General features: G+C 37.7%; 9 protein-coding genes and 2 non-coding genes across 23 annotated transcripts; 9 read left to right on the forward strand and 2 right to left on the reverse strand.

Annotated features, from left to right (window-relative positions):
- The first annotated feature begins 2131 nt into the window (after positions 1-2131).
- Positions 2132-9405, forward strand: LOC127798255 (uncharacterized). 4 transcript variants are annotated; one of them, XM_052331702.1, is made up of 9 exons: positions 2132-2369; positions 2973-3691; positions 4525-5402; positions 5949-6234; positions 6358-6567; positions 7382-7555; positions 8340-8534; positions 8654-8767; positions 8920-9405. In XM_052331702.1, exons 2-9 carry the CDS (start codon positions 3023-3025, stop codon positions 9235-9237), a joined length of 2844 nt encoding a protein of 947 aa, XP_052187662.1. In that variant the 5' UTR covers positions 2132-2369; positions 2973-3022; the 3' UTR covers positions 9238-9405. The 4 variants fall into 4 exon arrangements, with proteins under 4 accessions (XP_052187662.1, XP_052187659.1, XP_052187661.1 ...); XM_052331699.1 differs by having other exon boundaries at positions 2133-2369; positions 8911-9405; XM_052331701.1 differs by having other exon boundaries at positions 2169-2190; positions 8911-9405.
- Positions 9406-15168: 5763 nt separating this feature from the next.
- On the forward strand, positions 15169-23515 carry LOC127797869 (uncharacterized). Of its 2 annotated transcripts, none has more exons than XM_052331051.1 (2): positions 15169-15357; positions 22355-23515. In XM_052331051.1, exon 2 carries the CDS (start codon positions 22436-22438, stop codon positions 23264-23266), a length of 831 nt encoding a protein of 276 aa, XP_052187011.1. In that variant the 5' UTR covers positions 15169-15357; positions 22355-22435; the 3' UTR covers positions 23267-23515. The 2 variants fall into 2 exon arrangements, with proteins under 2 accessions (XP_052187011.1, XP_052187010.1); XM_052331050.1 differs by having other exon boundaries at positions 22412-23515.
- Positions 23516-23911: 396 nt separating this feature from the next.
- Positions 23912-24072, reverse strand: LOC127798571 (U1 spliceosomal RNA). Its single transcript, XR_008022435.1, has one exon. It is a non-coding gene; the product is annotated as a U1 spliceosomal RNA (small nuclear RNA).
- A 1223-nt stretch (positions 24073-25295) lies between these two features.
- On the reverse strand, positions 25296-44151 carry LOC127798070 (U-box domain-containing protein 6-like). 2 transcript variants are annotated; one of them, XM_052331370.1, is made up of 6 exons: positions 43940-44151; positions 43166-43260; positions 42578-42763; positions 29677-29784; positions 27401-28569; positions 25296-26431 (listed from the first exon to the last, which is right to left on the reverse strand). In XM_052331370.1, the coding sequence occupies exons 2-6, from the start codon at positions 43214-43216 to the stop codon at positions 25636-25638; spliced, it is 2310 nt and encodes a 769-aa protein (XP_052187330.1). In that variant the 5' UTR covers positions 43217-43260; positions 43940-44151; the 3' UTR covers positions 25296-25635. The 2 variants fall into 2 exon arrangements, with proteins under 2 accessions (XP_052187330.1, XP_052187331.1); XM_052331371.1 differs by having other exon boundaries at positions 43817-44151.
- Positions 44152-50745: 6594 nt separating this feature from the next.
- LOC127797055 (proteasome subunit beta type-5-B) lies at positions 50746-67001 on the forward strand. The gene is made up of 8 exons (XM_052329546.1): positions 50746-50911; positions 51352-51471; positions 51600-51729; positions 51813-51919; positions 62941-63075; positions 63165-63268; positions 66392-66492; positions 66601-67001. Exons 2-8 carry the CDS (start codon positions 51361-51363, stop codon positions 66717-66719), a joined length of 807 nt encoding a protein of 268 aa, XP_052185506.1. The 5' UTR covers positions 50746-50911; positions 51352-51360; the 3' UTR covers positions 66720-67001.
- Positions 67002-69123: 2122 nt separating this feature from the next.
- On the forward strand, positions 69124-74258 carry LOC127797056 (receptor protein kinase-like protein ZAR1). The gene is made up of 2 exons (XM_052329547.1): positions 69124-71099; positions 73303-74258. Exons 1-2 carry the CDS (start codon positions 69593-69595, stop codon positions 73962-73964), a joined length of 2169 nt encoding a protein of 722 aa, XP_052185507.1. The 5' UTR covers positions 69124-69592; the 3' UTR covers positions 73965-74258.
- A 5937-nt stretch (positions 74259-80195) lies between these two features.
- Positions 80196-123527, forward strand: LOC127798164 (pre-mRNA-splicing factor ATP-dependent RNA helicase DEAH7). Of its 5 annotated transcripts, none has more exons than XM_052331523.1 (19): positions 80196-80508; positions 80716-81646; positions 82442-82495; positions 82660-82801; positions 91336-91557; positions 93891-93961; positions 101303-101552; positions 102197-102367; positions 102461-102606; positions 102790-102887; positions 116839-116947; positions 117950-118127; positions 118239-118468; positions 118612-118788; positions 119536-119607; positions 119703-119879; positions 120166-120227; positions 120334-120486; positions 120573-122256. In XM_052331523.1, the coding sequence occupies exons 3-19, from the start codon at positions 82490-82492 to the stop codon at positions 122164-122166; spliced, it is 3858 nt and encodes a 1285-aa protein (XP_052187483.1). In that variant the 5' UTR covers positions 80196-80508; positions 80716-81646; positions 82442-82489; the 3' UTR covers positions 122167-122256. The 5 variants fall into 5 exon arrangements, with proteins under 5 accessions (XP_052187483.1, XP_052187482.1, XP_052187485.1 ...); XM_052331522.1 differs by having other exon boundaries at positions 80719-81646; XM_052331525.1 differs by lacking the exon at positions 80716-81646.
- Positions 123528-123810: 283 nt separating this feature from the next.
- Positions 123811-125785, forward strand: LOC127796805 (uncharacterized). The gene is made up of 3 exons (XM_052329206.1): positions 123811-125002; positions 125087-125526; positions 125594-125785. Exons 1-3 carry the CDS (start codon positions 123811-123813, stop codon positions 125783-125785), a joined length of 1824 nt encoding a protein of 607 aa, XP_052185166.1.
- Positions 125786-130430: 4645 nt separating this feature from the next.
- LOC127797417 (60S ribosomal protein L17-2) lies at positions 130431-137412 on the forward strand. The gene is made up of 7 exons (XM_052330296.1): positions 130431-130520; positions 130651-130687; positions 130882-130922; positions 136443-136673; positions 136761-136863; positions 136983-137050; positions 137157-137412. The coding sequence occupies exons 1-7, from the start codon at positions 130518-130520 to the stop codon at positions 137214-137216; spliced, it is 543 nt and encodes a 180-aa protein (XP_052186256.1). The 5' UTR covers positions 130431-130517; the 3' UTR covers positions 137217-137412.
- LOC127798585 (small nucleolar RNA snoR74) lies at positions 131231-131361 on the forward strand. The gene has a single exon (XR_008022447.1). It is a non-coding gene; the product is annotated as a small nucleolar RNA snoR74 (small nucleolar RNA).
- Positions 137251-142704, forward strand: LOC127797416 (probable arabinosyltransferase ARAD1). 4 transcript variants are annotated; one of them, XM_052330294.1, is made up of 7 exons: positions 137251-137391; positions 137484-137635; positions 138334-139099; positions 140680-140790; positions 140888-140976; positions 141053-141161; positions 141868-142704. In XM_052330294.1, the coding sequence occupies exons 3-7, from the start codon at positions 138605-138607 to the stop codon at positions 142291-142293; spliced, it is 1230 nt and encodes a 409-aa protein (XP_052186254.1). In that variant the 5' UTR covers positions 137251-137391; positions 137484-137635; positions 138334-138604; the 3' UTR covers positions 142294-142704. The 4 variants fall into 4 exon arrangements, with proteins under 4 accessions (XP_052186254.1, XP_052186255.1, XP_052186252.1 ...); XM_052330295.1 differs by having other exon boundaries at positions 138334-138617; positions 138697-139099; positions 140680-140976; positions 141066-141161; XM_052330292.1 differs by having other exon boundaries at positions 140680-140976; positions 141066-141161.
- Positions 142705-143166: the final 462 nt, after the last annotated feature.

The following is a 143166-nucleotide window of genomic DNA, read 5'->3' on the forward strand; positions in this document are numbered from 1 at the left end:
TGATTAAGGAAACAAATTTATATCTCGAACCATATTGCTTTTCATTAAAAGTGATAGAAAATTAGATTTGAAAGCATGATTAGACATGTACTGGCCCCACCCTCACAATTAAAAACGAAAAGGCATTAGAAAACTTGGAAAAAAAAAAAAAAAAAGACTTCACTGCATAATAACACCAAATTGGGGCTGGAAATTGTAATTTTTTTTTGCGCAAAATGTGAAATCTCTCACCTCAAAGGTCCTTCACATATTATTTCACGTATGTGAGAGAGATTAATCATAATACACAACAGCACACCAGGTAAGAGACATAGTACATGATACTCATAATAAGCCACCTTCACATAAGAGTGAAATTCTCATACTACTCGAACCTATATTATTGAATGTAATTTGTTACCTAAGAATCAACTACAAGCTAATATCAAGAATATCAGCTTCTTTTTCTTATTCTTTCATCTCATATATCATTGTCTTCAATGCGATAATATTGTAATAATATACTAGATTTCAACTATGAAAATTATTATTTTTAATAAATATAAAAATTAATTTAGTACAATAAATTATTTTTTTTACTATCCTTAATTATAAAATTAGTTTAATATAGTACATTATAAAAAATCATTTATTTATTTTTTAAAATAATTATAAAAATAATTTAATACAATAAATTAATTTTTATTTTCCTTTGAGCCGAGTGAATGCTACGTGCTGAAGGGGAAGGTTACTTTGGGCTTAATTGGCCACAAAAGAGAAGGATTGGACCAACAGGGCTACAAATAAAAAATTTGGTCTAATTGATTGCAATTGAAAAAATCATGAGCTAATAAGGTTATAAATTATAAAAATTATGTCTAATTGACCACAATTAAAAAAGTAGTGAATTAATTTAAACTTTAATCGTTCTATTAAATCAGAGTGGTTTTAAAACTACCAATGACATGGCATAATTACAATAATTATCTTTAAAATTTATTTTAATTGCAGAAAACATCTTAATATTTTAAATTAAAAAATTAGTGCAAATTAATGATTTTATCCTTAAAAGAGAAGGAAAAAATAAATAACTATATATAAAAATTTAATATACACATTTTCTAAAAGTATATTTAAAAAATGAAATTATATATCCAGTATTTTTTAATCAAAAATTTAAAATCTATTTTATATATGTTATTGTCTAGATATAACAATAAAATTTAGATGTCAGAGTAATCGTTAACATGTCATTAAAACTTTGCAAGAAATAAAATAATCAGAGAGTGCGAGATATTTATTGTCCAAATACTTCGAATCTTAAATTAGATATCGCATTCAAAAGAATTAGCATAACTCTTTTGTGGGTAGAAATGAATTATCTCCGCAAAATGGTGATTCCTATATATTATAGAAAAGTTGGGAGATTGTTGATAACTATCCTTAATATTTTGAGATCAATTAAAATTTGTAATTTTATGAATAAATCTTATTTCTTTGTGTGATTTTGAGAGAAATTTTCTAAAGTATTTATTTACGTTTTTTGTTATAAAAATATTCAAAACCAAACAAAAACAGATATTTAAGGGTAATTTTGATATTTTGAAAATAATATTTAAAATAAAAATAATTATTATAATTTCACGTGCATCAATAATATCCAAGAATTTAAAGGCACTATGTTGAAAATTTGTTATCCTACAAAAATAGAAACTAAGGAGTAGAAAATTTGTGATATTAATAAACTAAAAACTGTGACGACGCGTTTAATAAATATAAAATATTTAGAATCATGTTAAGATCTTCCTTGGACTACCAAATGCATGTTAAATGACAAAAATATCCCTTACGCCTTATCATTTTGTCTCACCGCCTTAGATGAGAGGTATTTAGTTATGTGTTTCACTACCTTACTTTGCCTCATCGCCTCACATCATCACATTACTTTAAGGATATTTTTGTCATTTGATGCGCATTTTGTAGCCCAAGGGCTAACGCAGGGTAGCTATATCATTTTCCAAACATTTATAGATTAATCTTGGATTTATTATTTTTAAATCTGAAATTTTATTTTATTTTATTTGGTAGTTGCGATTAAAAAATAAATGGAAAAAAACAGCTTTTACCATACACGACTCTATGCTTCTATTTCAATCTGTAAGGTTGAAGGTTGAGAAGGAATGGAAACTCGAGCCGAATTTGGTGAAAAAGGTGAGCTTGCCGAATCATCGTCACGCGTGGAGAAATTCTGAATCCCTGAGGGAACGGGATCTCTCTCTCTCTCTCTCTCTCTAGCTCTTTATCTCTCTCTGCGCTTTTGGTTTTCAACTTTTCCTTTCCAGGCCTAGACCGCCAACGCCGCAAGCAAGGAATTCCCTCTTCCTTCTCTGGTTTGTTCTTCCCCTTTACTTCTTCCAAATCTTTGCCATATATGCGTATTTGTGAGCTTTCTCTCTCCACAGTGATTCTCGATGCTTTAAAGCTGTTGTCTTGCATTGTCTGAGGCTCTGCCTTTACTGCACCAGATTCAACTACTGTTGAAGTTTCGGTGTTTTCTTTCTTACTGAGATGAGCTATTTTTATTTTGAAATCCAATGTTTGATCTGAAACGGGTCTCCCTCTCCTCATCTGGTGTTCGTTGGGGTTCTCTTGTCAATGATTATTTGTATTTGTATAAATGTATTTGGTGTTGATTATGTTTATTAAGAAAATGGCTCAATGAATGATGAGGTGGGTCATACCCGAAAAGGTTTATAATTTCTTCCGATGCCTTTCTTATGTTCAACTTTGCTTTTCTCTGTCTTACTGGTCCACTTTTGACTTTATTCTCTCTTGAATAAGCAAATTTATGTCGCATCGCAATCGCATTATGTTAAATTTTCTTGCATCTGGGCCTGAGCTGTCAATTTTGGTAACTAATTGGATTGTTTGTGAATGTGTAACTTTTGATGTTCCAATTTCAGGTTCTTTTCTCAATATGCTTTTGATTGCAGGATTTCACCCATCCAGTAGAGCATTGTGATCTGTTATCATATATCCAAGGATGGTGCTTGGGCTAAGGTCTAAGAACAGAAAAGGCACTTCCATTCAAGTCGATTACTTCGTCAATGTGCAAGAGATTAGGCCCTGGCCCCCATCCCAATCTCTGAGATCTGTTCAGTCTGTATTGCTTCATTGGGAAAATGGGGATCAGAATTATGGGTCATTTTCTACTGTTGTTGGGAATGGCAGCATTGAGTTCAACAAATCTTTTGCACTTCCAGTGACTCTTTCTGCAGATAAAAGGTCCCGCGATAGCTTTCAGAAGAACTGCTTGGAGTTTCACTTGTACGAATCGCGTAATGAGAGGGCAGCAAAAGGTCAATCTCTAGGGTCATCAATAATAAATCTGGCAGATTATGGAGTTATCAAAGAAACCTTACCAATTAGAGCTCTTGTGAACTGCAAGAAGAGCTCCAAGAACGCAGCCCAACCCGTTTTGCATGTCACCGTGCAGCCACTAGACAAGTACAGCTCCAATTCATCACCAAATAGCAGCTTATCGAAAGAGGCATCACTGGACAAGGATGGAGGAGAGTTTTTTTCGGAATTGATGAATGAACGAAATGGTCATGAATGTGAGATTGCTTCTTTTACTGATGATGATGTTTCCCCACATTCATCACAGACCTTCTTGACGTCCCCTTTGGAGGGAATTTCATCTCAAAATGTGGTATGCAAGCTTCTACTCTTCTTTAATTCTTGTTCATTTTTTTCTGTCAATCTAATGTCAATTTAAACCACTGGGTTTTTTTTTCCATATTCTTATTTAGCGAGTATGATTATATAATATTTCTCGATCTGGAATGGTCTTGTCCACACTTAAAACCAAGCCTGTGAATCATGGTTCCAAATGATTCTCCATTCCAGTAGTCCAAGCCAATATGTTGATGCATGCTTGTAGTTGTTTGGACGATATAACATTGAAGATTACGAGAGAAATGAAGGGCAACCCAATCCACAGGCTCTTACCATTGCTACCTCTAAGTTATGCGGCCTTACAGCCATTTGTGGAGAGGCTGTTTCCAGGGTTTGATCTCCATGCTTAGCTTTAAACTACTTCAGTAGAGTATAATTAAAAACCAAAGACGAATTATGTACAACTGTCATTGACATGATGGCACACCTTCAGTTCCCATAGCAGCTGTCTGTAATCATGGACAGTTGAATCAGTTGCCTCAAAATAGCAGAATAGATCAGAATCCATAATGGGTGGTGGGAACCTGTTTCACGTGTGCGGGTGGAATATGGAATCAGCAGTGATTCAGTTGAACAGCTAAATTTGAGTTCACACACTGCAGTCAGAACCTTTTTTTTTTTAACTTGGGGGAATTACAAACAATCAAGCTTATTAGTTCAAATTTCCTGTCAGGAACTTAATTCCAGTCTATACCCTTGTTTTAGAATGTTTTTTTCCTCTTCATTAGTTAACTAACATATGATGTAGTCTATACATGCATGAGAAACTTTGAACTGGGACAACTGATCAATTATGTCCATGAATAGGTTGCAGATGGAGAAATGAAGAGTCCCCAAGAAAATGTTGAAGAATCTGTTAGAGACAATGTTGTTAACGAACATACTGCCAAAAGTACATCCTCAGAGGTGTTTATTGAGGAGGGAACAAACACTGACCTGTCAAGCTCCAGAGATTGCCAAGCCGATGGGGATGGCCACAGATTTATAAATGGAGATAGGAAAAACAGCCAGCTGGATGCTACAACTGTTAATGAAGTATCTGTTAGTTTGCCAGACGGCCAAGAGAAAAAGGAACAGCAGAAATATGGAAAGGATGAACCAGTCCTAGAGGAAATGAGCGATTCTTTAGGAGACAGACTAGGGATGCAGTCTTCACTAAATGCTTCCAGAAAGCCTTCTTCACTAAGGAGTGAGACTCTCACATTCAGCCGAAGTATACGTGGAGTGCAAGGCACTAATAGTAATAAACTAAAGCATGTGAAGTCTGTTCAGCTGCCATTTACCTCAGCTGAGGTCAGTGGGTTATCTGATAAAAGTCAGAATGTGGGGAAAGCAGCAGAAGTAGATAACCTGAAGCATGCTCTTGGTGATGCAACATATAATGCAGCTACTAAAGGAAACAAACCAAACAATGGCTTTTCTGACAGCAAAATTGATTGGAAATCCAGAATTGAGAAGCTTGAAGAAGAGTTGAGTGAGGCTGCCATTATTGAGGCTGCCCTTTATTCTGTAGTTGCTGAGCATGCTAGTTCCACGAACAAGGTGCATGCTCCAGCTCGGCGTCTCTCTAGATTCTATCTTCACTCTTATCAAGCAACATCCCACTCTAAAAGAGCAAGTGCAGCGAGAAGTGCTGTTTCAGGGTTAATTTTGGTTACTAAATCATGCGGAACTGATGTTCCAAGGTATTTGTTAACTATTCAATTCCAGTAGTTAGAGTTAGATAAAGCTTTGCTTCTGCTGTAGGCAATATAGCTTTCGCCAAAATTTGCCATATTATACACATCAGTTGGTAGGCTATGAAGTATTACAAACTTGATCCATTAGTTGCATCTGATGTAGTCTTCTATTGGTGATACAAATCACAAGCTTTAGGGGTTGGCAAGGGACTGCTGAATGGGTGCAAGTTTGGCAATCCCATTTCACTTATTTGTTAACTTAAAAGACTGACGTGTATAATATGATAGAACTGGTCATACAATTTCTGTTCTTGTTGTCACAGCCTAATAGCCTAATATTTCTTCTGTTCTTTCTATTTCTTCATGTGGCCCCTTTGGGAAGCGGGGGGCAGGGGGATGTGGAGGGGTAGTTACTAGTTAGTTCCGTTTAGTTTGTACATTAGTTCTTTCCTTTGTGCATTCATTTTCAGGTATATTGTTTTATTTTTCCTTCACTCTAATCTATCTATCTTCTTGTATATTTAAACTAAATGTGCTGTTTTTCTTATATAGGTTAACATTCTGGTTGTCAAATTCAATTATGCTGCGAGCAATTGTCAATCAGGCAGTTCTGGTTACTCCACTTTCTGATAGACCTAATAAGGAAACTACTAGTCGTGGCAAAGTGTCGTCTGCAATATCCTTACTGGAACGGGGCAAGTTCTCTCCCACTGAGAAAGAAAAGAGTCATCCAACAGAAGAATTATGTGACTGGGCAAATCCACAAGCATTTGCAATTGCACTGGAAAAAGTTGAAGCTTGGATATTTTCCCGTATTGTGGAGTCAGTCTGGTGGCAGGTTCTGCCCAAGTTCTTCTGCTGCTGCTACCTCTGGAATTGCTCTCTAATGGAAAAACTATCCTTAAATTAGATATCTTGATTTATTATGGCTTTTTTTTTTTTTTTCTCCTGCCATCTGCAGACAATGACTCCACATATGCAGTCCACAGCAGCAAAGACTGGTGGTAGAGGATCCAGCTCAAGAAAAAGTAGACATGTTTTGGGTGATCAAGAGCAGGGAAGTTTCTCTACTGAGCTCTGGAAGAAGGCTTTTAATGATGCACGTGAAAGGCTTTGTCCCATTCGAGCTGCTGGGCATGAGTGTGCCTGCTTGCCTGTGCTGGCTAGACTGGTATGCTCATGCACTATCATGTTTTTCACCAATCTGCAGTAACTGTTGAGTTTATTACATGAACATAGGTTTTCGGAACTTCTTGCTTGATTGCCTTAGACATTAAACTTTATCTATATATGTGGCAATCTGTTACGTTTTCCATATTCCATGTCTATAAAAAAATAAAAGCTGTCAATTATGCTTTTACTTATAGTGTTATTGCTTTGTCATAGTGCATAGTTTGCACCAAAAATAAGTTAGACAGGTCCTTACTTCTCACCTACATAAATTATGAGGGATAGTTTAGTCAAGTGAACAATTTATTCTAAACATTTCTAGATATGTCTTCATGTTGCATAAACTTGTGTACAATTGCCATGTAATTTTATTATAGTAGTGATTTATCATAAGTTTGCTGTCTAATTTTGGACGGAGGAAGGCCTGCAACATGGTGCTTCTTAAAATCTTTAGTTGAGAACAGTCTGGGACATGGCTCTGTGTTCGTGGTTATTTAAATATGTAGCTCCAGACAAGTAGTGGTGTGCGGGATCTACTTCTGTCACCAATCCTCCCTTTTATTATTTTTGTCAATAAACTGTTTATTTATCAAATACAGAAAAATCATTCCCATTTTATGAGAGGATAGAGTTTCTGACGCATCCATTCATTAATTCACAAGGTTTTAAATTATGTTTTTCATGTTGCTGAAGTCTCCTGCTTAACATGTATGAGATGTCATTTTGTGAGAATGCAAGAGTTGAATTTACTTGATTGTGCTGTTGTTGAACAGAACAAGATATATAGAACCATGACCCTTCTGTTGAATATTTAGGTAATGGAGCAGTTGGTGCATAGACTAGATGTCGCAATGTTTAATGCCATTCTTCGTGAATCAGCGGATGAAATGCCGACAGATCCAATGTCTGACCCAGTTAGTGATCCTAAAGTCCTCCCAATTCTTGCTGGTAAATCAAGCTTTGGGGCTGGTGCTCAACTGAAAAATGCTGTGAGTAAACACTGTCATATTGCATAATTATTTTTATCCCTATCTCGTACTAGTCAAAGAAGGCTACTAGTTGTCCAATATGCATGCAAATCTGTAACCCCCCAAGTCCCATAGCAACAACAATCCTATTACTGTATGGGGTATTGCAAAAAATATTAGCAACAACAATCCCAAGCCTAAATCCCGCTAGTTGAGACCATGAGAACAGTAAACATGCACATTATGAAAATGTCGCATCCTGGGGCCACTTCCCTGTCCAAATTGGACAATTTCTGTAAATCTTTTAGAATTAAATGATCCAACCTTGTGATGCTGAATATATTTTCCTAAACTTCTGACCATTTTCTTCAAGGGATCAGTTAAGCAACAAATCAAGTGGCACTAGTAATTTGAGGTATTTGATTATAATGTAGCACCACGGACAAATAGACTGATTTTGGATAAGTGGTTGATGGTCATTTTCGATTTCTTGCTTCATGCGCCTCCCAGTATAAACAAGATGCCAGAAGAAGTTTATAAAGCAAATTCAGAAGTGAAATAAGACCCATTTTGACTGGATGCAGTTAATAATGTTTTGCATATTATTTGGCATTGTCTATACAGCTTTAAGCAGTTTGACTTGTCCAAAAAAAAAAGTCAGAGATTGTAACACCAACAGAAAAATTAACTAGTCTTAGTTGGATTTTACCTTAGAGAATTGTAATTGATGTAGCCGACCCGCCTAGTAGGATTTAGACTTGTGATATTGTAACTGGATCTTTATTTTTTGTATTCTGGGTTGTAGATTGGGAACTGGTCAAGATGGCTTACAGATCTCTTTGGCATGGAAGATAACGACTCACCTGAGGACGAGAATGATCACGACAACAGTGGAATGAGCAGCAGAAAATCTTTTAAACCTTTCCGTCTGCTCAATGCGCTGAGTGATCTCATGATGCTTCCAACTGAAATGCTTGCTGATAGCTCCACAAGAAAAGAGGTAAAATCCTGTAACCTTTTGATTCTCCTTCGATTTGTTTCTTTTTAACCTCATATTTTCAAAGATGCAATTGCCCTTGTATACTCTCTACTTACTGTTTAAGCTTACCATTTGTGCAGATTTGTCCTATGTTTGATGCATCGTTGATTAAAAGGGTACTAAGCAATTTTGTACCTGACGAGTTTTCTCCAGAGCCGATTCCAGCAGCTGTCCTCGAGGCCCTGGATGCCGAGGTTTGTTCATCTCTTAACATCTGCTTGTCCTCTCATGATGTGAATTTACCCATTTAATTTGCCATTAGTAAAGTTCATCTGGGCTTCATGTTTGATGATTTGCTCAAAATTTTCCCAACTTTTCTGTACTTGTCTTCATTAAGGATTCTCAGGATACCACCGGAGAGTTGGTCACGGTTCCATGCACCGCCATGCGGACAATCTACTCGCCGCCTCTGGCAGCTTCACTTGCAGGCTTTATAGGAGATGTGGGAATCCAAAATCTGCAGAGGAGTGCATCTTCAGTACTCAGAAAATCATACACAAGTGATGACGAACTTGATGAGCTCAATTCACCCATAACTTGTATCATCAATGAGAACTCCCAGATTAGCCCTTCTTCAACCAGTGGCGGCTGGATCATGCCAAAGGGTGGCCGAGATATTGTGAGATATAAGCTTCTTAGAGAAGTATGGAGAGATGGTGAATAGAACTGCGCTATAGATATGCTTTTTGTATGTATGTGTATATATATATATATGTATGTAGTTCATATGAGATTGGAGAAGCTTTCTGGTACTCCCCAGTGGGGACATCGTCCTGTTCTTCTGTTTTGCAAATGCCAAATAATGAAAGCGAATTTATTGCACATACATGAATATTAACGTTTGTGGGCTAAACTCGTTAGTAATAGTAAAATTGTTCTTTTTATAAGTAGTGTTTGTTAATTAAGATTAAGATATAGATTGAAAAAAATAAGATATGAAGAGTATATTGGATAAAAGTGTTTTTTATTATATTTATTAAATTTATCTAACAATTCTTGAAAAATAAAGTTTCATGATTTCTTATTTTGAAATTTTTAAATAAATTTATCTTTTTTCCCATTCGAATAAGTTATTATAATTCTTACAAATAAAAAAAAATAATGTCTTTTAGTGCATTCTAAAATATTTAACAAATAATTTGATAAAAAATTTGAAATATTTTTTAATCTTATTTTGATCATTCTATATCTTGATCCGAAAAGTATTCTAATCTTATCTTGATATATAATTTATCTTATTCATTTTAATAAATGCTACCTAATTGAATACATCATAAGTTTAAATTATGAAAATATATTATTTGTAGAATTCTTAAGCATTGCTCCCGGTGTTGTGTCATTTGTTGAGTGGACATTGATGGATGCATATATAAAAGTTGGGACATTGATAGGGCGGTTGATCCACTAACACATACTAGGGTTAAATGACTGAACTTGTGTTGCTAAGTTGATCATTCTATCCATATTCAGACTAGGGTAAGTGGGTCATTTAACTTAATTAATGCTATTTGGTTGGGTGATCTTATCATTATTTTGAAAAATTAGAATTAGAATTGTAACTTAAATATATGTTTGGTGATGTGAATAGTGTGAGAATGATCCACTTAACACATATACTAGGGTCAAATGATTAGTCTATGTTGTTAGATCAACTACTTTATTTATATTAATTAGGGTAAATGAATCAATCAATGTTATTTGATCGACGACTCTTATCATTTTGTTGAAAAATTAAAATTTTAACTTAAATGTATTCAATCATGTAAATAACATGGCAAATTGTTATGGTCTAAATTTTGAAAGATTATTTTTTTTTAAACAAAATATTTTTTTAAAAAATTGTGTTTTTTGAGTGGGACTAGTAAATTAGTCTTGACATTATAATGCGATTTGTAATAGATTTATTCATGCATGATAGTAACTTTTCAAATAATAAATTAAAATGAATTTTAATTGCAAGGAGGGGTTTATATATATATATAATTTGAATAAATATTGTTTGTAATAAACTTTAATTACGTGCAAAGAAAAGCACAAATTCACGGTTTTTTTTTTTTTTTTTCCTAATAAATTACAATAAGAGGAATTAATACACAGTTTTTTAGACATATATTTAGATATTATGATGATGATGATGATTATCATTATTATTATTAAGATAGAAGATAGAACAGAGTTTCTTGCTTACTGATAACATTTAAGCAAAGAAAAAAAAAATTACCCAACAAAGTATTCATATATATTACAAAATAAAGGAAATAAAAAGAGAAAGAAAACTATTTCAATATAGAGATCTTCTGTCAAATCATTTTTATTTTTATTTTAATGTAGTTAAATTATGTGAATTTATTTGTTTTCCAACTCAAGTTTTTAAGTGTGACGAGTGAAGCATTATTTAAAAAATCTAAATAAATGTATAAATTTTGAGTAATCCAATAAATTGATGTTGTAACATATTCTCTGGAAGGTTTTATTCGGAGGGAACATCGCTCGAAGAAGACATTAGAACTTGAGAGAAATATTTTCCTAGAGGGTCTTCAGGAATCCACCTGAGGACCCTTTAGGGACCATCTTCCCCAAAGGCTTGGCCTGCATGTCTCTTAAGCTTCTTCGAGAGACACGTCTCCTACACTCTCTTAATCCATGTTAGTTTGCATAACATGGCCTCCACTTCTTCAAGCTTACTTCTTGTGGATACCCTCCAAGGGGGTTTCTCACCAAGATTCTCCCGAAGCCTGACTTAGGGACAACTAGACACTCTCACTTAAAAAGGTCGCACCACATGCATGACCCCTTATTTTTTGGGATCCTTTCCTCGATGCCTCGGATCTAGATTCCAAGTCTTCAAACATTTCTTCGACTCTTCAGCCATCCCGAAGCCCTTCATCACATCTTATTCAAAGAATCCTTACTCTTTAGGAATAACATCGCATACTACATCAACAGAATATATGCACCTCTTTAGTATCGTGGCAATATTTGACTTAGATATCAGAGGGCCCACACAAGAGAAATTCTCGTATGCCTGTTGACTGCCTTTCGTCTTGCAGATCCAGAGATCCCAACAAACTGAGGATCCATCGGAAAACCTCTTTTGTACCTCCATATCATCTTTTCGTCAAACCCTGTACAACTCATCCGGAGCCCATTTCACCTAAAGACCTCTTTTCCCCCAAGAATCTCTCTTTCACAAGACCCTTTTGGGTGGCTTTTTAAAGGGCAGCCTCACTCTTTTCCACTCTTTCGGATAGTAGATTGAGCCTTCTTGACTATTATCGACCCCTTTTGGATGAACCTCACTTTCTTACCATGGCCCTATTAACTACTGGTTGAATTTCTTCGAAACAAACAAATTTTAGTTATTATAGACTGATGACAACATTTGACAAATATTATATCCACACACACATATATACTTATTCACATAACATGGTATACGGAGGAGCTAAATAGTAAGGTAATATTATTTCAACTTTATTGATCGCCCCTAAAATATGTTTGTATACATACGTAACATACCATAATTAAGAGAAAGAAAGAAAAAGAATCTTAAGTTAACTTAGCAATCACTCATCACACGCTAAAGAGAACATAAATACATAATGAATCAACTAACACATGATAGCTTACTATGTTAGTTTTTCTTTTAGTAAATTAAATGAATGTTTAAGTTGCGTTCTCTTTGTATTTTTTATTTTAATTTTGAGTTTTATATTTATTTTTAGTTTTCTATTTTGATAGTCTATTTTTAAAAAATTGAAAACGTGTTCCTTTGTCATTTTAAAAAACTGTTTCTTAAAACAAAAAATTAAAAAATGAGTTTATTTTAGAATTTTAAGAAAAATTATTTTATGTTATTTTATTCAATGAATTTGATTATTAAATGATAAAATTAAGTCTTTTTAATAAAATTTTACTATTAAAATAAAATAATAAATTTGATTAATAAATTATTGACATCTAGTGATAATTTATATTAAATATTATTATACATAATATGTGTAATATACTATATGTTATCCTATATTTTAAATTATAATATAGATAAACTATATATTTTTTTAATTTTTAAATAAATATATAATTTTATTTTTTAAATTTAAGATCTTTTTTTCTTTTTTTCCTTCTTTTTTTTTCCTTTTCTTTTCTAGAGCCAAAACATGGAAAATGGATTATATTTTTCATATTTTGGACTTAGAGATTGTTTTGGCTGAAAACAACCGAAACAACATTTTTGAAAATGCATTTTGTTGTTTTGGAGTTTTTTTATAATTTTTTTTCTTATTTTTAAAAATGACAAAGGAAATGTATTGTCGTTGTTTTAGAAAATTAAAAATTAAAAATGACCTAAAAACAACAAAAAAAACACAGTCTTACTTTTTGTTTTATTTGCTGAGAGAATAAAATGACCTAAGTGTTTTATCTAAGCCTAACCCCATATAATATTGTAATTTTATTTACTATTCTTCATGTTTTATCTTTCTCTTTAAATATTTCATGTAGTAGTATTATTTGTTATGCATCATACCCTCAAATGTAACATACACACACACACACATATATATATATATATATACACACAAACACATACGATTTGTGTTGTTACTTAATACAACTATTGTTGTTGAGATATAATAATTATTTTATTTGATTGAAAATGCCGTTGTCAAGTCGTCTAGTTTGTAAAAAATAAATTGAAAAACTTTTAATAAAATTGCAAATGGTATATAAATTCCAATAACTTATCTCATTATCTTGTTAAAATTTAAATGAATTTGAAACAAATTCAAATTCTAAACACTTATCTTATCATTAGGGAACTTATCCTAGTTTAATCGTAATTCTAACAGAAACAGTTAAAGAGCGCTGGGAGATCCCTACGCAAATACTTCAATACTTAAGTCAGACACTAAAAATTATGAAGACTGTATTAAAATTAGTATCAGAAGCATACTATTTTTTGGAATGAGTGTCTGCTTATTTATAAAGGGATATGGAGTAATCATAATTAATCCGATATTAGGATTATTGTAGATAATGCTTATCTTAGTTTTTCTTAATCTTGTTAAATTAGGATTTTTACAAATAACGTTTACCCTGATTTTTCCCAATCTGATTGGGATTAGGATTCTGACATTTTGGAACCCATTAGAATTAGGATTCTTACGGATAATATTTATCCCAATATTCTAAAATCCTTTTAAAATTAGAATTCTTTATAGATAATTGCTTCTTTTTTTCTTTGGAATATTTGAAGATAATTTTTTAATGTCGGAGTTATCTAGTTTGCGCATTTGTGTAGGATCCCCCGCCAGTATGGAAAATTTACGCATTTTAGGCCAAAAAATTATTTTAGGTTTTTAGACTTTTTTGGTCTTGCAATGAGCTTTTGCCTATGACACGACAACAACAATTAAAATTTGTTTGTTTAGAAAAGCTCAACAAGCAGGGTCAAGGCTACGTAGGAGTAGTAGTCTAGAAGAAGACTAATTGTCGGGAAAGCTCGATCCGTCATTTGGAAGAGCCGAATAGTCCTTGGAGAAGGCTCGATCCTTTGTCCAAGAGAGCTAGTGTTTGGCTGAAAGAAAGGTGTAGTTGTCCAAGAGTCTCCATTATCCAAGTGAGTTGATGTGTTTTAGGAGAAGCTTTTGCAAGGCAACAACCAAGTTATAAGGCATGCAAAGATTTCTCTCATGCAACCTTGTTTCTTCGCCTTGTTCTGCTGATTTTTTCGAACAAACAAATTTTAATTGATATATCCAAACAATAACAATTTGTATATCTTAGTATTTATCATTTATTTATTTAATATCTCGGGATATATTCCACATTTACTTACCACCAGGGTATTATTTATATATATATATATATTGTTTATTTTTTGGGCATTACACAAACACATTTCGTCGAAGTGTTTTTTTTTTTTTTTTTAAACATCAGAATTAACATACTTATTCCCTTAACAAAGTTTTAGTACAATTGACAATGTTCTACTATACGACTTCTCTCTCTCTCTGGATATTGAAGGCTAGAACTCCATAAAAAGCTACAAGGCATGATAATATATTCAAGTTTTTGGGCTTATTTATTCTCAAATCAGTTTCTAATGACTACATGCATCAAACTCAAAAGTTGTTAAATCATGAGTCAATTAATCTCTATTTACAGTTATACAAATTTCATATAAAACAATCATGATGTTAAGAGTATATAGATTATGCAATCACTATAAAACAATCGCTATATAATAGAAGTTGATAAGATCCAAGAAAACTTCTTGACACTTTGTATAAACTTAGGATGCAATGGCATGGCTTTTTATTCTCTTCTCACCATATGAAACAAATACCCACAATTTTTTTTCTTTCACTGTCTATACTCACTTTATTTATATATATATATATATATTTTGGGTACAAATTTACCCCTAATAAAGTGGGTATCATTGTCATCTCCAATTACTTTATTATCGACTGTTGCTCAAAGTTGCAAACTTTATATTCATATAAAAATAGTCATGATGTTGATTAGTGTATAATTATGCAATCACAATACTAATATATGTAGCGGTCACATTAGTAGAAGTTGATGAGATCCAAGAAAATCTCTTAACACTCCGCATAAATAGAGGGCACAAGGGCCAGAGCAAATAATTTCTCCGTATTCTCCTGCCTTCTCACCACGAGACAATTACCCACAATTTCTTCTTCTTTTCATCTCTCTCTCTCTCTCTCTCTCTTCATTTTTCTTGTTAAGGCTTTCCAAGGAAATCATGGATTCTACGGTAAGAGCTATTAACTCAACTTTTAATGAATTGTAAATCATGAATATGTTAAATCTAAGTAGTTGGATTTAAACGTATTCAGATCAATGCAAATTGTAGTTGTAGCACACCACACCACAATTCTGATTTTTTGATTATTTTGCACAAGAAAGAGTCATTGGCTCGTACACATTCAGAAATCAGAAATTAAAACAGACTTCTTCTTGACTTTGATCTATAAGAATACGAGATTTTTTCAGATACTTTGAACAAAGAATTTTTTTTTGTATTTTGTCAAAAAGTTGTTTTTGTTAAAGTCAAAGTTTAGTTATAAACTATTGGAGATTCTTATTTTAAGGAATGTTATCTTGATAAAGTTAAGATGTGTAAGTTGAGTTTGGTATTAACGAAACAATAATGTATTTGAATGTTTCTTGTATGTATTGTTGAAATGAATGACAGAAGAAGTCTCCTCTTTGTTTTTTTTTCTAAAGATTAAGCTCACTTCTCTTCTTTGAATTTCTCTGGTATTATAACATGGTATCAAAGCTCTATTAATCTTTAAAGGCTATGAATTTGAGAGAAGACCAGCAAGGCTTCCCCTACTTAAAAAACCTGAAACTTTTGAGTGTCAGCTCATGTCTTCAAGTAGTTTTGCAGGACCTTCGCCTCCTGTTTTCATAGGAAAAAATTATCCAATGTGGGCTATCAAAATGAAAGCCTATCTGACAGCATTTGATCTTTGGGAGGTTGTGGAGACTGGAAGAGATCCTCCTCCATTAGAGACAAATCCAACAATTGCTCAAATGAGACATAATTCTGAACAATTAGCAAAGAAATACAAGGCTTTGTCTTTTATTCATTCAACAGTCTCAGAGGCAATTTTCACAAGAATAATGGTTTGTGAGACTGCCAAAGAAGCTTGGGACAAGCTTAAGGAGGAGTTTCAAGGCAACGATAGAACAAGGCAAATTCAAGTGTTAAATTTGAGGAGAGAATTCAAGATTTTGAAGATGAAAGAAGTTGAATCTATCAAAGATTATGCTAACAGGTTAATGAGAATTGTAAACCAAATTAGGTTGCTTGGAAAGGAGCTATCTGATAAGGGAGTTGTGAAAAAAAGTGCTTGTGAGTTTGTCTGAAAGGCCTGAGCCTAAAATTTCTTCTCTTGAACATTCAAGAGATCTCACTCAACTAACTTTAATTGAGTTAGTAAATGCCTTGCAAGCCATGGAGCAGAGGAGAGCTAAAGGCTTGAGGATGCATCTGAGGGAGCCTTTTTTTGCAAAGGTGAAAGAAAAACAAGCAAGCAGTAGTGGAACAAGGAAGCAATCCAGTGCAAAAAAGAGAAAGATAAGAAAGAAGGTAAGGTAATGTAACATCCCTGATTTTGGAAATAATTAGTTTATGGATTTTAAGGTGATTTATTGAGTTATGTGCGACTTTGAGAAAATTAATAAATCGTTGAATTGACGGCAAGAAATGCCTTGGGAGTTGGATGTCCAGGGAAGAGGGTATGAGATTGGTGAGCATCTCGAGATGAGGCTAATGATGCTGGAAACAGTCAAATCGAAAATAAATAATTTGTGTATAAGCTCGAATGGATGTTGGTATCGAATGGTCGTAAGAGGCTTCTGAGAAGCTGAAGGGACTTTAGGGGTGGTTCAATTTTGCTAGTGAGGCAACTCTGAAGTATTTTCAGGTGGAATAAAGATCCCGTGTAAGCGTACGGACGAAATCGGCCTTTATCGAGTAAACCTTGAATTATTAATATTGGAATTTTGATATTTTAATCTAAATAAATTAATATTGAGGATGTAATTGTAAAGTAAAAAGGTTGAAGTGAGATTAAAAATATAATTTATGAATTTATAATTCTAATTATATAATAAATTATAAGTGTAAATATATATATGTGCCAGTATATAAGTTGTGGGCATGAAGTGAAGCAGTGGGCATGAAATTAGTGGGTGCACATTTAATCATGGTGCAAGCACATGAATAGAAAAGTAGAAGAATATTTAAATATTATAGTATATATGTGTATGTGTGCTTGGTGAGCAAATGTGCTTGGAAGAATATTTAAAGTGTGGGCTGCACATAAATGTCATGATTATGAAGGAAATTAGGGGGCCTTAAATCAGTGGTAAATTTGAGAAAACTATGGGCTGAAACTTGAAGGCCAAGGCAAATTTGCCTATAAATAGAGGTAGGTAGTTGTGGAATTGAGAGAAAAAGAAAGTAAAGAGAATTTTGAAAGAAGTGGAGCTTGAGGAGAAGGAATTTTGGCATTAAGCGGGAAGGCAAGAAGACGCAAGGCAGAGAAGAGGTGTAAGGAATTTACAACCTTGAGGTAAATAATTTGCCTAAATTAGTTAATTAGCGATTAGTTAAGCTGTAAGCTAATTAATTTGGTGGTTGATGTTTAGATTAGCTAATTTAAGAAATTAGTCGATTATAGAATTGGCTAATTCAGTAGACTCGGTAGTCAAATTAATTATGGGTTGCTAAATTAGTTCATGACCTTACTCTGTCAAATATTTTTGTTAAGGGATTTTGGCTACATTGACGGTTTGTCTAACAAATTATCAGATGACACATATTTCGAGGTAAGGGTTTAATATGCTCTGTGTGTAAATTTCTTTTGTCATGACTTGCATAAGATATTGAGGAAGTGACTAGGCATGGGGCAGTGGATTGTTGACCGTGAGAGTCTTAGGACGAGGTCATAGCTGGAACTACTAGGGGCCACCTAGAGCCTGAGATAGGTGCAGTGGACGGGCTTGCATGCATGTTGCACTTCATATTTATCTATGATATCATGCTTAATAATTTACTGCATTGCATATTACCTTTACTGAGTCCTAGGACTCACTCCTTCCATTCCTATTAACCGCACAGATAGTTCGGGGTTCGGTAAGGGGAAGGCGGTGTATGCCGAAGACCAATTGAATAATGAGAATGGCAACCCATGACGAGAATGCAACCTAGTAACTCGTGTCGGTCATGTAATTATTTTGTGGTTGTGTTGAACATTGATTGTATTTCCCAGTTGGACTGGTTACTTTTAATGAGTACTTTGTGTGAGTAAGTTGTGATATACCCTAATTGCAGTTATTAATCTGCTCATAAGGCACAGGTCAAATTCGAGACTCGAGTGTCCTTCCGCTGCAAATGAGTCTTAAACCTCGAGTTCTCGATAGCCGGAGGCGGTGAAGCTTGGACCCCACTCAGGGCGCCCACGTTATCTTTATCCCCCTGTTGCTAGGGCATAATTGGCCTCCGGAGTGGGACCTACTGACGTAACCCTGGGTTATGGTGACACCCGTTAGTGGGGACGGGGCGTCACAGGTAAAAGTGGAGGTAGAAGAGGAAAATTTCCACCATGTCCTCATTGTAAAAAGAGAAGCCACATTGAGAACTATTACTGGTTCAGGTCAAATGTTAAATGTAGAGCCTGCAATCAGCTTGGTCATGTGGAGAAAGTGTGTAAAAATAAAGCAAACTACCAGGGACAACAAGCACATGTTGCTGAAAATTAGGAGCTGACTGAAGAAAAGTTGTTTGTTGCTACTTATCATGCTGCAAACAGTAGTAAAGACTCTTGGTTGATAGACAGTGGTTGTACGAGTCACATGACTTATAACGCTGGATTCTTCAAATATTTGGACGAGTCCTTTATCTCTAAAGTGAAGATTGGCAATGGAGAGTTTTTTGATGTGAAGGGAAAAGGTGTTGTTTCTGTTGAAACACCCTCAGGTACAAAATTTATAACTGATGTTACATTCGTGCCTGAAATCGGTCAAACCTTGTTAAGTGTAGGCCAAATGTTTGAAGGGCATTATGCTTTGCATTTTCAAGATAACTCTTGCATCATATTTGATCCTTTTGATAGTGAGTTTATGACTGTTAACATGAAAAGTAAAGGCTTTCATCTCGATTGGAAACAAACAGATTTGCATGCTTATGCCAACATAGTTGATGATTTTAGCTTTTGGCACAAAAGAATTGGTCATTTTAGCTACTCAAAAGTTGAAGCTCATGCACTCCAAAAAGCTAGGTCATGATCTATCAGCTATTCATGACGGTGTTCATCTGTGTGATGTTTGTCAATATGGAAAGCAAAGTAAATTGTCATTCTCAAAAAATAGGTGGAGAGCTTCTGAGAGACTATAAGTCATACATAGTGATGTGTGTGGTCCTATGAGCACACCTTTAAATGGGAGAAAATATTTTCTTTTAAATGGGCGAAAATATTTTCTTTTAAATGGGCGCAAATATTTTCTGCTATTTATAGATGATTTTTCAAGGATGTGTTGGGTGTATTTTTTAAAGCAAAAATCAGAGGTTATAGCAGCCACTCAAAAGTTTAAAGCCATGGTGAAGAAGCAAGAAGGCTTCCAAATTAAAATTCTCGAAACAGATAATGGAGGAGAGTATGTTTCAAGAGAGTCCAATACCTTTTGTGAAAGTAAGGGATTCAGCATCAACTAATAACTCCTTACACTCCTCAACAAAATGGAGTGAGTGGAAGGAAGAACAGATTAGTTTTGGGAATGGCTAGTGTGTTTGAAACATGAGAAGGCTACTCGAGCATTTCTGGGCTGAGGCAGAAAATACCTAAGTTCATTTTCCGAAATTGTTACCAACAAGAGCATTGAAAGACAAAACTCCTTATGAAGCATGGTTTAGGGTCAAGCCTTCATTGGAGCAACTCAAGGTATTTTGTTGTGTATGTTATACACTTGTTCCAAAAGTGGAGAGGGACAAGCTTGATCAAAAATATGAGATGGGAATCATCTTAGGATATAGCAGCATCTCCAAGGGATACAGAATTTTCAATTTGAAGACTAAAAAATTGGTTATCATTAGAAATGTAAAGTTTGATGAGCTTTCCAAATGGAGTTGGGAAAGAATTCAAGTTGAGGCTTTTTATCAGATTAAAATTGGGGGAACCACACCCCAAGAACAAGATGCTAATTATGAAGGTGTGAACTATGATAGTGACACAGAAATTCCAGTTAGAGGTACGTACCAGACCTTTAGCAAATATTTATGAAAGGTGTAACGTAGTTACACTAGATCAACCTACAAGCTATGTTGAGGTAGTTAGTGAAGAAGGATGGAGAGCTGCTATGGAGGAAGAAATAAAGATGATAGAGAAAAATGGGTCTTGGAAATTAGTTAATAGACCAATCCATCAAAAGATAATTGGAGTTAAGTGGGTTTACATAACCAAACTAAATCCAAATGGTTCTGTAAACAAACTTAAAGCCAAGCTTATGGTGAAAGGATATTTTCAGCAGCATGGTGTTGATTTTTCACACTTTTGCGCCTGTGGCTAAGCATGACACCATTAGACTTTTGATAACCTTAGCAACAAATTGGGGATGGAAGATTTATCATCTAGATGTTAAGTCAGCATTCTTGAATGGGTAGTTGGAAGAGGATATTTACGTAGAGCAGCTAGAGGGCTTGCACGTTCTAGGAAATGAAGAAAAAGTTTGCAAGCTTTATAAAGCACTTTATGGATTAGAACAGGCTCCAAGGGCATAGTATAACAGAATTGACTCTTATTTGCTGCAACAAGGTTTTAGAAGCAGTGACAGTGAGGCTATTCTTTATGTAAACAATTTAGACATGAAGTGCAGCTCATAGTATCTCTATATGTTGATGACCTGCTTGTTAGAGAAGATTCAACATTCTTGAAGCAATTCAAGATGAATATGGAGAATAAATTTGAAATGTTAGATTTGGGTGAAATGAGTTACTTCTTGGGAATGGAATTCATCAAGAAGATGCAGGAATTTTCATTTCATAGAAGAAATATGCTTTGGAGATCTTGAAGAAGTTTCACATGAAAAAATCAAAACCAGTAGCTATTCCACTGGTTGTAAATGAAAATTTCTCAAAAACCTTTGAAGATAGGAAGGTTGATTCTCCTATTCACAGAAGCATAATTGGGAGTTTGTTGTATTTGTCTGCAACCAGACCTGATATAATGTACTCTACAAGCCTGCTCTCAAGGTTTATGCAATCTCCAAGTCAAATTCACCTTGGGATAACTAAAACAGTTCTGAGATATATCAGAAGCACAACAAATTATGGGTTGTGGTACATGAAAAATAAGAGTAATAAGCTTCAAGGTTATGCAGATAGTGACTGGGCAAGGAGGGTGGATGATGCAAAGAGCACTTCAAGCTATGTTTTTTCATTTGGAAATGGTGCATTCTCATGGAATTCAAGGAAGCAAGAAGTGGTAGCTCAATCCTCAGCTGAAGCTGAGTATATCTTTGTTGCATTAACATCAAATCAAGCAATTTGATTGAGAGAAATACTGGCAGATTTGTGGCTAGACCATGAAGAAGCTAATGTGATTTGGGTGGACAATAAGTCTACTATTACCAAGAATATAAATGTGAAGTATCATGCAAGTAGATAAGCAAAAAAGCGTGGTGAAATTAATCTGGTGCATTGTAGTTCAGAAAATTAGATTGCAGATATCATGACTAAAGCAATACCTAAAGTTAAGTTTGAATTTCTGAGATTAAAGCTTGGAGTCTCCAAGAAAAATCTCAAGGAGGAGTGCTAGAATATGGGAATTTTCCAAATACTTTTAGCAAAGAAAATCTTTTTGTATTTTGTCAAAAAGTTATTTTTGTTAATTCAAAGTATAGCTATGAAGTAATAGAGATCCTTATTTTAACGAACGTTCTCTTGATAAATTTAGAATGTGTAATGGAGTTTGCATTGACCAAATAATAATGTACTTTGAATGCTTCCTATATATATTGCTGAAAATAAATGACAGAATAGGTCTTTTTTTCTAAAAATTAAGCTCACTTCTCTATATTATAACATGATCACTGCCAAGAACAAGATGAATTTTGCTCTAATTTACATCATCAATTTCGATTAAAACAATCATAGATTCAGTCATAAAACACATTACATTATAGATTTATGGAGATAAGAATCACTCACGAAGTAGTTTTATGCATTATCCCAATGGATGCAGTAATCATGGAAGCCATATTTGACCTCAAACTCAATGCATTAGACTGAATTTGCCCAGGAATCAGCAGAGACCAGTCCAACGATGTCGAGACGACGCCGCCCTCTCCACACTTGCGGGGTATCGATTTGTGCAGTTGGCTCCAAAGTCCACACAAGAATTCAAGATTTAGATGGGCCAGTAGGTTCAGTGATGAAGAGGATGAGCTCTTCAGCAGCAGCAGCATTGCTCCCAATTGTCCGAGCCATGCAATGCCAATGGCTGGCAGTCCTGTCCTTCGCCGACGATCATATCCTAGCTGTTGAGAAGTTGATTGAGACCCTCTTCCCGCCTTCAGCCCGGTTGTTCGACAAGATTGATGAGTTCGTCCACACTGCAGAAACTGTTCCTGCAAAATTCGACGAAGCGGTGAGCAAATTCCCTCTGTTAATCCACCGAGTTCCGGTTCTAGATTGGGCATTTACCTGCCTGATTGCATGGCTCAACTTTCTGATCTATGCCTTGACTCACTGGCGACTGGACTATACAAGGGAGAAAGAGATTAAGGTTGATACCAACAGCAACAATCTTAAAGAAGAAGAAGAAGACCACCGTCCCTCGGAGTCTACAGCAGATGCTCATTCTGCAGACAAGAAGAAGAGACAGCCTAGGAAATCTGATTCTTGCAAAGATGTTAGGAAGCGCAGTTACAAGGAAATGCTAGAGAAGGGGATGAAGGAAAGCGCAGAAGAGGAAGAAGATGGCATTCTGGAGGAAAGTTCATCAGCATTCACTAGAAAACAGAATGAAGGTGAATTCATCGAAGGCCTTGGAAATGAACATCCCCTCTTACAACTGTTCGACACAAGCTGGCACATGAAGCCGGTAAAGGTAAGCAACGGAAACGTAATGTTTCGCTCTGCTTCATACACATGATCTGAAAGGGAAGATGCTGGGATGATGGTTTTCCATCTCTAGGCATATCTAGTAGAGTCAAGTGAGATGTTAAGAATACTTCTTTATGAACACTCCTGCATATCAGTGTTAAGATTGATTTCCTTCTCTTGCATAACCAACTGCATCTATTCACTCACTCTTTATCCCAGTCTGGTGCCTGAGGAAAGGCTAAACATCGCTAGAAGTTATGACTTATGACCAACTACAAGTGAATTAATGAACGATTCAGTCGACTGTAGAGAGCAAAGGACTATAAAAACATATAGATTCAGGATAAGAATCTTTGGCTCATGATGCTTTTATATTGCAAACAGCATTGGGAATTCAAACAACAGTTTCGAATTTGGAGTGCTGGCTTATTGAGCCTGAGTTTGAGCTCAAATTTTTATGTTCTCGAGTCTCAGTTAAATCTGGCAGATGAAGTCTACAAATTCCTGACACTGGCTTTCCTTTATCCACGTCCATGTGTGAGACCGGCTACTCGATCCATCTCAAAATTTAACTGTATGAACCAGACAAACAAATAAAATAAACCCAAAACATAAACAGAAGCAGGGCATTTTGCTAAGCAACTAGCTGTAATCTTTTACTGACAAACATCAAAATATTGAGAACAAGCATTGGGCAGGGGCCGCGCGAACGCAGGCCCCCACTACCACAAATTATGACGTAGGCTCCACCACTTGGGCGGACCTTAGGCAGACACCCCTCCTAAGTGCAATGGAAGTCGCCAGCCTAGACCATGGGCCTTCTTGATCGCCCATCGACCCCGTCCAGGTAAGTAGGTTGCAAAGATGCAACCTTCTTGTATTTACACGTTGTACTGCACTGTCTTCTCATGATAGCGCCCGATGTGGGACTGTGGTTAAATAAGGAACCCGCTGAAAAGAAGGATAAGTCAGTTATCCTAATTGTGAAAGATAAAAGGATGGGTTTGGAATACTAGAATTTGAATAAATCAATATGAAAGGATGGCATTTAATGGTTTCGTGGCACTCCCAAGGAGCCAGAAGCATGCACAGTGACAATAATAATGAAAGGTTCTTGCGTTTCAGTATGGTTTTCTCTCAAATGTGTTGAAGCTTGTTCTTGCAAGCAAACATAAATGCCATTCAATTTGGGTTTCTAGTGGGGTTAAGAACATTCGGTGAAGAAAAATACAGCGGCAACTGTATGATATCTTATAGCCCATAAAGAGTTATTGCTTTTAAAGCATAACTATTTTTTGAAAAAAAAAAATGACATCAATGGTGCTTCCTTTGGGAGAGGATCTTGGGAATGACATCAATGGTACTAAGGCCTACTACCATGATCACTCGGGTACGTTCTGCCATTTACCTCCTCAATGTAACTCTAGGAATAGGGTGACTGAGGACGCCAATAAGAATTATTGTGCTTTTAAATCATAACTATTTTTTGAAAAAAAAAATAAATTAAATTGTTTTTGACAAAAGTAAACGATTCCCTCCTTTTTATAAAAAGCATAACCACTCCTCTAGTTATGTCACTTTTCAAAATAATTATTTTGTCTTATTATTGTTTTTAGTCATTTTATTAATCAACAGTATAATAATAAAAAATTAATTAAACACCTATTACATTTGAACTAAACAAGCGTCGTCGCACAAGTGCAAATTCCTATTGACATAAATTATGATATAGACTCTGTTATTTGAACAGATTTTAGAAAAGTACCCTTCCAAAATGTAATGGAAGTCACTAAACCTAAGCCATGAACCTTATTGATCTCTCATTGACACATTCAAGTATATCGTTTTGTATTTTACTTTTGACTATTTACAAAGCGCTCTTATGTGATTACCATTCTAATTCCCAAATGAGGTGACTTTTAACCCTAGTAACTATCTAAAATTACAATATGAGATCCCACTATCAGAAGTCGAATTCTAATTCAAACTCACAGTACATCTAATTTTCCTGTCTATTTTCACAAAAAAAATAAATAAATAAATAAATAAACCTATGACCCTCCAATTACAAGAGCCATTATTACGACTACTATATCAAAGCTCATCCAAAGAATAAGAAGAAAAAATGGCACCCAAAAAAATTTGGATACCAGAGAATTATTCCACAAGGTGATATACAAAAAATTACATCAATAAAACAGGCAAACACCGGAAGGTTTGCTTCACATTGTGGATTGGAAGCAGGAAGCTGGAACTTAAAAATGCATAGACTATAATAAGGCTATCTAGAAGAGGAAGGCAAAAACTATATAATCCTTGCTTCTTGTGTGGAATGCTAAAGATCATATAAGGGTCATAGAAGGAGAAAGGAGATACAGAGGAAATATACAACAGCATTGTAGCATATCATCAGCAGTCTCATCTCTGCTGCACCGACATGCTCTTGTTCTTCCACCAAAATGACAAAACTTTCCCCACCTTTCTTCTGGAGACCGTCTTGGATAGCGGTTTCAAGTCCGGCTCGGGCGCATCCATGTTGCTGGCTTCGATACTTTCTGGCAGCTGACGGATCTGAGGAGGGGGTAGATCGCGCTGGCGCTGCTCCCGGAACAGCATCAGAAGTTTTTGAGCCTTCTGTTTCCCTCTCATAGTCCCGTTCACAGACATCGACACCAACGAAGGTATTACCCCTTCTTGAAGGACCATTTCGCTGCACTTCTCGTTTCCATTACACAAAATCAGAAGAAAAGCGGCAGCTTGCTCCTGCTCAGCAGGCTCGCCAGCGTCCAATATGGTTGCAAGCCCACTAAATAGGCCTGGGACTGAAATCATTTCATCTCTTGCCAACTGACTTGAAGCTAAGTTCATTAAGACTGCAATGCATTTTTCTATCCATGAGTTGTCGCTCGAGTCAGTGAGAAGAGATACGAGACACTTGATGACACCAGCTGAAAGAAGGTTTTCAAGATTGGATGGATGAGTGGAGAGATGAAACAGGGCATGGAGGGCATCCAGCCTGCACTGTGGATCTGTTTCACCTTCAAGGACCTTGATTAGGAAAGCAACAGCCCCACTTGAACCAATGATGGGCTTGGCTTCCTCGAGACAGGAAAGATTCAGGTAAAGTGCTGTTGCTGCTCCATGAGAATTCGATTTTGCAACAATTTCATCCAGCAGTGGAAGCACTCCGGCCGCCAACATCATGTCCTTGTTTCTGGAAGAAATATATAGAAGAAAAAGGATGCACATTAGCCTCACATAAACATGTTCATCATTTTCAAGAGAAGAAAAAGCACAAAAAACTGAAGGTGCAATTAGTTAGGCCAGATACACTTCATAACAAGCAATGTTACGCAGGTCCATGGATGCATTTGAGACACATTTACGGTGGCAGACCCCAATTCTTTGCATCCAGTAATTGATTCTATGATTCTAGTGAATTACACCATAGAACCAAAATCATAGTTGAACCTCTCCTCAGAGAGTTGGGAGTTTCAACACAAGTTGTTCACTAGTAAAAGAGGGATGCTTCTTCAGGTACAGAAGAATTAGAAAATTTGTTCATGTGACCGAAGTGGTACATCCAAGTGATATATCATTGTAAAACCAAAAGACTTTGTGAAAATTGCAAATCTGATCTATAGAACAAGAACTTGTTCAAGATTCACAAAAGATAGGGCAGAGAGATAGTGAGCTTCATAAACATAAAAATGGACAGTTTTGAGATTTAGCAGTCAAAAACAAAAAAAATGAGACTATTTTGAGGGACATACAACAGTCAAAACAACAAAACCCTAACACTAGCCAATTTAGGCAGTTCGTTAGGTGCTTAATTTTCTTCCTGCGGCACTTATTGAGCCAATGATCAAGAATTCAAGAAGATAACAACTGACTCAATGAGAAAATGTTACTCAAGGCTAATAGACCAAGGTTAGTATATCCAAGTAATGTAGATAAATTACCAGGAATTACTGAACATGAGATGAGTTACAGGCACTTGTCAAACAAAAATAGCTTTACACGATCCTGAGATATGACAGGAAATTTTCTTTTTTTTAACCTAAGCATTGTGAGATTACAATGCAATCATCCCTGCCAGACAGGTTGTATCAGTTCTATTTTATGCAACCATTATGCATTTACATGCAATCCTTAGTGCCAGTATATTGAGCAAGAGACAAACCTGTTATTATTAACAGCAAGATTGAAGAGAGCCATAGCTCCAATTTCCTGAGCAATTTCATGCCTTTCCTGCAAAGCACACTCTAAAAACTGCAATAGTGCTCCAACAAACCCATTAGCACCCATATAGACCCTGGCTTCCTGATCATCCTTAAGCAAGTTCCTAATTTGTTCAACCACTTTGCACTTTTTCATCATGTCTTCCTCTTTGTCCAACAATACCAAAAGGTCATCATATCTCTCATATGCACTATTACTGTACTCTTCCTCTTGTATAGGCAAGTCCTCCACTTCATTTCCTCCGGACTCTTCAATTATACAATTCTCCTCTAGAGGAACCACCTTTACACCCTTCATCTTGCAGGCCCCACTACTGTCCATTGACTTTGAGTTTGTGGACTCACTCTCAGACAAAACCAACCTCCAGTAGTTGAGATCAAGAGACTCTGGAGGTCCATCAGGAATGGGAATTCCATTCTGCTCACACCAACTAGCAACAAGGCCCTTGACACAATAATTAGGAGTCAAAGAAAGATGAGAGAGCTGTTGTTGAGTCTTTGGACAGGTGTTGTGCCCATCACTAAACCATTTTTCAATACAAATCCTTTCATATGTTTGCCCAGAAGCAATGATGACTGGATCATACATGAGCTGCAAAGATATTGGACATCTCAACCCTTCCGGAGGGAGAGGCATCTTCCCTGATTTCCTGAAGTTTGGCTTGAAATTGAAGGAACCGAGTTTCGAAAGTTGTCGTTCAAAGGGATGACAATCACCACCATCTTCAAAAGAGCCTTGAACAGTAGGGGAACAAGGTGCCGAACCCTGTGAATCATTGTCATCAGAGAAGTCACTTCTAAAAAGCTTAGAGTATTTTCTCATGAGGTGTAAAAGAAATGCCACGATTGACTCCTTTCTCTTGTCTTCATCAGTCCGAGCCCTTTCAATTATTTTCTTTAGTGCTCTTCTTTCCCTTAGAGCTGCTCTTGAAGAAGTAATGCCAAGCCTAGAAGCAGCATGGTGAAAAGATTCTAGCTCATTATTGTCAATGCAGTTACTGTTAAATTTCCTCCCTTGCTGGAGCAATCCAATAATTTCATCACCAATTTGCTTCTCTGATGGATCAATTGAGAACTCAATCCCCTCGATTTCCCTTAAAATTTCTGAAATCTGAAAACAAATATAGTTTCAGTTTGAATTCAATATCATGTATGCAATAGAGGGCCAATTGCTTATTTTAGACAAGAAAGGAACCAAAAATTTCATTACAGAAAAACATTAATGTAGCCTGTTCGCTAGGAGCAAAAATATATGCTCCAATCCATTGAAAAAGTAGAAATTTAATTGAAGAAGGAACAGAACTTAGGTGGAAAAACCCACAACCATCATTTTGAGGGATGTTTCACAGGACAGCAAAATGTCCTTGAAGAAAGGTTAAGAAAGTGATAACGTCTGTATATTGTGCTTTCATTACCCTTCAACTGATAGTAGAATCTTCTAGCACAATTACTCAAAAATGGCTCCATTTGATAAATAATGAGAAGCTATTCTGGCATTGACTTTAAGATGTTGGGCTATTGTCTGTATTTCAGTCAAGTTGCTGTAGAATCAAAATATGGGAAGGCAATTCTTAGTTGTGACAAAATAAAAACTGTAATTACAGATGTACTTGACGACATTTTAGGTTGTTGATACATTTAACTATGTCAGCAAATTCCTTGATCAAAAAACACGTCCCTGTGATATTTCTAATCTCCATCTAAATTAAAGTTGTTTAGAATAAGATTGTCTCCGCTGACATGATTTTAGATGTCAACTTACATTGTTTAAAAGGCTTTGAAGTTGTGTCACATTAGCATTGTTCTAGAATTTTTTTTTTTTTTTTTCTGGTACATACCTAGTGCCTCCTTTACTTTCCATATTGTTCATTCAACGGGCATGTAATATTGCTGACAATAAATGGTTTAGGAATTAGGACAAATCAAATTATACAGGAGTTTCAAATTTAAAAAAAATGAAGAATCTTATTAATGCAATAAAAGCCAGACCAGCAGTCTTGTTGAGAACAGTTAATACAATGGTCTTCATTTACCCATTAAATCAAACATATAACTTTTGGCAGATCATCTATACTTGCCTGGAGTGAGTGAGAATAAGTTTGTTACAACTGCTACACGTGGCACACAGTCCAAAAACTTCAACTAAAACTTTAAGCATAAAATAGGTGCAACTAGAAGATAACAACAAATATGGCCAAGAGAAGCAAGTTAAAATCACCTGACAACCAATATCTTGTGGAACAATATCTTTTACCCGCCTAAGACTATCTCCAAGAGCACACCTTGCCTTCTCAAATTTGAGAACAACAGAATCACCAGTGATGGCCTGCATCACAAGGATGATTTTACTGAAACTTACTCTCGAGGATAAAGAAAGAAAAGAAACAGAAAACCTTGCAGCTTGTCAAAGAAGGCAGAAATATTAAGTTGCAGCTGAAATTCTAAGAGTTCAACTTCTTTTTATAATCAAGCAAACAGTAAAAGAGATTGCCATAAAATGATTCAACTCTGTCATGTGGGCTTATCCACCAAGCCAAACTCATAAATATGTCATATTTATGTTGATGTGTAGCTACATGTACAATAAACTGAAACCAGGCAGTTGAAACTCCACTCACTGTTCTCTTACCAAAGTAATCGCCAAACCAGAATTTGAATCAGTGACAATTGAACAGCTAAAAGGCCATTACCTAGTGGTATTTTGCCACTTATAAAATATTACTGGCAAGGGTAGACTTGACATATTCCTATAAAGAGATTGCTATTTTCCACAATGTAGACTGCCCTAAGCCTCAAAACAAACAGTTTTACAATAAATAGAACATAACAATTAAACTTCTCCAGTTTTCTTTTATTTATTTTTTCTTTGAACAATATAATATGGATGCAAAGCCAAAAAAAGCATGAAATATTAACAAATGAATCCCCAAGGTCTAAGCGGCAAGCCCTTTCTATTACTTAGCAGGGACAGAAAAACAAAAACAAAAACCTGGAAAGCCCTTGTGAATTATGGGGCTGGCTACATAAATTCTACTTCATCAATCATTTCCATCTATGGTTTTATCTTCAGCAATGCCCTTATAACGCATATTATATCTAAGGGTCATTTTCCATCAAGTTGTTTTGGGTCTTCCTCAACTTATTTTGCTAAAGATTTGCTCCATTCCATACTCTCCTCAAAGGAGCCTCTTTTTGTCTTCTTCTCACATAACCAAATCATCTGTCACAAAACAAGAGGAAGACCAAAATTTGGGTCAATTTTGCTGCGGAGATTGAGTAGATTTAGCTATTCTCTTTCCAATATTAATTATAGCTTTTATAATTTCCAGCTGGTAGTTTGTTAGGCCGTTGTGCCAGGTGTAAAGGGGGACTAGAATAAAACAAAATAGTCTGTTAGAGGAGAGGTGATCTGTTGTGGCAGCACCCATGGGTTTACTATATAAACTATGTCAGCCTCATGCAACGATATCAATCAATTTACCAAAAATCAGATTCCTATTCTCTCTCTTCCTCCCTTACTCTCTTACTCTTTCTTTCTCTTCCAATCCCGTCTCTTTTCTTCCTACGATTCTCTAGTGATTCCTTCTAATTCACACCGAGTTAGGAGGACATAAGCTATCACAGCACAACTGTGACATTTGGTATCAGAGCATTGGTTCTGGCAAGGAGTGTTAGGGGCATAAGAGATGGCCGAAGGAATGCGCATGAAGAACATGGAGAGAGTTCTCTGAAAGGTAGTGTGAGAGGTTCGGAGAGAGGAGCATGTCGGATACCATTGAGGAGTTCAACGAGCTGAAACAGTGGGTGATGTTGGATCATACTTAAGGAGGTTTGAAGAGCTGAGATCCTTGATGAGTAGTCATGATCCTCACCTAACGGAGGCATATTTTGTCTTTAGTTTCCTCAGTGGCCTGAGCGAGGATTTGAGGCCTATGGTGAAGATGATCAGGCCAAGAACGGTTGAGTAAGCAACCGAGAGTGCCAAGTTGCAAGAGATGGTGGCGGAGGCACTGCTAAAGAAGCAGAAGGTGCAATAGCAAAGGGCTGTACACATGGGGAATTGGCAACAAGGAGGGAACAACAAGGGGGTCAACAAGGAGCTAGTGAGAGGTAATGCCGGGGGAAGGAATTTTGGTGGTGCCAACTTTGGTGGGAGACCTAATGATCCTAGAAGGCAACCTGGTGCATGTTATAGATGTGGAGATAGATACTTTCTGGGGCACTAATGCAAAAGTCAATTGTTGTTATTAGAAGGCCGAGGAGAAGAAGTAGAAGACGAAGACGAAGAAGGAGAGGAAGTGGAAGGAACCGATGAAGAGGGAGTAGAGGACAATGGAGAGATATCCCTCCATGCACTCAAGGGAATCACCAATAACAAGATAATTAAGGTTGAGGGAAAGGTGAAGGGGGGCAGTTTGTCAATCCTAATTGACAGCGGAAGCGCACACAACTTCCTTGATGATAACAATGCTAAGAAACTAAAGTGTCAGCTCACTGGTACACCGCGTTTGAGTGTGATTGTGGCTAATGGGAACCGAGTAATGAGTGACTCGACCTGCCTGGGATTCGTGTGGGAAATGCAGGAGGAGAAATTTGAGGCAGACCTCAGGCTGCTGCAACTAGGAGGGTGTGATGTCATTTTAAGGGTGGATTGGATGAAGGGGATGAGCCCCCTATGCTTTAATTTCAACCGTATGGAAGTGTCCTTTGAAAAAGAAGGAAGAAGAATGACACTCACCAGTGGGAGGGAGACTACTACCTGCAAGATGATTATAGGTAGGAGGCTGCAAAGGGTCCTCAAGAGCAAGTGGAGTCAACTCACACAGCTATTTTCCATTGTGAAAGTGGAAGGAAGTCCTAAGGGAGAGAAGTTGGGGGAGCTACAGCTAACTGTCAGCCACCAACAAAGGGGTATTGACCAGGTATGCACCGTACCACTAATTGATGAATTATTGGTAGAATTCAAGGACCTCTTTGTGGAACCAAATACCCTTCCTCCTAACTGAACCTTGGACCATCCATTAACCTAAAACCGAATGTTGAGCCAGTTAATATTAGATCCTACCATTATACCCCTATCCAGAAAATCGAAATTGAAAGAATGGTGAAAGAAATGATGAGCCAAACTTTCATTAGACCGAGCTAGAGTCCCTTTGCCTCCCTAGTTCTGTTAGTTAAAAAAAAAGATGGTTCTTGGCCTTTTTGTGTAGATTATCGCCAACTTAACACCCTAACCATCAAAGATAAGTTTCTCATACCCCTTACTGAAGACCTAATGGACGAGCTACACCAAGCCAAATTCTTTTCCAAACTTGACTTACGCTCGGCTTACCACCAAATCCGGATGAAGCCCGAGAATATCCACAAAACTACCTTCCGAACTCACCATGGCCATTTTGAGTTCTTGGTGATGCCCTTTGGGCTCACTAATGCCCCAGCCACCTTTCAATCCCTAATGAACCAAGTATTTGAACCCGACCTAAGGAAATTCATACTTGTGTTTTTTATGACATCCTTGTCTGTAGCCCAACTTTGGACCAACATCTTAACCACCTAAGAACCACCTTTGAGGTCCTTAGAAACAACCAATTATTCATCAAAAAGTTTAAGTGTGCATTCGGTCAGGACCAAGTGGAATACTTGGGGCACTTAATCTCGAGAAAGGAGGTGAGTACCGACCCAATGAAGGTGGAGGCTATGCTCAATTGGCCAAGGCCCACTACCATAAGGGCTCTTAGGGGTTTCCTAGGACTCATCGGGTACTACCGCAGGTTTGTTAAGGGATGTGGAGTTATTAGTAAACCCCTTACAAACTTATTGAAGAAAGGAAACTTCCAGTGGGGGTAGGAAGCAAAAGATGCTTTTGAAAAATTAAAGGTGGCAATGAGCAGGATTCCCACATTAGGGCTGTCGGATTTCAACAAGCCTTGAGACGGATGCATATGGAGTAGGGATTGGGGTTATTTTGATGCAAGATGGCAGACCATTGGTTTTTTAAAGCCAAGCCCTTAGTCCAAGACACATAGGTCTAAGTATACATGAAAAGGAGTTTTTGGCTGTTCTTATGGCTATTGAGAAGTGGCGACATTACTTGGAGGCAGGGAGGTTTATGATCAAAACTGATCGCGAGTCATTGAAGTTTTTGCTACAGCAAAAGCTCCAAACTCAATTGCAAAAGAAGGGAATGGCCAAGTTAATGGGGGCTAGATTACTCCATACAATATAAGAAGGGCAGTAAGGGATCTTGTGTTAGGGTGTGATATATATAAAAGGTGCAAATAGGAAAACGTGGCATATCTAGGGCTGCTACAACCCCTGCCAATACCGGAACAATCATGGACAAGTGTGTCCATGGACTTCATCGAAGGTCTACCAAAATCCGAAGGGAAGGATTATATAATGGTGGTCGTAAACTGACTTACTAAGTATGCACATTTTGTAGGGTTGGCTCATCCCTATACTGCCTAAGAAGTAGCGAGGGCATTCATGGATAAAGTGGTAGCTATGCATGGGGTTCCTAAGTCTATTATATCTGACCGAGATAAGGTGTTTACAAGCCATTTCTGGAGAGAGTTGGTGAAGAACATGGGCATGGAACTCAACCTTTCAACTGTATATCATCCCCAATCCGATGTGCAAACACAAAGGGTCAATCAAAGCCTATAAACCTATATACAATGCATGTGTTTGATGCAGCCTAAGAGTTGGCATAGGTGGCTGGCTTTGGCATAGGTGGCTGGCTTTAGCATAGTGGTGGTACAATTCCAACCACCATGCTTTTATAAAGAGAACCCCATTTGAAGCGGTGTTTGGGTATAACCCACCGACCCTACCAGCCACTGGAGGGCATGCCTCTGCCGCAACCATGGAAGAGTACTTGCAGCAGAGAAGAGAAGTATTGCAGCAACTCAAGCAAGAGTTGGCATCGGCCCAAAATCGGATGAAAAAATACGCCGATAGAAGGAGAAGTGATCGTGAGTTCGAGGTTGGGGAAAGTGTCTACCTAAGACTCAGGCATCCACATCTAAAGTCCATCTCCCAAGGGCCAGTTTCCAAACTCAACCCTAAGTACTTCGGACCATTCCCCATAACTGCCAGAATTGGCAAAATGGCTTACCAATTACAGCTATCAGAAGGATCCAAAATCCATCCGATCTTTCATGTGACCTTATTAAAATGGACCACAGGCAAGGAGAGGGTTAACCCTGAGCTACCAGTGCTACCGAAGGAGAAAGAAAGAGCAAAGGAGTCAGAGGCTAAATTGGAAAGAATAGTGGTTTATCACCAAGGAGCCCCTCTCATCCAAGTGCTAGTTAGGTGGCAAGGAGAGTCTTCGGTAAAAGATACCTGGGAATACCTTCCTCAATTACTATAATAGTTTCCAAGGGCAACCAGCCTCTTGAACATTTCTTGAGGATTAGAAATTGCTGAAGGAAGGGGTATTGTCACAAAACAAGAGGAAGACCGAAATTTGGGTCAATTTTGCTGTAGAGATTGAGTAGATTTAGCTATTCTCTTTCCAATTTTAATTATAGCTTTTATAATTTCCAACTGGTAGTTTGTTAGGCCGTTGTGCCAAGTGTAAAGGGGGGGCTAGAATAAGACAGAATAGTCTGTTAGAGGTGATCTGTTGTGGTAGCACCCATGGGTTTACTATATAAACTATGTCAGCCTCATGCAACGGTATCAATCAATTTATCCAAAATCAGATTCCTATTCTCTCTCTTCCTCCCTTACTCTCTTACTCTTTCTTTCTCTTCCAATCCCTTCTCTTTTCTTCCTACGGTTCTCTAGCGATTCCTTCTAATTCACATCGAGTTAGGAGGACGAAAACTGTCACAGCACAACTGTGACACCATCTTAATTGTGTCTTACACGTCTATCTACAATAACTGATCGATGCACTATGGAAGAGTAGCTGATGTTGTTTCTTGTCTTTCGTTTCTTATTTACTATTGTGGTTGGCTATCAGTTAAGTTGTGCTTTTGTTTCTGTTAGGCGGTTGTTATATTTCAGTTTGTATATAAGGACAGTCAAGTGCTTAGTTGTTTTTATTGTTGTAATTTCTCTATCTTTCAATATCAATTTGGCTCGAGGTCTTCTTCATCTCGAATTTTCTTTCTGTTCAACCTTAAAGCTCTCGCTTCATGGTATCAGAGCCATTCTGACTCGCGTTGATGGCTTCTCCTCACACCGTTAGCTCCTCCTCATTGCCTCGCTCCAATTCTGTACTGTCATCGACATCACAGTTGGACTTTACAGCGATGGCGAAGGCATTTAGTTTTGTTCCGATCAAATTAGACTCCAGCAACTATCTGTTTTGGAAAGCTCAGATTTCAACGACGATTAGGGCGTTTGATTTGCAATAGTACATCAACAAGGCGCCGACACCTGCGCAATACACTTGCGATCCAGAGAATCCAGATCGTGATGCTCAGGTGCTAAATCCCGATTATCTCAATTGGATCAAGTCAGATCAACTTCTCTTAGGCTGGTTATTTTCGACTATGGAGAATGATGTTTTAGCGCAAGTCATTCACTGTGAGTCTTCATCTGTAGTTTGGAGTGTGCTTAAAAACTTATACTCACAACAAACTGTTGCAAAATCGTTTCAATTAAAACAATAATTAAGGTCTATGAAGAAGAATGATCTGTCAATCAATGATTACAATCTGAATCTTAAAAGTATTGGACACGTCCTAGCTGCTATCGGAGAGCTGTTGAATGATAGAGAATTGTTGATGGCCATTTTGCATGGCTTAGATAGTGATTTTGAGACTATCGTAAGTCTAATTACATATCAGATGGATGATATTAACATAGACAAAGTCCAATATCTTCTATTAATGCATGAACAACGGCTTACTGCTAAGAATGCCTCTAGTGTTTCTTTTGTCTATAACATTGGATCTGCTAGTGTTAATTTGACCTCACAGTAGACAAAGGATGATTATGGAGTGTCTAGAGGTGGTGTTGGTCCTAGAGGTGGAAACTATAGAGGACAAGGACGTGGCCAGTCCTCTGGTCGTAGAATGTATTGTCAGCTTTGTGGAAGGCCTGGTCATTTGGCTGACCATTGTTACCATCGATTTGATCGAAACTTTTAGAGGAGCTCATCATTACCTCCTAATCCTAATTCTAATTTTGGTCCTCCTCAGTTTGGTAGAGGCAGTGGTTCTTTGGTACATAATCCTCAATCATTCGAGGCTCATCCCATCGGCTCTAATGAAGCCTACTTAGCTGATAGTTCTGAGGCTTACTATGGCAGCTTGCCATCACCTTCAGACATTTCCTCTTCATTTTCTGCTTCTCAATTCTCTCCTGCATCAATCTCTCATGGTGATACTTCGTGGATTGTGGACTCTAGTGCCACAAATCATATCACCTCCAACCTAAGCAACCTGTCCATTCACTCTCCTTATGGTGGCAATGATAGAGTTGCAGTTGGCAATGGTAAGAAGTTACCTATATCTCATATTGGCTCTAGTCACTTGTGCACACAAACTTCTCCTCAAACCTTCCTGTCCTTACCTAATGTGTTGCATGTTCCCTCTATGCAACAGAATCTTATCAATGTTTCTCAGTTGACTAAGGATCATAACTTGATTACTGAATTTCATGCTGACTCTTGTTTTGTTAAGGACAAGGAGTCAGGTCGTGTGCTGCTTCGAGGGATTCTTAGAGATGGATTGTATCATCTTGTTCTAGCATTTGATCATGTTGATCCTAAATTGGTGTCTGATTTTGTTTTCAAGTCAAGAATACCAGCAGCTTCCTTGTCCAGAAGAATTCAAGCTGCTTCTACTTCTATAGATTGTTCTTTTTCAAATAAATGTAAAGGACCAGCTTTGTTTACTAAGTCCTCTTTTCCTATTGCTTCATATGTTTCTAAAATTTGTCAGCAGTTGCATGCCAAATTAGGGCATCCTTCTCTACATGTACTTCGACTTGTGTTGAATAAAATTGGTCTTCCTTGTTCAAGTTCGAATATGTTTTTTTGTGATTCTTGCAAAATAGGCAAAATGCATCAACTTCCTTTTGATGATTGCATGATTACAGCCAAAGCTCCCCTAGAACTTGTTTATTCCGATTTATGGGGACCAACACCAGTGCTTTTCACTGAGGGGTTTAAATACTATATTGTTTTTGTTGATGCATACACTAGGTACACATGGTTATATCCTTTGAAATTAAAAATCTGATGCCTTAGCCATTTTTAAAACATTTCACAAGCTTGCTGAACTCCAATATAATATCAAACTCAAAGCTCTTCAAACTGATAATGGTGGTGAGTTCAAAGCCTTCATACCTTATCTGACTGCTTGTGGTATTCAACCTAGATTCATTTGTCCTCATACACATCAACAGAATGGCATGGTTGAGCATAAACATCGCCACATAGCTGAAATGGGCCTTACCTTATTAGCTCATGCCCATGTGCCCTTAAAATTTTGGGTAGAAGCATTTGCTACTGCTATCCATATCATTAATCTTTTACCAGCTTCTACCTTAAACTTTCAGTCCTTTACCATAAAGAGCCTGATTATATGCAATTACAACCATTTGGTTGTGCTTGTTTTCCCTTTTTTCGACTCCATAACAAGCACAAATTTCAATTTCATTCAACCAAACGTGTATTTCTAGGCTATAGCCATGTGCATGCTGGTTTCAAGTGTTTACATCCCTCAGGGAGAGTCTATATTTCTCGTCATGTCAAGTTTAATTCCGAAGAATTTCCTTATTCTACATTGTGGACTTCCTCCTCAAGTTGTTCTTTTACGTCTTCTGTTTCAAATGCTTGTTCTGGTCCATCTACTTCTACACTTCACACCCTTTCTTTTTTTCCTGTTCGTCCTTCATCTTTGGTATATCCTCAAGTAGCACAGTCCTCTCCTTTGTCCTATGTTGTTCCTTCCCACATACCTGATAATCCTTCTGCTCAACCTTCACCTAGACCTTCAGAATGTTTGCGATCTACTCCATCTTCTCTTCAACCCGATCACCCTAAACCTTCTAGCACTAAACCTGCTCCTGCTCCCTCCATTCATCCTATGATCATCTGATCCACGGCTAAACATCTTCCTATTTCTTCTCCATATGCTTTAGTAAGCACCTCAGAACCAAATTCAGTTCAAGAGGCTTTCTTAGATCCTAAGTGGGTTAGAGCTATGAATGACGAATATACTGCTCTTTAACGCAATCAGACATGGGTTTTGGTCCCTTTTTCTTTTGATATGAATCTGATTGATTGCAAATGGGTGTTTCGGGTGAAATATAATTCTGATGGCTCTGTTTTAAAACATAAGGCTCGGCTGGTTGTAAAAGGTTTTCTTTAAAACCCTGGTGTTGGTTACAGTGAGACCTTTAGTCCGGTGGTTAAGGGTCCTACCATTAGAGTTTTGTTTTCTTTGGCAACCACTTTTGGCTGGGATATTTAGCAGGTTGATGTCAACAATGCCTTTTTGAATGGTGATCTTGGTGAGGTTGTTTTTATGTGGCAACTAGAAGGGTTTGTTAGCCTTGAGTTTCCTACTCACATTTGTAGGTTGAAAAAGTTCTTATATGGGCTACGCCAAGCCCCTCATGCTTGGTATAATAAGCTGAAGGGAGCCTTACAGCAGTGGGGTTTTAAAAAGGCAGTTTTTTATGCCTCTCTTTTCATTAAAAGGACTTTTCGTTATGTGTTGTTTGTCCTAGTATATGTTGATGATATTTTGGTGACAGGTTCAAACTCCTTGGCCCTTCAAGGGTGTATTCATGATTTGGACAAGAATTTTGCTCTTAAAACTCTTGGGTCAGTTAACTACTTTCTTGGGTTTTAAGTGTATAGAAACTCCACTAGTCTTTATCTCACACAATCTAAGTACACTATAGATTTGTTAAAGAAAGCAAAGATGGATAATTGTAAACCTTGTCCAACACCTATGACTTCGGGCCTATCTTTGACTGATGAAGGTGTTCTCTTTTCTGAGCCTTCATTTTATCGAACCATAATAGGCTCCCTACAGTATTTGACTTACACTCAGTCGAATATTGCATTTACCGTAAATAAGTTGAGCCAGTTTCTTTCAGCCCCAAAAGTTCAACACTGGCATGCCTGCAAAAGACTATTGAGGTATCTTAAGGGTACTCCTCATCTGGGGCTGATGTTTACACCTTCTCCTCGAGATATGTCTCTAATTGTTTTTATAGATGCGGATCGTGCCGGGTGTAAGGTGACCCGCAAGTCTACCAGTGGGTTGTGTGTGTTTCTTGGCTGTAATTTACTAGTCTAGGGTTCTAGGAAGCAATTGATGGTGGCTCGGTCAACAGGAGAAGCTGAGTACCGAGTAGTGGCCCAAGGAGTTACAGAAATCTTGTGGCTGAAGTCGTTGCTGTCAGAGCTGGGGTATCCTTGTGAGAAGACTCCTATCTTGTGGTGTGACAACCTGGCACCTAAAAGTATGGCTGAGAACCCTGTTTTTCACTCTAGAACAAAGCACATTAAAATTGATGTGCATTTTGTCCGTGAGAAAATTGAAAATGGAGATGTTGATGTTCGGTATGTACCTACACTTCATCAAGTGGTTGATATCTTTACAAAGGGTTTATCAAGGGATCGATTTGTATTTTTGAGCAACAAGCCAAGGCTTCAGCAGTCACCTATGAGTCCCTCTCAACTTGTTGTTTGTGCTGATTCTAAAGTACAGTTGCTATCTACAACAACTGAAGGTGATTCAGCAAGCTTGATGCTACCAAGGGAGCCTAATTTGAGGGGGAGTGTGGAAGAGTAGCTGATGTTGTTTCTTGTCTTTTGTTTCTTATTTACTGTTGTGGTTAGCTATCAGTTAAGTTGTGCTTTTGTTTCTGTTAGGCGGTTGTTATATTTCAGTTTGTATATAAGAACAGTCAAGTCCTTAGTTGTTTTTGTTGTTGTAATTTCTCTATCTTTCAATATCAATTTGGCTCAAGGTCTTCTTCATCTCGATTTTTCTTTCTGTTCGACCTTGAAGCTCTCACTTCATGCACAAGTACGTAAAAGAAGGAACTAAAAACAAAACAAAGAAACTTATAAAATAGCAAAGTAGCAATCCAACTAATTTTAACACTAGTGCAACTATAAAATATATTACAACTCAAAATAATGAACCCATTAAGCCTACCCTCCTTGTACCACAAAATTAACATACTAACATTCCTCAAACCTATTCTCATACCAGGACCCAAAACATACCATGTTCCTGGTAACTATGGTATTTCCTCAACATGTTATAAAATGTTTTTCTGCTCCATCATACATGTTTAATAACCTGCATATAAGCAATTTAGATCCCTTTCATCTCTAAGATCCTCAATAAGACTTCTATAGGAACTTTTTCATAACTTTTTTCTAATTTATAAACATCATATGTAACTCCTTTCATTTATCTCTATATATTTCCATTAGACACCTCGACAAGTATATAGCTTCAACTATTGACCTACCAAGCATGAAACTAAATTGGTTTTCAAATACTCTTCTTAAAATATGCTCAATCACTCATTCCTAAAGTTTCATAGTGTGGCTCATTAGCTTTTCTTCTATAACTTTCACACTTTAAACACCCCCTCTCTTTTTTTCACAAATAGGCACTACAGTGCTCTTCCTACATTTATCTGGCATCCTTTCTGATTTAAGGATCACATTAAATAATTTCACTAACTTAAAAATTCTCTCTTCTCTCATGCATGGCATGATTTTTTAAAGTTTTGCATCGAGTATCTTTCTGGAAGATTAGAACAAATCAAGAGAATTCTCACGTGATTGGAAGCGGCTAAAATAAACTGAGTTAGAGAGTCTAACTTATATAGTATATTATGAGGGGTATATTAGAGAATGTGTTCTCTTTTAATGAGTCCTTGTAATTACCGCCTATATGTCTATAAATAGAAGGCATAGGAAGGCAGTCGCATCATTCATTTCACATTTCTGTATACGAGTTTAGTGCTATGAAACTGAGAGAAAAGGCTTGTAAAAGAGAGTTCTTTGTAATCTCATAGGGCGATGTACTCGTGTGATAGAGACAAGGATTCTTGTACTGATTTCAAAAGGATTTCTAATGGATTGCTCTCAGATCGAAGAGGCTGGATGTAGGATTGCTTACAGCAATCTGAACCAGAATAAATCTTTGTCTTCTTATGTGGTTTGCTTGTCTGTTTACTCTATTTCCATTATTGTCTTTAATTCTGATTTATATTTTTGGGGTAGGGATTGGTCTCGAGTGTGGGTGTGGTTGTGAATTGGCTGTGTTTGAGAGATCCTAGTGTTTCTAATTGTAACATGATTCTATCGGAGTATTATCGTGTCCAATCTTAATCTTTTTTAATGTTTGCATTATTTCATCTAGGCATGTATATCTATGGAACATGCAGTTCTTTTTTCTTTTAGAGTTACTAAGATGCCCCAACATGTATTTTTCTCAACCTTCATTGAATAAATTCAAGAAATACTTTGTCCACCTCTCTTTGATCACCCCTTCATTTACCTTTTGGTTTATGCATTTTACTTGGCTCAAATCTCTTATTTTTCTTTCTCTTTCCTAAGCTAGCTTTTGTGTGTGTGTGTGTGTGTTTTCCCCCATCTTTTGTGTCAAGTTGTTGGTATAAATTTTGATAAACTTTTGCCTTACTTCCTTCCCTCTTTGCTTCTTTTTGTTTCATGGAATTTATTTAGTCTTGTAGCAAGTTCTCTTAGTTTTGATTTTTTCTTATACCTCTTTATTCCACCACCAAGACTCTTTTTATTTGAAGCATTTCCCTTTCACTTTATTATAACCATTTTTTTCATTTTTGGATGACAAAAAATTGCCATTTCAATCCACATGTGGTTAACCTCTCTTTCTACATTACAGTATCTTCTGCACATACTTTTTCCTTGAATATATCTTGTCTTTCACCTTCCAAACCCCACATCTGATTCTTAGGCAGCTTAGGGATGGCAATGGGTCCCCAGTTACCCATTTAAAATTAAAACAAGTATAAAAATTGATATACAGGCATAATGCTTATTTAAAATTTGGTAAAAACAAGTATGTAAATGGTAAATGGGCGAGCCATTGCCATCAATGCATAAGAAAAATATGAAAAAAGAAAATTCTTACCAAGTAAAGTTTGCTACATTCACAGCAATGCTGAATGATAGCCTTGGACTTCTCAATTGCTATGTGCAGAGAACATAATGCCTGAATACCTGTTGTACTCCTAGGCCGTGCTGCTTCCAGGTCAGGGAAAATTTCTAGCACTCTCAAATAAATTGCAGTAAGTGTCTTGCATATTCCTCCATGTAACTGCATACGTAAACACAACTATCAACCTGTCAATCATTGACTAACAGAAAGTCAAGTAAACTTCAGCTCCAGGGCAGAGAAATAAAACCATATGGCTCAAATGGGCAACAAAATTCCAAATGATAGATTAGATGTTTGCCAAATAGCCACTAAAACTACGTTCCACATATCCATGACTGATAATGTGTGTGTGTGTGTGTGTGCAGGCGCAGATGCGGGCTTGGGGGCAACGATGCTAGTGGAAAACACAGACATGCATGGCTCATCAAAACTTGCACAAAAAAAGAATCAGCCTAACCAACAAGATCTCTCAGTCCCGGAATACATCAATTAAGCAACACAAAATTTAATCATTATGTATAAATGTTTGGTTTGATTTCTTGCAATTCCATTTGTACACACCTTTGGATCACCAATTGCAAATAAATTATCTTCAACCTCTACAATATCCATGATCCAAATTCATCAAGAGCAACTGTGATCTACTTTTAGTTCACCTGAAATGCGAGTAGACAAATCAACAAAGTAGCATCAGCAGATGCAAAATATAACTAATCTGAATTAGCAAGGAAATAAAATTGAAATGCGTATAAACAATCCAAGAATAATTTATAATTATAATATAGGATATTTACATAATATAGTGCATGGATAGAAGGCCAATATCTGAACATAATGATTCAACAAAAAACACAATTGCCCAGTTCTCCAGCTATCCCCGTGCATTACGGATAAAAAAAATTAAAAAACATAATCAGGCTTTCACGTTTCCTTAAAATTAAAAACTCGAAAACAGACATGTACCAGGACTAATCATCGAACCCGCCACACCCTTCTTATAAGACACATTCAAACGCAAGAACGTATGATAATATTCAATTTCCTCAAAAACAAGTAGCAAATTGGACCTACTCGGGTGAGATCTCTAAAAACGAAACGAGAATCCAAAACGTGAAAAACTAAAAGCCACAGAAGAAACCGGAATTCTCAACATAATGCAATTCATATCCCAAAAAACAAAACAAAATTACAAAAGAGAGAGAGAGAGAGAACCTCACGCGTAAAAACCGAGTAAAGTACAAACATTTCCGAAAACAAAAACGGAAAACCAACTCAGTAATTGTCCTTGAGCGTTTGAATGAAGAGAAACATAGGGCTTTCAAGGTGAAAATGTACCAGAAAATTAAGGAACGAGTCCTGGAGGCTTCCCTTAATGGATATTAACAGACCCTAAAACGCTTAGGGCTTGGATTATCTGGTGGCCGTCTCATCAGCGTTCGGTTTTCGCGTTTAGGTCGGCCGTGCAGACAGCCATGTTCTGGGGAGGGAGGGATGGAGGGAGGGAGAGAGAGAGACAGACAGACAGAGAGTGGAAAGAAAGAGAGGGAGAGGGCGCAAATGGGAAGAGAATGGTAAAACATAATTTTAGAAAATGGTTAATGAAAATTCAAAATAGTATTCTTTCTTTTAAAAGTCCGTTCCTCACTTATTGTTTTTGAAAGTTACTATTTTTAAATTAGTTTTTGTAAATAACACGAAATTAGAAAAAAGTGTTTTTACTTTGCTTAACCCAATGACTTCTCATTCTAATCATATAATTAACTTTCTTAAATAATTATCAAACATTGTATTATATGTCACATGTATTCAACCAACTATAATTAAAAGTGATTTAATTTACTTATTTGAATTATTTTATTTTATTTGAGAATTTTAATTTATTGTTTTTTTAAAAATATATTAATTGATTCAATTTGTGGCGACGAAGATTGCTCTCGGAGAACTAATCTCTTAATTTATTTGTAATCATATTTTATCATTATCAAATTACTTTATTTAGTATCAATTTCACTATTTTTTCTCAAATAAATCCATTACTTTCACCAATATGATTTTATTTGACATTTGACTAATTTAGTTATTTATTTTTTATTTTTGCATTGAGTAATATATCGATTACTTTTACTTTACATTGAATAATCTTAAGTTGTATGAAATGAAAATAAAAAATAAATATGACATGAAATTGAAATAGAAAATTGGTATATTTAAAAAAATAAAAATAGTTTTTATAAATATAATTATTCGTGTATAATTATAAAAAATAATTATTTAATTAAATATAAATATAAATTTTATCATTAATTCAAGTACACATAAACACAAATTATTTTTATTTTTAATATAATTGTCGGTATTACATATATGGAATTACTTTTATTTTTAATGTGATCATAAAATAAAAATATATTTGTATTATTTTTTTTTAATATTATAAAATGTACCATTTCAAAATTATTAAAATAGTTTTAAAGTATTTTTTTTAATATTTCGAGATAAATAATTTTTTTATTTATTTTTACGAAATAAAAAGAAGTAAAATAAAAGTCATCAGTCGAACTCGAAATTAATTCAAACGAAACAACACTCCAGCCGTTCAACAAAGCTGAAAGCGCCTTTAATAAAGGAAGGATAATCACTCGATTAGATTAATGATGTTGTTTGACGGCGCTTTCCAACGTGGCAGAACAAGCTTTCACCACGTGTCTAGTTGGATCTGACACGGAGAAACAACCGCAGTAGCAACATGCCGCATCATGGGAAAGTTGGCAGCGCCACTAACGATTTATATATATATAAAATATCATTCACCTAATTGCTTGCCGGCTGCTGCATCTGCGTTGCAGGGCGGGAAGGGTGAGGAGTCACACGATTTACATTACAGCCACATGTTTGAGTTAGTTGTGGACCATCTGTGGACCATCTGTTTCCATGTCCCCATCTTATTTACTCCTCTTTGACCCTTTATGTCCTGTTGGTCCATCAGGTTCCTCCCTTTGACCCCAAGAATGTAGTACGGTTGGTGGTTGTTAGATAATAAATTAGACTCAATAATGTAAGTTCAAGTTATGACAATTATAGTATAAGAATTTTATCTTCTTATAATGATGATTTTTTATCGACACTATGTCTTCTACTTGGTGCGTATAGTATACCGTGATTAACCCCCTCCCACATGCATGGGACAATATGTGGAGGGCCCTTAAGGTGAAAAATTTTACCTTTTGTACCCAATATTGGTAAAATATTACTATATTTGTAGGGTTTTTTATTTAGTTTTTTATTATTTTAAAATATATATTTAAATTATATAATTTACTAAATTACACCTTTAAATTTTTGATTATTTTAATTATATTCTTAAATTTATTATGTGTAATTGATTCGAAACTATATAATTTAGTAATATGATTGAAATAACCAAAAATTTAAAAATATAATTAACTTGAAATTACATAGTTCAGGAAAATTTTTGAACTAATAAAAAATTTAAGTGTCTAAATAAAAAATATATATAAGTATAAAAGTTAAAATATATATTTGGACAACAAATATTAGTTCAAAGTTAAAAAATTCACAAAAAAAAATTATGCATAAATATGACCTTTTTTTTTGACATATAGATTGAGAAAGTCTGTACATTATAAAAAATGAATTAAATCAATTTTTTTTTTATAAAAATTGATCTAAGTAGTATTAGGTAAGTGGTTGAATAATGAATGGGTGAAAGTTAGATAAGTTGGTGTATTTAGTTTCAAATTTCAATTGTGTGAGAGTTTTCAAATTTGAATTTGGGATTGATTTGGACATTTATGATTGTGTAGAGTTATTTTAATTATAATAATAGAGTTGATGTTGTTAATATATATGTCTACAATAATAGTTAAGTATGGATTTCAATAATAGTTTATTTTTTTAACCCATTTTAATAAGGAGGCGTCACATGACTGATGACACTATCATTAATTATGATTTTTAATATTAATATTTATAAATAACTATAATTTAGTGATATTTTTATAAATTAATCATGTGTTTAACATTGCTTTCAATTTGATTGAAGTGTAATATTAACTTAACAACGCTTATTTTACAATGATCACTTTTTATTTTGGCTCAAACATAGCCTATTTCGGCTTATGTGAGGGGCACAAAATCATTAATTTTAAGCACTAATTATTTAAATTTTATTTTTCGATATGCAAAATCACTAATTCTATTTCATGATGATTTTTGTTTGAATTTATACTCTATTTATTTTGTTATTTCATTTAAACGATGAGACCCACAATTCTCAAAATTTATGGATTATTTTTTAATATTAGACAATAAATAGTGAAATATAAACCAATAACGTAATAGAAAAAATGCAAAAAATAGTATTATTTTAGGAGGACAATTTGATAAAATAATTTTGTGGATAACGAAAATTTTGTTTGAGAAATTTGTACTGATATGAGCATTAAAGAAAAAAGTCAAAAGTAAATATGTGATTTTTTAATTTGCAGTATCTGCCTATAAACTTTTCATATTTTTTATTTATTCAACTCTTAGAGTATGTTTGATTGCACACATTTTCTATGGAAAACAATCAAACACTATTAATTTTTCTATGAAAAAATATGTATGGTACAAACATTTAAAACTTATTTCCATAAAATTCATTTTCCAAGAGGGGTGGGATAGTTTTTGTTTTATAGGCAATATTACCTATAATTAAATTATAGATAATGTAATCAAACACACATTTAGGTACATATTTTCCATAGAAAATTAGTACAATCAAACACACTCTTAGGGTGTGTTTAATAGTACATATTTTCCATAAAAAATGTCTAATCAAGTGTAATTATTGCACATATTTTCTATAGAATCAATCAAACATCATTAAGGTCTATTTGATAACACATATTTTATACGAAAACAATCAAATACCCTTAATTTTTCTATGAAAAAGTTGTATATAGTACAAACATTTAAAATTTATTTTAATAGAATTCATTTTTCAAGGGGGTGGGGTGGTTTTTGTTTTCTAGATAATCATTATCTAGAATTTAATTATAGGTAATGCAATCAAACACATATTTAATTTTTCTATGAAAAATATGTGTATGGTACAAGCATTTACATTTTTTTTGTATAAAATTCATTTTTCAAGGAGTGAGTGATTTTTATTTTTTAGGCAATCATTATCTATAATTAAATTCTAAATAATGCAATTAAACACACTCTTATATTTTTAGATATTTTGTTTGTTTATATTGTCAATTAAAAAATATTTATTTTCTAAACTTGATTATAAAAATTTAATTAGTAATTTTGTATCTTAAAAATAAAAATAATAATTTTTAATATTTATTTATATTATTGAAAAAATATTAAAATAAATTTTATCTATAACCACGAATATTCTTAAAACGCCTGCTTTAACCAGTTGAGGGAAGCTTGGAGTCCACTTGATAAAACGCGAAGGGCATCATCAATCAGTGCCAAATGAAATGGATCACATGGGTGCATTAACTGCCAGTTGTGAGAAGAAATCCTGCTGGCCAGGGATGGGGTCACAAAAAGCACCAACCAAAAGCCTGTCTTGCCTATCCCATCCACGTTAAAGCACCTCATTGCTTCCTTTCAAATTCATTTTTTTCCCTACAGCTACCTAATTTTTTCTCTTATTAATGATAGAACATATTTCAAAGTTTATATTTGGAATACAAATAAATTGAGTTGTTTCTGAGTGGTTCGGTGTTCGAGTAAAAAAAAATTCATTCAAATTCTTTCATTAAGGTAAATAACCCGAATTTGAACCTAATTTTAAATCTTAACTTGTAAACAAACTGAATTTGAATTAAATAAAATTCGACTCGTTAAACTCGTGACTATGTTTGATTAGAGACTTGTCAATATTAATATGATCAGTTAAAGACTCGTAAACATACTTGATTAGAAGTTCATAAATATTTCGCGAGCAATCTCATTTATAAATGTATTAATATATTTATTTATAAATTTATAAATATATTATTTAATATAAAGTAATTAAATTTTAAATTATTATAATAACATCATTTAAATGAATGTGCTTAAAATTATTATATATATTAATTTAATTAGATTATCAAGTTTATAAAAAATATTTTTGACAAATTCGGCCTCGAGACTAAACCCAAGCTTGCTAGAAGCTTGTCGAACTCGAGCTCGAATATACAAATTAGCTCGCCAAGTTAAGCCTAAGCTCAACAAATATCAACTTTGTGTTAGTTCGATTGCATATTGTGTGATTATGATATTCACTTTCTTATATTTGAAGAATTTTGTTTTTAGATTATTGGCTTATTAGGTGAGATAGTGTTCTTAATTTATCCATGAGATCTTAATCACGTATACAAATTTTCTCTACTTCGGCAAATTAATTGTGTTTGTGCATGTGGCATTGCTTATATCTTTTGATTATCTTACTTTGGTTTATATTTGAGATAACACGTTACGATTGAAAAAATAATAATCCGATCCATACATCTCCTAGTTAAAAAGAGGAGTGCACCATGATTACGATGTATAACACTTGTTTTAACATAAATTAAGAAAAAATAACAAACACCAACAAAATAAAAATAATGCAAAAGCATATTAATAAATAGTGTGATTTAATACTATTTATATAAGTAGAGTTAAATCAAGTTTATAAACTAATAATCTAATTTAATCCCAATCTAATGACACTTTGTTACAAAAAATAGAATCAAAACCAAATAAAGTTTGAAAAAAATCTAAACAAACCAACCAAATAATATTAATTTAAGTTGAGTTTCAAGTTTGCCTCAATCCACAGACACCTATAACTATAAAGGCCGTTTGACAAAGCATTTTGTTAGGGAGCTTTTAAGTTGTATAACGTTTAAGTTGATAATATATTTAGATAAATATATTTTTAAGGTATAAATTAATAATTATATGTTTTGTTTGAAAGAATTAATAAACGATCATAATATGATAAAAAGATGAAAATAGACATATTATTGAATAATACAAAAAATACTTATTTTTATTAAAATTAATTATAAATTCCTGTTATATATATATATGTTAATATTGTTGTTATATATATACACACACGCACAAACATAGCGACAAAGGAAATGGACGGACATACATCAACGAACAACGTCTGATGGGGGCGATGGACGGACGAATGGGGACAAAGGAGACAAGGGCGACAGGGGTAGACGGGAGGCTGAGGGTTGAAGAAGAAGGGCAATGGTTGAAAATTGCTTAAAAGGTTGAGAATAAAATAATCATTTATTTGATCAACGCAGCTTATTTGGTAGCAATGTTTTGTAAAAGCTAAGGGGGAAGCTTTTGCAAAACATTGATGTATGAGCATTTAAGCTATGTAGCTTAAATGTTCTTGATCAAATCAAAACAAATAAAATACGCTAAGTAGTTTAAAAGCTACAACATCAACTCATAAGTAGTCAAACTGCCTGGTCAAACAAGCCCTAAGTCTTCCTTCCATAGATCCAATTTGATTATATAAATAGAGTTAAATTAAGTTTATAAACTAATAATTTAATTTAAACCCAATCCAATGACACTTGGTTACCAAAAATAGAATCAAAACCAAATCAAGTTTGAAAAAAAATCTAAATAAACCAACCAAATAACATTAATTTAAGTTGATTTTCGAGTTTACCTCAATTCACGGATACCCATACCTACAAATCTTCCTTCCTTATACTCCATTTGATTATATAAAAGTGTTTAATAAATTAGTTAAGTTGAATTTTAATTATAGAACACTTAAATAAGTTGAATTTGAGCCATTTAACACATTTTATGTGAATTAAGTTAAAGTGCTTGCAATTTTACAAAATACTTTTATTTAGTCCTTGTTTGGCTTTGAGTTTTTGGAAGCCCATTGAGTCGAGTTTATAACTAAACACAATAAATAAGGTACTTGGCAAACTTTAATTCAACTTAAAACAAATGCATGTTCAATGCCCAATGGAGCTTTGACATGGATTTCATAAATGAAGAGATTTTGAGCAATTATGGGCCACTGTTTTGAACACCATAAAAATAGATCACTTGGTTACGGGCCGGGCGAGAAAAGTCCGACAGGCTCAAGTCCTCCACCAGGCGGGCCAAAACATTGGGGTGGGCCATTCATCCGGTCCACTCACCTCTGGTTTGCTTCACAAGAAAACCCCCAATTTTCATTCCTTCAAGTTCCTCCAATCAGTCGAAGTTCGGGAAATCTTCTCCTTCCGATCATCTGCGATTCGTTTCATTTCTCCGTGCCCACAGGTAATCTGTACAAATAGACATGGATATGCACGATAAATCTGTTTTTGTACTAGCTACCTGATCTCATCGTACATTGTGGATTGTAGTTTTCGAGTAATGAATCGATCGGTATTTAGTGGACAATCTCTTAAACGATTTTATTTTTTTTCTAGGTAATTGGTTGTTTCCAGTTTAGTTTTGTTCTTTGTTTCACTTTGAATTCTAAAGGATTGTCTTGTCGGTCAATTAACTCTTACTGTTTGGTTGCTAGGATAGATAAGTAAGGGATTTTTTTTTTTTGGTGTCGTTCTTCTCACGTTGTCTATGATTTCATCGGCCAGAAAATAAAGGAGCTTTTGTTTTGTCTACCTGTTTGGTGCAGTGACCTATTTGTGTGCATTATTTGTTGTGAACTCTTGTAATCAGCTTTGGGTTTTTAATATTTTGTCAAAATGTTATAGATTATAGAGATGAAGTTTGATACCAGTGGTCTTGAGTCCCACCGGCAACTCCTTGGAGGAAACGATATGCTTGACAGTTTCTCAACTGCCCCATCGTTTGAGGTTCCTAATACTACTGATGTAAGCGCACTCTACTAATGTCGTCTTTGAAGATCTGGTTCTGTTGAGAGGTTATGCGAATAAGTTTTCTTGGTTGATTTTTTTTTTCTTTTTTTTCCCCCTCCCCTCCCCCATTTTTGTCATTGCAGTTTGATTGCTTCCAGAAAGAAGCTATACAGATGGTGAAACCAGCTAAGGGCACCACAACCCTGGCTTTCATTTTTAAGGAGGGTGTAATGGTTGCTGCTGACTCTCGGGCAAGCATGGGAGGCTATATCTGTATGGTCATACATCTCTTGGTTGTGTCATTGGTTTTTAAAATAGAAAACACTATGCTTACACTTCTACTGTAATTGCCACAGCCTCACAATCTGTGAAGAAAATCATTGAAATTAATCCCTACATGCTTGGCACAATGGCTGGTGGAGCAGCTGACTGCCAATTCTGGCATAGAAATCTTGGCATTAAGGTAATCATGCTCCTAATTCACCTGCTTTTCTCCTTGTCTTTGAGCTATGAACATGGGCCTGTGTATCCAGTACTATAAGCCTATTATGTCAGCTTCAAGTGACATACTATGCAGTATTTCAAACAAGCTAAACTCAGGATATAAATGAGGCACCCAACATGATATCATGTCCAGGGGTGTGCCCTTATAAATTGGTTGCATGTTTTCTCTTCATACTTTTCTATCTTGTATTCCATATAACTTCTGGCAAAACTTGTTATCTGATTGTGTTAAATTGGTTGTCTTGTCTTAGGATGGATCTAGGAAGATCCCATTAGATATAGGAAGTAGCAATTTGTAGGATACTTTGTAGAAATATCTGTTTCTTAAGCATGTTAGTGAAGGTTCAATGGCTAGCTGTCTAGTTTGGTGCGCCCAAAGCTAAGAGGGGGTGTAGAAGAATTTAAAATTTAATTTCCTATGTTAAGTAAATGTCTAGTCAATCTCTCATAAAGATAATAATACAACAAAAACAACAACAATCACAAACCTTAATCCTATTACGTGATATCAGTTATATGAATTTTAGTTTTCGAACTATTTACGTGCTAATTCACTATTCTATCCTTCATATTTACTGCTTGTGGCGTCTTTGGTAGGTCCGGTACACCCATAGTTCTGAAAGGCGCGAGGCGCAACGAGGAACAAAGGGTCCTGGAGCCTGAGACACGAGGCGAGGTGCGCCTTTGCGAAGCGAGATGCACTTTTTAGAAAAAAAACTCAAAATTTTGTAAAATCATAAAAAACTATCAAATTACCAATAATAACTCATGCATATCATTAATGATTCATTATCTTCAAATTCTAAACTAACAACATCAAAGTTGATTCATTCATCATGCAAATTCTAAACTAGAAACATCATCAAAGTTCAAACTTAAAGTCTCAAACTCAAACAAGTACCAATCATCATGCAAAGTTCTAAATAAACATATAAACACTACAAGTCCACAATCAAGAAAATGTTTCATTTTGAAAAATGCTATTTTTCTAGGTTTAGAAGATTAGCGCATTATAAGGAGACATATAAGAAAATGTTTTCATTTTGAAAAACTATCTCCTAGTATTTTGATAGCTAATATTCATTGTTGTTAAAATGATTTTTAATGAATTTTTCAAGAAATAGTAGGTATATATTTTGGGGGTGGTAAAATCGCTAAATTCCGAGTTTGTATTAAAACAAAAATTCTATTTTCTTATTGTTATAGATTTTGATTTTTTTAGATATTTTAATTGAATTCAAATGGGGGGTACTTTCTTATTTATATTTATGTATTAAAGTAAATAGAACGTAAAATATAAATAAAAGAGCTGAGAAGAGGGGGAGGAATTGGGTTGCCTAGGTTTTAATTAAAACCTAAGTTTCATGAGGCGCGCCTTTCGCCTCGGCGCCTTACCGTGCAAGGCGAGGCGTCTTGCGCCTAGGCGTTCCTTTAACAACTATGGGTACACTGGTGGCCTATCATTACTCTCCTCCCGAATTTTCACCTTGTCCTTAAGGTGAAAAGTAAGAAATTGTTGTTGAATCATGCTATAGGGCTCCCAAGTTGCTTCTAATGGGGGTAAACCCTTCCATTGGATCAAGACATCCAGTCCACGCAAATTAGTACCCCTTCCAGGCTGAAGTCCTAGCACCGCTTCTGGTTCAACCTTCATCTCTAGGTTTGCACTAAGCTGGTGGGGAATCTCCATTCTTGTTTTCACCCCTCCCTTTGCCTCCCTTAGTTGTGACACATGAAAAACAGGATGGATATTGCGATGCGCCGATAGTGTCAGTTTGTAAGCCACTGGCCCAACCCTTTGCTCAATTGCAAACGGTCCATAGAACCTAGGAGCCAGCTTCTCGTTTGGGTGGACAACCAGTGTCTTCCTTCGGTATGGCCTTAGTTTCAAATAAACGAAGTCACCCACAACGAACTGAACATCCCTTCTTTTCTGGTCAGCTCCCTTCTTCATGATAGCTTGAGCTCTTAACAGTTGGTTCTTGAGTTCTTCCAGAACTTGATCCCTCTCCATTAACTGTTGTTCCGCTGCAAACACGTTGGTAGACCCCTTGTCAAATCTTATCAAGGCTGGCGGTTCCCTCCCATACATTGCTTGAAAAGGAGTTACACTTGAAGCAGTGTGGTATGAGGTGTTATACCACAATTTAGCCCACAACAACCACATATACCATCCCTTAGGCTTCGATGAAGCAAAACAACGTAGGTACGTCTCTAGGGTCCTATTGAGGACCTCCATTTGCGGGTGGTAGGCTATGCTGCGGTTAAGTTTAGTACCTTGAAGCCGGAACAACTCATCCCAAAATTGGCTCATGAATACCTTGTCTCTATTCGAAACAATGGACTGGGGCATGCCATGAAGCCTCACTATTTCTTTGATGAAAATCCTTGCCATTCCTCCTGTTGTGAAAGGATGTTTGAGGTTGATAAAATGTCCATATTTACCGAGTCTATCCACCACCACTAGTATAGGATTCGTATGGCTCGACCTTGGCAAACCCTCAATAAAATCCATGGCTATATCATCCCAAATTTGGTTTGGAATAGGAAGAGGCTATAGAAGTCCCCCCGGCGTTAAGGATTCATGCTTAATTTTGTTGGCACACGTCAGAACTGCTCACATATTGACGTATGTCTCGCTTCATGCCGAGCCAATACACATTCACTACAATTCTTTTATACGTTTCAAGAACCCTGAGTGTCCTCCAACCCTTTCATCGTGACCCTCATGGAGTAATAAGGGAATTGGGGAAGAACCCTTAGGCATGAGCAATTGCCATTTGTAGATAAGTTGGTCATCCACAAGTTGGAAATCTGGTTGGGAAGAAGGGTCATGCTGTAGCTCCCTTATAATCCCTTGTAAATAGGTGTCTTTTTCCACTTCTTGGGTCAGCTGGTCTAGTTGAATTACTTTCGGAATTGTTAAGGCTAAGAGGGCTGTCAAGTGACTGATTCTCAATAGACTATCTACTGCCTTGTTTTCTAACCCGAGGTGATAGTGTATCTCGAATTGAAACCCCATCAACTTCATCATCTATCTTTGATACTCCAGGCTCACTAAATATCGTTCCAACAAAAACTTTAGCCTTTTCTGATTTGTCCTCATGACAAACTTACTTCCCAAGAGGTAATGCCTCCACTTTTGAACCGCAAACATCGTGGCCATTAGCTCCCTTTTGTAAACTGATTTTTTTCTCTCTGACGGCTTAAGAGTGTGATTGAAATACACAGCGGGTCTGTGATTCTGCATTAACACTGCCCCCAATCTTTGCCTTGGAGCATCATATTCAATGACAAATGCTTGGTCGAAATCCGGTAGTTCTAAAACTAAAAGAGATATCGTTGCTGTCTTGAGTCGTTGGAAGGCTTGTTCAGCTTCCTCATCCCAGAAAAAATTATTCTTAATCTCTCCGTGAGGGGCCACGCCATCTTGCCATAATCTCCTACAAACCTACGATAGTACCCCGTGAGCCCGAGAAACCCCCTCAATTCCTTCAACGTTGTGGGTGTGGGCCAGTCTATCATGTCTTGTACATTGTAACAATCAGCTGAAACTCCTCGTTGAGAAATGATGTGGCCTAGATACTCAACCTCCAATTGACCGAATGAACACTTTTTTTTGTTTGCAAACAGTTGATTGTCTGACAACACTTTTAGAACACAACGCAAGTGCTGCACATGTTGTTCAAAATCACGGCTATAAATCGATATATCGTCAAAAAATACTAGTACAAAACATCTCAAGTACTCCCTGAATATGTCATTCATTAATGATTGAAAGGTGGCCGGTGCATTCGTCAATCCGAAGGGCATGACGAGGAATTCATAGTGACCCTCGTGTGTTCGAAATGCAGTCTTCGGAACGTCCCCCGCCTTGACTTGAATTTGATGATAACCAGATTTGAGATCCAACTTCAAGAAAATCGTAGCCCCGTGTAATTCATCTAGTAGCTCGTTAATGACTGGAATTGGGAACTTGTCGGGGATTGTTACCTTGTCCAAGACCCTATAATCTACACAAAATCGCCACCTGCTGTCCTTTTTCACAAGCAACACCGGGTTAGAATAGGGGCTGAAACTTGGCTGTATAATTCCAGCTGCCAACATCTCACGCACCATCTTCTCAATCTCATTTTTTTGAAGATAAGGATAGTGGTCAGGCCGAACACTAACCGGAGAAGTGCCGGGTAGGAGGTTGATGGCATGATCCTTGTTTCTGGTAGGTGGGAATCCCTCTGGGTTGGCAAAAACCCCCTTGAACTTAGCCAGTACTTCCTCTAAACCTAGCAACATACCCACCTGCAATTCATTGAGCTTGTCAACCACCATCCCTATTTCTAGCAGTACTCCCTCACCATTTTCTTTAAATGCCTTCATCATAGCCTTCAGAGAGACTAACGTCTTACTTAAACTAGGGTCACCTTGCAAAGTCACAACCATACAGGGGCAAAGCCAGGAATTTTTTTTAGTGAGGGCGAGGTTGAGGCGGCGACGCTGGCGAGTGATAGAGTGAGAGGCAGCAAGCGAGAGATCGAGGCGAGCAACCGAGAAGGGTGAGCAAGTCAGCGACCTCAGGTCCTCAGCGACGGTTCAAGTTGTCCGACGAAGGCACGAAGGCCGCAACGAGTGAGAGCGAGAGACAGGCAGCCCGTAGCCGGTAGTGAGCGAAGCGCGAGAAAGAGAAGGGCAGGGGGGGTGTCATGACCCTAGAGTTTAGCTAGGGTCTAGGAAGGAATTTGGATAAGAGTTTGAGGAAGATAGAGCAGAGAAGGGGGCAAGGAAGAACAAAACATAATTAAGGGAGAGAGAGAAAAGCCGTGGGAGAGTATTGAGAGAGGGAATTGAGATTCAAATCATTCATAGAACTCCCTTCCTCTAACTACTCAAGCCTATTTATAGGCTTACAATTGAAGATGCTAACAACAACAGTAGAAAATGCAACTAATAAGGAAAACACTTGACATGTATTACTAATTTATCCTTGGGGTTCCTTGGGGTCGTGACAATCCCCACCCCTTCAAACAATTCTTGTCCCCAAGAATTGACTGTTGCTGACTCTATTATTCAGCCAATTTCAGCCTTAATAATCTGGTTTCTTCTTCGCCTTTTCTTGTTCTTATCTCTTACTCTTCTTTTCTTGTCTTTTTGTGTCTTTTCTTCTGAAAACAACAGTACTATGATTTGCTGCAACACCTGTTCCAGCCATCCACCCATTCCTTATTGCTCTCAAAATTAATTCCATTTGACCTGTCACGCCTTCCACCATGATCTCTCTAACCGTAGAGAGTAAGTCAAACTGCTTTGCAGGCCGAAATTTGGTTCGATGCTGCTGTTGCTTTCCAATGGAAATAAGAACTATCAAAGCAGCAAAAGTCTTGTTTCCTTCCACAACGAATTTCCCCACCATCTGCCCAATATCTTCTTTCTCTTTAGTAGAGGTATCCTCAATTGGGGTATCTTTAACTTCCCGATTGCTAGTGTACACTAAAAACCCACTTCCAACAGATTTTTTTGTCAGTGGAAGAACCTTGATAGCTTCTTCAACAATTACCATTACTTCCTTGGCAGCCTGAATTGCCTAATCCAATTCAGGTTTTTCCTCATTCTTTGCAGCTACCGTCCTTATCCTTAGGTCTTTATCAACCTCATACTTTTCATCAGCTGCAAGGACACTATCACCATCGCTATCCTTCACTTCCAGTGCTGATACATCAACCTGCAGCAGATATGGACAGTGATCCCCATCGATAGCCTTGTCCAATTTCTCTTCCTTGCTGAAGTCTTTAGTTATAATTGGCCAGTCCAACTCTAATTTTTCCTCCGATTCATGCTTGGCATGATTTGCAGCCTTAGAAGCTCCCTTAATCAGTTGGCTGCCCTTAATATAACTGTTAGGCTGCAACTCTTGCTTTCTAAAAATGGCTTCCAAGGTGAGTTCCTGCAGCCTTGCTCTCTCGGCTGCCTCTTTCACAGTTGTCGGCATCATCATCCTGACCATTGACATCGGTTTGTCCTTCAAACAACTAACAAATCTTGATACAAAATAGTGCTCCGTTAGAACTGGCTGATCACTCCACAATAGGGACCTTAACTCCTCAAATCTATCCCAATAATCTGTCACCGATCCCTCCTGACTTAATTTGTTGAACTCCTTAGTCACCTTAATCACGTATTGGTCATGTAAATTTCTAGCAAGATTAGTCCACCTGATCTCTTCTTCCCTAGACATTGGAGTATGATTGGAAGTGTGGGAAGATGAACATCTTGAATTTTCGGTTTCAAGGTCGGTAATTCCTCTGCCTCTTGCAAGCCATAGGTCATAGGAAGGGTGCCTTGGCTGGGCAAAATTGGATCAGCTATTGCCTGGGGAGGAAAATTCGATGATAGTCAGAATTGAGGTAGCCAAAACAACATGTTAAACATGTTGTTGATCCGCTGGACATGTTGCTCCATCATCTCCCGATGCCTCTCCAAGTTACTCTGCACTCTTTCTCGAGAGGCAGCTAGATTCCAACGCATGTTTGCTTTGTTGGCTGGAATATCTTCCCGGCTGTGGGTCATTGCCTCCTACGTTGCCTTAGATTCCTTAACTTCAAAATTTCACCTCTTAAAATGATCGAGAGCCTCATAAAATCGATCTTCCATAGATCATTGTTCTATACGATCTTCCTTAATCTCTGAATTAAAAACAACCTCCAAAGTTCAGCTGTTACTGAACAGCCTTCAATAATCACCCTTCCTTCACACCACAGTCACAAGAATGTCCTAGACGAGTTCCAATAGTCACTTTGATTCACCTTCAAATCCAAACCTCAATTATCAGCCGTGATTCATTGGTTCTTTGTTGCCTTCCAATTTTAAACAATATTTATCGGAGTTCCCACCGAAATGGCCTCACAACTGTCACCCTTTCACATGCAGCAACCTAGATCTGAATTTCCGCTCCCGACCGCTCTTGCCTTTCGCCTCAATCACATGTAGTGAGTTTGCTAGAATCAAACTGATTTAAGGCTAGTCCTAGCTCAGTCAACACCTAATCACCGTCCACCGTCCACCGTCTTGCTTTTGAAGTAATTTCCGTTATGTAACTCCTCCTTACTTGATTTGATTTCGTCACTGAGAGCAATAGCCTATGGCTGCATGCAGATCACAATCCTCTTATTCCACGTTCAATTCACAACGGATTCAAGATTGCTCGAACTCAATTGCGATTGCTGTAGCCTTTAATCGCTCCAATTTGCTTATCTTTGATGCCTTAGTCTACTTCAGTTGTGCCTTCCTTCTCGCCCTTGTCACATGCAATGACCAGATCTGGAATCACAATTGAAATTACTGATCTATTTCCTTCGAAATTGCGACAGCCAAAGCTTGATTGGCTCTGCTTCCAGCGCGACTTCCTTTCCCCCCGGAATTCACTTATCTTTGTCCTGGTTCAGAATCGCGGAATTCTACTTCAAAGAAACGGTTTTGATCTGGGACGCGATCAAGGACACTTGAGTTTATCACCAATTCCAGATTGCGGCTAGGATTAGGATCAGATGCACTAGATCTCCTCGCTCAGGAGCGTCGCCTTCAACATTCAAGTCTGATCACTGTTGGAACTATCTTGGCCAATGTCGCCTTCAATACCGAGCCAACGTTTGCTTCGCACAACTTCGCCTCCCAATTCCGAGCCATATTTTACTCTCCTAAAGCACTCGAAATCGCTTGGCTCGTCGGAATTAAATGTCTGAATCGCCCTACCTAACTACTAAGAACTTCTAGATCACAGCCGAGAATCTTCGGCTTGTTCCGCCTTTCAAGAATCAAATCTGAATTCAGCTATTAAAGTCTTCACAATCACAGCCGAGGAACGATTGGCTCTGATACCAATTGTCATGATCCTAGGGTTTAGCTAGGGTCTAAGAATGAATTTGTATAAGAGTTTGAGGAAGATAGAGCAGAGAAGAGGGCAAGGAAGAACAAAACATAATTGAGGGAGAGAGAGAAAAGTCGTGGGAGAGTATTGAGATTCAAATCATTCATAAAACTCCCTTTCTCTAACTACCCAAGCCTATTTATAGGCTTACAATTGAAGATGCTAACAATAACAACATTAAATACAACTAATAAGGAAAACACTTGACATGTATTACTAATATATCCTTAGGGTCGTGACAGAGGGGTGAGTGGCGGGCGCTTGAGCAAGAGAGGGACTGAGGGAGGGTTTCCAAAATTTATATCGAGCTTGAGTGTAGGCCAAAATTAATGGTGGGCCAAGGCCCGCATTAGGCCTACACTGGCTCCGCCCCTACACCCATACCACCAACCTGAAACTTCATGGTCAGGTTTCTCCAATCCACGCTCATTTTTCCAACCGAAGCCAGCCACTTCATGCCAAGGATGACATTGGAACTCCCTAACTTCAACGAAAGGAAATCTTCCACTATTTGCAGGTTACCAAGGATTAGTTTCACCCCCTTGCAAATTCCTGCTCTATGCACAGCCTTTCTGGTTCCCATTATCACCCTATATCTAGCCATTTCTATCCTCGACAAACTTAATTGTTACACTAATTTGAACGCTATGAAGTTGTGGGTTGCTCCTCCATCCACAAGAACCACTACCGATTCCCATTCTATGTGTCTTCTTAGCTTCATCGTTTGTGGTGTAGTCAATCCCACAATCGAATTCATGGATAACTCAATCACTTCCCCCCCCCCCCCCTCTCTCTCCAACTCTTCTTCAATCCCCTCCAATGTTTCCTCCTCTCCCCCTGCCTCTCCTATTTCTTCGTCATGGATCATCATAACCTGGAGTTCCTTGTTTTTGCACCTATGGCCTACTGAATACTTCTCATTGCAGCGAAAACAAAGGTCCTTCTCACGTTTGGCCTTCCATTTGGCCTCTCTAAGCCGTTAAAAAGGGAAATTCCCGACACTTCCAAAGGCATGAAACTAGGGTCTCGTTGGGGTCATGGACTTTTGGGAGGAAACCGAACTCTTCGCTGGTACAGAGGATGTCCAGTTGGTTACGGATGGTGCAAAAGGGTACCCACTCTTTGGTGGTCTTGTTGTCTTGAAGCAGTTCTGAAGTGTTGCATTCTTGTCCTTAATATTTTGAGCCACTGTCATGATTTGATCTAGCTCCTGGGGTTGCAGCACCCTAATCTCAGCCCTTATTTTAGGTTTGAGACCATTTAGGAATTGGCCTTCCAAAAATGCCTTAGGAACATCCGACATGGACGCGGCCAACGTCTCAAACATCAACTGATACTCGTTGACAGTCCCCTCTTGTCGGGGAGCCAAGAAACATTCCTCCAACGACCCTTCTTGAGTGGAGTGAAACTTGCCCAAAATTCCCTGCTTCAAGCCCTCCCAACTCCGAATTCCCCTTCGACGTGACTCCCGTTGAAACCAAGCCATAGTCGTGGCTTCAAAACACAGTGTGACCGAGTCTATCTTCTCCTCGTCCGTAATTGATTGATCGCAAAGTATCTTTCCGCTTGGAATATCCAATCATCCGGGTTCTCTCATTTGAACATAGGCATCTCTAGCCTTCTTCCTCCTTCCAAGTCGCAGCCGCCTTCGATTCTAGGGGTTACTTCGGAATCCAAGGTGAATTTCGAAGGTCCTTCGCCCTCCTTGGACTTGCTCTTCCTCTCTCGCTCCTACTTGTCCCACTTCGTTCGCATGAAGGCGAACTGTTCGATCATCACCACCACATTTTGTTCCATCGTCGGGATATCTCCTCTCATGGCTTCGACTCCCCTTTGCATGCCATCCACCTTCGACTCCAAATCACCCACTCTCTCCATTAAGTTCACCATGAGGATCGGCAGTGCTCTGATACCAAATTGATGGAGTACCCAAAGATTATCCAATACTTTGATTCAATACCAATTGATTTACGAAATTACAAGCAAAACAGGAACAAATCAGGGCATTCGAGAGGCGCTCGCTCTCCTGAATTCTCTACCAAAATCAGCCTACCCATCTCTCTCTTCTTCTACGCTATATATACCTCAACCCTGCTCCTCTCTAACCGAATTACTCCTACACATGCTGATTATTCCCTCAGCATGCAGGATTACAATTTTACCCCCCCTGCGCACATGCTGGTTGTTATGCCCGCAGGTGCTAATTCACTATTCTATCCTTCATACTTGCTGCTTGTGGCGTCTTTGGTAGGTCCGGTACACCGGTGGCCTATCAGAATATACATGTCTACAGTTTATGCATTTCATTGCTTTTTATATTTTTTTCAGGTTCCCATGGAATAGGCAATAATAGTGCTGTAATATATATATATGTATATATATATGTTCCTATTCCTTTTGCCATGCGTCTTTTGTTTTTGGTTGCATATTGGTGATAATATGCAGGGGCAAGGCTGAGCCTCATGCATTGTCTTGTTACTCATGCATTGTCTTGTTATCTTAATACGATAAGCCTTTGGAGTTCATAATTCTGTACTCATTGTCACTGGTCACTGGTTTATTGGCTTATATGCTTTTTTTTCTCCATGGGATACTTATGTCTTGTTGTTTGATTGATGGAAAATCTGGAATTTATGAGGTGTCAAGGATGTTTGGAGGCCAGAAGGAAAGAAATTGTTCGTCCTATGGAAGGGAATTGTACTGATATTATTAAAAAACTTGATGCAGTTAGTTGTTCTAGATGACTGTTAACCTTTTAGACATTGGGTAACTGTTTTACCAATCCCTCCCTATAGCAGATTCGCTGCCTTGTAGCTTTGGCTTAATTTGTAAAGCTTCCTGCATCCCATCTATCTATTATATATCTATTATTCTTAAATACATATGCCTCACCAAACTAACTGATGTGCTTTGTGCACCTGTATAGTTGATTTTTATTAGATTGAGAGTAATTCCATGGTGAATTTTTAGTTTCTGGTCTAGGATGTTTTTAATTGAATTTCTCTGTATTTAGAAATTTCCCTGTTTATGATAGCTAACAAAATTCATATTGCATATCTTAGTGCCGACTCCATGAGCTAGCAAATAAGAGGAGAATTTCAGTTACAGGGGCCTCTAAACTGTTGGCAAACATTCTATATAATTACCGAGGAATGGGTTTATCTGTTGGAACCATGATTGCTGGTTGGGATGAAACGGTAATGGCTAACTAAACCTTGGTCAAAGATGCTGTTGGTGCTGCTGTTATTGGACTCTTATAAGCAACATTCATTCTTGTGATTTGTAGGGTCCTGGGCTGTACTATGTGGACAGTGATGGAGGGCGTCTAAAGGGAATGAGATTTTCTGTTGGATCTGGTTCACCTTATGCTTATGGAGTTCTAGATAACGGGTGAGTTCCCCTACCCAATTTTTTCCATTTTGTCACCTCATGTTGGGCCTGTTGGTAATGTTTCTATTGTTTTCTAGTTCAGCAACTACACAAGATTAAGAAAACACTTGTGGGGGTCATTTGATTTTGTTATTGTTTCTAGTTTTGTTTCTGTTTTAATATTTTCCCCCCGCGGGTGGGGGTGGAAGAAACACCTTTTTGGTGTTTCCTTCCTCCCCATACAAAGTGAGCTCCGTCCCTCTCTCCCGAGCCTCTCTCAAAGCTAGAGCTGACATCTCCATTTTTATCGCCAGCAACCTTCAACAGCCTGGAGCACCTTCTTTCCTAAGCTTCAGTGACCTAGAGCACCTTCTCTCCTGAGCTTTGGTGACCCAGAACCTCTGTCTCCGATGACCTTTCCTGTCTCCTGAGGCCAGTTCTCCCCCTGATCTCAATTTCTTCTCTCCAGAATCTTCAACCCCATCCCCCTCGTCCCAAACTTTGGAGATATTTCCGGCCTCTCCTCCTCCTTCAATGCCATTTTTCATCTCTCTCTCTTCGCCCCCCCCCCCCCCCTTCCCCCTTTCCCTTCTCTCTCTGTGAGACAAACCCTCATAAAAAGAATAGCAGTGATTGTCCGAGATGCCATCACTGCCCCATGAAGCTCTCCGTTCTGCTTCCACATTGGAATGTACAACAGCAAGCAGTTGGCATTTCTCATCTTGGAAGTGAGGTCAAAGCCACCAGAGATCAGAGAAAGGCCCAGACCTGGAGTTCACGATGACATAAAGTTGAAGGGGGAAGGGGGTATAAAATCAAATGAATAATACAACCCCTGTTAATAGGGAACTAAGGTACAATATAGGAAATATTACATATACAAACAATAAGGAAAGATAAGCTGTACAAAAGTCAAAGATACAAGGAATCAAGAATAGGAAGTATCTAAATCTGGATAAATACTTTCTAAAAACACTGAAGATTAGATCAGTGTTAAATTAGACTAAGAAATCATAGTCCAATCATCCAATAATCTTGTGAATCAATCAACAGAGTTACATACTTTTATATTGTAGAAGAGACTCAGTTAAAATATTAAATACCAAAAGTAAGATTACATAGATGCCATCACATATATGACCATGACATATAATCATTTAAAAATGTTATGACTAAAACAAAATGTTAACTAAAATAACGCTTAAAATTTGACTTCAACAAGTATTTTTTCACAACTTCCAACTAGTTATAAACTTATAAATATCATTTACAAACATAGATAGATTTAAATTGCGCTACTGATAGAGAATATTGTCACCTTTGTGCTTATCTAAGATGTGGTTCTTCATGATCTTTTGGTGAGGAAATTAGTATCACAAAGATGGAGGAGAAAAGAAGATGAAAAACCCTTGAGAGTATAAATATAACAGGGAAGGGTATTTGTGAAAATGAAATAAATAAATAATTGTGGCTATGAATTCCAATTCTTTTATTTTACAGTTCTAAACAACCTTGATCAGAATTTTAGTTCCAGGGTTTTCGGGTAAATAGAATTCTAATTCTTAGGCTTTTGGGTAAAACACACCAAACACCCTGAGGGTTGGTTTATATACGAGGACCACTCCTTGATTTTCAGAAATTACAACCAGTATCCCGTAGGTTAAAAATTTGGATAATTTAGCCCCCATCATTAGATAAAACAACAACAACAACAAGGAAAAGAAAAATAGTGGTGGCCTGCTGCCATTGCTTGCTACTATCAGTTTTTATATAATTTTTCTGTAATTAGAGAGAGTTTAAACAAGGAGTAATAGTATGATGGGCGCTTGCTGTAATTAGCTTAACCTCAGGGTTGCCAAGTGTAATTTACACTATAGACTTTTTATGTTCCAAACACAAGAACTACTTAAAACTTTGGAATCAGAATTCCAATTCTAGAGTCTCTAGGTTTCCAAACGAGCTAGGTAGGTTTGACAAAACTTTCAATTTTAAGTTTCCATTCTTAACTTTTTGAATTCAATTTCCCCTTTCATTTAAAAAATGAACACTAAACACGTATGACAAGTATAGTGTGTGTTCACTTATATTTTTGTATTCATTTCCTAACCCACTTGGCGGTGGCTACCAGACTTGCCAGGGGTTTCCAGTGACTCCCAAAGGCCATCGGAGTCGCTTTCGCAACCCTGGCTTTTTGGTAACCTTTGGGAGCTGCTGAACTTTCTTTCTGGGACTGGGGAGTCACTTGTGGTTTGAGTAAAAACCATTGGGAGTGTTGGCAGTGGCACATCGGAAGCAATCAGGAGGTATAGCATTCGGATTGTTATGGTGGTTTATCTACTTCCACATCTCTTGCTTGCTCGTTGTCCTCTCCTTAAAAATGTCCAGCCTCACTGTCAGTCTTGTCAACCTCCAATCTTCCAGCACAGTGGTATCTCCACTGAGAAAAAGCAAGCAGGAGGATGGTGCTGGTGCTGGCACTGGCAGTGATGGTTGCTAGATGGGATCTAGAGAGAAAAAAAGATGGGACTGATAGTAACGATTCATTCCTTAGGCATATTTAGAAGGAATTGACGATTTACAGAATCATCATACTTGTTCTTCTCTTCCTTGTTTCTGATGATATAGAAATCAAACCCTCCGTGGATCCTGTCTCATTTCTTCTCAAACCTAGTTTTTTGATATCTCTACCCTTCTCTCTTAAAAGAACCATTTGAAACTCACAAGGAAACCTGTTTGCTTCTAAGAGTACCCAGCAACTGGTGATGCCAGAGGCGGTGGTTGCCACAGATTCCTCTGGCAAATATCTGGCGATATCCATCAGAAAGCAAGAAAATAAAAATGAAATGAATATTGTGAAAATACATTTCTCTTGTTTTTTTAATTTTTGAAAATGAAAACAAGTGTACTTTTTCTATTTTCATTGTTAAAATAATGAAAACAAAAATCAGAGAATGAGAACAAAAGCTGATTCTGTGGGCCCTTGGCTTCTTTTTTCTCCTGCCTGGTTAATGACTAATATTTTTTTTCAAAAAATTTGGAAGTAATTATTTTCTTTGTTAACTATGTTTGCTTTCTATGTTTCTTGAATTTTTATTAGAACTGTTTTCGATGTGCTTATTTTCTATTAATTTGTCAACTGGGAAGGTATCGATATGATATGTCAGTAGAAGAAGCTGCAGAATTGGCTAGACGCTCAATTTATCATGCAACATTTCGAGATGGAGCAAGTGGTGGTGTTGCTAGTGGTATGCTCTCTCTCTATCCTCCCCGCCTCCCCCCTCTCTCTCTCTGTGGGTGTTAACTGTATTGGGAGCAAGACATGAAATCTAAAAGTTCATGATCTCTTTTATCAGTGTATCATGTTGGACCCAGTGGATGGAAGAAACTCTCAGGGGATGATGTTGCCGAGCTTCACTACAATTACTATCCAGTTGAACCGGCGGTAGTGGAACAACAAATGTCCGAGGCTTAGGGCAGTTGACAGATGGGTTTCCATTATCTCTTCAACTCCTTTATGACTAGCGTGCTTTGTCAAAATTTCCTAAAAGCCTTAACACCGCATAGCTATTTGGTTTTGCTGTTGGCTACCTGTTTATTATGTCAACATTTCCTTGTGCTTTTAATCCTTTCATTTCTTCGTAAGATTTCTGAATCTCCCTGCACTTCATAACTTTTTTCTGACTTTTTGAGGGTTTCGTCCCGTCCCTTCATGTAGACAGTGGTAATTGAAATATGCTTAAGCAATTCAAGGGGACTTGGAAAATGGCTATGCTGCTGATTGCTTGTTGCGCATTATATCATGTGCAATAGCTGAGTGTGACAAGTCGATGGCCATTTTACGTTGTAAATGGGACCGACCCTATCCTACTCAATGAGCAGAGTTGAATATTGGCAGATACCCATTTAGTTTCAGAATTTGCCTTTGTTACAAAGCAAAGAATGCTGTACTCTCTCTCTCTCTCTCTCATATTCCCCAAAGAATATTGTATTTGGAAAGGACACCGTGAAATTGAAGTTCACTTTTGTAAAGTGGTATAAAAGATTCGAGAGGGTACTCAAGGACGATAGTTCTCCTACTACCATTGTGGATCTCATGGAGCCGACGTAATATTGGGTCAAAATTGAGTCCCAACACTCCTTGAAAACAGGGTTCGGTGTGGATGTTACGCCATTAGACCAGGGAGAATGTATGTGTTTTTATTAAAAATAAGAATGGTGAAGGCATAAATATACTTTTATATTTTATTAAAAAAAATATTATGAGAATTTTCAAAACGTTGCATTAAACAGTTGCACTTCAAAAAAGTCTCATTAAACATATATTAAAAAATTAAACTATTAAATATCTCATAAAAATAAGTGAAAGCACACGTTAGTGAGTGCATGAAGCATGGCTATTGGATTGAGTAAAGATGTAAATAAAATGTTTTGGTAATCACTAATGTGTGTTTTTACTTATTTTTAATAATTTTACCTTTTTAAAGTATAGGTGTTTAATGAGATTTTTTTTAAGTATAAGTGTCTAATGAGACATTTTAAAAGTTTAGAGTGTTATAGTATTTTTTTTTTTTTTAGTAAAGTAGAATTGTGTATTTATCCTAGTGACGTTATTCTGGGTTTAGTGAGACAAACAAGCAAAGATGTAACTGCTGTGAAGCATATTTGTTCCCTGAACTATTGTTGCTTGTCTCAGCCGCACCATAAACAAAGTGTTCAAATAAAGTGACAAACACGGACAAAGTATCGTTTCATTTGGTTTGTCCTTAACAGGAAGAATGTTAAAAAGAAAATAAACAAAACCAAAACAGACAAAAGTCTAGATTAGATCTATCCTTCTAATATCTGTTGCCTTTAATTTATCTTCCAAATCTAACCAAGTGTGGAATTAATTGGTGTGGAAAGGGGACTTTTCATTAGAAAATGATTTTTCTTATTTGGGTATTCATGTGCTCACATGCCCATGCAACTCTCAAAAATACTAGTAGCTCAGTCAATTAATATTTGCAGTCCAAATGTCAATGTCCCAGCCCCTCTTAACAATAATTTTAATTTTAAAGGGGCTAAGAATTAATGGTGCCCTGTCGAGAACAAAAACAATAATTCAAGCCCAAAAAGAACCTTTCTCTTTCTCTCTCCATCCATCTGGTTTTATTGGCTTCTAAGCATGTTTTTCATGATTGGGATTGAGGCATAACCATCATGTAATTCTCCACTAAACCATGGCTACAGCAAAGGGCACTGTCACCAAATATGGCACCTTTGATTTCTTTTTTATTTTATGGAAGAAAATTCACAAGTACATGTATTTGAGTGTGTATGAAATAAATTTATTAACAAATATAATAATTTAAAAATTGCACATTTTAAATAAATAAATAAAGACTATCATAATCTCTTATCTTAATTTTTTTTATGTGTTGCCTTTCTCCCACGATGAACAGAGCCTTACAGAAATCAAAGAGACAAGAGTGTATGAAAAGAAAGAATGTCTATGAGACAATCATACACTGATGCGGGATATTGGCGTTGGTTATGTGAAAATGATTTCTTGCTGCAATAAGTCAATTAATTTAATCCCCTTCCCTCACCCAACCGTGACATCCAATCCTTCCAAACTAAACAAAAGAAAAACAAATTATAGGGTTGTTATTTAGGGTTAGGGTGTTCTTTCAATATGGCACCCATTGATTAGATTTAGATGGGTTGACGGGCAGATTAAATCTTGCTTCTCACATGTCTTAGCAGCAAATATCAATTAAATAAAAGAAGAAATCTTAAACCCTTCTCTGTAGCGATGGAATCCCAAATTTAATCAAGGCCAAGTCATTAATTTTTATCATCAGAATATTTGCAGATGTGATGAATAGCTACAGAGGGGAGCATTGAAACATAAAAGAAACTTAATTGGCGAGAGTCAATGAATGGATTCTTCTTTAATTCTATTTGATTTCTTGCAGTAAAAGCAGAGACTGATGAGAGAGGGGGTGAGAGAAGCCAGAAAGAGATCTTTCTCTCTGTCGTCACACAAAGGCATCAACATCATTGCAATAAAGACAGAGAGAAGCAATCACAGGTACATAAAAATGGCCATTGCTTTTCTTCTACTCTCCATCCGTTAGGAGGAGGAGGAGGAAGAGCAAGAGGGGGAGGAGGAGACGTCTCTCTTTTGGCGGGAGGTGGGTCAACCCAGCAATCAATTCCCTCTTTCCTTCAATCCCTTTCTCATAAATTCGCCCAACTTCCCCCCCGCCACCGTCACCTCCACCTCCGCCATGCTCCGCCGTCACTAAATTTCTGAAAACTCGGTTTCTCTTACTCTCTGAAGTTCAGTGAACGAACCAGAAAATGTGGAGGCTTTATGTGGTGTTTTGCGTTTTAATGAAGCTTGATTTGGGGTTTTCGCTCTCGCCCGACGGCCTAGCTCTGCTGTCGCTGAAATCAGCGGTGGACGGCGGCGGCCCGGCGGCGTTCGGGGACTGGAACGAGAACGACGCCGACCCGTGTCGCTGGTCGGGAGTTTCCTGCATGAACGTTTCTGGGTCGTCGGATCCACGAGTCGTCGGAGTCGCCGTCGCAGGGAAGAATCTCCGGGGATACATCCCGTCGGAGCTCGGAAAACTGATATATCTCCGGCGACTGAATCTCCATAGCAACAACTTTTATGGGTCTATTCCCGATCAGCTCTCCAACGCTTCTTCGCTCCACAGCCTATTTCTCTACGGCAACAATCTCTCCGGCCCGATTCCTCCCTCTCTCTGTGACCTTCCTCGGCTTCAGAATCTCGATCTCTCCGACAATTCGATCTCCGGATCGATCCCAAAAGATATCCGCAACTGCCGGCAGTTGCAGAAGTTGGTTCTGGCGCAGAACAGGTTTTCCGGCGAGATTCCGAGGGGAATTTGGCCGGAGCTAGCAAACTTGGTTCAGCTCGATCTATCGTCCAACAATTTCAGTGGATCATTGCCGGAAGATATCGGGGAGTTGAAGTCTCTGTCTGGGACTCTTAACCTCTCGTTCAACCATTTCTCCGGACAGTTACCGAAATCCATGGGGGATTTGCCCATGACTGTGAGTTTCGATCTCCGGAACAACAATTTCAGCGGCGAAATTCCGGAGACTGGTTCGTTTGCCAATCAGGGTCCGACGGCGTTTCTGAACAATCCGTTGCTATGTGGGTTTCCTCTGCAAAAGCCCTGCCAGAATAGCTCGGAATCTTCTCCGGCGAGGCAGAGTTCGTCGCCGGGGCCCGTCAGCAACCGGCCGGAGAGAGGGTTGAAGCCGGGCTTGATCATACTGATCTCAGTGGCTGATGCGGTTGGAGTTGCGTTCATTGGTATGGTAATAGTGTATCTGTACTGGAAGAAGAAAGATTCTAATGGCTGTAGCTGCACTGGGAAAAGAAAACTTGGTGGGAATGGGAAGCCAAAGCTATGTGCTTGTCCTTGCGTGAGTGGTTTTCCGAGCAATGACTCGGAGGTGGACTCGGACAAAGGTGGCGGTGGCAGTGCCGGCGGTGTCAGTGGTGCCGGTGGTGAGGGTGATCTTGTGGCTATTGACAAAGGGTTTAGTTTTGAGCTTGATGAGCTTTTGAGGGCATCAGCATATGTTTTGGGGAAGAGTGGACTGGGAATTGTGTACAAGGTTGTGCTTGGCAATGGCGTGCCAGTGGCAGTGAGGCGGTTGGGGGAAGGCGGCGAGCAGAGGTACAAGGAGTTTGCAGCCGAGATTCAGGCGATCGGGAAGGTGAAGCATCCCAATATTGTCAAGTTGAGAGCTTACTATTGGGCTCCTGATGAGAAGCTTCTCATTAGTGATTTCATCTCCAATGGCAATTTGGCTTCAGCTCTCCGGGGTAAGATCCCTATTTGCTGTTGTTAGTCTTCTGAAGTTTGTGTTGAGTTGTTTTGATTTATTCTTCATAGCTATCTGTGGACTGCAATAACCTAATGTGTGGACGACTGCTGTTAGAATTTTTGAGTGAAAGGGTAGAGAACTTGGGGTCGGCTAGGGTTTGCTCGATCTTAATTTTCTGTCGTTTTCTGAAGATTCAGCGGCTGGCTGGCAACCAACCTTACAGTCTGCTGTTATGATTCAGTAACTAATTACTCGCCGTATTCAACCAGTAAAAATTCTGAAGAGAGAGACCAATAGGGGGTTGGTCTTTCTCCATTTTATGGGACAGATACGCATTGCTGAACAAATAGTCTATCAAGCATTAACTCGTAACTGCGAGCCCGTGAGAATCTGGTAACTTTCTTATCGTAGAAACAGGAGTTCATAAAGTCCATATAGAAGTGTCTAGCTTAGAGTGTACTTCAAGTTTACTGGGTGTGGGTGTCAACTGAAATGTCATGGTAGGTTCTTGAATCTCAAAAGAATGGAGGATTTCTGTTAGATTTTTAGACGAGTGAAAGGGTAGACAACTTTGGTTGGCTAGGATTTGCTTGATCTTAATTTTCTGTGTCGTTATTTGAAAAGTCAGAGGCTGGCGATCAACCATACAATCTGCCATTATGATTCAGTAACTAATTATTTTTCATATCCAACCAGTAAAATTTTTGAAGAGACCAATGGGGGTGGTTTTTCTCCATTTTGTGGGCAGAAGTGCATTGATGAACAAATAGTCTATCAAGCATTAACTCAATTGTTGTAGTAAGAAAGTGAGAAATTAACTTGTAATTGCAAGTCTACAAGAAGCTGGTAACTTTCTTATCTTAGAAACAGGAATTCATAAAGTCGGTTTAGAAGTGTCTAGCTTGTTGTGTACTTCAAGCTTACTTGGTTTGGGTATCAACAAAAATGATAGGTTCTTAAATCTCCAAACCAGACAATTTGCTTCCCCAAAATCTTAGATTCGCCATGAACTAGTAAATAGGTATGGTTTTCCATTGTATGGACAGTTGCATTGATGAACAAATAGCTTATCAAGCCTTAACTTCACAATCAGGAGCCCATAAAAAGCTGGTAAACTTTATTGTAGAAACAGGAGTTCATAAAGTCAATTTAAAAGTATCTAGCTTAATGTGTACCGCAAGTTTACCGGTTTAGGTGTCAACTGGAATGATAGGTTCTTAAATCTGGAAAGCAGACAATTTGTTTACCCTAATTATTAGATTCTCCATGAACCACTTAGTAAGTTATGGCATTACCAGAATGGTTGTCAGTTAAATGGACCCAATACTTTACCTAAGGCTTCAAGATCATTGCACCAGCTAGGTGGATTGGTATGGTTTCCCCTCCAAACAGGACCCACTGTACCAAATCTGGCCAAACTCTAGCTGGAGAAGCATTTGGGAACAGGTAAGAGGAGGAACAATATGTCAAAGGTAATCATCCATTCTTAAAACTAGCATCCCTAAGACTAAAGTGTGGGGAAGAAAAGTGGGGTCTCTGTTCTCAGTCCTCCTATAGTTGCTTGAACATTCGAAGATGGGAAGCAGGCAACTATTAAGTGCTATTGCCTCATTTCCATGTGTCTATATTAGTCCTCCTGTAATGTTTGTCATTATGGTTCACTAGGGGTTCAATCAACCCCCGAAACAGTACAACAGTCCCAGAGAATTGCGTGTTTATAATTCTTGAATTTTCAATTTTCAGTAGAAACTTGCTGTCAAAGAATCTTTTGAAGCAAAAATAGTGCTCACCTCTACTAATTGTATTGTTGTTCACTTCACGTTGCACTGAATGCATCAAAGTTTAAACCACCTTAGTTTGGTGAGCACGGGATACACTTAGATGCCCTTTTTCTGCAACTTTACTCTCTTTCCGCTTTTGGCATCCACCGACTCCAAAAGGCCAGTGGACCATGAAGAACTGAACCGTAACCTGGCTATTTATGATATCGTTTCATCTTCAGATCACCTCCTCTTGTTGATATGTATTTTCAGTGAAACTAACCTGGATTACTGCATTTTCCTTTACATGATTGTACTGGATGGAAGTTTTCAAATCGATTGCTTTTAACATCATTGAATTTGCTATACAACAACTTTGATGGTTGTTTCATCAGTAGTCTTGTAGGTATTGCAACTTAATACTAGCTAATTCTTTTACAGGGAGAAGTGGTCAGCCGTCCCCGAGCCTCTCATGGTCAACCAGGCTGAGGATCGCCAAGGGAACAGCACGGGGCTTGGCCTACCTCCATGAATGTAGTCCTAGGAAATTTGTGCATGGAGACATCAAGCCATCCAACATTCTCTTGGACAACGAATTCCAACCTTACATTTCTGATTTTGGCCTCAACCGGCTGATTACCATCACGGGGAACAACCCGTCCTCCTCTGGTGGCTTCATTGGTGGAGCCCTTCCCTATCTAAAGTCGGTCCAACTGGAGCGAGCCAACAACTACCAGGCCCCAGAAGCTCGGGCCACCGCAAGCCGTCCCACCCAAAAATGGGATGTCTACTCCTTTGGAGTTGTCCTACTTGAGTTACTAACGGGAAAATCCCCGGAGATTTCCTCTCCGACCACATCCACATCCACTTCCACATCCACTTCCACCTCCCAAATGAATGATCTGGTGAAATGGGTTAGGAAGGGATTTGAAGAGGAAAGTTCATTGTCGGACATGGTCGATCCTATCTTACTTCAAGAAGTGCAAGCCAAGAAGGAAGTACTCGCCGCCTTCCACATCGCCCTGGCCTGCACCGAAGCAGATCCTGAGGTTCGGCCGAGGATGAAAACTGTCGCAGAAAATCTTGAAAGGATTGGCACATAGCAGCATTTACAATATGGTATGGTAGTCAACCAAGATTGGAAGGAATGATTCTCCTTTTCTTGCAGCAATGGCATCTTCATCACCTTATCCATTCATACAACTTATCAACATTCCCAGTCTGTAGGCTGTTGTAGCTACTAGCTAGTAAGTTCCAGAATTTTCATGATGTTTCTGGAAGCTTTTAAAGCCTTTTGTTATACATTTCTTTCATCCGATTGTAGGGGGCAAGCCAGTTGCTTTTTGTAATTTATATTTCTAATAATAATGATAATAATTCCCAATTCCTTGAGTTAAGTATATTCAAATTATGGGGTGTTTATGTACTATAATCTCTTGACAAGCGCCTTGCAGAGCCATGCTGTGCATTTTCACAATTCAATCAACAGCCTTGTCACTCTCACTGCATAATTCATCTTAAAGAGATAAGAGTAGCTGTTATACTCGTCTTTTAGTTTTCAATTTTATATTTTGAATTTTAAATTTATTTTTAATTTTATATTTTGACTGTTTATTTTGAAATTGTTGAAAATACGTTTATTTTGCCTATAGCGTTTTTCACATTTTAAAAATTTTGAACGTGTTTATAATGAAAATAGACAAAGCAACTTTTTATTGTTTTGAGTTCTTTTTAAAAGAAATCTCTTATTTTTAAAATATATTTTAAAAATATAAAAATAAATACGTTTTCATTATTTCAAAAAATTAAAAATTGAAAATGGTTAAAAACAGTAAAGATAACATGGTTTAAGTAGCTGTTTAAGTTTTTAAAAATTTATTTCATGGATAAATAAAAAAATTATTTAAATATATGTTTTTTAAAATAAAAAATAGAGATTCAAAAAATATGACATTTAAAATTGAACTAAATTTGAAAAATTCCTAAAATGAGTTTTTTTTTTTTTACATATTTTATAATTTTTATATTAAAAGTTGGTTTTTGTATGTTGCGATCAGACAAAACTCAACCCTTTATAACTTAAACAAACAAGCCAATTTTATATGCAAATAAATGGATTAAATCATACATAAAACATAAATAGAATAAAAAATGTAAACACCAAAGATTTACCGTAGTTTACCCTTAAAGAGGGTTGCGTCCACGTTGAGCTTCTGCAAAAGGGAGTTTACTGCACTATAGGGATAAAAACGTTTACAACCACCGATTACAAGCAAAAACACTCTCCAATCTCACTATACAAAATGATCTCTCAGAAATTAACTCAGTCTCATAACCACAATCTAAGATTTACAACATAAAGAACGAAAACAAACATAGCATCTATACAGAAAGAATGAAAAAATCAGAGAATGATCAACAAACCCTAAACGAGACTGATAATCGGAGGCCATCTTCCCTTCGCATCCGGAGGCAACTGTAGCAGATATAAAGGAGATTCAAGCGATGCAGATTGCATCGTATAAAGGTGAAGTAGAGCATTGACGATCGAGGCAGGCTAAAAGACAAAGCACAGCATGTCAAGTAAAACGGCAAGGCAGTTGCCGTTTTGGCCCTCCACCCAAGGCCCAAAACGCTGCTGTTTTGGGCAACCATGAGGGTTGCCAAAAAAGACCCTCATGCCTTGCCAGAAACGCTGCCGTATTGAAGCTTCACTTACAACATTGTATTTCTAACATTTAAACTTAATTTTTAAAATTTTATAGAAAATGAAAATTAAAAATCTTGTAAAAAATAGATATAGAAAATTACATTTTATTTTTCAAAATTAAAGCTATTCGACTGTGGAAAACGGCCTCGAATTTTCAAAATGTTACTCCAAATAACACTAAAAGTTAAAACACTTATTTAAATACATAAATTTTTCAAATGAAAAAATAAAGATTTGGAAAATGCAATTTTTTAATTTAAACTGAATATATATTTTCATTTTATACTATGAATTATAAAATAAGAAAAATTTATATTTTTTACATTTTTAAAAATAAATCTTATTACTTTTAAAAGATATAATATTAGAACATGTTTAGTTATAAAATTAAGAATTAAATTAAAAAGTATTTTCCATAAATGAACGGAGCGACAATTTGACAAATTTTTTTTATAAATTATTTTTATCTCGATTTCTAACACAAGTTATAAGAAAATTAAAATATCTCTTATTTTTTAATAAAAAAAACTCTAATTAGAAGGTGAATTACACTTTATAAATATACATTTTGTTGTGCCTTTTAGAGACCAAAGTATCTGGACGTTGTTTTAACGTTTTTTAAATGTTTTCATTTTTAAAACGCTAACAAACGTAAACAAATATTTTGATTAATTTTTCTAATTTTATAAATATTTTATAGATATTTTATAATATTAAAAAAATATTAAAAACGTAGATGGAATTTGTTGTTTCTAACTCAAAAAATTTAATTTTTTCAGAATTTATTTAAATACATTATAAAGTTTATGTTTATTTTTAAATTAAATAACTATTTATAATTTTTATATTAAAAATTATATTTATAAAAAACCTTTATATTTTTTATTTTTATATTTCTCTGCATTTCATTTCATACTTTTTTGAAAAATGTCATTTTTCTATTCTATTCCATATTCTATCGTATTTGTTTCTCGTTTTCATTTTCGTGTAATCCAAATCATTATAATATATTTAAAAATTTAAAATAAAAAAAACTCTAATAATTTTCCCCCAAGGGTTCGTTTGAGATTGTCAAGCAAAAAGATATATATTTGCTTCGGGTTCTTAAATTAGTAGGCCTTCTTATAATTTCTTATATTCTTGTTAAAATTTTAATAGAAATTAAGCAAAAAATTGGTAAAATTTTAAAAATGTTGATGGAACAGTAGAAAATATAGTACCTTTAAGAATGAGCCAACCCATTTACCTTTCTATGTCATTCATGAAGTCAAGGAATTTTTAGGAAAAAATGGATGATTAAGGATAAAAATCTGGAAATTTAAACCCATTAGGTTGCAAGGTTTTATTATTAGACCATGATACATCCAAGATGCCTCAATAAAACCAATCTACAAGAGCAGTTCAACCCTGCATGGGGTCTTAGAAAGGCCTAATTGTCACCTTCACAATGCTCAGGTTCCTTATAAGGTTTGCGAAGTCAATGCATCAAGGTATTAGAAAGTTAATCAATCACTAGATATATAGTTTTTAAGATGAAAACGAACCTCTTGAATTTCAAAGTATACAGAATTCAGTAGTGGAATTTTTAGTTTCACAAGACTAGCTTAAGGTAACACAAACAGATACATAATTTTTAGTGAAATTGTTTCATTTTTCATAGATACATAATTATTGTTCTATGCAAGTAAGGAGCCCTTTAGTTTTCTAATTCCATGTCACTAAATTATTTTTCATTTTTTGGAATGTATTGTAGGACATATACGTCATTTTTTCTTATCTATAAGGTTCAAGATATGCTTATTTAGAGGGGGAGAGAGATAAGTATATCTGAAAAATGCTAGATAAGAAGTCACGCAACTTTTTTTTTAAGGGTCGTCAAATAATTTTAACAAATACATTAGAATGGAAAAAGTTTAGAATACTTTCCATATCTTATCTTTTTCTGATCTATACCTTAATTAACGAACACTATCCTAAAAAATATGATAACTGGTTCATATGGTATCATCATTTTATACGGATTGCAAAAAGTAGTAAAGATTTTGATTCTGTTAATACCCAATAGAATTGTCTACAATTACTACTCTTGAAGCATATGACAACAGAATTACCTATTACAGCTATGAACTATGAATAAAATACAGAATATAAATATGGGAGATAAAAATGGAGGTAGCAACTTTTACTCCATCCACCTAATAGTTGCATCCAGAAGAGATCTTAGACCTAGCTCTAACTTAACACTGTCCATCAAAGTCAAACTTTAATGCTATGCCACCCCGCTGATCACGTTATCTACCAATCAGAACAGCACAAGATAAATGAAATCGAATAGGAGAAATAGCCCACACTTTGCTAGTTTAATTCAAGACAAGAAGATAGGCAACCTCAATACAAATGCTAGATGAGCCCCATCCCACCTTCATTGATCACCCACTGCAGTCAAAAAGCATCACACTTAGGGGGCTGTTCTGCTGTGGAAAACAACCCCAGTTTCTCTAAATAGAACGAAGGCAACTTGTTCAAAGGATTTGATATTATTTTTCTATACTTTTAACATTGAATGCATTTTTTAAGATTTGTGTGTAAGATGAAAATTAGAGATTCTATAGAAAATTGGAGGTAGAAAACTGGAACACGTTTTCCACAATTAAAAAGGCCCTTATCATTCCTATTGCACTGCCTGCTCATGGTTAAGTATACTCTCCAACTACACCATGTCTAGAAGGAAAGAAGAAAAAAAATCAAAAGAGAATTGAACTAAGCATTCAGACTGCGGAAGGGAAAGAAAACACCCTAAGATAAGTTACATTGGTATGTAATATTGTGTGTGCCATGCCTAATGCGATAAAAGTAAATTGCAATTAATTAAGCAAATAGAAAAGCACACTTTTTTGGGGCCTTTTTTCCTCCTTTTTAAAAAAACTGGAAGCTGCACAGAATTCCTGTAGGCATATTTCATGAATAAACAGTTTATACCCTGCACCAAGTAATCAGAAGTCCATGGGGAAGTAAGGGTCCTACAACATCGTGGCACTAGCTACCGCTGTTGACATAATCTATGGAAGACAAAATTTCATACTTGTATTCTGCACAAACAGATAGCTTGTGCTTGGTTGGTTGGTTGTTTGATTTCTTATAAACCGTCAATCTTGATGTGTCACCAAAGCTCGTCTGATCTGAAACAGGCTCCACCTAAACCAGGATTGAGAAATTAGCAATAAAGCACACTCATCTACACCTTAAACTAGAGAATTATAGCCCAGAGAAAAGGTAATATCAAGAAAGATGCTGCCAGAAAGTGAAATATATATAGAGCATGATTATATTTGACTTTTGAATGACAAAAAGTTATAACATGCTATTCTACTCTTAGAGCATGTATAAAAAATTTATTAGTAATAACCAATCTTTTATAAGTACCTAAAAACAAAAAAAAACTATGTTTTGAAGCTACACCATAATTGTTGAACATAAAAACTTGAGGCAATGTGCGCAAGAATTATTAGTAAACTAAGGCTAAAATTAAAAGGTGAAAGACTCTCATGACGAACACAGAACAAGATCATCAACTCTATTAGAACAGCACAAAACACCAGCACTCTTTGTTTGATTATTTGTACAAGTTAACCCAGTAAATGCTATGTCAGCGGCAAATGATTTTTTTTTTAATCTTGATCAGTGCCCTTAAAAACCTTAAATAAGCCATAAATTGAATCACAAAAGTAAATAATCCAAACTAAATTGAAAGAAACACATTGTACCAAGCATGCGTTCATTGAACTTTTGCATCTATATGAAATTCAAAACATATGATGTTCCGATGCAATTAAGATGACTGGGTCCCACAAGATAGCAAGTAAAGATAATTATTTTATGTAATTGGAAGCTTTTATTTTATCTTAATGTATTTTAGTTTTATTAAGACTTTTAATAGACTATGAAGTACGGATACAAGATACAAGAAACAGGAACACGTCACTTTTCAAAAATATAGTACATGACACGATTGAGATATAAGCCCAAATTTCAAATAAATAACTCAAATTAATTAGCAATCAACTCATAGTCCATTCATTTTCATCCCTCACAATCCAGTCAATGTTCAAAGAGCTAGAGAATAAAAGTGTAGAGGGTATGAAAGCTGAGCAATCATGAAACCAAAAGAAAACTGAAAAATCAAAAGAAAACCCCTTCCACATAGGAGACACGTGTGTCTCCTCCGGCATCCTTTCAAAAAATTTTAAGGAAGTGGTCAGACACGCCACATGGGCATGTCCAACACATATTAGAGGCATGTCGAAGTGTCCAACACACCAGCAACACTGGTACAGCAACCCCTAGGGAGGTCCCTGATTTTTGCAGTTAGTAAATGGGTTGGCTCATTTTATCCTTAATCATCCATTTTTTCCTAAAAATGTATATAAATGATGTGCGGATGGGTGGTTGGCTCATTTTTGTCAATTTTGAGTTTAAGTTAAACTTATTTAAAATTCATTATTATAAAATTAATACTTAGATTAATTTGCCTTCATTTTATCTATTTATTTATAAATAAATTATAAATTAATTAATAAAAACAGTAAGAGAGAATGCAAGATGAAAACAGGACAAAACCCCAATTTCCAAATCCGTTCTTACGAAACCTAACAACCCAATCGAATAGAATCGCTCGCTCGCTCGTCTGTTCTGTCCTCTCGCCGTCGCCGGATTTGCCAGTCGCCTCTCTCGACGAACAAGTCCTGTTCTCTTTCCTTTCCTATCCGTCGTCGACTGCAAATGATATCGTCGCCTCTCTGTTCGTCGGCAATTACCACTCCTCTATTCCGTCTCGCCTCGCAAATCGTCGGCGGCTCCTACTGAGCTACTGGTCTTACCCGTCCGCTGAATCTATTATCCGTCATAGTTACTGTTCCTCGGCGTTGTGTTCTCTGCTGGTGCGTTTGTTTCTTCTCTCTTCTCTTATTTTTCAGTTTATATTCCATAAAAAATCGTGCTTTGGCATGATGTTTTCTTCTAAAGCAGTGATGTGAGAAGGTACTTATTAATCATTTAACAATCCATTCTTTTGGAAACATAAATCAGCTGCCTTCTTTTGTTATTACTGTTGCTGAACAATCCTCTCGCCTCTTCGGTCGTTTTAGCAGGACTTGTACAATTTCTGAAATTATGAGGACTGGTGAGGTTGCAGTGGTTGTTTCAGTTTGAGACCATGCAAATGCAATGAGCTGAATTCAACTAAAAATTTGAAAAAAAATTAACCAAGAATGAAGTCATAATCAGCTCATTGCAAAGTCCCAAACTGAAAATAAGAATTGCTCGTAATACTTGGAAATAAAATAAAAAAAGTATATTTTATCAAGAATTTTTTTTTGTTTTGTTTTGGTTCCTTGACCTCGTTAAAGAACTTATCAGTAGAGCATGGAAATTTTGTATTTTTTGCTTCTATAAACTGGTACAATTAAAATCTTAGAGTTGGTTTTTATATACAAATCTTTTTATCTGAATGTTTCCAAAAATTTTGCATTTCACAGTCAGACCAAAGTACTGAAATGATCCTATTTGAAATCTGAAAGAAGCAGCTTAAATCATGCAGAACAAATTAGTCAAATCCATAATAAGCAAACATATAATATATATAGGCCCAGTGCGGGCCATGGCCCTCACTGGGCCTTGGCCCGCACTAAGGCCTGCCCAAAATCTGCAAACCCTCCCAAGTCCCACCTTCATTTCCTCTTTCGCTCAAGCGCCCTCCCCCAGCCGCCGCCCACCACCCCCCTGCCCTTCGCTCTTGCCTCGGCCTCGCTCTCACCGCCTCGGTCGTCTCGTCGCTCGCCCTCGCCGGCCGCCGGCTCTCCCTCGGACCTCGGTCTCTCGCAGACTCGCTCTCCCTTGCTGCTGCCTCTCTGAGCTCTCTCGATTCTCTCGCAGCCTCGCTCTGTCTCTCGCCGGCTCGCCCCTCCTCCGGGTTCCGGCCCTCCGTCGCTCGCTGCCGCCTGCCTGACTGCCTCTCCGCCTCCGCCTCCGGCTCTCCGTCTCGGCCCTGCTTCACGTAAATCAGTGAGCAGCACAGCAGTAAGCTTCTGCTTCACTAATTTTTGTTGTAAAATCTATTTTTTTTTTCAATTTTAAAATTAATTAAGTGATTGAATTTTGTTAATTGATGTTAGATTTCTCAAAAATAAGTTTGTTAATGTGATGTTAAGATTGATAAATAAGTTTATTAATTGCACAGGCGCAATATTTTGATTATTGGAGCAATTGCATAGGCACACATAATTTGATATTTGATTGTTGGATCAATTACACATAATTTGATATTTTGATTGTTGAATTAATTGCACAAGCACACATAATTTGATATTTTGATTGTTGGATCAATCACATAATTTGTGAATTTATGAATTTGTGCATTCTCTAATTATCATTTGTTATATTAAATTTGAAATAGTCATGGAGAGATTTTTAAAACGGAAATCTGTCGGTTGTAAAAGATGTTAATAGGGAGAAATTAAATAAATTATATTAATATTTAATATATTTATATTATTTATTATTATTTTCTTTAATAAATTTTTCCCTCACTGAAAAAATTTTCTGGCTCCGCCCCTATATATATTTAGAGAGAGGGTGGGGAGGGGGGGAGAGGGACATGCTTGCATAATTGGGAGGAAGGGAGGTGCATGCTTTCATAATTGCATGTGTATTTTCAGTGGCTGTACATATATGTGTGTGCAGCAGAATCATATCTACCTACCTGCACCACGTGGGTTTATTTTTATGTATCTCTTTATGCATATTGAAGAGCTAGCATCATTCAAAGATTTCGCACAATTTATGTGCTCAACCTGATCATAACTGTTACTGCAGGTTGAGCTATTACTGGTTCTTGCTGTGTGCTGAGTTTGTCAAATACACATGGAGGTCAGTTCCAATTTAGGGATGCATATGATGCTGAATTCTGTCTAGCTATTCATAAATTTACTTGGAGCCATTTCAAATATCATATATTTGTCTATTATTTCATTGCCTTTTGTTTTGCATAATTGCAATCCTTGGGCAACATTCATAATACTTGTAAACTTCAGAACCAAGGAGGCAGCAGTGAACCAGTTGACATTGACAAGACAACTTCAGTGTTGGAACCTGAGAAGAATAGTGGCAGCGGGTTACATGTACCAGGGAAAGATAGAGTAGTGTTTAAACCTCCTGAAAGAAAATCCATTCTAGGTATGATTCACATGTACACATTACTCCAATCCTTCAGTACCTTTCTTTGATGGGATTTTGACTTTGCATAATATCAGGTTTTACTCTATTAACTAAAGTCACCTTAGATATTGTATTAGTAAATGGTACTATACTTGGATCATAGAACTGATTGGGATCTTTTTCACAGTTTTCTTATTAGTAAGTGGTACTCACCTCAGGTATTGTATTAGGAATTACATGTTCTATATATGTATTTGTCCAAATAAAATAAAGCAAGTTATGAAAAAGATGAATAGTAAATCAGTTGGATTAGAAAATATCCCAATAGAAGCATGAAAATGTATGAGAGAACTAGGCAATTTTTGGTTCATTAAATTATTTAAAGTGATCTGTAAATCAAAAAGATGTTGTTAGGACCCCCGTTATTCATACCTATCAGAGGCGTAAAAGGAGGGGGGAATCAGGGGGGAAATCAAGGGTAGCCAAGGAAATTGACTAAAGGGCAGAAAAGTCCAAAGTTGGTTAGGGGTAGAATATTCCTTCACGTGGTTGCAATGGAATGATGAGAAGGTATATAAGGTGAGGGGAAAGGAGAGAGAAGGTGTAGAAAAATCTGGGCGATTGTTGTGGGGAGAGAGAAAGCCCTCTTGAATAGGCCGATTGGTGGTTTTTAGCTTTTACTCATCCTAGCAATTGCTGGGATCCTTGTTGACACTGATTCGTTCTATTGTTTTAGTGTTGAATTCAATCCAAAAGAGTGAGTTTCTATCATTTTGGTATCAGAGCATTGATCCATGGGTATCTTCGTTTCTGAGAGAGTGGGGGAGCTGAAGGAAAGATTGGAAACTTATTAACAATAGATGTAAGGGTGAATGGAGGGATTGCAAGTCGGGTTGGATTCTACGAGGAATGAATTCTAGAAGGTGCATAATATAGAGAAGAACATGATGATGATGTTGGACCAATTCAACTTACTGATAGAGAGGTGGGAGGCGCAGGAGCAGGATGGGAAAGGGAAACGAGGTGAGGAGAACGTACCCTTGGGTTCCTCTTTTACAGTGGATGAGACACTGAGGGTGGGAGAAAGAGGGAGAGACGAAGGCGGTGTGACCGAAGGCTTCGGAAGACTAGAGACGAGAGGTCGACACTTGGAGATGCCACTGTTTGAGGGAGACGACCCTGATGGGTGGGTCTTTAGGGCGGAACGCTACTTCGCCGTGAATCGACTATCTGATGCAGAGAAGCTGGACTCGATGATGCTCTATTTTGAAGGAGTTGCTCTTGCCTGGTTTCAGTGGGAGCAAAGGCGGCGACGTGTGAGGAGTTGGGAGGAGGTCAAAGCGATGCTGGTTAATCGATTTCGATTAACTTAAGAAGGCACTGCGGAGTAGAGGTTCCTCATGCTTAGGCAGTCGGGGTCCGTCAAGGACTACCGCCTCTATTTTGAGACCTTAGCTTCATCACTTGGAGGGCTGCCAAAAGTGTCTTTGGAAGGTCATTTCCTAAATGGCCTGAAGCTAGATATCCTGGCGGAGATGAGGGTATCGCGGCCAACTGGACTGGAATAGATGATGGAGCTGGCCCAAAGGATTGAGGAGAGGAATCAGGTTGTCCGTGGAGGTTATCTTGGATCAGGCCCAACTTGGGTATCAACCCCTTCCACCCCAGTAACAAACACCCAGTTGGTGATTCGGCCCCCTCTGCCAGCACCACTGAAGTTGGCGACATCCAGCCCTGCCTTCTCACATCAGTCGCCAACCATCGGTAAGTGGAGCAACCCTCCTTTTAAACGACTAAGTGAGAGCGAGTTGCAAGCCAAACGGGCGAAGGGTCTATGTTTTCATTGTGATGAGAAGTACATGGTGGGGCACAAGTGCAAGAACAAAGAGCTGCAAGTGATGATAATCTATGAGGAAGAAAGGGAAGAGGGAGAAGAAGAAACAACAGAGGCTGAAACCAGGGAAAATTCAAGGGAAACAAAAGACATAGTCAAAATAGGGGAAGTGATGGAGTTATCCCTAAATTCTGTGGTGGGGTTAACACCTCCACAGACCATGAAGATCAAGAGAGAAATTGATGGCCAAGAAGTAGTGGCCTTAATCGATAGTGGGGCTTCTCACAACTTCATAGCTACTGAACTAGTGTAGAAGCTGGGGCTGTTTTAGACTCAAATGAGAGGTTATGGAGTGATCATGGGGTCAGGCATGGCTATTCAAGGGGCTGGAGTGTGTAAGGGGTTACTCTGCGGTTGCAAAATGTTGAGGTAGTTGAGGATTTCCTACCATTAGAGCTAGGAAGCTCCGATGTAATTCTTGGAATGAAGTGGCTAGCCATGCTTGGGGAGACCCAAGTAGATTGGGGTTCATTGGTTATGAAGTTTAGATCGGGGGGTATGACAGTAACACTGCATGGGGACCCCAGTTTCAGCAAAACATTGGTAACCTTGAAGTCGATGATGAAGGCCTTTCGAGAAAATGGAGAAGGAGTGCTATTGGAGTTGGGAAGTTTGATAGCTGAAGAAAAAAGGGGGGAAGAGGTGGTTCCTGGGGATTTGCAGGACCTACTGGCAGATTTTAAGGAGCATTATGGGTTACCCTCGCACCGGGGGAGGGATCACATGATTACGTTACAATCCGGAGTCCCTCCGATAAGTGTACAACCTTACCGTTACCCCCATCTCCAAAAAAATGAGATTGAGAAGCTGGTTCAAGAGATGTTGGCAGCAGGTCTTATTAGACCGAGTATCATTCATTTTCCAACCTTGTGTTGCTGGTTAAGAAGAAGGATGGTGGCTAGAGATTTTGTGTGGACTATAGGGCTCTAAACAAAGTAACAATTCCCGATAAATTTTCTATTCCTGTCATTGAAGAGTTATTGGACGAATTGCATGGGGCTGTTGTTTTTTCTAAGCTAGACTTGAAATTGGGGTATCATCAGATACGTATCGCACCAGATGACATTTCGGAGACTGCTTTTCGCACCCATGAGGGTCATTATGAATTCTTAGTCATGCCGTTTGGCTTAACAAACGCACCCGTTACTTTTCAATCCTTGATGAATGAGATTTTTAAGAAGCACTTGAGATGATTCGTTTTGGTATTTTTTGATGACATTCTAGTCCACAGTAAGAGTATGAGTGAACACAAAGAACATCTAAGGTGTGTGTTAATGGTCCTAACTACTCACCAGTTGTACCCTAATGCTAAAAGTGTATGTTCGGACAGCGAGAGATTGGGTATTTAGGGCACATCATCTCCCAAGGAGTGGCTGCCGATGATGCTAAAGTGCAAGCGATGTTGGAATGGCCCAGCCCCAAGTTGTTGCGAGAACTCCGAGGATTTTTAGGCCTTACGGGGTATTATCGAAGGTTTGTAAGAATTACGGCAAGCTGGCATGGCCTTTGACAGATCGCCTACGGAAGTATAATTTCTCTTGGGATGAGGAGATGGGACAGGCCTTCCAATCTCTTTAAGAGGGTAATGTTGAGTCTTGGATCTGATTCCTCACATAATTAAATACTCTCTCACACCCAAATACTTACTCGATAGAGATAGAAACAAAAGAAATGTAAAACAGATCAGAATAACAAGCAACAACAGTAAAGAACAAGAAGACTTATCCTGGTTCGGGCAAGAAGTTGCCTTACATCCAGACTGCCAAATGATGCCGATAGAATCCACTATCAAAGAAACAAGAATACAGCTCTTCCTCTCTGATCTCTTCCTCGCACACACTTAGGCTAATAATCAATAGCCTCTCTCAAGAAAACAGGGACCGAGCACTAGCTCTCTCTCAATTCTCCAACTCCTATGTGCGAATACAATAGAAGGATTCTCTCCCATCCTCAATAGAACCTATCCGCCACTATTTATAAAAGATAGAGGCAGTTACACCTTTAAGGACTGAAATGCAATAAAGGAAATACAAGGCTTAATTGGAAATAACCTAAGAGATATTTCTGTTATATTCTAAACACATAAAACATAAGAATAAAAACATTTCCTAATAGACAAATCTGCCCTTTATAGAAACTAACAGCTATACTAATACAAATTCTAACAGGTAATGATAGAACTGCTTGTGCTAGCTTTGCCGGACTTTTCGAAGGAATTCATCGTGGTGACAGATGCGTCGGGGCATGGATTGGGGGCAGTCCTGATGCAGGGGCAACAACCTATCGCTTTCTTCATTCACGCCCTAAATCCCAATGGTCGAAACAAGTCGGTGTATGAGAGGGAGTTGATGGTGATAGTTTTCGTTGCGAGGAAGTAGAGACATTATTTATTGGGACAAAGGTTCATTATAAGAACTGATCAACAAAGCCTTAAATTCTTGATGGAACAGCGAGTAGTTAGTCCGGAGTGCCAAAAGTGGGTTGTGAAACTGATGGGTTACGACTTTGAGATCCAATATCGCCTGAGGATGGAGAATCGAGATGCGGATGCCCTCTCCCGCATCCATTCACCTGCCACGCTTATGACCCTCATCATTCCCCGAGTATTGCAACTGGACCAACTCAAAAAGGAGGTTAATGAAGATGGGACACTCCAGGAAATTATTAGGGAGGTGCTGGAAAATCCTTCGAACAGACCGAGTTTGCATGGGTGGATGGGCAGTTGCTATATAAAGGGAAATTGTTTCTTCCTAAGGGCTCCACTCTCATTCCTTTAATGTTAAAAGAAGGACACGATGGACAGATTGGGGGCCACTTTGGGTTCCTCAAGACTTATAAGAGGATATCAGCCAATGTGTATTTGACGAGAATGAAGTGGGACATTCAACGATATGTTAGACAATGCCCTGTGTGCTAGCAAAATAAATATGTGGCGCTGTCTTTGGGAGGGTTGCTGCAGCCCTTTCCAGTTCCTTGTCAAATCTAGGATGATGCATCCATGGATTTCATCGAAAGGTTGCCCAAATCAGTGGGGAGGGATTCTATCTTAGTGGTGGTGGACCGACTTAGTAAATATGGACATTTTATTGCTCTAAGACACCCATTTACAGCAGCCAGCATAGCAAGGATTTTTGTGAAGGAGATTGTCCGATTGCATGGAGTTCCAAACTCGATCGTTTCCGATAGAGATAAAGTATTTGTCAGCCATTTTTGGGAAGAAATATTCAAGTTGCAAGGCACTCAGTTGAACAGAAGCACTTCATACCACCCTCAGTCCGATGGTCAAACTGAGGTTCTAAACTGCACTTTGGAGATATATCTCTGATGTTTTTCCTCCTCCAAACCCAAGGCGTGGTGCAGTTGGCTTGCTTGGGCAGAATATTGGTATAACACCTCTTATCATGTCTCCTCAAAACTAACTCTGTTTCAGATAGTCTATGGGTGTGAACCTTCCCTATTGCTACATTATGAGAAAGGGACCATGGCGGTTTCAGCAATCGAGCAACAGTTGCTGGAGCGGGATGTTGTTTTGGAGGAGCTGCAGACCCAATTGCGGTGAGCGCATACAAGAATGAAGAATTTAGCAGATAAAAGGCGATGAGACATGCACTTTGAGGTCGGCGAACTGGTTTATGTGAAAATCCGCCCCTACCGACAGAAGACGTTGCCTACTAGGGTGAACGAGAAGCTGTCACCGAAATTTTATGGGCCTTTTGCTGTGGAGAAGAAGATTGGGAAGGCGGCGTACAAGCTATCCCTACCACCTTCCTGTGTGATCCATCCCGTCTTCCATGTCTCCCAGCTTCGCAAGGCGGAATGAGCAGTGCAAGAGGCGACATAAATTCCAGACCAGCTCACTGCTGAGTTGGAGATGAAGGTGGAACTGGAATTTTTGTTGGGAGTTAGGCCAGGCACAAGAAAGAATTTGAGAAACCTTGATGTTCTAATCCAATGGAAGGGGCTGCCACCCCTAGAGGCAACTTGGGAGCCCTACCATCAGATACAACAACAGTTTCTGGAATTTCACCTTGAGGACAAGGTGTGTCTTTTGGGCGGGGTTAATGTTAGGACCCCCATTATTCATACCTATTAGAGGTGTAAAAGGAGGGGGGAATCAAGGGGGGGGAATCAAGGGTAGCCAAGGAAATTGACTAAGAGGCAGAAGAGTTCAAAGTTGGTTAGGGGTAGAATATTCCTTCACGTGGCTGCAATGGAATGATGAGAAGGTATATAAGGTGAGGGGAAAGTAGAGAGAAGGTGTGGAAAAATCTGGGCGATTGTCGTGGGGAGAGAGACGACCCTCTTGAATAGGCCGATTGGTGGTTTTTAGCTTTTACTCATCCTAGCAATTGCTGGGATCCTTGTAGACACTAATTCATTCTACTGTTTTAGTGTTGAATTCAATCCAAAAGTGTGAGTTTCTATCAGATGCTGAATGTGTGGATAAAGAGTACTTTAGTGCTTATTTATGAGAGTAAAAAGAAATGTTCGAAGTTGTTAAATTTGTAAAAATATCAAGCTAATAAGCCATATATGAAACTTTAAGAAAGGGTAATTGAGCAAAGGTTTAAGAGAGAGACTAAGGTTGCTAAAACCAATTTAGTTTTATTTCTTATAAGTCAACTATGAAAGCCATCTACTTACTAAGACCTTTAATGGAAAGGTTTAGAAGTAAATAAAAAGATTTGTATGTGGTATTCATGGACTTGGAAAAATCCTATGATCGAGTCATCATAAAAACCTTGTGGAAGGTGTTGGGAGAGGAAAGGAACTTGAGTTACTTATATACAGGTTAAAGTGGAGAGGTGTGTCCAATATTGTATGCAAAAGAAAAGTGTCATGTACCTAGGGTTTAGCTTAGGGTTGGATCGGGAATCGGAACTAAGACCAAGAATAGAAGGACTTGGAGGGAAAATTGGATAGAGATGGTGGAAGAAATCAGAGAGAAATGAGGGAGAGTTGCAGAGGGAAACGAGAGGGAGATTGAGATAATTTTGAGAGCGAAATCAGAGTATTCAATTATCAATTCAAAACCATATCTTCTCATCCTCAGTTGTGGTTTATATATAACCTAACAGCCTCCCACATGCACCCATGTGTAATACAACAGATAGCCTAACTACCTATAGCATAAGATAAAGCCCTATAACAGAAAAAGGAAAAGGAAATTACAATTATTGTATAATGCATGTAACTCCTACTATTATATTTACTAATCTATCCTTGTGGTCATGACAAAAAGTTTCTTTAAAGTGAAAAAAAAAAATATTGGATGGCTATAAAATCATATTGGTTGTATGATTTAGAATGTTGGGTAGTTAAGATTAGCATGTCCAAGATATGAGCATAATTGAGATGAGGGTGTTACACTAGATGCACAGTCATACAAGAAAAGACAAAATAAGAATGATATTATGCATAATAAGGTGAGAGTAGTGCTTATTGAAGATATGAAGTGGGAGATGCGATTAGGATAGTCTGGACATGTAAGAGGAAGACCTATATAAACACATGTAAGGTGAGTAGCTAATAGAGAAATTTTGTAGCAAAAAAAGGAGAGGAAGACCAAAAAGAACTTGAGGGGAATCTCTTGCACATGACATAGAATATAATAGTCTTACAGCTGACATGGCTATGGATAGAGATGGTTGGAGGTCTAGAATTCTTGTAACCAAACCCACCTAGTGAGATTAAGGCTTGTGATTGTTATAGCATTGAATGGTAGGGCCCATTTGAGAACTAACCCAAATTCTCTTGATGCTTGATCTCCTAGCCCAACTTCATTTGTTAAGTTAAAGTGTGCAAAATGAAATCCACTTGAGATGGCATTGGTTTAGTTGTTTCAGTAACTTGTGGTTTTGGTTTGAGTTCAAGCACATAAAGTTGGTGGTGCATGAAAAATATTATTCCAAATTGATTAAACAAAAATTTGAAACACTTTTATTTGAGAATCCAACATCAAATGCACGGATTTACTTGTACAGTTTTGTCGAATTTCACTCTTTATTAAGCTCAGTAACTGTGAATCTTCTGCATGTTGTCTTCTGTCGCATCAATCATTGTCCTTGCATGTTTGGATGAGTTTATTTGACTGCCATCCCAATTCCGTAGACATTTTGTGTAGGGCTGTGTATTGGTGATGGAACCAATATGGTTAGTTCCCTGCAAGACTGAACTAAATCCAGTTAAGAACCATTAAAACCAGAGACTGGCATTGGGATTGGTTTTTATTGGTCTCATATTGCAGCACCTATATCAGGTTCTACTTCCCTTCCAGTTATTTGTTATGAGATAGGGCCACTCCTCCTCACTAGAGAATCAGATTTTCTTCATGGCTTCTGTATTCGTCCTTCTTGCCATTTTTTGATGATCCATTCCCTGGTAATTTTAGTTTTTTTGATTGTAGTTACAGTGCACATTTATAAGAATATGCAGCTATTATATGCAAAGTTTTGTCCATTGTTCTCAGGGAAAATGAAAATCTTTAATGATATATTATACTTCTGTGACAGATTCCCTTTGTTACACTTAATATTTGGTGAACTCCAACCTCAAGGCCTCTTACTTCTTTTGTTTGCTTGTAGTAATTAATCTTTGCATGTGTGACATACAAAAGTAGCCTCGATTCTCTAAATATCAATGTGTAAATTGAAAGCAGGCTTAGATGTCCTTGCAAATGCAAAACGTGGCGGATCCAAAGTGGATAGTGCATTCAAGGTTCCAAGGGAAAGAGTTGCTTCTATTGCCTCATCCATGGATGAAGAGGAGAACTCTGCTTCCACTGTTATAGATGAAGTAGGAAATGACACAAACAGTAATGCACGTGGCTATGCTGGTAGGAGGTATCGTGAAACATCTTCCAGTGAGGCATCTTACTTAGGTATTGTCTCTGTCTAAATTTGTGACATCTGAGAAGCTGCTATTAGATATAATTCTGAATCACCAGTGATTACTTGTATCATTTCTATTTCTAGTTTTATCAATCATCTATTTTATTTCCCATTTCTGGTAGTGGCATTGTGTTATTGGCTTTCAACACATCACCAATTGAACCTTTGTTTTTATTTTGCCTGTACTCACATTAAATTGTATATGAAACCAACTTCTGTAAAGCATATGCTTCTACCTTTATCTTTTTCCAGGACTGCCTCTTTCTTCCTCATTTTTATCTCAACTTGAGCATGTAGCTTGTTTCTTTTCCATTTATCTTAAACTTGGAGCGCCGTGCATTAATTAAAGAGATAGTGACTTTATATCAAAAGTCAGTATGCAAATTGATTAAACCAGAGATATTGATGTTCAAGATGTCTGCTGTTTCTGTTGCTGTATGTATAGATTTCTTTCTCCATGCACATGTTTGTACAACTAAAACCAATAAATTGTAATCCGAGATGTATGGATCTATGGAGTTATGAAGTTTTTATACTTATCAGCTGATTACTTGGTCTGCGTGATAGATTGTTTTACTTGTCAGCTGATTGTTTCTTGCATATGTATGCTTTGGATTTTAAATGGAAGGGCTTTCTTTTCTTCTCCGTTTTTATTGGGAAATTTACTTTTTTGTTACATTTGTGGTTTTCTTTTTGATAATTAAGTAATACGAACAGAAAAGTACTTTCTAGGTTATTCTCATGTTTCATGAGAAAGAGAAAGCCCAATTAGTAAAATAAAAGCAAATTCCTTGACTGGTTGTTTAAACCAATATCACCTACATTGTACAGATTTGATATGCAATAAATTATCTTCCCAGTACAGGTTTGGGGCACACTTAGTTGGAGTGCTATATGTAGTTTGTTTTGGAGTGTAACATTCACTATTTTCTTTTTTCATTTTCTGTCATCTTTAATGTTTAGCTTGTCCTGTTAAAAATTTGATAACTAGTTTTCTTAAACTGGAGTTAGCATTTATTTTATAATGATCACGTATGTGAATGTCCCATGACTGATGTTGCTCGACACTGATCACAATTTTATTGGTGGGGTGGGGTATTTGCACTCCTGTTACCACTGGTTGAAGCCACGGTTATTAAAGCTGGTATCATGTTATTTCGGTCAAGTGATTAATGGGACCATGGTTTCACCATCAAACTAAATAGTACAATCATGATGTTGACTGACGTTGCGTGACCCTGATCACAATTCTATTGGGGTATTTGCACTCCCCGTTACCACTGGTTGAAGCCACTGTTATTAAAGCCGGTATCATGTTATTGTGGTCAAGTGACTAATGGAACCAGACAAATGGTTTCTCCATCAAACTAAGTAGTCCAATCATGACTTTAGAAGGTAAAATTTTGAAACAAATAGACATTACAATTTAAGAAAAAAGGAGTTTTTGGAAATCAAGGGCTTGATATAATTTTGAATTCTTGTTATCCTGAAGAGGTGAATTGATTTTGATTAGAAGCTAAGAAGCAGATATCAGTGATGGTTGCATATGTCCACAGGATTATTTTTTGTGATGGTTATGGCTGTGATGGCTCAAGTTTCAAAACTTATGCATTTCATTGAAGTCACCATAGCATCTTCAATTATGGCTACTTTCATTCTGTTGCTTCATCTAGAAGCAAAAATTTAGATTATCATATGAATCAAGAACTCTAGCCAGCCCACTTAGTGGGATTAAGCTTGGTGGTGCTTTTGTTTTTGATTTATGCTATGCATCAAGAACTCAACTCTCTAAAATACATATGAACATAAAGCATATGTATGTGTGTTTTGGCTTGTATAACTATAGCATGCTTATGGGCTTTCTCCTTTTTGGAAGATTTTCCTAGGATGCTCTGCCTCTCTTCGCTTTCTTTAACATGTTCTTCCATTGATGACCGACCACTGGCATCTACATATAGATACACAAACACTTAAAAACAAGCACAGAAGAGGAAGCAAAGAAGGTTTGAGAAAATGAATTGCTTATTTGAGTCTGTCCATTAATTCCTCTTTAAGAAGATAATTCAGTGAACTGGTTTTTATGCTAGGCAAATTTCCAACAACATGGTATTGCCTCTGGCCCTTCAAAAGGAAAATGAAAAAACTGGTCATCAATATTTAGTTATATTGGCTTTCACTTGATCAATCAGGTTGGCTGTGTTGATTACAACCTTTGTTAGTTATCAAATATATATATACATGTACTTATTTTTCCCCCCAACTTTAATATCTGATTGTGAGAGCAAAAACTTTTGTCTGAAATAGTGTTGTTCCAACATTGCAGTGACTAATGTGACTGAAGAACAAGTAGACACACCAAGGATGCATCTCTCCAATGATCGAATCCGCTCTGAGGTTTGTTATCTATTTTCCCTAAACATAGAATTGTTAATAAGATATTTATAATTTCAATTGCATTTATAAATAAATGAAGATCAGAATAAGATTGCTGGAAGTGGGGATTTATTTTTGGATGTAATTCTCCATTTCCTGTCAAACTGGATAAAAATATGTTGAGGTAAACTGACAATGGAAAAAATAGCAAGGATTTTGCTTAGGGAATGATCACCTTGCAAATATCTGACCGCTCTGTGTAGATGCATTCTTATCATCTTTTGGCTTGGACTCTGAAACTCAAGGAGCTAACAGTTGTACCCTTGTGTTAGTTTGCATGAGCCTAAGGGGGCAATCATCTAAAAGGTTTTTATTAGCATTAGACAGTGTCATGGATGCTTTTCAACTTAAAGAGTTGCAATATGTCAATAATGATTGAAATTTGCTGCCCCTTTTTTGCATGGTTATGGGCTGTGCCAGGCTTGCCTGACATGGGCCCATGATTAGGCACACAAATGTGTGCTTGTCTGGCCCATATTTTTAAAACTCCTGTCCCCTGGCAAACTTTTGGCCCCTAGCAGGGCCATGCCGAGTAAAGGGCTGGCACATTTTTTTTATATAGTTCACAAATTATAACAATTTATAAGTATTATAAAACTGTCATCGTTCACCACTCTTCTACTTCTTCGGCAAAAATACCTCCAATCACCTTATTGCCTTTGGCATGTTCGTCCTCCTGCACTCTTCTTTTTTCTTCTTTTTCTATACTCTTCCCCTCCTTATTGGGTGAACTCATCTATTTCTTAAGTTTTTTCAAACTCAGATAAACTAGATCTGGTGTTTGTTGACCACATGCAAACACAAATCTGGGGTTGCCATGGTCCGTGGACCTAGAGCCCAGGTCTCTAGGTTCCTTTGGGTTTTTCGATTTGATGAATCCATCTGGAATCTGGCAAACCAGTGGTTCACCATTATTATAAAAGAAGAGGATGAAAAGGAGAGGGTTATTTTAATTTTGTTTGCTTAACCTAAAATTTGAATTTTGCCTTTATATGCTCTTCTAACCCAACTTGCAATGCTTATGTACTAACAATATTCATAGTTACCTTTCCTAGAACAATTTTAACTGCAATAATCCTATCTCCTATTCTCTTTACATCAACTACCTCATCCTTTAAAGTCTTATCTTATCCATAATAATCCTCTCCATTCTTTGCCCAATGCTTCCCTGTTTACCAAAGTTTATATCCAGATTCTGTTAATATTCTAGCCTTATCTCCAATTGATCTCATCTCTTGGAGGCACATAGTATTAATTTTTCTCCTAATCATCGTATCTAACACTTCCATAGATCTACCTGTTTAAGTCTCAATATTCCATAACCCAATCCTTAACTATGATTTTGAGTTAGCATCTTTACTTGCATTTGTTTGTGAAAATGCGATAACCCTTGCAAGTTTAACAGTACACCTGGGTGCTGATGCAGTGGCTCTAGCTCATCTGTCATTACACATGAGCAGTGTAGCATGTCGCTACAAAGGGTTACGCCCCAATGGTTTTTCATTTGTCTAGAATGTTTGTTTGTTTTATTTGATCCGACGGGTTTTATGTTAGTTGTTGGCTATCTAACACAGCCCTCTTTTGTCTGGGCTTATGACCGTTAGTAGATAAACATCCATAGGCAGAGTGTCTAAAAATTGCATAATAATTTAACAAAAATGCTTATGATATTTAGTTATAGAATTATTAAGCTTATGTTTATTGTAAGATAGCATCATATTTACATCTTTATAAATCTAGCATCAAACATGTTAAAAATTCTACTTGTAACAAGCATCCCATTAATTTCTTTTACATTTTTTATATATGAAGTACATCAAATTTTAAACTCATCTTCTTTGGCCTAAATATTATATATATAAAATATAATTTTAAATTTTTTTCATTGTGATGAAAGGATAACCAAAGAATATTGAACCTGTTCATTTATAATATGGAATTATTATTTCATATGAATTAATTTTTCATGTGAAAGGGATGTAAATGTCCTTTTGACCCTTTGATAGCACCATTATTGCTATCGGCATTATAAAAGCAATAGAAATAATATGACATGAATTTTGTTTCCGTGTATTGTTTGAAAATAGAATCAGGAATAAGAGACATAGAATGTAGCTAGTCTAACATTGTGTAACTCAAAAATGCTTCCTAGAAAAACTATAAATCATCCATAAAATGACTTTTAACACAGTAGAACTAATTTCTTGTTTAGAACATCACATGCCAAAACTAATGTCACGACCCTATAGTTTCCTAGGGTTATAATGGGATTTTGGAGGAATTTGAAGAAGAAGAACAACAACAAAATGGGGAAGAAAACATAACAAAAAGAGGGAGAAGTTGAGAAGAAAGGGAAGGGATTAGACGGATAGAGAGGAAGAGATAAGGGTGGGGATAAAACAGAATGATTCATTCAATTAATCAGTAGCCCCTATTCTCCATTCAATAGCTTATTTATAGGTTGTGCAGTTATTACCCAACTAACAAACTAACAACTCAAGTACCACTATACACTAAAGGAAAATACAAACAAGAAACAATTACAACTATTGTCCTTGGGGTCATGAAATTTCCCCTTCCAATGAGAAAATTCTTATCCCCAAGAATTTACAGTGACGGCTACAATTCAACCAATCCCTCCTTTCAATATTTGCTGCCTCCTTCTCTCATTCTTTCTCTTTTTCTTTTTCCCTTTGAGTAGTAGAAGGGTAGTAGCTTTCACATCCTTTGAATGTTCCACCTCTGCATCAGCCCTTCCTTCAAACACAACAACCTATATAGAATGTAGCTGTGACTCCTCTCCGGTGATCACCTTGCACTCACTGGTTTCTTCATGGAAAACAGTCTCTCCTTCTTCTTCCTCTTTTTCATTCAGTCCTTCCATGTTCAGTAGCAGTCTTTTGCATTGGTGGCCTGGACGGAAGTTATCTCTGCATTTATAGCACGATCCTATCTACCTCCTTTGCTCTGGCATGGAATTTTTGACTGTATAATGGTTAGAGTTAATCTCGGGATTTCCTTTCAACTATTGACTGGTGGGAGGATTATTACTCGGCGGCATTCCGTGCTTTTTGAAGATTGCTTCTAGAGTAAGCTCCTATAACCTTGCCTTCTCAATCGCCTGTTTCACTGTGTTGTGTGATGAATCACATTTCCTACACCAATCTCACACTCTTAACACTCCAAGAATAGAAAAACATAGACAAGAAACAATAAGAACAAAATGTACAAGAGGCCAAAAACATATCCTGGTTTAGACCATGAATAAATCAATGGTCCTACATCCAGACTAAGGAAGACAACACAATTCTCTATCTCTAAGAAAATACAATCGATACAATTGCATAACCCTCTTTCTCATAGGCTATCCTATCCGAGATTACAAAGTCTAAAACAACACTAGGCTTTTCTCTCACTTGTACACGATAAGAAGAAGACGCTTTAAAACATAGGCCAACCCTCTATTTATAGAAGATAGAGGCGGCATTTACAAGGAAATAATTGAAACAAAGAAAACCTGTGCTTGGTTGGTTACCGTTACAATTTTAAACCATAAAACAAAACATACAGAATTCTGATTTCTTCTATGCCGTTAATTTTGATTTGATGACTTAACTAAGTGCAATCTTCAACACACTGTTATAGGCATCATCATCTTGATCATAGGTCGTAATTCATCCTTTAATCTACTAATAAAACTCGACACAAAATATGGCTTGGTTAAACTCGGCTGAGACATCTTCAATGACGCCCTCAATTCTTCAAACTTTACTTGGTAGTCAATCGCCGAACCCTTTTGCTTCAATTTATTAAATTCTTCAACCACATCTAACGTATTTCTTTTTCCAAACCGATTGCACAGTTCTCTTGCAAATTCTAACCAATTCAATGTTTTTCCCCTATCTTGCACCAATCCTTGATACCAAGAATCTGTCGTATCATTGAGATATGCTGCTGCTAATCTAACCTTCTTTTCCTCTTGAATTCGGTAGAATTAAAAAAACCTTTCACAACAACGGACCCACCACCATGGTTTCACTTCCTCAAACATTGAAATTTCCAGTTGGGGCATAGGTGTATGTACAGTAGTTTTGAAAGGAGTTCCTTTTACTTGATTGCCTCGCTCCAAAGTAGGTTGATCCTCCACTTCTAGCCCTTCATCAAGTCTAGCGAGAATGTCGTCACGGATCAGTATTTGGTCCCCACCTGTTCTTGGAGGGAAAACTGGCGGAAGACGAAATTGGGGCAGTGTTGCTAGCATGATGAACGTGCTGTTGATCTTCTGCACGTACTGTTCACCGCATCTCTATTCTTCTCCAATTCCCTTACATTGTCCTTGATTGCCGCAATATCCTCCTAGCTTTGGATCATAGCTTATTGGGTCTGGGACATGCCAAATTCTAATGCCTCCATCCTTGATTCCAATTGCTTCATTTGGGTTCCTTTAGCCATCTTGCAATCTCGTCACAGCCCTATCTTCTTAGTCGATTTTGACAATCTTGATTGCTGCTCTTGCTCTCACAATCTTGTCATAGCCTTGTCGCACAGTCTCCTTAGCCGATTATGAAAATCTTGATCGCTGCTCCTGCTCGCGTTTGTCAATCCACTTTGCACCTTCCTTCTCGTCGGAATCCTAGTTGCAATCGTTGGGGTTCCCGCTTACCTAGACCTATTTCGTCGCCTTCAAGTCCACAAAGAATTGATCGGAGGAACTCGCTTGATCTACTTCACCTTCAAACGACAAACAAGAATTGCTTTAACTTCTGCCGGAAGCCACCTTTGATCACCATTGAGACTAATTGGCCAGTCTCGATTCTCCTTTGTTCGTTTGGCTCTATTGCAATTTAATAGTTGTCGCAAGAGTCACAACCCAAAATTCATCGGATTCTCCTTTGCTGAATTGGCGACGGGATTTAAAATCCCCAAATCAATCGGCTCAATTACTGCTTTCCTTACATCTCAATCACTTCTGACATTGCTGGCTGTGTGTCAGATCAAACCCTAATTTCACTGCTTTAAGATTTTCACCCCAAATTGCTAGAATTACAACCAAGGATTGACTGACTCTGATATCAATTGTTACGACCCTAGGGTTTCCTAGGGTTTAGAATTGGATTTTGGAAAAATTTGAATAAAAAGATGTTATAACTAGGACTACAACGGAATAGAATCTTGGAAGAGATTTGCCTCTTACACACACACAACCCTCTTGATTTGGACACAAACACCACACGCGAAGAGAATCAACAGAAAATATATAATCTACATAAATAGTAAATGAAATCACAGAATCAAGAAATGCAAACCAATCAATCAAATGAACACAATGTGTATCCTGGTTCGGTTTCCTTGGAGGAAACCTATATCCAGTCTTCCAGAGCCACCAAGAACAGTCTTTATTGACTGAAACTTGATTAGTATAGCAGTCTTCCTTTTCTCTCTTTTATCCCGAGTACATCCCAATTGTTTTCTCAAGATTACAAAGCTCTAGCTTTTCTCTCATAAACAATCAGCACTCGCACACATAAAATGAGAAATCTGCCTCTCTTGCTACCCCTTGCCCTCTATTTATAATAGTTGGCGGATATTCCAATGAAGATTATTAAATATTTACAGTTTAACCCCCCTCCCTCAACTATCACTAGTTACATATTGGGAAATAGACTTCTATTTAATGCTTCATTGAACTTCAAAATATACTGCTTTCACTGATCTTCTTATCTTATACTCTGGACAACTTTTAATAGAAGAACAAAATGGGGAAGAAAACAGAACAGAAAGAGGGAGAAGTTGAGAAGAAAGAGGAAGGGTTTAGCTAGACAAAGAGGAAGAGATAAGAGATAAGAGTGCAGGAGAAAATGGAATGATTCATTCAATTAATCGATAGCTCCTATTCTTCATTCAACAGCCTATTGTAGGCTGTGCAGTTATTACCCAACTAACAAACTAACAACTCAGAAAGAGGGAGAAGTTGAGAAGAAAGGGGAAGGGTTTAGCTAGACAAAGAGGAAGAGATAAGAGATAAGAGTGCAGGAGAAAATGGAATGATTCATTCAATTAATCGATAGCCCCTATTCTTCATTCAGCAGCCTATTTGTAGGCTGTGCAGTTATTACCCAACTAACAAACTAACAACTCAAGTACCACTACACACCAAGGGAAAATACAAACAAGAAACAATTACAACTAATGCCCTTGGGGTCATGACAACTAAGGGCAGCAATAAAAGAAGTCTGTTTGAAAGTAGAAACTAATACTTGTTTATACTCTTTATAAATCTTAAAAGCATCACCTTGAGTATTTTGTGAGCCTTTTTAAAATTTGGAATTGAAACTATTTATGCATATTTTTAAAATAGATTATCTTTAAAAATAAGATGGAGTGTCTAGCCAAATTTTAATTATTTATACATTTGCCAAAAAATCTTGGACTGTACTCCTTTGCTCATGCATCTCTTTGCCATCGAATTGGTTTCCGTAGAAGTGCTGTGTAAGTTCTTCTTTTCCAGTGCTAGAGTGAGAAAGAGAAACCACCTCTTTTTTTTTTGGTGCCAATAGCCTTGATATGGTTAATTTCCAGACCTTTTTGGGATTTTGAAGCGTCTCTGGAGTAATTTATGATGTGTGGGTATGTCTTTTATTGTTTGATCTTTGTATAAGGCCGGCAGTAAATTGGTGCCTTTGTAGTACATTAGTTATTGTTGATAATAATATTGTAAACCTTTCTTCTACTGAGAGTAGGAGTAACTGACAAATATGGCATAAGTCCATTCAAAGGAGTTTGCTTGATTTTTAATCGCTGTTTGAATACATACCACTACTACATACGTGTGTCCACATATATAAAGAGAGAGAGAGAGTTCCATGAATTACAATGTTTAGAAATGTCTCCTGGGAGGAAATTAGCCCATTCCAAACTAACTTTTGAAGTTTCTTTTCCTTCTAATTGCATGACACATAATGCAGTACTTATTCACCATTCACCTTTAAGTTGTTTGTATTGTTTATTGGGTTTCCAACTACTTTATCTCTTTGCTTCAAAGTTGCTTTGAAATATCATTTTGTTATGTAAAATTGCAATATTCAAATAAACCATGGAGAGAGAGAGAGAGAGAGAGAGAGAGGGGGGGGGGGGGGGGGGGGGGGGGGGAGCTTCAGTTATTTAATTGATTGTGGCTCATATCATCTAGTGGTGGTGCTGCATTCTTTATTTTCTTTACTGCAAATTTGTTGATATAAAGGCCAGTAGTTGCCATTGCGAATTGGTAATACCTGTTACTAACCTTCAAGTTGTAATCCAAAGATTGTAGCTGCATCCACTGGAAGCTCTGGAAGTACTCGATCCTGGAGCCCTGGGTATGACACCAATGACCTTGGTGGGGGGAGAAGCTATTCCAAGGAGGACCCTAAAAGTGAAGGTCGGGGGTTGAGGAGCAGACGTAGTGATTATGAAGATAAGAATCGAGGAGCTTCACGTAGTCGATATGAAAGAGAGTACAGAGGGGATTATGTAAGAAAACGAAGTAGATATGAAGGTTCAAGGGATACACCTGGTATGTTTGGATACCATCATTTAAGATGTTTTTGCCTTTGCATTACCTATTGATAATCATTTTCACACATTTGAGATTCCAAATGGTCTGGTGAACTGTGGCCAAAAGACTAGTAAAGAAAGAAACATGATAATTTGGCCATATGCTCAGAACCTTCTCTCTGCTGCCCCTTTATACAAGTAATGTTGGAAGAATACTACTAAATCTTTTTGGATAGATCCCCTGGAATTTTTTGTTTTATTTTGTTTTTTTAGCATATTTGGAATTAAATAGTTTTTAGTTTGCCTAGAAAACATAAATTTGTTTAAATATTTGAAGAATGGACAGTGTTTCCATGTTCGTGCATTTTTATCTTACTATTGCATTCTTACAATGGATTCTTGTTTGCTACGTAGGAACTGAAGCAACTTCTAAATTACTTCAGCATTTGGCTTCCATTTCCTTATTAACTAAAAGTGCTGTAAACTAAAGCCCTCACAAGAATCAAGAGTCATTTTTGACCTTTTACAATTTCTGGATGCTTAATCCTTGTTAATTTGGTTAATTCATTTTTTTTTAATTGAGTTACTGATTTTGGTACAAAGTGTAATTAGAAGAATATTTTATGACCGTCCTATTAATATTAGCATTTGTGAGTCTTGCAGGAAGAACTGACTGGGATGATGGAAGATGGGAATGGGATGACACACCACGCCGGGATAATTATTCTAATTCCAGCAGGCGCCATCAACCTTCTCCATCACCAATGTTTCTTGGAGCCTCTCCTGACGCACGGTTGGTTTCCCCATGGTTGGGTGGACAGACACCCAGATCAGGTCTGTTAGTGGGCGACTTTACAATAGGCTATATGATGCTACTTCTTTTACTGATTCTTGGACATAATATTAGTGAACATTGAATTTGTACAGGCCATGCTGCTTCTCCTTGGGACACTGTATCTCCATCCCCAGTTCCAATTCGGGCATCTGGCTCTTCTGTTAGATCTTCTACTTCTCGGCACAGTGGGAGGTCCCGCCAACATACTTTCTCGTCTGAGAATTCACATCCATCTGAGGTATTAAATACATCAGCGTGCCAAAATTGAATTTTCTTTGGAGAGGCTCCTGTAAAAAAGAGTTTGATTATCACATGGATATGCTTGCAACTTTTAATTTTCTTGATCTGTCAGTGAGGAACCATTATGGTAAACTTTTTTTTTTTCTTTATGTGTTTTACTTATCGTTTTTGCTATTTCCAGGGTGGACAAGATGAAAAGAGCTTTATCTCTGAAGACAACAATTTAGAAATTACTGAGAGCATGCGGTTGGAAATGGAATACAATTCAGACCGTGCATGGTAATTGATTTTAGCATTCTTTATTATAACTGTGAGCCTCTCGTTGTCCATTTTATGTTATGAATTCTTTTGGTGTTTTACTTCCAGACAAGAGACGAGTGCACCAGTGTTTTCAGAAGTGCTAAGTGCAGAAGGCTTACGAGCTTAAGTGCAAAGCTAAGTGAAGTGCACATAAATGAAATAAAGAGTATAATATTTTATAAGCATAAAAAATATAAACTATTAAAAAAGAAATCATTAAAACAAAACTAAATGAAATGAGGGCTGCAAATCTAACAAATGATGAGATACCATTTTGCATTTATCTTTTATACTCGTTTACAAGTTCATACAATCATAAAAAACCATAAGGGAAAAAAATGATCTCTAATTTACACCTATGCCCAATCAATCAACGCCTAATTTACAGCAATCTCCAAACAATCAATCAACAAATCCTTAACTTACAGCAATCAGGAATTAATCTGCAATCCCTAATTTATAACAATCAAGAACATATTAACAATCTTTAATTTATACCTAATTATATGGTTCCATCAATATTTTTTGCTCCGTAAATACAGTTGAGTTTTTTTTTTGTTTAAATGTATATATGATTTAACCAGATCTTAAACAACTTTTTTTGGGTAAGGTTTCCATTCAAGCAGCCATATCATTGCAAAAATTTAAACAAATCCAACCATTCATATTGTTTGATTAAAAAAAAGAGTATTTTTGAAGCACACTTTGTTGTGCTTCAAAGCTTAGGTAAAAGCACAACTTAAGCGCGCTTTAATCGTGCTTTGCTAAAGTCGCTGAGCTTCACACATGCAAAACCGTAAGCATGCTGCACTTTGTGCTTAAAGCACACTTTCCTAAACACTGGAGTACACACAGAAATCTGAAAACTTCATATGATTGCATTGCATATACAACTGTGAATTGCTTATGGTTCATTTTAGTGAATGATTCTTTTGAGATTTTACTTTCAGAGAAAGAAAGGGGTTCACCATCAACAATCTAATAAATTCATGGCATTTCCCTTGGTTATGGTCAGCAATTCTGTCCTTGTTAACAGATGGTTGTCAGAACTCTTCTAAATTTAGTAAATGCATTAGTAGTCCTTTATTTTGCAAAAACTGACATATTGCCGTAGCTCTCCTTAAATTGCATGTACTATGAAGCATGAACATGTCTATGACACCAATAAGAACATCTCTAGGAAATCACATTTTGGATACACTTCCAATGTGTTCTATAATAAGAAATAAATCCATCAAGACTCTTGAGTTAAGGGAGTGATTCTATCCTCCCTTAGATATGAGAAATTTCATCCCCATCTTGTCGGGGAAATCTTGTTAACTGTCTTTCATCCCCATATGTTAAATCATTAAAGCAGCTCATGTATCCTTATGATATTACTAAAAAAAAAATGCTTAATGAACAAGCAATATCTCCTTCCCCAGTCCCTATAATGCTCTTCCCTTTTCCCTTGAATCATTTCTTCCACAGGCTCCCGCCCTCAATTAAAGCCTCACAACAACCCACTCCTCCTTAGATAATTACCCCCCCCCCCCCCCCCCCCCCATGACTGAAACTTCCCCCTTTCCCTTGAAAAAAAAAAAAAAAACAAGAAGAAGAAGAAGAAAAAAAAACCAAATCCTGGCATCCTGCCACCTGTTGGCCTTCCACCCCACTTATGACCCCCCCCCCCCCGAATCTCAATGCCACTAGCTAGCTTGTATTATATTTACCACTAACAAGCTTATTCCAGTTGTCATTGGTTTCTAATGGCCACCTCATGACAACTAGATGCTGTCACTAAACCCAACATATAGCACCTCAGTCCCCCACCATTTCCCCTTATTTTTTGTCAAATGCACACAAAGGCTCCCCTTGCGACCACTTCCAATGGGTCCTCAATCTCAATCTCAAAAGATGACGGTAGTCGGATGCAATTACTGGGCCAACAATTAGGTAATTGTTGCTTTGGCCATCAATGGTTTGGGGTGGAGTTGTACACTATGGTGGTGAAATGCCTTGGGGAATTTGGGATAGGGTCTTGTCTATGGTCTTTGAGAGACTGTATGTTCATGAGGGTGACCTCTTTGGTAATGGCCTCATGAGTGGGGAGGGAGAAGCAAACTGATGTGGAACAGTGGAAAGATTGTAGAAATTTGAAGAGAAAGCGAGAGAGAGAGAGAGAGAGAGAGATAACAAGAAGCTTGAGGGAGAAAAACTCACCCTCGAGCTTTGTGGGTCCTTATGGTTTAATCATCCAACCCTAAGGAAAGAGGTTGGATGACCTTTTTTCTTTGCCTATATATACTGTGTCAGTGGATGTCATGCACTGTCTTGTTTGTATCTGTTGAAGATCACGATGGCTGTGTGTGCATGGTAATGTGGAGCTTTCATATCAATCAAAGATGCTGCCGAGATGAGCAGTATCTTCTGATTTGTGCAGCGATATCTTCTGATTTATCTTCAGATTCTCTCTACTCTAGATTAAGAAGTTTCCTAAGTTTAACTTAGGAAACTTACTTAATAGTGTAAATATGTATCTCTCTCATATGGTAGTTCTTGTAAATAGTAAGTTTGTATAGATTGTAGTTTCTATTTTGTGTTTCTCCTCTTCTCTATAAGAGGATAGCAACCGTGTACATTGAATTTAATTGAGTAAGAACATTATTCTTTTTCTCTACAGTATCCTGTTGGTCTTGAAACTCTAGTAGATCAGGGTTAAGCTATCGAAATTTGGGTTAGGTGATATAGGTAGAATCATACGTAAGATGATCTTTCTAACATACAAAGAACAGTTGATCTCTCAGTCCCGGATCTGCTTATCTAAAACAGCATCAATTATATTCTTTTCTACAGATTTACAAGTAAAGGTAACACAGTGTTAGTCTCGAGTTGAAAGGATCATTAGGTGGTGTGTTATGGCCTCTATATGCAACAAGGTCATTAACATTGCATATGGAGCTAATAACCAAATTCAAGTTGTATATTGTTATATGCATTTGGTCCAACTCTTTGTAAAATTTTAAAAGGACCTGCACTACTAGCCTGGAACTTAGAGAGAGTTCTTGGTGGAAACCACTCTAGCCCATGCGGATCATGACATAATCACAAATACTAAATTCAGCATGACACATGTGAATGTCGACTTGAAGTTTGTATAATGCATTACTTGCCTCAAGTTGTTATTGATCTCAACAAGCAAATCAAGAATGTGTCATGCAAATAACAGTGGGTCTTGACACTCAAATATGGGATGACATGGGAATGAGGTCTAAAGACTTCTTGGGTTTGTAACCATATTCTATCTCAATTGAACTCATGCCTTTGATTGTCTTGGATTAAGCATCTCAATAATTTTCCTAGACAAGGATTGTCAACATTCGTTTGTTCGTCTGTTTATGAATGATATGAGATGGAAAATTTTAGCTTAGTGTCTACAAGATGCCATGTGTTTTTTTTTTCCCCAAAAATAACAAGTGAATCAGACATCCTAGTCAGAACTATTGTCTTCGTAGGGCCATATAGGTTAACAATTTCATCATTAAAGTATATCTTCACAACCTTGGAGGCATTGGAAATTTTGTTGCTTGGGATAAAATAAACCATCTTGGAAAAATGATGCAAAACCATCAAAATTGAGTCATGCCTTTTATAGGGTCATGACTTTAGCATAGAATTCCTTGTTGTGGGATATAAAGCATGGACACTTCCTAGGGGTTGTTATTCTAATGTTGCCGGCATGTCAAAGTGTTCTGACGCTTATTGAACATGCCCACATGGTGTGTCCAACACTTTTTAAAATTTTATAAAATGGTATGAGAGGGGACATGCTTGTCCCCTATGCGAACACTTGTGGGACACACACTTCAAAGACTAAGTAACAGTTTTCTTTTTTAATTTTTAGTTTTACGACTTGGTAATTGCATGATTCTTTTGTTTTTCCATGTTTGGATTGCATGGTTGATAAGTTTTCATATTGGTCACACTTCTATTCTCTAGCTATTTAAACATCGATCGGCTTGTGAGGTTCTAAGACTATTAGATTGTGAGTTCTGTGCTAATTAGATTAGAGTTGTTCATTTGGAATTTTGGCTTATGATTTTTAAATGCATATTCTGAGTTTGGAATATGCTTTTGAATCTTTTAATACTTTATTATGCTTTAAAAATATAAAAAAATATTTTATTAATTAACGTATCTCAACTATGTCGTGTCTTACTTTTTTGAAAAAATGTCGTGTCGCTCAGGTCCTCGTGTCCATGTCCGTTTCCATGCTTCATAGATTGTAGGTGGGGTATTATTGTTTGGCTTCATTCAATTTTTCACTAAAATAAGCAATGGAGTGGTGTTCTTGACTGAGGACTCTGCCTATGTCTATTCATGAAGCATCAGTATCTATGTCAAAACACTTTAGAGATATCTAGAGATCTCTTTAATGGGGCTTATGTCATTAGGAAGAGGTGGAGTATTTTTGTTTGGCTTTATTCAATTTTTCACTAAAATAAGCAACGGGGTGGTATTCTTGCGTGAGGACTCTACCTATGCCTATTCCTGAAGCGTCATTCTCTATGTCAAACACTTTATGAAATCTTAAAGCCTCGTTACTAGGGCTTCTGTCATTAGGAGGAGGAGGAGGAGAAGAATAATCAATGTCTTTTCCATCTCACTGTTAATTATGTGATGTGATATTACGTGGTTATTTATAATTTCTCATATCGCGAAGAGAGAAATGTGTTGCAACAAAGCCTATATGGGTGGTGTGTGCATATGGTTTGGGTAAAATTGATTAGCATAATCATGTATTTTCATCTGGCCGTTAATTCTATTATGTGATTTAACCAGGGATATTATAATTTCTCATATTGCAAAGAGAGAATTGTGTTGCAACAAAGCCTTTTAAGTGTAATCTACCCCTTATTAAGTTGTTGTAATACTACGCTGTCATGTACCGTGGGGATATAAGGGTAGTATTGCAATTAAATGTAATAGAGGGATTGAATGAATAAGAAAGGAATCTAGGCGAGTTAGTTAGTTGAATGGTACAAAATTTTGTTGATGCTGTGGTAGCTTGTACATTCCCCATAGGTATAATCGATTACAGTACGTGAGGAGAGAATCCCAGCTATATATGGATACTCTCTCTCTCCCTCTCGGATCATTGAGAAATATTACCACTCATTCTATTGAACTCTCTCATTTCTCTCTAATTTCCCTCTCCCAATTTTCTAAGTGCTTAGTCAGATCCTCGGGACCTGACAATTTGGTATCAGAGCATCGTTCTTGGGCGTCGATTGATACTCATAAGAATTATAACCATGGTTGACGGGACAAGAATGAATCAAATGGAGTCTTAGCTACAACAAGTGACGACATCAATAACGGAGGTGCAGAATCGAGTGGGAACGCTCGAACTCTCTATTGGAGCGGGAGTCGATCCCAGAATTGACCAAGCAATGGAACATTGGAGGTTAGGGAGTCGCGAGTTGAGCACTCTGCTTCGGGAGTAGATGATGGAACAAATGCAAATGATCAGGCGAATGTTCACCCATCAACAATCGCTAAGGCTCTCTCCCGAGTTTCCTCCGAGAGAAAGAACAGAGCCCATTTTTCCCGGAGTAGGGGTAGAATCTTAGCCGATGGGAACGTTGAAGTTTGAGTTTGATACAGACATGGTGGGGGAAATGTAAAGGAAAGGAGGCCGGGAGCTTCGGCTAATCGACACCACCCGAACTACCCCACGCCGAAGCTCGAGATTCCATTGTTTGAAAGAGAGAACCCAAGGTGGTGGACGAGAAGATGTGAACGAGTATTCTTCCTATATCAAATTCTGGAACAACAAAAGGTCACCATGGCTCCTGCCTACTTGAATGATATGGGAGATGCTTGGTATCAAGGGTGGCTCGCGGTTGAGGGAAGCCCCTAGGGTGTGTTTGTAGAAGATCTGTGTGTAAGGTTCGGAGATAAAAGCACGAGGGACATAATCGAAGAATTTAACAAACTCAAACAAAAGGGGACGGTCCAGGTCTATCTACAGAAATTCGAGGAGCTGAGGTTGTTGATGATGGTGCATAACCCTCGGTTATCCGAGGAGTACTACGTTTCGAGCTTCATTAGTGGCCTAGGGGATGAGGTGAGACCTATGGTGAAGATGATGTAGCCCCACATGGTGAAGCAGGCTACGGAGAGCACAAGGTTACAGGAGATGATTGTTGATGCAATGACTAAAAAACAGAGGAATCAGCCAAGAGGAGTGATCATAGAAGGCTGGCATGCTGGAAATAGATTGGCACCAAGAGAAGGTGGGTTCCAAAGTAGAGGTATCTTGGCCCTGCCTTCCACCAACCCTGTTCCCCCCGCTGGAGGTAAACTGATGGAGCAGAGGCAAGTAGCTGGTCTATGCTACAAATGTGGGGATAGGTATTTCTTGGGCCACAAGTGTAAGGGACAACGACTACTGTTGGAAGGAGAAGATGAGGACATTGAGGATAGAGAGGAATTATCGAAAAATGAGAGGGAGGATCAAGGGGAGATTTCATTACATGCCTTGAAGGGGGTGAACAATAGTAAGGCTATCAAGGTAGAAGGAAGGGTAAACAATCACCCAATCATGGTTCTCATCGATAGTGGGAGTATCCACAGCTTCTTGGATGAAGCTATGGCAAGAAAGTTAGGGTGCAGAGTTAGTCCTTCCCTTCCCTTATTAGTAACGGTTGCCAATGACAACAAGGTGATGAGTCAGTTGTCCTGTAAGGACTTCTATTGGGAGATGAATGGAGAAAATTTCTCAACTGATATGAGGTTGCTAAAGTTAGGAGGTTGTGATGTTGTGTTGGGAGTGGATTGGATGAAGAGAGTTAGTCCAATTAGTTTCGATTTCAATAAAATGGAGGTGACTTTTGAAAAAGATGGAAGCAAAAAGGTCCTAACAAGCAATTTAGAGGTGGGAGTGTGTAAAATCATTTCGGGTAAGAGGTTGCACAGGATGCTCAAGAGCAAGTTATTGTCATGTCCCTAGGAGGATTAGAAGGATAATATTGGATAGAGATATAATAAAAGGGGTAATATTGTAATAGACTCATATTAGTTTGTTAGGAGATATTTGGTTGTTTGTTAGGAGCACATGGGTGCTGTTAGAAATTAGTTAAGGGGCTACCTATGCCTATAAAAAGGCCATTGTAAGAGAAGATTGATATGCTGAAATTGATTGAATTGAAATTCCATTTTCTTTCCTCTACTATTCTTCTTCTTCTTCTTCTTCTCTCTTTTCTGTTCTCTATTTCTCCCTCTCTTTCCTTTAATATCTCTCCCTCTAACTACTGATTTCTCCCTTCTACAATCTGATTTTCTTCCCCAATTCCTCTTTAATCTATCACAAACCCTAGGTTTGTGACAAATGGTATCAGAGCATGATCATTGGCTGTGAATTTGATTCCAGTTGATTGAAACGCCCAGACGAGTAGAGCCTTACCATCCTCGGCTGTGATTCTGTTGTAACCCTGATTTGAAGGTGAATCCAATTGGGGCTCAGGAGTGTGCTGCTCATTTGGATTGGAAGGTGATTTCGACCAGAGCCAATCGTTCTTCGGTTGTAAATTCAATCGTTCTTGTAAGAGAGTTGGTCGATTTGGTTGGCTGTAATTTTCGTTGTCGATTCATAGTGGAGCCCATCATCGATCAGTACAGAGGAGCGTTCACGATTGGAGCTTGTGGTCGGTGAGGGTTGCGACTGTCCAAAGCGAGCGGAGTCCGTCACAGGTGAAGCAGACGGCCCTGAGAGTTGCGACCAAACCGGAAGTCCAATCCGACCAGACCGATAAGCTTCCTATAGGCGCGGCTGGGTGTTGCGGTTTTAATTGGAATTTCGACTGGAGTTTTGCGGGTGTTGCCGCTTTGATCGGAAGGCATTGTGTGTGCTCGGTTTGGGGTTGCCTTCTGAATCGTGTTGGTGAACCGTGCTTTCCTCCTTGATCGGAAGGAGATTCCGACCATTCTGGAAAGCCAACTCAGAGCATAACCAAGGGAAGTAAGCTGGATGCATCACTGGCCATAAGCTGAAGCGGATTCGAGGCCAAGCGATTGTTGAATCTGCAGCAATTGTGAGCAGCGGCAGCAGAGAGTTAGAGACGGTGGTGTTCGACAGTGCTTTCAGAGACCCTAGAGCAGTTCCAGTTGATCGGAACTTGCAGGCGCATTAAACCTCCTTGATTTCGACGGAGGAATTCTTGACTAATTGGCCTTGAGGCAGTTGATTACCCAACAGATCTGGCGATCCTCAATTGTTGTGATTCCTATTGTGATTTTTTGCTGAGAGTCAGATGCTTTAGGAGACTCTAGGAGGCGATCGCAATTGGGTTGGGAGCCTTGAAGGGTGATTGGGTTGAGAAGAACCGCCATTAATTTCTGTAGGGGCGACTAGGCTAATTTTTTTCGACAGTGCCTTCGGTGAGCAAGGAAGGCTGTTGATTAAGAATCAGCTGCAAGTGGAGAAGCTGAGCAAAGTTTGGAACTGTTGGGAGTAGATTTTTGAAGGCGAATTTGGATGGGTGACTCTGGAATCTGGGCTGTGACTTGCGGCTCTCCTTTGCGGTAATTACGATCCGACTCCATTAAGGTAGATTTTGGCTGTAAATTTTTGGGTCAAAGTGGAAAGGCAAAGAGGAGTGAGTGCCCGACTCTTGAGTTGCAATTGAGGTGAGATTAGGGACTGCTACAACATGCAAAACAGAAGCATGTATATAACTCCCATTCCTTGGCCGTCGAAGTATGTTGTTGCTGAAAAATCGGCCATGGGTAGTAGTGCATATCTGAGACCATTGGAGTCTCAGTTGCAGCAGGAGAATTCTTCCTTTTCAGTAGGAATGAAGCATCAATGGCAGCCAAAGAAGGCTGTATTTTCAATGGGGTGTCCTACTCATGAAACTAGGGGAGGCAGTGCATACATGGAGCAGATGAGCCTTAAATTGCAGCAGAAGAAAGCCTCCTTTTCAGCTGGAATGGAGCCTCAATGGCAGCCAAAGAAGGCTGCATTTTCAGTTGACCAGCAGCATCAAACATGGGGAAAGGAGTTTGAGAATGAGGCTAGCCGAAGGGACAAAGGAACCAGCAATGGGTTTGATGAAGAATGCAAGGAATTGGGTCGAATGTTTCGCGAGAAGTTGCAAGAGTTTGCAATGATACTATCTAAGGAGTATTATTACAGTTTTCCCGCTGAATACTTTGATGTCTATCATGGAAGTTTTAATAAGGAGGAGTTCCTTAAAATGGAGAAGTCGAAGGAGAAGACAAGAAGGTGGGAAACTGATTCATCATTGACTTCCGAGTATGCGCTTGGGTATTTTGAATTAGGCAGCAATATCAAGAAGGATGTTGGCAGCATCAGAGATGATATTGGTGATGGATTACATCCTTCGAAGGGAACTTGTAATGAACAAATTGATAGGGCAGCCAATGCAGAGGGATCATTTGATATTGTTGAAAAAGAAGTCCAAATAGAGGGGAATTGCAGCCAACAAAAGGGAAAAGATGTTGCTGATTGGGAGGAGAAAAATGTCGAGAGTTTGGCTGGAAAGAACAAGTCTCATTCCATTATGTTCATTGTTACTACAGCTGGCCGATTAGAATTTTTGTCACCCTTGTTGAAGGGAGGATTGAAGACCGGAATTGATGTTGCAGCCCAGCAGGTTGTAAGTGGTGCCATGCAAGGAATTAATGGTACAATGTTTGCTTATGGTGTTACTGGCAGTGGGAAGACTCATACCATGCATGGAGAGCAAAAGTCACCTGAGATCCTTCCATTGGCAGTGAAAGATATCTTCAAAATTTCTCCAGCAAAGCTGTGGAAGAAAAGGAAAAAGGGAGCATATTGGAAGCTGTGAAGGTTTGGCATGTCTTGTGGACAAGACATGTTTCAAGGCGGGGAAATTGTCATGTCCCTAGGAGGATTAGAAGGATAATATTGGATAGAGATATAATAAAAGGGGTAATATTGTAATAGGCTCATATTAGTTTGTTAGGAGATATTTGGTTGTTTGCTAGGAGCACATGGGTGCTATTAGAAATTTGTTAAGGGGCTACCTATGCCTATAAAAAGGCCATTGTAAGAGAAGATTGATATGCTGAAATTGATTGAATTGAAATTCCATTTTCTTTCCTCTACTATTCTTCCTCTCTCGTTCTTCTTCTTCTCTCTTTTCTGTTCTCTATTTCTCCCTCTCTTTCCCTTAATATCTCTCGCTCTAACTACTGATTTCTCCCTTCTACAATCTGATTTTCTTCCCCAATTCCTCTTTAACCTATCACAAACCCTAGGTTCGTGACAGTTATCATAGGTGGCTCAATTATTTTCTATCTATACCATGGAAGTTACCCTCAGGGAGCAAGGAGAAGAGCATCATCTGGCAAAGACAGTGGGCAATAACTCTCGTAATCCATGGCAGGTATTGGAATTTGACTCTCTTTAACATATTGTTAATTGAATTTAAGGACCTATTCTCCGAGCCAAGTTCCCTACCACCCAAGAGACCTTATGACCATACTATCAATCTTAAGCCTAATGTAGAGCCTGTTAACCTAAGAGCCTATCGATACCCTCCCAGACAGAAAACAGAGATAGAAAAACTCATCAAAGATATGCTGCAAAAGTCCATTATTTAACCCAGCCATAGCCCCTTTTGCATCACTGGTATTGCTTGTTAAGAAAAAGGATGGGTCATGGAGGTTTTGCGTTGACTACCTTCAACTCAATGCCATGGCCATCAAAAACAAGTTTCCCATTCCAATTGTGGAAGATCTCCTTGATGAGCTTAAAAATGCCTCTGTCTTTACCAAATTAGACCTCTGATCAGGCTACCATCAAATCAGAATGCGGCCTGAAGATATCCCTAAAGCAGCTTTTAAGACTCATAAAGGGCATTACGAGTTTCTCGTAATGCCCTTTGGCTTAACTAACGCCCTCACAACCTTTCATGTGTTAAGGAACAAAATTTTCGAACCATATTTGCGTAAATTCATCCTAGTATTCTTTGATGACATCTTAATTTACAACCCTACCTTTGCACAACATCTAAACCACCTAAAAATTACCTTTGAGGTCCTTAGAATCAATAAGCTGTATGTTAAGGAGTCAAAGTGTACTTTTGCTAGGCAACAGGTTGAATACCTTCGGCATATCATATCCAGTTCAGGGGTGAGCAGTGACCTTAGTAAGGTGGTTGCAATGGTGTCCTGGCCAAGGCCGCACAATGTTAAAGGGTTGAGAGGATTCCCAGGATTAATCGGATACTATTGCCGGTTCATTAAGGGGTATGGCATAATCACTCAACCCCTAACTAACCTATTGAAGAAAGATGAATTTAAGTGGGATTCTGAGGCCGAGGAAGCTTTCTACAAACTTACACAGGCCATGAGCGAAGTACCAACTTTAGGCTTGCCTGATTTTAACAAGCAATTCATCCTAGAAACATATGCGAGCACTAATGGGATTGGAGCAGTCTTGGGTTGAGCATCTATGAAAAAGAGCTTCTGGTAGTACTGATGGCAGTAGAAAAGTGGTGCCATTATCTCGAAGGGGGGAGTTTTGTGATCAAGACGGACCGTGAAAGCCTCAATTTTTTGCCACAACAAAAGCTGCATACACAATTACAACGGAAATGTATGAATGAATTAATGGGTTTGAACTATGTGATTCAATATAAGAAGGGTAAGGAAAACCTAGCAGCGGACACTCTCTCCAAATGTCTCGAAGAAAGAAGTGTAGCTGCAATCTCAACTATTGTCCCAGATTGGTGCCAAGAGGTGGTTGCTAGTTATACCTCAAGTGAGAAGACTCGGGAGCTCCTACAATAGTTGGTAGTTAATCCCTCATCCAAACTGGGCTACACCCTAACCAATGGGATATTTAGATACCAAGGGAAGCTGGTGATTGGAGAAGAGGAAGCACTGAAAAAGAGAATAATAGAGGCACTGCATGCCTATCCCATCGGGGGACACTCAGGTATTGTAAACACATACCATTGGGTCAAACAACTCTTCAGATGGCCAGGACTTAAGAAGGATGTTATGGAATTTGTGATAAGGTGTGACACTTGCAAGTGGTGCAAGCTAGAGAATGTAGCAACACCTGGGCTACTCCAGCCTTTGAATATTCCTGGGGATCCATGGGAGGATATTTCAATGGACTTTATAGAGGGGCTGCCCAAATCAGAAGGTAGAGACTGCATTATGGTAGTCGTGGACCGCTTCACCAAGTATGGGCATTTTATGGGTCTGATTCATCCATACACTGCCCAAGAGGTGGCCAAAATGTTCCTAGACCAAGTGGTTAAACTACATGGAACACCTAAGGCTATAGTCTTAGACAAAGACAAAATCTTTACTAGCCTGCTGTGAAAAGAATTGATGGGATTACTGGGGGTGAAATTGAAGATGTCAAGTGCATACCACCTTGAATCGGATTGGCAAACCGAAAGGGTTAATCAGTGCTTGGAGATGTATCTCAAGTGTACTTGTTTCCTTCAACCAAAGACATGGCACAAATGGCTTCTGATGGCTCAATGGTGGTATAATTCTAGCCACCATTCAGCTATAAAAATGTCCCCTTTTGAAGCCCTTTACGATTACAAACCACCCCCTCTACCAGCCCTGGGAGATAACTCAACAGTGGCATCCCTTGATGCATACCTACAGCAGAGGCAACAGGCTCTGCAGGGGATTAAGGAGGAGCTAGTTAATTCTCAAAATCGGATGAAACAATTTGGAGACAAGAGAAGGAGTGAAAGAGAATTTCAGGTAGGTGACATCGTGTATCTAAAGCTGAAATCGAGACACCTAAGAACCCTATTTCCCCACCCCTGGCTCCAAATTGCATCCAAGGTTCTATGGACCCTTTCCAGTTATTGCAAAGGTAGGAACAATGGCATATCGGTTACAGTTACCAGAGGGTTATAATATACATCATGTTTTCCATGTTTCACTCCTCAAGAAAGTAGTGGGGGCACAACCAGCAAGCTCCATCCTACCAACTCTTCCCCGGGTTGAAGCCCCTATTCGAGAACCTATAGCTATACTTGACAAAAGAGTGATCTATAGGCAGGGTGCCCCAAGGTGTCTCAATTACTCAAGTTCTCATTAAGTGGTCTGATCAACATTTGGACGGTAACACATGGGAGTATCTTCTAGACATCTTGAGCCAGTTCCCCCACGTGGCTAGCCGCCTCCACGTTTCTTGTGGACAAGAAAAGTTTTGAAGGGCTGGGTAATTGTCATGTACCATGGGGATATAAGGGTAGTATTGCAATTAAATGTAATAGAGGGACTGAATGAATAAGAAAGGAATCTAGGCGGAGTTAGTTAGCTGTTGTAAGGAATGGTACATAATTTGTTGCTGCTATGGCAGCTTGTACATTCCCCATAGGTGTAATCGGTTACAGTACGTGAGTAGAGAATCCTAGCTATATATGGATACTCTCTCTCTCCCTCTCAGATCATTGAGAAATATTACCACTCATTCTATTTAACTCTCTCTCATTCTCTTTCTCTGTCATTCTCTGATTTCCGTTTCCCTCTCCCAATTCTCTAAGTCCTTAGTCAGATCCTCGGGACCTGACATAGGCATGCATGGAAGCTAGGAAACACAGGTACACACCATTTGATACACGAGACCCATTGCAATTCTGAAGTAAATAACTTGGATTCATTGATGGAATACTAGTTTATACTTCTGTCATTCTCCAGATTTTTATGGATAGTCCTTTCTTAAAATAATTGCTATTCACATTTGTGTCATTCATACTCTTGGCCATGTCTGCACAAGGTCTTCCTGCCTGCTGCATTTGTATTTTGGTAATGATTATCCCATTTCTTTTAATATCGTTTCAAGAGTCTCACTTGACAAGGAATGTGCAACTGCTTTCTTTATCCTTCCTTATTTACCTCACTGGTTGTTGCTTTGCAGGTATGATAGAGAAGAAGGCAATACTATGTTTGACGCAGATAGTTCATCATTTTTTCTTGGTGATGAAGCATCTTTCCAGAAGAAAGAGACAGAGTTGGGCAAAAGACTGGTAAGAGGCACACTAATTTTCCTCGATAGTGTGCTGATGAACTTCTTGTGTATAACCTTTTTCCATACTTGTTTATAATAGCTCTTTTCTTGCTCCTGTTTCTTCTTGTTTTGTTGAACTATGCTTACCTGAAATAGCAGAATATGAAGAGTTTCCCTACATGCATTTGGTTAAACACGAAATATCCTTGGCTTGGTGCTTGTCCAAATTTTTGTGAACTTTTGACATTTAGCATTGACACATACAAGCAATGACAACATTTTACTTGGAAGTGTGAGCTAAGAAAATTTACAAGCAACCATACATAGTCTCTACTTTCTGCATCTACTGTATCCATATAGGTTTATAAATTGAATTGGAGACCTAACAAAGGATTAACCGATTATATTATTGGTATTCGTTGGGGGAATTTCAGATTTGCATTTTATATAAGAGATGAAGGTGTAAAAATTCTTTATGCCAAGCTTAGAAGTGCATTATATACTCATAGAGTTTTAAGAATGTAAATGTACAAGTAAATGGTCAATGCTGAGTAAATTGGAAATCGGTGTCCTCCCTCACAATATTTCGTTGTCTAGTCATTCTATGATTCATATTTTTGCACCAAATGGTGGTATGTTGAAGCAGAACCACACTGACTATAATGCCATCTCAATGTTCTTTTGTGGCACAGTTGAAATAAATACCGAGTTTCAAAAATTCTTACGACTCAATGAGAAGAGCCTCTAAGAATACTTATAGAAGTGCAATATTCTATGAATACTTGTAGATTGTGCAAGTGTTTTGGTCTTGAAAATGCGCCAATTATGAGAAGGGTCACTCTGGACCATTTTACTTGAAACAAAATTTCTACTATAGGAGCACCGGCTATGTGATTGAAGTTCATTATTATTATGATTCTTTTGATAATTTTATACTAAACATGTCTTTCATGGGACTGTAGTTGAATAAAAGTGCTGCCATGAGTTATTCTCCTTTTCAACTAGTTTTTCTGAAGTACAGGTCCGGAGGGATGGAACAAAGATGACACTTGCTCAGAGCAAAAAGTTATCACAGCTCACAGCAGATAATGCTCAATGGGAGGACAGGCAACTGCTGAGATCTGGAGCAGTTAGAGGTACTGAAGTACAGACAGAATTTGATGATGAGGATGAAAGGAAGGTTATTCTGCTTGTTCATGGTAAGTGAATTTCATTATCCTCTCCAATGAATTGAAGGAAATCCTATCTAATTGATGTGATCTGCTTGGATTTTTGCTGACCTGAGTTATTGTGTTATCTTACTGTGACAGATACAAAGCCTCCTTTCCTGGATGGAAGGATAGTTTTCACCAAGCAAGCAGAGCCAATAATGCCATTGAAGGACCCAACTTCAGATATGGCTATAATTTCCAGGAAAGGATCTTCTCTGGTACGGGAAATTCATGAGAAACAAAGCATGAACAAGTCACGTCAACGTTTTTGGGAGCTTGCTGGCTCAAAACTTGGTGATATCCTTGGCGTTGAGAAGACAGCAGAACAGGTAGAGATGCTTTGAAAATTAGACAAATTCAGATATCTTGCTTAACTGCTTGTCTGATAGTCAAGAGATAGATTTATCCTGTGTGCACATGCATGTATGCGCTAAGCACATTGACTGAATTGTACTGTTTCTTTGAATGATAGATTGATGCAGACACCAGTGTAGTAGGTGAAGAAGGCGAAGTTGATTTCAAAGAAGGTGCAAAGTTTGCAACACACATGAAGAAGGGGGAAGCAGTGAGTGACTTTGCAAGGTCAAATACACTAGCTCAGCAGCGGCAGTATCTGCCTATTTTTTCTATACGAGATGAATTATTGCAGGTCTGACATATATCCTTTTGCAAGTAGTATAATTTTACTTTGACTCAGATTTCTTAAATATATGCTTTTCAATTCATTCATTTAGTCTGGTTGTTTGAGTGGTTAAAAACTATCCACTGTTATATGACTATTGCTGGAAGAATTCTGTTATCAATTCTATTGCTGTATAGTATTACAGCAACAACATATCAAGCCTTTACCCCTCTATGTGGGGTTGACTGCATGATATTACTATTATTACTAGTAGTATTATTATATGATTTATTTTCATAAAATTTTTTAGAGTTACAATTTCTTGTCTTTTAGCAGAGTAACAAAATTTTGACCCATTGCACTATTGTATTAGGCATCTTAGTACTACCCCGTGTCATTTTCCTGTTCTTACTTGGTATGTAAGTGGAGGGAAAGCGTTGGCAACAACGGTAAAGTTTCCCCTTCGTGACTAGAAGTTCATGAATTCAAGTTGTGGAAATAGCCTTTTTGTGGAGTAAGGGCAAGGCTCTGTACCAAAATGATCCTCCCCAACCCTCACAAAGCAGGGAGCTGCATGCACTAGGGATGTCCTTTACTTGACATGAAACTGAGAAGTGACTAGTGCACTGTCTAAACGGCTCTTGTTTGTTTTTATGGTAACACATGATAGCTTACGGTTCAGTTATCAAGAAAAGAAAAAATGGAAGTTGAAAGGTTGAAACCTTGTCCTTATTGTGTTGTTCTTATTTGGTTTACATTCCTGATGGAATGTAGGTAATTCGGGAAAATCAGGTGGTGGTGGTGGTTGGAGAAACTGGTTCTGGAAAAACAACTCAGCTGACTCAGGTTTGTCTAAAAAGATCATACAATGATAACTGTAGTTTGAACATGCATCTGAAATTATCTTTCTTTGTAGTCTAATCTCTGGGAATTGTTGGCAGTATCTGCATGAAGACGGGTACACAATAAATGGCATTGTGGGTTGTACCCAACCTAGACGTGTAGCAGCCATGAGTGTTGCCAAGAGAGTGAGTGAGGAAATGGAAACTGAACTGGGTGATCGAGTCGGATATGCCATTCGCTTTGAGGATGTGACTGGACCTCATACCGTAATCAAGGTGACTGATTATTTCTGCCTGCGAAGGCTCTCATTCTTAATTCTATCCCAAGACTGATGTTATTATCCCAATTTCTGATGAAGAAGAAAAAAAAGGTTCTGAGAGAGAAACATATAAATCTGAGATTTCTCTTGGACTGGCATATGGAATTTAAACTTCAATTTTTCATCTCTTTTTTTCTTAGTATGGAAAACTGTCCTGTGTATTTCTGTATGCAGTTCTTAAGGGTTAAATTATATTTTATAGCACTATTTGCTGATTATACTTCACATTTTCCTTTTTACAGTACATGACTGATGGTGTGTTGCTACGCGAAACCCTAAAAGATGCTGATCTTGACAAGTATCGGTATGAGCTTCATAATTTAGTTCTTTAATGGGAACTTTCTAGGTTATGTATATTCTGAGTGTCGAGCTCTTTTCAGTTACTGATTATCAATGTTATAATATTGCAGTGTTGTTGTAATGGATGAGGCACATGAGAGATCACTTAACACAGATGTGCTTTTTGGGATTCTTAAAAAGGTTGTTGCTAGGCGTCGTGACTTCAAGCTTATTGTGACATCTGCAACTCTAAATGCACAGAAATTTTCAGATTTTTTTGGAAGGTAAACTATATTTTAGTCCCAAGTGTGCCTCATCATTGCTTGTATTAGGAGACTACAAATAAAACTAATTCCTAACTTTGTTTCAGTGTACCAATTTTCCACATCCCCGGAAGAACATTCCCAGTAACTACTTTGTATAGTAAAACCCCATGTGAAGACTATGTTGAAGCTGCGGTGAAGCAGGCCATGACTATCCATATCACAAGTCCTGCTGGTGACATACTTATCTTCATGACTGGCCAAGATGAGATTGAGGCAACATGTTACGCACTTTCAGAGCGAATGGAACAGCTTGTATCATCCGCCAAAAAGGCTGTTCCAAGACTCCTGATTCTACCTATATACTCCCAGCTGCCAGCTGACTTGCAAGCAAAAATATTCGAGAAAGCTGAAGAAGGGGCACGGAAATGCATTGTTGCTACAAACATTGCTGAGACATCTTTGACTGTAGATGGAATCTTCTACGTCATTGACACAGGCTATGGCAAAATGAAGGTGTACAATCCACGTATGGGTATGGATGCTTTACAAGTTTTCCCCGTTAGTCGTGCTGCTGCTGATCAGCGTGCCGGACGTGCTGGTAGAACCGGGCCTGGAACTTGTTACCGTCTTTATACTGAAAGTGCATACCAAAATGAAATGCTTCCAAGTCCAGTGCCTGAAATTCAGAGGACTAATCTTGGGAATGTCGTCCTTTTGCTGAAGTCTCTCAAAATTGAGAACTTGTTGGATTTTGATTTTATGGACCCGCCTCCACAGGATAACATCCTTAATTCCATGTACCAGTTATGGGTCTTGGGTGCCCTCGACAATGTTGGAAACCTGACAAATCTTGGTTGGAAAATGGTGGAGTTCCCGTTAGACCCACCCCTGGCTAAGATGCTTTTGATAGGAGAAGAGCTGGAATGCATAAATGAAGTTCTGACAATTGTTTCAATGCTTTCAGTACCGTCAGTGTTCTTTAGGCCTAAAGATAGGGCAGAGGAGAGTGATGCTGCCAGGGAAAAATTTTTTGTGCCAGAATCGGACCATTTGACACTGCTTAATGTGTACCAGCAATGGAAAGCTAATCAGTATCGGGGGGATTGGTGTAATGACCATTTTCTCCATGTTAAGGGGCTCCGAAAGGCTAGGGAGGTGAGATCCCAATTGCTAGATATTCTTAAAACCCTCAAAATCCCACTAACTTCATGTGGCCCCGATTGGGACATTGTGAGAAAAGCCATCTGCTCTGCATACTTCCACAATGCTGCAAGGCTTAAAGGTGTCGGAGAGTATGTTAATTGCAGGAATGGGATGCCATGTCACTTGCACCCCAGCAGCGCTCTTTATGGTTTGGGTTACACTCCAGATTATGTGGTTTATCATGAGCTGATACTGACAACGAAGGAATACATGCAGTGCGCAACAGCTGTTGAGCCCCACTGGTTGGCTGAGCTTGGGCCCATGTTTTTTTCGGTTAAGGAGTCGGACACCTCAATGTTGAAGCATAAGAAAAAACAGCAGGAAGAGAAAACAGCAATGGAGGAGGAGATGGAGAATTTGAGGAAGGCCCAAGCAGAGGCAGATATAGAGAGAAAGAGGAGGGAGAAGGATACCAAGCAACAACAAAAAGTCTCAATGCCAGGGTTGCGGCAAGGCTCTTCAACTTACCTGAGACCTAAGAGGCTTGGCTTGTAAATGTTGTATCATTTAGTTGAAATACTTTTATTGGCAAGAGCTACCATTGTGCCAATCCTTCCAATTTTAAATGAATTGGCCATCGAAAAAGTGTACAGTGTATAAGAGTAAATTTGGAAGACAGGAACATAGTAAAAAGTAGTGTACAGTGTACGCCATCAACGAATGAGGCAATGCTGTACTATATATGACCTTCGACGTTCTAGACGCGTGCAGTTTTGTGGATGATTGGCCAACTGTTTTTCACTATATGGATAGACTTAAGATATTGAAATTTTAATATTCTTAGAAGATCAAATTCGCAATTGACGAGGACTGGGAGCCAGGAACAAGAATGTTTAGATTTGTCTTCATTCATGTATGTTGTGTACAGTGTATAAGAGTAAATTTAGAAGAGGGGGGAACCTAGTAAAAAATAGTGTACAGTGTACGCCATCAAAGAATGAGGCAATGCTGTACTATATGATCTTTGACGTTCTAGACGCGTGCAGTTTTGTGGATGATTGGCCAACTGTTTTTCACTATATGGACAGGCTTAAGATATTGAAATTTTAATATTCTTAGAAGATCAAATTCGCAATTGACGAGGACTGGAAGCCAGGAACAAGAATGTTTAGATTGTCTTCATTCAGGAATGACGTGAACTCAAGGGCTGAGCCAAGTGAGGCCCAGTAGGGGCAGTTGCCCACACTGGGCCAGATAAAAAAGTATTCTGGTTTTATTTTTGACGAAGGCCCAAGGCCCACCCCATTAGGGCTCCCACTCCCAGCTTCCTTTCTCCTCCTCTTCTTCTTCTGCTTCCTGCTTCCCGTTACAGTCTCTCTCTCTCTCTCTTCCAAGCGCAAATCCATCCGTTCGATCTGAGATCCGGCCGCATTTTCACCGTGAAAGCAACCCCGATCTATAAGAAGGTAAGGCTTTTAGTTTCATCACTCCTATTTTCAGCATAGATTCGTGATATATATATATATGTATATACGTGCGATTGGATTTGGCTGAAAGTTTAAGCTTAGATCTATGGAGATTCGGCCATTGGATCTTGCTGGTTTTTGGGTATGTTGGTCGATGGGGGTAAGGGTGTCGGGTGTTTGCCACTGATCGCCAGAAAACCACCGGCCGCAGTGGCCGGTGCCGACTGGCTGTTTTTTCGTTTTGATCGAAAATTAAAAACCAGATCTACGGAAATCCAGCCGTTAGATCTGGCCCATTTTTGGATGTATTAACCCCCTTGGCTTGGCGTTTCAAACGGTAGGATTTGATGGTGGAAATCGCCGGCCGGTACTGGTCGCCGGCGGCCGCGGATGTGGCTGGTATTTGCTGCTGTTTTTCTTGGATATAAAATACTAATAATTGATTGTTTATGGAATTCTTGTTTAATTTGTAGGAGATATGGAGAGATATTTTAAAAGAAAATCTCTAATTTTAGTTGAAGAAAATTGTGGGGTAAAGAAAACAAGTGTTGAGGTAATTGATATTGAAGAGAATGATGATGCAAAGAAAGCAAGTATGACGAAAATTGTGAAGCAAAGAAAGCAAGTATGGAGGAAATTCATATTGAAGAAAATGAACAAGTTAAAACAAGAAAGTATTGAGCAAATTGATCTTGCACAACTTCCTACGGATCCTGGGCTAAGAATTCCAATAATGGATTACAATGTTAATCTTCGAGATCAAATTAGAAGAGCTTACTTGCAAAGAGGTCTGTGTCAGCCTCGAAATCATACATTTCCACGTAAAAAATCAAGACGATTCATTCCAGTTTGGTTCAATGAATTTGGTGATTGGTTGGAATATAGTATAAGTAAAGATGCTGTATTTTGCCTATATTGTTATCTTTTTAAAACAAATAATGGGGAACAAGGAGGTGGTGATTCTTTTATGAAAGAAGGGTTCAGTAATTTTAAAAAGAAAGATAGACTTCAAGTTCATGTTGGAGATGTTAATAGTGCACACAATCAAACTGAAAGTAAATGTGAAGCCTTAATGAATCAAGAGCAAAATATTGAGACAGTTTTTTTCAGGCAGTCAGAACAAACACAGTGTGATTATCGAATTCGTCTGAATGCATCAATTGATTGTGTTCGATTTCTTCTATGGCAAGGACTAGCATTTCGTGGTCATGACGAGTCTATAGATTCAAATAATCAAGGTAATTTTCTTGAACAATTGCAATTTCTAGCCAATCATAATAAGGAGATTGAGGCTGTTACTTTGAAAAATGCTCCTAAAAATCTCAAGTTAACATCACCTGATGTTCAGAAGGATATTATAAGAGCTGCTGCTATTGAAATGATCGATCTCATCATAAAAGATGTTGGTGATGCATTCTTTTCAATTCTAATTGATGAATTTCGAGATATCTCAGTAAAGGAACACATGTCTACTATTTTGCGTTATGTGAATAAAACAGGACATGTAGTTGAACGGTTTATTGGGATTGAACATGTTTTCAGTACTACTACCCTATCACTTAAGGTTACTATAGATAAATTATTTTCCAGATATGGGTTGAGTATATCTAGATTGCGGGGGCAAGGTTATGATGGGGCTAGCAACATGCAAGATCAGTTTAATGGTCTCAAAACACTTATTTTGAAAGAGAACCCGTGTGCTTTCTATGTTCATTGTTTTGCTCATCAACTTCAATTGACACTTGTAGCTGTAGCAAAGAAGCATGTGCAAGTTACTTCGCTCTTTAATTTGGTTTCTAGAGTGGTGAATATTGTTGGAACCTCATTGAAACATTGTGATCTTTTGCGAGAGAAACAAGAAGCCATAATTTTTGAAGCACTTCATAATTGTGAGATTTCAAGTGGTCGGAGTCTTAATCAACAAAGTACTATTATGCATTTTGGTGATACTCATTGGGGATAGCATTATGGTACTTTGATTAGTTTGATTTTCATGTTCTCACCTATAGTTGATGTTCTTGAAATGATTGTTGATGATGGATCTATTGAACAAAAATGTGAGGCAGATGATTTATTGGACTCAATACAGTCATTTGAATTTACATTTACGCTACATCTCATGAGAACCATCTTAGCGATTTCAAATGAATTGTCCCAAGCATTACAAATGAAAGATCAAGATATTGGAAATGCCATTACGTTAGTGAAAATATGCAAACAAAGACTCCAAGTGATGAGGGATAATGAGTGGGATTTGTTTTTGAAAGAAGTTGTTTCTTTTTGTGAAAAGCAAAATATTAATGTTCCCAACATGGATGGTGTTTTTATACGCCGAGGTCGCTCACGGCGTAACACTAAAGAAATGACAAATTTACATCACTTTCGTGTGGACTTGTTCTATGCTATCATTGATATGCAATTTCAAGAATTGAATGACCGTTTTTCTGATGTTAGTACTGAGCTACTTCTTTGTATAGCATGCTTATGCCCTAATGATTCATTCTCTGCTTTTGAAGTTTGAAGAATTACAAGGACTTAGTGAACTTGCACAGAAGTTGGTTGAGACGAAAAAAAATATAGTGTACTCATTAGTTTACAAGCTTGTGACTTTGGCATTAACTCTTCCGATTGCTACTGCTACAGTTGAAAGAGTATCTTCTGCAATGAACATTGTGAAGAATCGATTGCGTAATAGAATTGGAGACTAATGGATGAATGATAGCTTAGTTTTGTTTACTGAAAATGATGTATTTATTAAAATTGATAATGAGGTCATTATGCGGTGTTATCAAAGTATGAAAAGCCATAAAGAACAATTGTAAAAGTTTTTGTATTTTAATATTATCGTTATTGTCTTATTTTTGAAATTATATTTTTTGTATTTAAGTTCGCCCTCACTTGGGTCTAAACTAATCATTCCTAGTTCTCTCCTTGATATTGATTCTTCTCAAATTTAGAGTTGGAGATTATGCGACCTTGCTTCTAGAACTTCTAAATTTGGAAAACCTTCTTTTGAATGTTCATGAGCTAATGGCATCTGGGCCATTTGGTTTCCGATACCACAATGTTTATTTGTTCGTGATCAATTGGTCTCTCTATACTGCCTAAATAATTATTCTGCTCCATTTTCATTTTGTTTGGTACACCTAGTGCTCTTACTTTCCTACTTGTAATAAATGCATATTGTAACTGTAAGGCATCTTTGCCAGTCTCTCTCAACTACATACTGTTCTTTTTTATTAGAACATCTTGAACTGTATTTCTTCTTGCCAGCCTTTGAGGTTAGTTGAACAAAACTGTTATATAGGAGGGTTGGATTGGATATTGGCACCTTCAACAATTAGTGCAGTCCTTGTTATATATACATGTACCTGATAAAATGCTTCAAAAGGAAAGATAGGAACTGAGAAGTTGATGAGAAGCCAGAGCAGAGAGAGACAGACATTAGGCTGAAATCTGGGCAGGTTGAGATTTGAAGCCAACAGGAAGACAAGCGATGATATAAAACGAAACCTTGTGCTTGAATCTCCTCAAGACCAGAACCTGTCCTTCACCCCAGTGGAAAACCGATACAATTAGCTTCTTTATAGGCTTCTTCTCATGAACAGCTTCTTTGCTGACTCTCTCTGTCCTTCCCTCGATTCCTTCTTCATCTTCTCCTCCCCAGTGGAGGGGATAGCTTCTTAAGAACACCCTTCTATTATTGTTGTAGTCTTCTCGGTTAAAGCTTCTTGCCCTCGTATCATTTTCCTTCCTACTTTCAGGCTCCATATTCGTGCATCACAAGTTGTGAACAATGGCTCTTATACTTATCACTGAGAAGAAGCCCTTTATACTATGAAAATGGCATTGATTATGAAGAATAACTAATCACTATATTATTGAATTAAGATCAAGGGGGGTCATATATTATATTTTTATGGTGATGGTGTATATTTTTTGTTTATTGTTTTCATTTTCAACTCACGAGACCTAAACAGATTGTTTAACTTAGCGATCAGATGTCATTCCGAACTAACATGAAGACTAGGCAACTGTTACTGACGAGAACATTGGATTTTTCTTCGCCTCTCTTTCTTTATTCAATTATTCAATTATGAAACAAGTCGTTGGTTTGTTGTATCTGTCTTGTGTTCTTCTCTATGGCTGAAACCTCTCATTGTCAGCTGTTGCATGTTCTCTGGTATAAGAAGAGAACACAGCTATTACTTGGTGGCTAAGTGGCTATAGCCCATAAGTTGTCTCTTCTTCGAATTATATACAGATATCCAATGTGTGTGGTTTGTGAGTTGTCTATCTCGTGTACCGTTGAAGGGTAATGACATCCAAAAAGGAAAATAATTCTAAAGAAGAGAAAAGGACGGAGGAGTAAAGGACGGCAGTTTGCCGTGGAGGGACGGACAGCACAAACATCCAAACAAAGACATCTACTTCAATTTGCCCGTCGTTCCTGCAACTGCGCTGCCGATGGCTTGGCTTAACTGGCGATGAAAACTAGCCCCCAATCACATGGATTACGACAATTATGTATGTCAGCGTCGTCTTTGCCATTTCCCGCATTTACGGCATATCTACAAGGAAACGAAAATACTATACTCACCCCACTCCCACCTAATTAAATTGATAAAATTTATAATAATCATTTTATTTCAAATTAAAAAGAGTTGGTAATCGTCCTATTTAAAATGAGCCATATTTCTTAATAGTGACTAAATTTATTATTAGTTTTATATAAAATTATTATGAACCATTGATAATTTTTTTAAGTAAAATCACTATAAATTTTATTTGTGTGGCTTCAATTTATAAGAATTATTTATTAATTTATAAGAATTATTCGTGAGTATAGCATTTTATTATGAAAAATAATCACAATTTTCTAAAACACCATTCCGATATGTATAAATATATATAATAATTTTTTGAATAGATAATTTTTTAAGATAGTTTTATTTCAAAAATATAAAAATACTTTGTTATGGATACAAGTTAATAATTGGTTGGGAAAATCTTATAAAAGTCTTTATGCACGTAACAAACAGGGACTTAAGACTTCTATTTTGCTTGTCACTAAGTCAAAACTTCATTAATATCCAAAACAGCATTGGGTAAAACCAATTTTGCAAGCCAACACAAGAACAAGAAATTGGGACGTGAATTGGACATATTTTGACCTTTCCAATTGTATGGCATAAAAATTGGGCATGGTGATTTGAGCAGGGTAATAAATAAGCTCTCATGATTGGTTTGTTCTTTGGTTTGGTAAGAATTCTTTTGTGTTTGGTTTGTGTTATAAATGATTCAAGTTTGAGCTCTAATTTAAAGCACGACTCATAAATAAGTTGAATTTGAATAAGGCAAAATTTGGCTCGATGGCTCGCAAATAAAGCTTGCAAACAAGTTTATGAATAGATTAGTAAATAAAATATTTTATTTTTATTTTTTTAATTAGATATGTTTTAGAAATAGATTTAGAGATGAAAATTGTTTGTCTTAAAAGTAAGAAATTGTCTCAAAAATGGAAGTAGAGATGGAAAAATTTTTGTCACTACACTTGGTTCAAGTTTAATTCTAAATTTCTACATTTCTTTTTCATTTATTGATTTGTGAATCTATGCTTCTAATCGTAAGTCAAATCTTAGTCGCTTGCACCATTCGTTTTCTTTGCTATCAATACTATTGTTGTCGTCTACACCATCCCTCTTCCTTGTCGTTAATGCCATCCTTCTCTTTCTATCTTGGCCATCTATTTCCTGTGTTGTCAACGTCTCCTTTTCACCATTGTCATAGCTCTCATTGCAACCTCCACCATCCGTCTTTCTCGCCGCTATATTTTTTTGTAAGTGCAATAATTTCTCTATTGATCCTTTATTTTAGAGCTTTATCAAAAATCAAAAACTCAAAAAATTCCTCTCGAGTGTTGAATTCTCATGTAAAGTTTAATAATGATATTTGCTCATGAAATTTACACATTCAAAAAATCAGTGACATCTTTTTGTAGAATTATTAATTAATTTTTAAAAATTATAAACACACCTTTTGGGCCTACCATAATGGGCCAGCCATGTGGGCCTTGCACTGCCATACCCCGCCCAAATCTTCTTCGTCTATTCCAGATCATGGTCGTGTGATTTTCTATATGTGCCTGTTTTTAGTCCACTCAATAAAGTAATTTTTAAAAATATTTTATTTAAATTTTATCAAAATAATTTGAACTCATGACCCCTCTTAATTAGAATAAATTTAAAAATAATATTTCCACTACACCAATACTCATCTTTATTTAAAATTTACCTAATTTAAATAAACACTACTAATATATAATATTATAAACATATATTAGAAACCCCTACTATATAATTTATCTAAATTCTGAAACATTTATATGTACATAAATATATTTATTAGTCTATAATTAAAGTATTGAGTAATTAATTAAATTAAAGGCCAGTTAACATTATTAGTAATAAAAAAACATTATTAGTAATAAAAGGGCATTTGAGCAAAAAGAATAAATAATATACAATTTAGAGAGATTTTCAAATTATAAGGGTCTCCATAGAAATAACCTAAATTATAGGGGCTTTAGGGCAATTTATCTATTATAAAATTAAAATGTAAGTTTAATATATTCTTGAAAAAGTTAAAAATTCATTATGAAATTGAAGCTAACTACAGAATTTGATATGTTATCTAAAAAATAAAAAAATCATTATAAAATTAAAATAAAACCTAAAGCTCACTACTATTTTTATAATTTATCCTAGTTTAAGTTAAAAGATTAAATCCAATTGAAATAAATAATAATTATAAAAATTAAAGTTAAAATGGATATGATACGAAATAGAAATGAAAAAATGATATTTTTTCGCAAAAATAGTAAATGGAGACGATGGGAAATATGTAAATAAAAAAATATAAAAAATTTTGTAAATAAAATTTTTAATATAAAAATAATTATTCAATTTTAAAATAAACATAAATTTCATAATGTATTTAAATAAATTTAAAAAAATAAAAATTTAAAGTTAAAGAGAGAAAAAAATGTGTTTTTAAATTAAAAATGTGTTTGTGATATTTTTTTAATATTATAAAATAATTTTGAAATAATTTTAAAATTATAAAAGTAATTCTAAAATATATATTTTTTAATTTTTTTAAATTTAAAAATATAAATATTTTAAAAATATTAAAACGAGGCTCCAATCTATATATGATGGTTGTCGTGTACACAACTTTATTAGCAGCCTGTTATTATCTTATTTGGGCCATATTGTTTTGATGTTTACATATAGATTATATTGGGCCCAGCCCGGGAGACCAAAGTTTAGTGTCCATTAGGGTTCCGTTTTGCCCCATATATTGAAACTGAGCACGAAGCAGTTCAATCTCTTCTGGGCGCAATTCCTTCAGTCGCAGTCGCACAAGCATCAATCTGTCATGGTATCCGTGATTCTTTCTCTCATCTTCTTCTGTCCTCTGTCAGTCTTTTGATTTTGAGCTGTAATATCTTTCATATACAGTTGTTTGTTTAGTTATTGATTCAAGCTCTAAATTTGGTTCTGTTTGACAGGTGAAGTACTCAAGAGAGCCAGACAATCCTACCAAGTGTAAGTATTTTTCATCGTGTTGCTTCAGTCGACTATCTTTTTCATCTTTTTCCTTACATTCCGATTCATGCTCTTGGTTATGTTCGGCCTGATTCAGTTTGCCTAAAGTAATTGGAGACATGTTTTATGCTTTCTTGTTTCTAGCTTTGTTTTGCTTTATTATCATTGTTCCGTGCGCTTTTTCTTATTTACAGCCTGCAAAGCCAGGGGTTCAGATCTCAGAGTTCATTTTAAGGTATTATGATATAAATTCTGTGCCCCCTTCTCCCGGGCCGTTGTTTTCATATTTGTAGTGAACCTTACCAGTGAAGTGTTTTCTTGTTGATAGAATCGTGAATACGCAATCTAATGAATCTGGTGAATTACAATTTCAACCTCAAGTTCTAGTAGATGCATGTATTTTTGTGCATTATGCAATATGGGCATCTGCTATCTGTAGGCCATTTGTTAAAAATGTTTATTCTGCTTAAACTTCTATTTGAAGCAAAGTCATAAACCAAGCATTGATTTCAGTAATTGTTTTTTTGAATGTATAACCTGATGAAAAAAGCAGGGGCCTGTTGCCAATTTGTGGACCGGTCTCTCGTAAACTTCAGGAAAATCAATTTGCATTGTTATTGGGTGAACCTCTTGACTACTTAATTACTGGAGGTTCAGTAAATGATGGAACACTATATATGTCTGGATAATGAATTTACTCCGACCAGTTGTTTGACTGCAAAGTGTTTAAAAAAGCTAGCTTTAAGCACAAAGCACGAAGTGCAGCATGCTTGGGTCTTTTTTGTGTGAAGCTTAGCAACTTTAGCTGAGCGCAATCGAAGCACGCTTAAGTTGCACTTTTACTTGAGCTCCGAAGCACCAAAAAATGCACTAAATACAATTGGGTTTTTTTTTTATCAAACAATTTGAATGGTTGGATCTGTTCAAATTTTGCAATAATGTGGCTGCTTGTATGGAATTCTTACCCCCAAAAAGCTATTACAGATCTTAGAAAGATCTAAATTAAATTGTATATACATTTGTTTAAAAAAGAAGAAGACTCAGCTGTACTTACCAAACAAAAAAAAAAAAAAATTGAAGGAAACATGTAATTAGATGCAAATTAAGGGTTGCTAATATATTTCTAATTGCTTTAAATTAGGGATTGATGATTAATTTTGGATTGCTGTAAATTAGGGATTGATGATTGATTCTTGATTGTTGTAAATTAGGGATTGTTGATTGATTGCAAATTAGTGATTGTGATTGGGGATTCATGTAAATTAGGGTTGATTAGTTGGGGACTGTTGTAAATTAGGGATGATTATATGGTGTCCTCTGTATAAATTGTGTTAATGTAATAGAATGGGTTTTTTTTTTTTTGGCCAAAGTTCTACAAAAAACAAAAGAAGACTTGCCGAAATTAAAAAATTAAAAAAGAAGCCTTATCAAATGTAGTTCCTTTCAACAGAGAGTTTAGACCAATTTGTCTTCCAAGTTCCATTGGGACCAGCAATTGACCAGATTGTATCTCTTTATATGCCCTTTATGTGTCTTTGCTATGGTTGCATGAATTTGTAAACTAGTATAAAATATGAATGAAAAATCGTAACTCATCTTTTGTTAAATTTGCAGCCCCCGTTTTTATTTAGTTTTTTTTTTTAATGTTTACTTTTCTAGTAGTTTATATTTTTGACGCTTATAAAAGTTTATACTCTTTATTCTATTTATATGTGCTTCACTTTGCTTAAGCGTGTGCTTTGCTTTGTGCTTAAGCTCCATAGGCCTCCTGTGCTTAGTGCTTTTCAAAACACTACGTTAGAGTGAATTTAATGGTCTGTCCTATCTGTTTTGTCTTTGAACTCTAGTTGGAATTTGATAGGTCCCAATTCATGGGACTTACCAAAGAAGGTCCAAGAGGCAGGGGTGGGGTGGTAAATTTGCTGGCTGGCATACAGCCAGCCATGTGCGTAAGGGATAGACTGGGGAAATTGCTAGGTTGTGTAACAACCTAGCAAGTGTGCGTAACAGAATGCGGTTGAGGGGGGAGAGAGAGATATATGTAGAAGGTGAAGATATTGGGAAGGAGGAAGATTTTGGTATTGAGTCTTGGGAGAGTTAAAGGCCTCTCGAATGCCCAGTTTTTTTCTTGTAATTGGATTGAGTTGGTGAATTGAATAGAAGTTTCAGTACTTTCTTTTCTGGTTCGTATCAATTTGGTATCAGAGCATTTCAATCCTAATGGTGAACTTCTGATCCAGTCGGTGATTTGGAGATGAGGGTGGAAGGCATTCAACTGGGAGATGTTGCCATGAGGAGTGCGTTTCAAACGATGGAGAGACACCTAGCGAACCTGCTAGAGCAGTTCGTGAGGATGCGAGCGAGATGGGAAGAATAGGAGCGGGCAAGCAAGAGCAAGAGGAAGAACGAGGGGAGACGAGAGGAGCGAGAGAGAGAAAGGGAGAGCGTGATGAGGAAGACCAACTTGCGGGTTCGCCCTTGTCAAGGGAGGGAACGTTGGTAGTTGGAGGGAGAAGTGGCGAAGGGGGCAACTGGGTCGATGGTGTCGGAAGGCAAGAGTATCGTGGGAGACGCCTGGAAATACCCATCTTCGAGGGAGATGATCCAAATGGTTGGGTCTTTAAGGCTGAGCGCTACTTCATTGTGAACCAGCTGTCCGATGCGGAGAAGCTGGAGAGCGTTGAAGGAGTGACTCTGTCATGGTTCCAGTGGGAGTAGTGAAGTTGACGGGTGAGGAGTTGGGGGGAGCTTAAGGCGACAGGTGAAGAGTTGGGAGTTGCGGTGAATGAGTTGGCTGACAAGGAGAAGATGGAGGGGATGCAGAAGGGAGTCGACGCCATAAGAGGGGAGGATCAAGAATGGGAGAGGAAGAGCAAAGCAAAGAAGGGAGATAGTCTTTCGAAATTTATCCAAAATTCCGAGGGATCACCTAGAATCAAAATGGGCAGGGAGTTCAAGGGTGGAATTGGAGGGAATTGGCGGCCGGAAGTGTGGGGAAGAAGGCTAGAGATGCCGCTCGTTGAAGGCGAAGAACTTGACAGCTGGATATTCCAAGTCAAAAGGTTACTTTGTGGTGGCTAGGATGACAAATGAGGAGAAGTTAGATGCATCAGCATTGTGTTTAGAGGGTGTTGCACTTTCATGGTTCCAGTGGAAGCAACGAAGACCAAGAGTGAGAAGTTGGGAAGAGTTAAAAGGGCTACTGAGGAATCGCTTAAGATCCACGCAGGAAGGCACGGTGGAGAAGTCGGATGAGCTAGAGGACACGATGAAGGAGAGTGAGATGGTGGAGTTGTCGCGGAATTCTGTGGTAGGCCTAACTCCACCACAGACGATGAAGGTAAAATTCTATGGTGTTGGGGAGTTCACCGACGAGGCAAAAGGGCAATCGACGATCAATTCATTTAAAATGACAAGGACTGTCAATCTGGAGACATCCAAGGAGAGCATCTTACCGATGAGTGGGGCGCCATCAATAGTCCAGGTTGTCTGGGAAGCTGGTTTGATTCTTAGCCCAGTTTGTCAGAGATTTCACATGGGGTGGGTTGATAATGGAGGGCCCCCCATTATAATGAAGTTCGCCCAAATTCTCGTCCAAGCAGGTCATGATGGTGGAAGGGCCGCCTGTTTCTAAACGTCAAGGGCTCAATTTGCATTCTGTTGTGGAGCCCAATGGTATTGACCCAAAGATCTTAATTAATGATGGGAATTTGGGCGAACTTCATGATGAGGTTGAGAAGTGGCCAGCCATGAAACAATTGACAAAGTCAAGGGGCTGGGAAGTTGTATCAATAACCAAGGATGCAGTCATTGGAATGGGAAATGCTGAAAATCAAAAGCCTACTAAGAATGAGCGCTATGAAGAAAGAGCACAAAATGAGCCTCCTGTCAGTCAAGAATCTAATGACCCTAATGTAGCCTGGAATGTGCCACTGCAAGCATGCATGCACAAAACTTCTCTTGCTGAAACAGAACGAGGCCATCTCTTCTCCAAGGTTAAAAAGAGATGTCATTTGATGGCTGAGGTTGACCAGATTCTCAACCTAGAAGGGAAACTGATTGTTCGCGACAAGATGGAGATCATCAACAAGGCGGAGGAAAGGATTGGGGGGCTGGCGTACAAGCGGTCTCTACCCCCATCGTATGTGTTAGAGGTGCTCATGCAATGGAAGGGGCTACCCCCATTGGAAGCTACTTGGGAGCCTTACCTTTTGATCCAGCAACAATTTCCATTTTTCCACCTTGAGGACAAGGTGAAAGTGGGGGGGGGGGGGAGTAAAGATAGGTCCCGGTTCATAGGACTTATCAAAGAAGGTCCAAGAGGCAGGGGTGGGGTGGTAAATTTGCTGGCTGGCATAACAACCAGCCATGTGCGTAAGGGATAGAGTGGGGAAATTGTTGGGTTGTGTAACAACCCAGCAATTGTGCGTTACAGAATGCGGTTGAGGGGGGAGGGGGGAGTAAAGATAGGTCCCGGTTCATGGGACTTACCAAAGAAGGTCCAAGAGGCAGGGGTGGGGTGGTAAATTTGCTGGCTGGCATAACAACCAGCCATGTGCGTAAGGGATAGAGTGGGGAAATTGTTGGGTTGTGTAACAACCCAGCAATTGTGCGTTACAGAATGCGGTTGAGGGGGGAGAGAGAGATATATGTAGAGGGTGAAGATATTGGGAAGGAGGAAGATTTTGGTGTTGAGTCTTGGGAGAGTTAAGGGCCTCTCGAATGCTCAGTTTTCTTCTTGTAATTGGATTGAGTTGGTGAATTGAATAGAAGTTTCAGTGCTTTCTTTTCCGGTTCCTATCAGAATTACTACAGGTTTAGTTTTGAGAGTTATAACTATGTTATAGGAATACTACTTTTCTATTGATGTGACCCCTTTCCATTCCAAGTAAGTTGCTGTTTGTACAATTGTTACTGAGTGGGACTTAAAATACTTTTTTCATTCATGGTACATGATAATGCATTCAATAGCAATAACAATATTGCAGGCGGCTTTATTTTTTTAGTGGCAATGAGGTTAAGGTTGAGATTATTGCCAGTAGAGCCAAGGTGACCTGTCCATGGTCATTCCAGAATTCTGCTGCTCAGATTTTATCACCTATTATGCTTTTAAATTGCTAAAAGGAACGTTGGAATATTAGAAGGTTATATCAGATTTTATGTTCATCATCATGTAAACCGACAAGTTCTAAGAAAAAGAATGCAATGGTCCTACTTCTGATGTTAGCTGGAGCCTCACTCTTAGGGATGTCACTTGCATTATTATTATTGGGTGATCATGTGATTTTTCCAAGTAGCTGAAATTTCATTTAGTGATGGCACATATGAACCTAGAGTCTTAATTGATTATTTGGTAGCAATTTATTTGAAATCCTATTAATCAGTTATTTAATGTATATTTTCTTTTGCCTAAATAGTTTCTGAAGTTTAATTCACTTGTGTATATTTCGAGATCACTAATGGCTTGGTGAGCAATTCATAATTCCTAGGTAGTTATTAGGAGAAAATTCTGCACTAACTCATCAAGCATTCATATGTTTGCTTAGAGGATTAAAGCATGCGTGAACTTCGACTTCAATGACCATGTTTGTTCTTTCTTGAAATATGTGTATGAGTGTATCTGTTATTTGTTTCAAATATCCAATTACCATTTCCATTTTTTGCAAGTGCTTTAGTTTTTCTGTTATTGCCTTGCTCCAATTATCTCTGGCTTTTGTTCGAAATTCACAGTGCCTTTCTTTTCATTGAATGATAGAACACGAGGGAGACAGCCCATGCCATCAGGAAATTGCCTTTGGCCAAGGCTAAGCGATATCTGGAAGATGTGCTAGTTCACAAGCAGGCCATACCCTTCACTCGTTTTTGTCGGGGTGTAGGTCGAACTGCTCAGGCAAAGAACAGGCATTCAAATGGGCAGGGACGGTGGCCTGTCAAATCTGCTAGGTTCATACTTGACTTGCTTAAAAATGCTGAAAGTAACGCGGAGGTACTGCCGCGGCTGGCTTTGCATTACTGCTTGACAGTTTTAAGTTTCAACGTACCTTAATGATTGCACTGTTGTTCTGGACTCCAGGTCAAAGGTCTGGATGTAGATACACTTTACATCTCTCACATTCAGGTGAACCAGGCACAGAAACAGAGACGCCGCACCTATCGTGCTCATGGAAGAATAAACCGTATGTTTGAGACCCCCCCCCCCTTTTTTTTTTTATATCTATGATTTGTACTTTATTTTATGTTGTAATTATTAACAGGGGGTTTGTTTTTCTGTGTCTTCTTTTCTGTGTTTTTTTAGCTTACATGTCTTCCCCTTGCCATATCGAGTTGATTTTGTCTGAGAAGGAGGAGCCTGTCCAGAAGGAGGTAGGCCTTTCTATGATTTGTCAATCTAGAAATATGAAGGTCCGTCCACAATCCACTGCTGGTATATGTTCTTTTTTTATCTTATTGGATCACGTTGTTTTTGCAGCCCGAGTCTCAGTTGGCAACTAGCAAATCAAAAAAGCTGCGCAGTGGTGCATCCTCGTGAACTTGTTTGTGATATGACGAACAGCTTTGCTTAACAAGTCTTGGACTATCAGTCTCTCTCTCTATCTCTTGTAGCTCTTTTGGTGGACCCCTATCTGCTAAATGCTTTTTCTTTGCAGATTTATAACAGGATGATAATGTGTGCCATTTTTGATGGATACTTTACTTGAGCCAAGGTGATTGAAAGTTTTCAGTTATGATGGATGCTTGAGCATAACAGGAAATTGATTTCAAGTTTGACTGACGAAACTTGATTTTATTTTTATAGAGGGAGGAGGGAACATACTCAGTCCCCTTTCCTCATCTCTGGTGGGGAACCGGTTGAGGCTGACTTGACAGAACATGAATTTGTTGCGTCGTTATGATTGGAGGTTTAAAATGAGTCTCAAGTAATAATAATACAATAAAGAAATGTAAATGGTATCACTCTTTCTATAATTTTACTCCCTTTAAACAGAGTCTTTGATAATGCTTTTAATTTTCAAAATAATTCAAAGTATTAAAAGGAAAAGTTAATAAAAATGTCATTGAAAATATTATCTTTTTTTAAATTTAATTAGTATACTTTTAACTTAATTAGGTTTTACTAATTAAATTTAATTAATATCATTTGTGACCGGAGGAGGAATATCGTAACAAAATATTAAATTACAAAAATTTTCAAAGTCATTTTTAGGTTGTGCAAATAGCTCAAATAGTTAAAAAAAAAAAAATGAGTCCAATAAAAAATAAATAAATTTTCAAAGTCATTTTCAAAGCCTACTATTAAACTAAATTTGGGTTTTGGGTTCATTGTTGGCATCAATACTGGACTCATTGAGTTAATTTTTATTTTTTATTATAAAAAAACAAAGTATAAATTGATTATTTTATTTTTTATTTAATATCAGAGATGATCATTGCTATTTATTAAACGTCAGAATTTTTTTTTAAAATTTTGTCAAATCTCTTTGCAATTTATAAAAAAGAAAAATAAACCAAGCAATAAGATGAAAATAGAAATAACATAAAAAAACTGGATGTTGATAAGACCACATCACCAGATCATTGCCCTTTCTTTAATTTTCTTTTCTTTTTTTTTTTAATTTGGGAATTTAATTCGGTTGGTTCTTCATCAGATCTCGGACAAACGGATCCTCTGTGCGTGTCGGAGATATTACAGGATTGGCATTGGCTGAAGAGAAAGCATATACATCAAACGGCCGGTATTCCGTCTTCACTGAATTAGGATCCGAATCCAATCCAATCCTTCTTCCGCTTTCCTTCTCATTTCTCAACGGCTCACCCTTCGCCAAACTGACTTGAGTTCCAGCACGCACCAGCCATGGCGGCCTCAAGAAACGCAGAGACATATCTGTGAGCGCATAGCTTTTGGAGAGAGAAGAGAAAATGAAAGTGTTCGGTAAAACAGTGCTTTCTCTCGTGTTCATCCTTGTACTTACCATCACTTACTCCATTTTCATCGGCACCGTCGATTTCAGATCACACGTCTTCCCACTGTTCCAGTCGCTGCCGACCAACAGCACATCCTGCCGCCGTGGGGAATTCCCTCTCAGGGTTTATATGTACGACCTGCCCCGGCGTTTCAACGTCGGGATGCTGAATCGCCGGAAATCCGACCAGACGCCGGTGACCGCCGCGACTCTGCCACCGTGGCCGGCGAATTCGGGCCTGAAGAAGCAGCACAGCGTGGAGTACTGGATGATGGCTTCGTTGCTGTACGACGGCGATGGCGGTGGCGGAGAAGTGACGCGAGAGGCGGTTAGGGTTTCGGATCCGGAGTCGGCGGATGTGTTCTTCGTGCCGTTTTTCTCGTCGTTGAGCTTCAACACTCACGGGCACAACATGACGGATCCAGATACCGAATTCGATCGGCAATTGCAGGTATTGGATTTGGTTATAAGCAGTTTCAGGTTCTACGATCTTATTGTTCAGATGCCTTGGATTTCATTTACATCCATGAATTTTACGGTGTAAGGGCCTGGAATTGAAGTTTCTCTTTTCATACTTAATGGTCTGTTTTCTTTTCGCTGATTATGTTGCTTCAATGCTATGGTTAGAACAAGGATATGACTGCTTGTGGACAATTTTTGTTTTTTGTTTTCTTGGATAGATATACATTCATTTATGCTCATTTTCTTACACAACAGATAAATAAAACGGTTCCAACTAACCTCATCTTACTTTCCTTTCCCAAAAATAGAGCCCCACAGTTAGCTCTGGTGAATTTATTTCAATTTCCATTTTATCTAGATTTGAGTTCAAATCTGAGGCTACATCTTTAGTTGCCGTGGCAAGGAATTTAAACAATTCTGGTCTTGCTTGCTGAAAAAAATGGACCATAAAAGCAAGAAAAATTAGAAAATTCTCATCTTGATGGCCAACAAAATGCATCAATTGAATGAATGAATTGCTTCGGAGTATACTTTTACTAGAAAAGCCTGGAGGCATCAATTCCACATTTCTATGTTCCTTGGCTTCAAGACATTTCCCTTTCTTTTGCTACAACTATTGGTATTTGCTAAATTTGAAAATTTAGTTATTAGCTGGACTTAGACAGGTGGCACAAGTTGATTTCTTGGAAGTATTTCATTGTCAGATGAAGAAGCTTATACATTTTGGAGTTGGAAAAGTGAATGAAATTTATCCAAATTGGAGTTGTTTCTAAGTAAAACATGTAATGTGGACTCTTTGAATAGGGTTGCTAACAGAAAATCAAGACCTGCATTTTTCACTCTATTTGAGCTTTTTGGGTAATCCTGGGAGTTGGAGATCTCCTGAGGTGATTTACTCTTAGGACTAATTTCATTCTTAACTCCTCTGTGGACACTCTTTCCTGTTTCTTTCTGGCCATAGTTAATGGGATATTAGATTGATTAATTCCTGTCATCTGGTTCCAGACTTTCAATGATTAAAATATATATCAGAATATCAGTTCAGAATTTTCTTTGAGTCTCTGATTATTCAGAAACGCAACTGTCAGTTGCACTTAATGTTTTGACGGTTCAAGTCAAATCCAGGAGGTGGCTGATTTTTAAAACTTTTTGGTAGCTAATTAGAGCGGACATCTACCCTCATCATCACTGATGCGGCCAGATATGCCTAGTGTTTTGATCAAGCCACACCCAATAAGCAGTTGTTTTTTAATCTTTTTAGTAGCCATCACAGGCCTAAGCAGGTGATGCCATCAGATGTACCCTTATGCGGAATGAACTTCTGGCCATTCCCTTCATATTCATTTGAGGTGAACTTATTCATTTTTATGGCTATAGGTTCATTGAGTTGTCGTTCCTGCTTCTTGCACTGCTACTGCTTTCCATATTCTTGAATTTATAATAGAATACCTTTGCTTTACGGCAAGCTCTCCTGTTATGAGCAATTTATTGAAGATCTGATTATTTTGTTCAAATTGTTCTTCAGCTAGTATCAAGTTCAGAGCTGAATTTGGGTACTTCTGATTTCAGGTTGACATGCTTAAATTTCTAAGGGAATCAATTTATTGGCAGAGGTCTGGTGGCCGTGACCATGTAGTTCCCATGCATCATCCAAATGCTTTCAGATTTCTTCGAGAACAGGTGAATGCATCTATTCTCATTGTTGCAGATTTTGGCCGTTACCCTAAAATCATGTCAAATTTGAGCAAAGATGTGGTGGCCCCATATGTGCATGTAGTGGATTCATTCACCAATGATGACTCTCCAGATCCATACGAGTCTCGTTCAACTCTTCTTTTCTTCCGAGGGAGAACAGTGCGGAAAGATGTAAGTTGTTTTACGAATTGAACATATTGTTGCGATTATCTTTTGATTGGATCTAGGAATAATATCTCTTACTCAGTGGAGTGCTGCAGGAAGGAATTGTCCGTGCTAAACTGGCAAAGATATTAGTCGGTATTGGTGATGTCCACTATGAAAGAAGCTATGCAACAGGAGAAAGCATAAAAATGGTATGATTTAGACTTATACAAGCACTATATTTGTGTTTTTTTGTCTTGGAAATTTCAAATAAAACTATGGTTCTTTAGTGTATGGATTCTAATACTGCTTCTTCTTCAGGGCATCTTCTGAACTTCATTTGAGATGCAGTTTTTCTGAATAATTTGATAGTGGACTTTTTACTTGTCTATGCTACTTTTGTTGGATTGTATACCTTGCATTCTACTTATAATTTGTTGTCTGATAATCTGATTTTAAATGCCTGCATTTTGACCTCCTAGCCCTGAGAACAAGCGGGGGCGGAGTTTGGTTGTTGTACTCTGGTAGCTAAAGTAAAACTGTATAACAGCAAAGGTGGACAAAGAAACGTCCATTTTAGATCAACTATGCTAACTCCAATAGGCCTGTATTACATCTCCAGACATCCATACACCATAAGATAAAAAGTTTAGTTTGGCATGGGAGAGTACAAGGATGTTTTCAGACAACTTAGGAATTTGATGTACTCCTAAACTCAAATTTTAACCTTATGCTAGGATTCACTTTTCCTTCTATCCATACACACAACCCTTTCAAACGTTCTGCAGCTCCCTCATGCATGGTAGTGTCCTATCCCGGGTTGTTACCTATATAGATTACCTTCTCGTGTTGTCTCTGCGTTATGTTCTTGAACCAATATTTGAGAACGCTCATATCTTTTCTCTCCTGTCATGCCAGTCCTCAGAAGGGATGCGGTTATCAAAGTTCTGTCTGCATCCTGCAGGGGACACTCCTTCCTCTTGCCGCCTGTTTGATGCTATCGTGAGCCACTGTGTTCCTGTAATCGTGAGCGATCAAATTGAGCTCCCCTTCGAGGATGAACTGGACTACACGCAGTTCTCACTTTTCTTCTCGGTCAAGGAGGCACTGGTGCCGGGCAACATGGTTGCACAGCTTCGGAAGTTTCCAAAAGAGAGATGGCTGGAAATGTGGAGGCGTCTCAAAAACATCTCCCGTCACTTCGAATTCCAGTATCCCCCCAAAAAAGAAGATGCTGTGAATATGATATGGAGACAAGTAAAGCACAAGGTTCCTGCAGCCAAACTTGCTGTGCACAGAAGCAGGAGATTGAAAGTGCCAGATTGGTGGCGCCGGAGAAGATAGTTCCGGGCCGGAGCCAGCCGGTTTTCCGACGCTGTACATTAATCGTAATAATTTATAGGGGCAATGGGCAATCGTTGGCGAGAATGAAGTAGAGGCAGGCAGGGAGGCAGGAGGCTGCTGCAGCAACTGGATCGGTACCCAGCCAGAAATTAATTTGATCAGAATGTCGAGTGAGTGGTGCTTCTGTCAATTGCTTCTTCCTTCAACTTCAATGATGAAAAGAAAAGGAAAACATTTAATTCTTTTTTTTAAACGGGAAATTCTTTTGCATTTTCATTCCCTGAAAATATATGCATTCTTGAGCGAGGAGTTGTTCAAATGTAAATGGGCGCCGCCAACGATGAGTAGTTCTTGTGATGCAATTAGCACCGTCTGATCTAGCAAGCAGCTGCTTGGGGGTGTTCTTTTCTCTCTCTCTCTTTTTTTAATCTTTCTTTTTTCCGCGTTTATAATTACGTATTTTGTGGGTCTACTCTCTTCTTTTCATTTGTATTTAGTATTTTACCGGCAAAGCTTCAAAATCTTTGAAGATTGAACATGTTGCACATTAACTTATATACATATTGTACCAAGTATAATTAAGTTGTATTTACTCTGAAATTTTGGGTAACTAGAATGTTCAAGGGAGGGTAGATTAAAACAAAAAGAGTTACATTTATATATATATATATATTAATAAATACTATTAATTAATCTAGATCAATAAGTACAGGACGAATGTCAGCTTGGAATTCGCTGATGGCTGCAAATACTTTTCATTTAGCAGCCTGCAATTACAGAAGAAAGGATAATGCTACGGCCAATTTGGGTGACAATTTGGTGGATAACCCAGGTTAAAATTATACATCTATCCCTGTCACAATTACAAATTTA

Source organism: Diospyros lotus, chromosome 3, assembly GCF_014633365.1.
Source record: "Diospyros lotus cultivar Yz01 chromosome 3, ASM1463336v1, whole genome shotgun sequence".
Classification (NCBI taxonomy): domain Eukaryota; kingdom Viridiplantae; phylum Streptophyta; class Magnoliopsida; order Ericales; family Ebenaceae; genus Diospyros; species Diospyros lotus.

What these genes read in the sequence shown, in the direction of transcription:
- LOC127798255 (XM_052331699.1), top strand. Translation starts at nt 3,023, where the DNA reads ATGGTGCTTGGGCTAAGGTCTAAGAACAGAAAAGGCACTTCCATTCAA. An exon ending in GAATTTCATCTCAAAATGTG is followed by an intron (nt 3,692 to 4,524) that starts GTATGCAAGCTT and finishes GTCCATGAATAG; the next exon opens with GTTGCAGATGGAGAAATGAA. An exon ending in TGCCTGTGCTGGCTAGACTG is followed by an intron (nt 6,568 to 7,381) that starts GTATGCTCATGC and finishes TTGAATATTTAG; the next exon opens with GTAATGGAGCAGTTGGTGCA.
- LOC127798070 (XM_052331370.1), bottom strand. Translation starts at nt 43,216, where the DNA reads ATGGATATTGTAGAGGTTGAAGATAATTTATTTGCAATTGGTGATCCA. An exon ending in TTGCAATTGGTGATCCAAAG is followed by an intron (nt 42,764 to 43,165) that starts GTGTGTACAAAT and finishes TTACGTATGCAG; the next exon opens with TTACATGGAGGAATATGCAA. An exon ending in CTTGCTGTTAATAATAACAG is followed by an intron (nt 26,432 to 27,400) that starts GTTTGTCTCTTG and finishes TATTTCTTCCAG; the next exon opens with AAACAAGGACATGATGTTGG.
- LOC127797055 (XM_052329546.1), top strand. Translation starts at nt 51,361, where the DNA reads ATGAAGTTTGATACCAGTGGTCTTGAGTCCCACCGGCAACTCCTTGGA. An exon ending in ATAGAAATCTTGGCATTAAG is followed by an intron (nt 51,920 to 62,940) that starts GTAATCATGCTC and finishes TGCATATCTTAG; the next exon opens with TGCCGACTCCATGAGCTAGC. An exon ending in AAGTGGTGGTGTTGCTAGTG is followed by an intron (nt 66,493 to 66,600) that starts GTATGCTCTCTC and finishes CTCTTTTATCAG; the next exon opens with TGTATCATGTTGGACCCAGT.
- LOC127797056 (XM_052329547.1), top strand. Translation starts at nt 69,593, where the DNA reads ATGTGGAGGCTTTATGTGGTGTTTTGCGTTTTAATGAAGCTTGATTTG. An exon ending in TTTGGCTTCAGCTCTCCGGG is followed by an intron (nt 71,100 to 73,302) that starts GTAAGATCCCTA and finishes ATTCTTTTACAG; the next exon opens with GGAGAAGTGGTCAGCCGTCC.
- LOC127798164 (XM_052331523.1), top strand. An exon ending in CAGAGTTGGGCAAAAGACTG is followed by an intron (nt 116,948 to 117,949) that starts GTAAGAGGCACA and finishes TCTGAAGTACAG; the next exon opens with GTCCGGAGGGATGGAACAAA. An exon ending in TTTTCAGATTTTTTTGGAAG is followed by an intron (nt 120,487 to 120,572) that starts GTAAACTATATT and finishes ACTTTGTTTCAG; the next exon opens with TGTACCAATTTTCCACATCC.
- LOC127796805 (XM_052329206.1), top strand. Translation starts at nt 123,811, where the DNA reads ATGGATTACAATGTTAATCTTCGAGATCAAATTAGAAGAGCTTACTTG. An exon ending in TCGGAGTCTTAATCAACAAA is followed by an intron (nt 125,003 to 125,086) that starts GTACTATTATGC and finishes TCTCACCTATAG; the next exon opens with TTGATGTTCTTGAAATGATT. An exon ending in TGAATGACCGTTTTTCTGAT is followed by an intron (nt 125,527 to 125,593) that starts GTTAGTACTGAG and finishes CTGCTTTTGAAG; the next exon opens with TTTGAAGAATTACAAGGACT.
- LOC127797417 (XM_052330296.1), top strand. An exon ending in GCCAGACAATCCTACCAAGT is followed by an intron (nt 130,688 to 130,881) that starts GTAAGTATTTTT and finishes TCTTATTTACAG; the next exon opens with CCTGCAAAGCCAGGGGTTCA. An exon ending in AGGAGCCTGTCCAGAAGGAG is followed by an intron (nt 137,051 to 137,156) that starts GTAGGCCTTTCT and finishes TTGTTTTTGCAG; the next exon opens with CCCGAGTCTCAGTTGGCAAC.
- LOC127797416 (XM_052330292.1), top strand. Translation starts at nt 138,605, where the DNA reads ATGAAAGTGTTCGGTAAAACAGTGCTTTCTCTCGTGTTCATCCTTGTA. An exon ending in AATTCGATCGGCAATTGCAG is followed by an intron (nt 139,100 to 140,679) that starts GTATTGGATTTG and finishes TTCTGATTTCAG; the next exon opens with GTTGACATGCTTAAATTTCT. An exon ending in GGAGAACAGTGCGGAAAGAT is followed by an intron (nt 140,977 to 141,065) that starts GTAAGTTGTTTT and finishes GGAGTGCTGCAG; the next exon opens with GAAGGAATTGTCCGTGCTAA.